This window comes from Protomyctophum bolini (genome assembly GCF_963924005.1).
Source record: "Protomyctophum bolini genome assembly, chromosome: 18".
Classification (NCBI taxonomy): domain Eukaryota; kingdom Metazoa; phylum Chordata; class Actinopteri; order Myctophiformes; family Myctophidae; genus Protomyctophum; species Protomyctophum bolini.
Window position 1 is genome coordinate 16078925 of NC_137879.1, and position 144179 is coordinate 16223103.

At 38.7% G+C, this 144179-nt stretch overlaps 6 protein-coding genes across 7 annotated transcripts in view; 4 read left to right on the forward strand and 2 right to left on the reverse strand.

Annotated features, from left to right (window-relative positions):
• The first annotated feature begins 11828 nt into the window (after positions 1 to 11828).
• On the forward strand, positions 11829 to 26552 carry slc4a1b (solute carrier family 4 member 1b (Diego blood group)). The gene is made up of 18 exons (XM_080789373.1): positions 11829 to 11922; positions 14173 to 14219; positions 15037 to 15217; positions 15825 to 15960; positions 16184 to 16256; positions 16797 to 16839; positions 17042 to 17226; positions 18456 to 18666; positions 19565 to 19768; positions 19887 to 20035; positions 20654 to 20848; positions 21920 to 22162; positions 22627 to 22716; positions 22861 to 23027; positions 23431 to 23672; positions 24139 to 24308; positions 24976 to 25149; positions 25288 to 26552. The coding sequence occupies exons 3-18, from the start codon at positions 15061 to 15063 to the stop codon at positions 25366 to 25368; spliced, it is 2520 nt and encodes an 839-aa protein (XP_080645499.1). The 5' UTR covers positions 11829 to 11922; positions 14173 to 14219; positions 15037 to 15060; the 3' UTR covers positions 25369 to 26552.
• Positions 26553 to 28722: 2170 nt separating this feature from the next.
• On the reverse strand, positions 28723 to 29823 carry LOC308333550 (beta-1,4-galactosyltransferase 6-like; the record flags this gene model as incomplete). The annotated part of the gene is made up of 1 exon (XM_080790009.1): positions 28723 to 29823. One exon carries the CDS (start codon positions 29821 to 29823, stop codon positions 28723 to 28725), a length of 1101 nt encoding a protein of 366 aa, XP_080646135.1.
• A 495-nt stretch (positions 29824 to 30318) lies between these two features.
• Positions 30319 to 41882, forward strand: LOC308333179 (nucleolar transcription factor 1-like). The gene is made up of 15 exons (XM_080789375.1): positions 30319 to 30635; positions 31117 to 31292; positions 31655 to 31735; positions 32338 to 32493; positions 33761 to 33825; positions 34768 to 34819; positions 35091 to 35140; positions 35691 to 35832; positions 36244 to 36303; positions 36438 to 36490; positions 38389 to 38578; positions 38715 to 38762; positions 38858 to 38962; positions 39914 to 39973; positions 40803 to 41882. The coding sequence occupies exons 1-15, from the start codon at positions 30572 to 30574 to the stop codon at positions 40854 to 40856; spliced, it is 1356 nt and encodes a 451-aa protein (XP_080645501.1). The 5' UTR covers positions 30319 to 30571; the 3' UTR covers positions 40857 to 41882.
• A 195-nt stretch (positions 41883 to 42077) lies between these two features.
• On the forward strand, positions 42078 to 49779 carry atxn7l3b (ataxin 7 like 3b). 2 transcript variants are annotated; one of them, XM_080789376.1, is made up of 9 exons: positions 42078 to 42209; positions 42773 to 42831; positions 43072 to 43195; positions 43376 to 43508; positions 44895 to 45066; positions 46097 to 46218; positions 46306 to 46328; positions 46731 to 46776; positions 48743 to 49779. In XM_080789376.1, exons 3-9 carry the CDS (start codon positions 43145 to 43147, stop codon positions 48820 to 48822), a joined length of 627 nt encoding a protein of 208 aa, XP_080645502.1. In that variant the 5' UTR covers positions 42078 to 42209; positions 42773 to 42831; positions 43072 to 43144; the 3' UTR covers positions 48823 to 49779. The 2 variants fall into 2 exon arrangements, with proteins under 2 accessions (XP_080645502.1, XP_080645503.1); XM_080789377.1 differs by having other exon boundaries at positions 46097 to 46197.
• Positions 49780 to 51080: 1301 nt separating this feature from the next.
• Positions 51081 to 68578, forward strand: smarcd2 (SWI/SNF related BAF chromatin remodeling complex subunit D2). Its single transcript, XM_080789374.1, has 13 exons — positions 51081 to 51781; positions 53023 to 53231; positions 54584 to 54626; positions 54712 to 54834; positions 55175 to 55294; positions 56014 to 56109; positions 56709 to 56810; positions 57267 to 57428; positions 58139 to 58236; positions 60365 to 60500; positions 61606 to 61728; positions 66149 to 66250; positions 66936 to 68578. The coding sequence occupies exons 1-13, from the start codon at positions 51593 to 51595 to the stop codon at positions 66987 to 66989; spliced, it is 1557 nt and encodes a 518-aa protein (XP_080645500.1). The 5' UTR covers positions 51081 to 51592; the 3' UTR covers positions 66990 to 68578.
• A 74334-nt stretch (positions 68579 to 142912) lies between these two features.
• Positions 142913 to 144179, reverse strand: part of LOC308333176 (protocadherin-15-like) — a 199704-nt gene continuing 198437 nt past the window's right edge. The window contains exon 40 of the mRNA XM_080789372.1: positions 142913 to 144179. This exon is cut by the window's right edge and continues 519 nt beyond it. Within this exon, the coding sequence (XP_080645498.1) occupies positions 143904 to 144179 (276 nt within the window). The 3' untranslated portion in view covers positions 142913 to 143903.

Below are 144179 nucleotides of genomic sequence, written 5' to 3' on the forward strand. Positions count from 1 at the left end.
GAAATGATTTCGGCTCTTTCAGAGATTTTCAGTAGCACCGAAGAGATGACTTTAGGACGGTACCCGCCGCCCCGAACCTCAAATGACTCAGGGCCGATTCATACTCCTATTTTACCGCTGTTTTGGCGCTGTGGTGCCGAAATGATTTCGGCTCGTCAGAAATTTTCAGTAGCACCGAAGAGCCGACTTTAGGACGGTACCCAACCCCCCCCCCCCGAACCTCAAATGACGTCACATTGTAGGCTCTACAGCGCTGAACCTACTTTTATTCGGCTCTAAAATAGGAGTATGAATCGGCCCTTACATTGTAGGCTCTACAGAGCCGAACCGACTTTTATTCGGCTCTAAAATAGGAGTATGAATCTAAGAACCACTTTGCTACTTTGATATTATAAACACATAAATACGCAAACACGCATGCACACACACACACACACACACACACACACACACACACACACACACACACACACACACACACACACACACACACACACACACACAGGGATTAGACCTGGATTAGACCTCTGTCTTCTGTCTCTGTTTCAGTCCAGATAGTGTTGTGTGAAGGGAGAAGCACGTGGAGCTCACTGATAGTTCACTAACTGTTTCCATTATAGCAGTGATAACACACTGCTCTGTCCTCTCTGTACAGAGGAAACAACATTCACAGCACATTCACACCATCCACTATGCATGGCCAGCGCAGGCTCAATCTATCCACTTAAGCCCTGTTTTATACTTTGTCGTATATCAGTGTCACACAAAAATAGAGCCAACAGATAATTGAATAAGCTGACATCATAGACTGACCTCCAAGCTGTACTTAATACTCATTAATGACAAATGGGTACAATGGATACTCTTGACATTGGGTACAACCAGGTGTAACGTGTGTATTTCATAAAACGAAGGGGCATGCATTCCCAACAGTCCCTTACACTGCAAAATCCTTTGCCGTTTTAATTGAACTGTGCAAAGAATTCTTCTATTTGTACACTTTGTACAAAAAACTACTGTAGATTAACGCAGGATGTTGCGGTGTCCTGTAAGAATCTTTAATGGCTTTTTTAAATGATTTAATGTTAACATTCATTGTTCACAAGTCACTCAACACCAAAGGCAGGTGGTGGCAACTGCCATGTCCAATGTGTGCCAAAACAACTTGTTCATTGTATAGAACCAGTCACAGAGCGTGGTAGCACATTACCTTAATACCCTTAATAGAGCCACACCCAAAGTAATGTTTACCAGAATGTTCTCAAAATAATCTCTTGCTGTACAGACCACATTCCAGTATCATGCACACAACATACACAACAGAGATGTGCCAATTAGGGCTCAAATCTCAGTGTCAAATCCCTGCCTTTGATCCTACTGTTATCCTAAAAAAAAAAAAGTCCCTTACATTTCTATTAATTTTCTGAACAATAAAAAAAGGAAGAAAAACACATACAGTACAAACAAACATGAAAAAATAAAAATAAAGTCGACATTGCGTTTAAAAACTTTGCATGTTACATCCCATACTCCCAGGCATACCGTTGCTCCTCCTTCCCCCATTCTCTTATTCTGTCTGTTCCGTCCCAAATACTGTCCATTTGGACCATTTGTCCTCCATCTGTTCTTCCTGCAGTCTCAGACGGTGTGTCACTTTCTCCATGAGATGTATCTCCTGAATCAACTCCTCCCATTGTCCCTGTGTTGGAGGTTCTATCTGTCCCCATTGTCCCTGTGTTGGAGGTTCTATCTGTCCCCATTGTCCCTGTGTTGGAGGTTCTATCTCCTGAATCAACTCCTCCCATTGTCCCTGTGTTGGAGGTTCTATCTGTCCCCATTGTCCCTGTGTTGGAGGTTCTATCTCCTGAATCAACTCCTCCCATTGTCCCTGTGTTGGAGGTTCTATCTGTCCCCATTGTCCCTGTGTTGGAGGTTCTATCTGTCCCCATTGTCCCTGTGTTGGAGGTTCTATCTGTCCCCATTGTCCCTGTGTTGGAGGTTCTATCTGTCCCCATTGTCCCTGTGTTGGAGGTTCTATCTGTCCCCATTGTCCCTGTGTTGGAGGTTCTATCCCATTGTCCCTGTGTTGGAGGTTCTATCTGTCCCCATTGTCCCTGTGTTGGAGGTTCTATCCCATTGTCCCTGTGTTGGAGGTTCTATCTGTCCCCATTGTCCCTGTGTTGGAGGTTCTATCTGTCCCCATTGTCCCTGTGTTGGAGGTTCTATCTGTCCCCATTGTCCCTGTGTTGGAGGTTCTATCTGTCCCCATTGTCCCTGTGTTGGAGGTTCTATCTGTCCCCATTGTCCCTGTGTTGGAGGTTCTATCTGTCCCCATTGTCCCTGTGTTGGAGGTTCCATCTGTCCCCATTGTCCCTGTGTTGGAGGTTCTATCTGTCCCCATTTTCTTGTTATAGATTTCTTTCCTGCCACCAATAAAATGTTTACCAGATATCTATCCTCTCCTCGTATCTTTCCCCCCATCAAGTTTCCTAGATACAAAACTTCACACTTCCTAGGCACCTCATAACCCAACATCTTTTGTATGTATCATTTTCCAAAAATCCTCAATTTTGGGACATTTCCAAAGCACATGTGAGTGATCCACATTTACATCTCCACAACCCCTCCAACATTGTATCCAGTTTGCTCTTGATTTTTGCTTAGATTTTTCCAAGAGAATTTCCTCCATATCCGAGAATTGGTAGATGATTGGTGCATTTTCCACATTATGTATCCAATCCTTTTCTGTAATTTCTATGTTTAGTTCTGCTTCCCATTTCTTTTTAATATATTCCGTTGAATGACTGCCACTCATCAAAGTTGTTGCTATTGATATAATTTGAATCTTTTCCCCCTTGTATATATTTTTAATAATTTGGACAATACAGTACCATTCACTTCTATGGAGGGCCTCCCTTTGATTTCCTTAGTATAATAATCCCTTAGTTGAAGATACCTGAAGAAATTATGTTTATCCAACATGTATTTAACACTCTAAATGCGTGTAAACTCTAAACTCTAAACTTTCCAATGCCCCATTTTTCTCCAAAACACACCAGGCTGTCATTCCTCTCCATATTTTAAATCCCTTATCATGCCCTGCAGGTTTAAATGAACTATCAAACGCCATCCATTTGAAAATCTTTATATCCTCTTCTAATCTAACCAATATATTTCTTAACAATTTTAAACCAGATCTCTAGTAAATACGGTGATTGGATCAATACAGTGTCTTATTTTCTTAAACTTTTCTTTGTTATCCTAATATTAAATGAATCCTAGTCTGCTTTTAAATGAGCAAAGCTCTGTCAGTTTGTCCTCATGTGTTTGTCTCCTCAATGGCCACGTACTGTATGAGCTATGTAGCTGTTTCTGTATAGCTTGTGGCCGTCGCGGCTTGATGTACAAGTACACTCCCTGGAAATGACACTGTAATAGGGACTTACCCAATCCAACCCTTGATGCTGAGTACCAAGCATGGAGGAATTGTGTACCATTTTTATAGTCTTTGGTATGACCTGGCCAGGGGAATCAAACCCCGATCTCCCAGTCTCAGGGCGGATACTAGTCTATCTGCAACTGGGCTGGTAGGGAATGATATGCAGGGAGTGAGGGAACTGGTTCTTCCAAAATCTGCAGCTTTTTATTTGCATTTTTGCCATGGGCAATTGGATCTTTTGTTGCAGTAATGGTCCCCGTATAGTCTATGGGATCTGTTCATATTTATGAATCAATAATTAAATAAATTTCAGTTTGAGTTATTGTTCTGAAATTCATATTCGATTATGGAGACACAGACTGGAGAACTGTTTGTAAAGTAACCACTTTCGACCAGGCATCCCTATTTTGGGCATGTCATTTAAGGTGAACATAAAAAAGAGAAATCCCACAATTTTGAAAAAGTATATAAATCGATTAAAAAGGTGTGTTCTACGTATTATCCATCTCGTCCCTTAGATTCTTCTTCTTCTTCTTCTTCTTCTACAGCAACAGACTGACCTCATGCTTCCTACAATGCAGTCCAAGCTGCTTCTTTTCACCTGACAGTGGGGAGTTTCCCACGTAGCACGTGGAACGAACACGTTATTCCAGCCAGTTTCTTTCCCCTCCATCAAGCAATATAGAGACCAGGACTACTGCATGTAGTCCTGGTCTCTACCCCACATAGGGTATGGGCACTGATGACGTAGAGGAGAGAATATGCCCCTGCCACAGCCACATAATAGCCAAAATATAATATGTATGGCTATTCTTGTTATTCGGATGTAGTATATGGCTTAAATGGTTACTGTAAAAGAGTTAAATGAATATGAGGTGAAAGTGAATTGTGTATTATATGTATTATTGTATTTGAAGACTTTGAAGAAAATGATATAATATTTGCAAACTCAACATTGATTATTCTACTCTTTGAATAGCATGAATGTATTGGTGACATAGGCCTACCATACTAGACCTATACAACAATTAAAACATTATACCATAGTACACCGAATGCTTCAGAAGAATTTGATTTGACATCTTTGTCTCTTTAGCGATCAAAACAGAGACATACACCTTCAAGGCTTTCTCACTTTACCTATTCATAAACTGATGTCAAATGTCTAGTTTATAGAGTTTAATTGCTATAAAGGGATGAAAGATATATGTGATGTAGAACGTTTGAAGTCATTCAGTGTGCAATCAAATCATCAGTGTAACCAGCACTGCTATGCTGATCCGATCCGGTACAGGTATATAACTGTCATATGGCATATTATGTTGATTTTTATACATAACGTACTATGTGCCATGTTTCATAATAACTACTCTCACCTGGCCCTTTGAAAAGGGAATCCCCATGTCTCGTCATATTATGTCACAACCATGAAAATGTCATATTCTATTTCACTCCCTTATTTCACAGTCTCTGCCCTCTCATTTGCTAAACTGAGCACCGTCGGTGGTCTATTTTAAGAACACATGTAAATAGGGGAGTCTACCTATGGCCCCTGGATGGGTGTGGCTGGGGGTTTAGGGAGGGGGTGATGTTCAATGGGATAGCCCACTGTGTGAGCCAGATGTGGAGGGCTGATATCCCCAGACACCCCTGGACAGAGTTTATCTCCCCCCACCCATGCGTTACTGGTTCTACAGCTCATGGGCCTGGTCTGGGATCAGTTCAACCTGGCATATGTGCTATTGGACACAGTGACGAGACACCTGAGCACACTGACCCCTGGTCAGGGCAGGATGGGCCATGTTCCGTTTCGGCGAGGGGTCTCTGAGCAGCTTCCGCCCGGCACACAGTGAATCATTGGGACATTTTGGCGCAACGCCACATCAGGAATACTACTATTCAGGTAAGATGAATTTATCTCTTTAGATTAATTGGATCATTGATTTTCCCAATGATCAAGGGATGGCATAATGCATTAATTCCATAATTGATTGTGTTAATTTCACGATTTAGAGGTGATGTGCACAAAATACATTTTACATTGAGGACGTTAATGGCATTGCACATGGAAATTGAATGTTATATCATAGAAGTTAAGACATGCATTTAAGACTGATGATTTGACATAATTATGACCATTATTATCATTGGCTTCTATACTTTAATGACTACAACCTGAGTAACATACTTATTGATTGATTGATTTAATTATTTATTAGACAGAAATGAAACAACACGAGGTACAGTTTTATTTTGAGATAAAAGAGTAACCCAAAAAAGTCCTGGAGACTTGTTTCCCGTATAGCTGTTTATAAGGCACGCGTGTGTAATTTATTTGTCCATTGCTTAGCTTGTGACATCAGAGGACAGATACGTGTGTACGCGTGCGTGTGTTTATGTGCCTGTGTCTTAACCAATGGTGGAAAGTAACTAAGTACATTTACTGAAGTACTGTACTATTTTGAGGTACTTTACGTGAGTAATTCCAATTTCGCGACACATTGTGAGCTTGCAGAACGGCTATTTTCTAAAGACTTTTATACAAGTTTTCACATTTTGAAAACTTGAAATGGGACATTCTGCATAATGAGTACTTTCTACTTGTGGTACTTTAAGTACATTTTGATGCCCATACTTTTGTACTTTTACTCAAGTGTATATATATATTTTTTACATTTTTAATGTTTTTTTTTATTGGCTTTCGCCTTTATTTTATATATTTTTTTAATGGAGGGACAGACAGTATAGGCTGACATGAAATGGGGAGAGAGATGGGGGGAAGACATGCAGTAAAGGCCATCGGGATCGGGAGTCGAGCCCGCGGCACACTGCCAGACTGGATTACCAGCCAAGGTGCCTGGACCACTGAGCCATGGCCCAGGCTTCAAGTATACATTTTGAATTCCAAACTTTTACTTGCAGTATTCACACTTTACTGTACTTTTATCACCACTGGTCTTAAAGGGCCACTTCACCCCTTTTGCAACGAGATCGTATTTTAAGATATTTTAGATATTTTAGTATTTCAACGTGTCTGAATGTCATCCAGCAGTCTCACTGCTGGATTACTACAATGACCATAATGCTTTAATTGCTGCACTCACCCCACCTTGTGGAGAGGGAGAGGGCTGTCTTACTGAGACAACATGTAGTCCAGGAAGGAAGTGAGACCAGTGTCCATGACATCACTGGCCATTTGAAATACTAAAATATCTAAAATCACGTATTACACACATAAAAAGCAGCAGGAAAGTGTTTCTTTTCTCCCAAACAACCAAACAAATCTGTTTGTTTGTTCGATCTGGTTGCAAAAGGGGTGAAGTGGTCCTTTAACATTTGTAAGACCTCAGAGCATTGAACTGGAGCCCCAATATAGGATGATCCCCCTGATAAGAGAGCCTGCTTTATAATAATAATAATAAATAAACTCCTACTTCAAGAAGAAATGTTTGACCTTTTGAATTGCTGCTCTTTCTCTTGCTGTCATGGCGTTCATGTATTGCAGGTTATGTGGTGCTGTTGCTGAGTAAGCCAAACCACACAGAGCAAAAGATTGGACATACACATGTCGATGGCATCTGACTCATTCGGAGCTGTGAGTAAAACTCACACACCCGCTCACTCACTCTATCCACCCTTGGATACACGCACGCACGCACACACGCACGCACGCACTCACACACTCACACACTCACTCACACACACACACACACACACACACACACACACACACACACACACACACACACACACACACACACACACACACACACACTCGCTCATGCAGATGCGAAATTCAAAACACAAATAGCTGCAAATATAAACTCATCTACTTGAACCGTGAATCAACACTGTTGACATATTGTTTCTGTCTGTCTGTCTGTCTGTCTGTCTGTCTGTCTGTCTGTCTGTCTGTCTGTCTGTCTGTCTGTCTGTCTGTCTGTCCATCACAGAGCAATGGTACAGTCATTGAGGATCAGGACTCCTCCCTGTACATACCTCTCAGAGGGTAAGTGACAATATATGTTCTTCCATTCCAGCTAATGTCTGCAGCATACCCTTTTTGTAGCTGTGTCAACACAGGGACAACTTTCTCTCTTTGATGCACACATGACTAAGAAAAAATGTCTAGAAAGTGATTTTTGTTCCCACATCTGGACATTGCTTTTTAAATGCATTTTACCTAACACCCATCGACTTTGTGTTTAAAGTTCACAGAACTGATATACAGCAAAGCCTTAATAATAAACCCTTCACTTAAGTGATTGGCAGCCCTAATTGGCACCCAGCAATTAAACATGCACAAGGAACATTTTGCTAATCAGAAAAAGATCACTTTGGCCCAAAATGGTAGAAATCCACTCCCACAATTTTGAATAGTACAAAAATATGTACAAAATATGTAGAATGAAATAGTTATTACAATACAACAATGTGTTAATGTCTCATGATAAGTAGATCAGAAACCCCCCACTCACCCCACCACTTCCCAGCAAATCCCCCTCCCCTCCCCACCCCATCTCACCCAACCCAACCCAACCGCCTACCCCACCCCACCCCACCACACCTCAGCCCACCGAAACTAACATTTGCTTTGCTGCAACAGACAAAGTGGCTCTGGTATAATTCCTTGTTGCGTAGTGAGATGCTGATCTTGTGGGCAAGTACTTTAGCTTGTACATAGAATATATAGAAAATATGGAGAACTGTTCGGCTGTAGTAGGGTTCGAGTGGGTTGGTTTACAACCTCTCATTGCTGTTAATGATGTGATATGATCATGATGTTTTTACATACTCAACCTGGTTGGAGGTGGTCTCCCTACTCTTCCACTGAGAAATATACACCCTGGAGCCGGGAATGACAACTATTGGTTGACAATGTTATACAGCTATAGTTACTTTTACTTGAAACAGACAGCTAGATATGCCACCATTGTCGTTGTAGTTTGGACATAACAGGGATGGATAATTTTTTTTTTTTTTAATCTTAATCTTTTACCTAAATTTAACACAATCAATGACCAATGAAGGCCCCCAGGAGCCCTTGTCAGGGCCTCAAAACCAGTACAGCGGTCCAGTTTCCACCAGCCCAATGGCTAATTTGGCCCTGCTTAGGAAAGGGAGACACGCAGGGAAGCTGGAAGTACCCTCACTAAAAACGCCGGGACAACGCTCCACACGTCCCAAACTCTTCTCCCTTCTGGCTCCAAAACTGTGGAATGCACTTCCCATTGCAGTCAGAACTGCAGCATCACTCCCAATCTTCCGCCGTAGTCTGAAAACCCACCTTTTCAGACTCCATCATGGCCCATAGCGCTTACCCCACCCCCTTAGATAGCATTTCTGTAGACTTAGATAGCATTTGATACAGACTTATAGCATGTTTTCAAACGCAGTGAGCACTTACTATGAGACCTAGCAGATCATGTCTGTGTGTCCGTCCCCCCTTTGTGCCCATATATGGAGCTGAGTGATTTGTTTGTCATTGATTCAACACACTCCATATTTGGACGTATATGGACGTATAGCTGCTTTGGGGACTCATTATATGGTTATGGCTAAGTTAAAAACTTAACTTAAAAATAACTTAAAAATAAATCTTAAAAAACCCCAAATATGTACGAGCTGCGTTCGCTTCCCGCGTTTGCGCGTCTTACTGGTATGTAGACAGCACTATAATTGCATTGTATGTAGTCATAGCACGTCATAGTACATATTATGTATAGCATAGTAGTTGCGAATGCAGTGAGCACTTACTATGAGACCTAGCAGATCATGTCTGTGTGTCTGTGTGTGTGTCTGTCTGTCTGTCCCGCTATCCAAATATGGAGTGTGTTGCATCAGCAATCACTCAGCTCCATATATGGGCACAAAAGGGGCCAGGTCCACTCAGCTCCATATATGGGCACAAAAGGGGCCAGTCATTTGTTTGTTGTGGACCTGGCCCCTTTTGTGCCCATATATGGAGCTGAGTGCGTTCGCTTCCCGCGTTCGCGCGTCTTACTCGTATAGTTTATATGTATAGTTTCATTATATAGATATTCCACTGTTACTTTCTTAGCTTACGCATGTTTCATGATAAATGTTTTTATGTGATGTATTCCCATGCTTTTTTGTTCTTGCTTAATGTAAGTCGCTCTGGATTAAGAGCGTCTGCTAAATGCCTAAATTGTAATTGTAAAGTTTCAGTCTGAAATACTGTATGTTTACATGTTCTAAGGTTAATGACCCTTTGCAGTAAAGCAAACATATAGGCTTCCCTTTGAATCACTGCTGATTTTATTCCATGAGGGTTTCAAGGAGGTTGATGACAAGCTGGTAGAGGCAACAAAACCTGAAACAAGAGTTCAAATCAAAACAAATGATCATGTGTGGTGGATGGGTTCCAGATAATTGGTTATGGAGTGTTGTTGCCACTCCACACTTTCCACTTCTCTGATTCGTTTTTGTCCATTAACTCTTTCTACTAAATTTGACATGCTTCAAATAGCAGATCTACAAGCTCAGCGCGTCACATCACGGCGAATTGTGAGCTTGTAAATTGGCTATTTAAATGGACAAAGTTGTTAATGTATGGTTTTTTAATAATGTAAAGTTTTCAAATAAAGAGTAAAAGTCGAATATTTGCCTATATAAGATGTAATGGAGTAGACGTAAAAGTACTGAAAACTGGAAATACTCTAATAAAGTAAAAAAAACACCTCAAGTACAGTGCTTGAGTAAATGTACCGGTACTTAGTTACTTTACACGCCTGCATAATATCCAATGTCCTGTTGCAGGCCTTCATGTGGACAGATAGGTGGCGAAGGCAGGGAGGAGGAGGAGGAGGAAGTAGTAAGAGACGGCTTCTTCCAAAAGTTCACCATCTATCCTGGCGATGTTGAAGGTGAGAGTGTAATCCTAGCCTCTGTTGTTCTCCAAACACAGACAGTAAATAGGATCAGATGCAGGTTAGACACTATGGCTTAGACACTATGTGGCTCGCTCTCCATATCAAGTCGACGTATTTACTATAAATATTATGGGTGAGGCCAGAGCGCACGCTGTGTGTGTGTGTGTGTGTGTGTGTGTGTGTGTGTGTGTGTGTGTGTGTGTGTGTGTGTGTGTGTGTGTGTGTGTGTGTGTGTGTGTGTGTGTGTGTGTGTGTGTGTGTGTGTGTGTGTGTGTGTGTGTGTGTGTGTGTGTGTGTGTGTGTGTGTGTGTGTGTGTGTGTGTGTGTGTGTGTGTGTGTGTGTGTGTGTGTGTGTGTGTGTGTGTGTACTGTATCTGTGCGTGTGTGCGAGCATGTATGCATTCTCTAGGCCGTCCTCAGACAAGCCCGCCATCGTCGCTTAATTCCAGTCATCCAGGCTCTCCATACATCTGGCCTTTGCACTCCTGCGTCTTTCTTGAGTACATCCACACATGTTAATGTGGGACGTCCTCGTGACCGGTGCCCGTGTGTTGGTTTCCACAGCACTAGTTTGCCTACAGGCAGCTCTTGGTGTCTTTGGCAGTGTCCTGCTAGTCTCATTCTCTTGACTGCTATTTTCTGGCTCACCCTTGGCATTCCATCATACAGATTCTTGTTGGTAACATGTGTACTATTGCTGACTTTCTGGAATTCTGGTGTAACAGCCATCTAGAGACTGCAGGGTTGGCTTCAGGGTCCAGCATTCAATGCCGTATAGGAGAACAGACTGGTCCATTGCATAGAAGAAGCTGAATTTGGTTTGAAGGGGGAGGTTGGAGTTCCATACACTGGCCATACCATTCAGAGCCCTCATGCCTTCCTCACTTCCTCATCTTGTTCCGTTGAGTTGACCCATGAGACCAGGTACTTCAAGTCCTTGACTTCCATCAGAGCAGTGCCAATTGTTGTCAGAGGTGGGATGGGATGTTATAGGTGATAACTTCAGTTTTCTTGGCATTCAGCCAGAGGCCAACCGTGGCACACTCTGACTCCACTCTGTTCAGGAGCTCCTGAGCTTGTTCCATGTGGTCTGTGAACAGGCTGATGTCTACGCATCACACAGGCCTGCACACACGCATGCACACACACACACAAATTATGAATTTATTTATACATACATACATTTTATGAATGTGTGTGTAAATGATATGCTGTACACACACACACACACACACACACACACACACACACACACACACACACACACACACACACACACACACACACAATTACACAATTATGTGTGTGTGTGTGTGTGTGTGTGTGTGTGTGCGCGCGTGAGAGAGAGAAATGGGTGATAATATAAATTATTTTGGTGTTTAAAGTTCATGTGTGCACATTGGTATGTGTCTATGCACGCGTACGTGCACATGTATGCATGTGTTGTGGTCCCACCCATCATCAGACAGCATGCATACAGTACACACATCCCATTCTGAAGAGGCGGCGTTTATAAAGTCACTCTTTTTTGGCACTGTGGTGTCAATCACTCGTCAGTGCTTCTGGCTTAGCTGCTGCTGTCTGTTGCAGGTAAGTATCCCCTTTTCTGATGGGAATGGCATAACAATAGAGAGGCACATGTAGCTATGTAAAGACTGTTCTACTAAATGATATTGTCTTGTAATGAGCTGGTATAACTGCCACAACAGAATGCTATGTTATACTAACCCTTTACTTTATTTGTTTATTTGCCAGGGACAGTGCACATTAATGAACACTTAAAACACGTATTATTTTTATTATGAATTGCATATCGTTGCTGTCGGGTGAAAAAGTAGGGCAATAATTTAGAACAAAACATAAAAAGTTGAAAGATGGCCTGACAATGCCTGACAATATAGCCTACATGATCAGGTGCAAATATGTTACGTGTTTAAGGTACACATAACATAAGTCTCGTACTTAATTATAATGAACAACAAACAATGAAGCAACAACTGCTAATACTGTGCAAGAAAATTGTGTTGCAGCAAAGACGACATGACAACTTACTTTTGCAATTGAAGGGAAAATTCAACTGCCCTTCCAATCGTTTGAAGCCATCATATTGTGCTGCATCATATTGATTGATTTACTGATTAAATACTTTCTAACAGTACAGGTAGTACAGTCAAAGGTTATGCTAAAAGGATGATGTGTACACACACACACACACACACACACACACACACACACACACACACACACACACACACACACACACACACACACACACACACAGTCATAATAATCCGTCTCTTCGACCTGGCCTCCAGGCTGTGTTTTGGAAAGATTAATGATGTTGTCAGAGACAACTTCAGTGGTCCTGCATGTCCATTCTAAGATGTAGATGTTCTGATAAGACATAGCAAAGAAGACAGAGGGGGGGGGGGGGGGGGGTGTCCTGTAGTACAAGCTGAATTCATGTTTTATATATCAATAGAGTGGTAGTTTTGCTAGCCTGGGTTCCAGCCTGATTCGCTGTGTTCCGTGGATTTGTAGCCGAGTGACAATGGATTTGTAGCCGAGTGACAATGTGAATCCACGGAACACAGCGAATCAGGCTAGAATCCAGGCTATTCATTTGCCACTATCGTAACATAGACGTAGCATTGATTGGCACAGTGGTTTTCAAAATGTGCGTGTCCAAGACACACCAAAGGGCAAGGCAAAATCTCAAAGCTGAAAACTGTATGCACATAAAAGTTGACAAACAACTATATTACTTAATTATATGTATGTATGTATTGATTTGACACAACAACAAAGCCGTTTGAACCAGGCGTGTCATAAATGCCTCTGTATAGGGAATGAGTGCACACAAAATAAGTAGGCTACTGATATATATAGTAGGCTGGGTTCCAGCCTGATTCGCTGTTCTGCGGATCTGAAAATGTCACTTTGCAACTCATTTTGACATGACATTTTCGGATCCATGGAAAGCAGCGAATCCAGTCTACTGACTGGAACCCAGTCTACTCATATAGTAAAATATTGTATAGTTGTATTCCTCACACGTTTTGTGTGGTGCAACCACTCCTATAGACAGCTATGTGGGTCCCTGGCTGGCTGGCTGTGTCCGAGCATCAAAATAGCGTCTGGTTGGTTTTCACAGTGTCACTGTTGCGCAGCCTAAGAGACAAACACACACACACACACACACACACACACACACACACACACACGTTCCTGTGGGTCACGCTCCGGGTCCCCCATACAGAGTTGCAACACTCACTTCACACGGGTGTTTTTAATGATTTAACATTGTATTGCATATACCAGCTATAGCCTTCATTTAGTTTCACTCCATTATTCAGTCTGAAAGCCCTCTCAGTTTTCTCAGCCCCTGAGTGGCCAAAGTGGGAGTCTTTGGCGATTGTTTCATATTGGAACATACCCATTGGGCCGGTGAGATTTTCAATCGAGAAAACCCCACCTTCGACAGCGTCACCAGACCCTGAATGCGAGGCTAGCGATTCAGGGGCTGGAGCCAGGCTATATACCAGCTAATAAGTTCCTCAAATGGCACACATTGAAGACAATGTTATACTTGTAATGGTTAGTGTTTGTTACATTTGATTGTTAAATCCCAGAAATCACCCATCAAACTTATTCAAAGCACATTCTGACATAATAATTAACCTCAGTAGTTCATGGGCATAGAGATAAACAAAATAGTATTAATACATTTTCTAAATTATCTTGCTTAATCTTTTATCGGACGGGAACAATTTGACAGATTTATTGTTGTACATGTTACAAAATATAACTTTTTAACTTGGTCCATTACATGCGGTCCAGCTGCTTGGAACGTTAACACCAACGCCAACCTCAGAGGAGACTATCAGGTAAGACGCACGCACGCACGCACGCACGCACATATGTATTTTTGTTTCCGTTCCAATTGGTTCCCCCTGGCAGCCCCCACATTGAAAACTTGTACCACGATAGACACGATTGTAGACACGATAGATTGTTTCAGTCTAGCATTCTCTGTTGTCATCCCCTATAATCTCCTCGATTCTGTCACATACTGTATACGACTAAGCACACACTTATCCACATGTGCATGTGCGTTACAAACACAAATACACACATGGCACATACTGTACAACATACAGCAGATATACTACATACAGTACATCTATTTTTGAAATGCCCGCCTCTATGCACACAAACACGTATACAAACTCATGTACGCACAATCCAGGCACGCTACATCTATTGACAGTCCAAACATGGCATGTTGAGAGCCATCATTCATCTCCATATCGGAAACGAGCAGCGGAGCGCGGCACGGAGCCAGTCAGACGTCCGTCAGAGACAGACACTGTGTTTACCTTGTAGATACCGTGTCTGTCACCTCTCCATGCCACATTGAATGAGACGATGAAGCTAGGTGAAAGGACAACGGCGCGAAGGGATACGACATGTTATTTCATTATAAAACTGCACGCAAAATGTCCCCAAAGGCCAGGTTGTGGTAGTCCGAAGCACTGCTTTTTTCCCACTTTTTATTATAATATCTTTTGTACCCTGACCTGACCAGTCGACATCTCTTTTGGGTGACAACTCACCGGGGGCATGATGATGCGACACCATCGTTATAGAGACACCTGCCCCGGCTGTTCCGTTGAGTTGTGTTGTGTTCTGCTTTGTCCTCAGGCTTACGTGGAGCTGAACGAGCTGATGAAGGACCAGAACCAGCAGGGCTACTGGCAGGAGACGGGCCGATGGGTGGGCTACGAGGAGAACTACGACCCCCAGGACGGGTCCTGGGGACCGTCACACATCTCCTACCTTACGTTCAAGAGCCTCATCCACCTCAGACGCACCATGACCACAGGTTAGCACAGTGATTCTCAACCTCAAGTACGCCCAGTTTGATATGCATTAGCCTACGGACCCCCATTTAATGCACATTTTGTTCATATAATTGGTCCTCAGTAAATGCTCATTATTGTATAAAATGGAACCATTCGTTTCTACTTGCTCTGTGTCTCAGAGGAGGGCTCTGCACAGTTCAGAAGCCTGCCTACAAGTGACATAATTGGTAGGCAGGTTTGGTCATTTCAAATAGGATTTGAGATTTATGTATGAAGCAAGAACAATGGCTTGATGGCTTCTATTTCAGCTAACTTTCCAGGAAGAGAAAAGCTGTAGTTTATATTTGCTTGGTCCATAGCTGTCCATAGCCCACCAATGAGACACAGAGTGAGTAGATAGAACTTGTGCCATCTTATAATGATCATTAGGACGAACTATATGAAGATAAGATTGAAGAGTAAAGTGCTCCTTTAAGGGCTTCATAATACTTCATTTTGCACAGTGTCATGCGCTGAACAAACTGTCATTATTCGGCATGCAAATTTAAGAATAAATCAAACTTTTCTGTTCCTATCTGACCTTTGGCCCTTTTTCTTCATTGGGTTTGTGGCCATACACATGTCCAGGTGTAGTGTTGTTTGACTGCGAGCAGAGAAGCCTGGCCAACATTGCGGAGAAGATGGTGGACGAGTTGGTCAACAAGAAGGAGATAAGACCGACAGACCGGGAGGGGGTGCTAAGATCATTACTTCAGAACCGCAGGTGTCATGTCAGATATGGTCTCCCACCAGTGACCCAAGTCATTCATATTTTAGGCATTTAGATGATACATAATCAGTAATAAATCTGTCCAGTGTTCACTTAAATAGTAGGTTTTTGTAAACAAGTACAGAGCCCCAGTCAACAAATTAGGGTGTTTTAGCAATTCTCCCCATCCCTTTATCTCACGCTAATCATTATTGTAATTAACTCTCTCTCCCTCCAGCCAGTCAAGTGATCCAGAGAGCCAAGCCCTGACCAATGGCACGGAGATGAAGAAGTTTTCAGTCAAAGAGAGGGTGTGTATTCCGGTTCCCACTGATGTGCAACCACTTTCACAAAAGTGTAATTGATGGAGTTGACATCAGCCTTTGGGATTTGACATTTGGGTAGCCTACTAGTTGAGAGAATTGTAGGATTGAAAATGTTCCCTTAAGATTTAAACAAGCAAGTATTCAACTTGTGTTCTCTTGTATTCAAATGGACATTATATATAGATGCATAATAGTATAGTAAGTATACATAATAATTAATTTATAAATGTAATAATAAATGCTACTTCATGGGATACAGTGGATCTTATTCATTTCCAAAGTGCACTGCTGAAAGTTTGGAAACATTATATTTGTCATTCATGGCAACCATAATGTTCAAGTAAGTATTTCATTATGACAAATTCGTTTAAATTTAGAACACGGTTTAAAATATGAAAATGTATGTTTTGTCTTGAGATACTGATTATGGTATACTGTCTGTTTTTACCTAATATACTGCTAAATAAACTACTGTGTGATGATACAGTACATATTAATACATACTGTATATCTGTTTTCCTTTAGAGGGATGAATCTGACAGTGTAGAAGCTTCTATGGTTCTAGTAGGTAAGTGGATGTTTAGAGCCATTTCTGCTGTGTGTGTGTGTGTGTGTGTGTGTGTGTGTGTGTGTGTGTGTGTGTGTGTGTGTGTCCGTGTGCGCGTGCATGTGCGTGCGTGTGTGTGTGTGTGTGTTTGTATTTATGCACATGTGCCTGGGTGTCTATGTATGAAATGCATTTATTGTGTATGCATGTCTCTCTGTAATAGGTTCTCTGGACTTCCTGGAGAAACCTACAGTTGCGTTTGTGCGTCTGAAGGAGGCCACGGTACTGGACTCTGCCCTAGAGGCCCCTGTACCTGTTCGCTTTGTCTTTATGCTGGTGGGCCCTGGGAAGACTGACATGGACTATCATGAGACCGGACGCGCCATGGCAGCTCTCATGGCTGATAAAGTGAGTCTGGAACTGGAACATATACTTATACTTAGCACTTATTGTGACCAAAGGTCGCAGATAACTATGAAACCTTGCGTTTTTGTCACGTCACAATTCCCGTCACTCTGTCATGTCACCTAACTCAAATCCCCGTCACTCACCCCAGGCAAGCCCCCAGGTCATCGTGACATCAGCCCCCTAGTCATGCCAGAGCCATAGAGTAAGAAGGAGTTACGCAAACTCTGTTCACTTCATGGGGCCAGTCCAATGGCGGCTCTTCTTCTATTGAGCTTGGGGATAACCGGAAGTTTACGGTATGCATTGGAGTCTATGGGCTCGCGCGAGTTCATGAACCACGTGACCGGGCTGTTTTCTGCCCCCTCATCTTCTATTAGATGACATATATGCAGATCTAGGTGATGATCCAGTCTTCTCCATGTATGGTTATCCAGGGATAGATGAGGTCAGTGTAGTGATCTTCATATATGGACATGGCCATATATGGTGGCGTGACGTGTCACAAGGCGTGACCACATATGGAGGCTTGATGTTGCGAGGTGTGACCATATATGGAGACGTGATGTCACAAGGCGTGACCATTAATGGAGGCGTGGGTGACTAACTAACAGCCGGCCGGCCGGCCGTCCGGACGGACGGGAGAAGCAATTGTGACCGATCACCACTTATACCTCAGAATCCCCCAGGGCTCTATTCTAGATACCCTCCTTTACCCTCTCTACAGGGTTCCGTGTGGGAAAGTATGGAATTTGATTTCAGTCATTTCCACATCTGGATAAATAGAGGGCATGGAATAATATTTATGTTTCCAGACTATTTGACCCTATTCTGTTTTTAGTGTTTTGAGCAGCTAGCCAGACAGCCAAAAATGTGAACTTCTGTAATACTACAGTCAAAACAAAACGTGGATACGCATTCCGTTCCATTCACTCCATTTCTGTATTAGCTACAACCTACAACTTTGAGGTCTTTTAAATCACAGCTAAAAATCTTTCTGTTCTCTGCTGGCTTTAAACGAGATTTCTTTGATTCTGCTTCTGCACTTTTATTTTTCAGTTTTATTTTCACTTCTTTGCATTTATTGTATTCATAATGTTCTTCTTTTATATTCTGTTTTTGCGTGTCTTAAATGTGTTCAAACTTTTCTTTCTTCATTTTTGTTGAATTCAAATGTAATTTTACAATGTCTCGACTGAATTATTTCTTTCACCCTGCTTTCTCTATGCCAGGTGTTCAACCAGACGGCGTTCCAGGCACAGCAGGCCCGCGAGCTGACGGACGCTGTGGCCGACTTCATGGACTGCAGCATAGTGATACCGCCCACTGAGATCCAGAGCGAGGCCATGCTCACCTCCATCATCGGCTTCCAGAAGAAGCTCCTGCAGGACCGTCTGCGGCCCTCCGACCCAAAGCTGCGTCTGGACGTCAAGCCTCGCGCGTGTGAGTGGACGCATGCACATGTGTTTGGAAAACATACTTGCACGGGATTGGTGTTACTAGATTTACCGTTTGAAATGTACAGTATACAGTTTAGGGCAGTGGCTCAGGCCACTTGGGAGTCAGGTTCGATTCACAGTTCAACCTGTGTTAGTGTTGAAGTGTCCTTGAGCAAGCCACTGAACCCCTAACTGGTCCCGATGAGCAGGTTGGTGCCTTACATGGTTTCCTCATCATCATCATCATGATCATCATCATCATTTATTTAACTGAGTCACAACCATGTTCACTCCGTCACCAATGTGTAAATGGTTTAATTTCATGCACATTGTAAAGCACTTTGGATTATACAAATTCACCATTTATCATTTATTTAACATGAGTCCTACAGTAACATCCCTATTTTGGGGCAAACATTAGGTGAAAATAGTCAATCCACAAAGCATCATAAGGTGACGTGTTGTGAGCTGATATCCTGGGCAGAGATAACGGCGTCAAAGTATCTGGTTTAAAGGGGGAGGGAGTCGAGTACAGACCCCTGCAGGGTACTTGGGGCGAGATGATGGTACAGGGGACTGAAAGCAATCTTTTCAAACATGGTTGGTCCGACAATTCAGGGAGGAGCAGGACCTCTTCAGTTCCATCCCAGTGATCCCAAGCAAGGTCAGAAAAGGTGTCCGTGTCAAATGTTGCAGACAGGTCAAGAATGATGAGGACTGAGCAGTGGGAGGCAGCCTGCATGGGCAGGTTGGAGTGCCTCTGTGACTGCAAGAAGTGCCGTTTCAGATTGGTCCTACACAATACTACCTAGTGCTAAGAACACATAGTCAATGCTGTTTATAGACAACAGCGCAACACAATATCAACAAACAATAAAAAAGAAAATTTGTTTTGTCCACAGCCTCTAAAGCTTCTGGGCCTCCGCCTGAGGACCCCCTGGTCCGTACTGGCGTGCCATTTGGCGGGATGATAAAAGATGTGAAGAGACGCTACCAACACTATAAGACTGACATCACAGACGCTCTCAATGGCCAAGTCCTTGCTGCCGTCATCTTTATCTACTTTGCTGCCCTGTCTCCTGCCGTAACCTTTGGAGGACTGCTGGGTGTGTATGTGTGTGTTTGTCTGTGTGCATGTGTATGCGTCTCGACATGAAAAGTTTGGGAACCTCTGGTCTAAAGTCTAAAACAATCACGTGCTGTACGTGGTGTGTGTTCTTCCAGCTGATAAGGTGGACAGCATGATGGGTGTGTCCGAACTCCTCGTCTCCACGTCTATCCAGGGGATCATCTTCTGCATCCTGGCTGCTCAGCCTGTGCTAGTCATCGGCTTCTCAGGACCTCTGCTAGTGTTTGAGGAAGCCTTCTATGCCGTGAGTTATGCCAGTCATGTCTAAGAAGGTTACATCAATACTTCATATTCCGGTTTTAGGGGATAAGGTGACCACTGAAATGGTGGTTAGTAAAACAAGAGATATGTTTGGGTGAGCGGTGAGTCGTTTCCCCCACTGCGTGACGTCATGTTGTACTTTTCGGTGGTCACCTTGGCTTATCACCTAACTGGAGTATGAATAAACCCTAAATGTATCACTAATTACCGTACATGCAATTGCAATCCGTAGCCTAAAGCAATACGTAATCTGACGTGTTGGATTACTCCAAAATCAATAGAATATACTAATGAATTGCATTCATACATTGAATATTAGATTACTATTATATTAAGTAACTCATAGGCTACTTAAGAAGTAAGGAGATTACATTACTTGCTTAGATTACATACCGGTATTACTGTTACACTCAGATAATTGGTCATGATCATTTGTAAATTACTACATTGAATGCAATCTACCCAAGTGCCAAACATACTATAAACCGTAACATACTATAAATATGCTAGATTAACTTTAAAGATGATTACAACAAAATATTGTTCCATCTATTCATGTCTTTAATACACACTCACGATCCACCTTGGCATCCCCATTCAGTTCTGCAAATCCCAGGAGATTGAGTACATTGTGGGCAGAGTGTGGGTTGGCGTGTGGCTGGTGATCATCGTGGTGCTCGTCGTGGCGTTTGAGGGCAGCTTCCTGGTGCGATATATCTCTCGCTTCACCCAGGAGATCTTTTCCATCCTCATTTCCCTCATCTTCATCTATGAAACCTTCGCCAAGCTGGGCAAGGTAAACCACGTCCATCCTATTCTCACTGTGTCACTGTCGGGTAAGTCTCTCAAGACAGCCTGTTGACTCACGCCATTAAGGAAAAGAGGGTGCTGCACGTCCAAAACCGTTATTTTTCAGGGAATGGAAAAAAGGTGTTCAAATGGATCCAATGTATTTAGCCACAGTTTATTTTTATTTTTATGTATAACACCCAGTCACCCACAGACAGATTTAACCAAAAGGCAAAAATGTTCAGGCAAATGTTCTTCTCAGGCAAAAGACTTTTCAAACAATTTCCATATTTTGCAAAGTTTTCCAACTATAGCAGATCTACAAGCTCACAACGTGCCACATTGCAAAATCTTATGAGCTTGTAGATCAGTTATTTTCACTACTGTTATGATGCCACTGTCATTCGTCTAAGTATAAAATAAGAATTAAATATGTACAACAAGGTTTCTGCCCGACAGCGATTATGCTTTCCCGTTATATTTCCTACTATTTAGAACAAAAAAACATTTTTCACAATATATTTTTGATTTGTACCAAACCTCAGAACATGTCTTTCCACATTTTTTACCATTGCATATGTTTTGACTTGTTTTCTGAACATTCTTCATGGCAACGTCCATGAAGAAGGTCCAAAATCAATGTCCAAAATCACACCTGTGTGAACTGAGCGGCGCTAATACATATAAGTCTAATTCATATTGCTATGATTAGGTGATGTAATGGTGATGCGAAACAAACATTGAATTCTCTTTATTGTTAATGGCATTTAATGTTTGTGTTAGGGACAAGATTACGTAAATGTTCCCTTCATTGTCAATGGCGTTTTTAAAACAAACTAAAGACAAACTATTAAGGAGAGGCTAGCGCCCCTCAAAAAATAAAATAAAAAATAAGTGATCCAGTGATGCCTGAATTGTTCCTTTGAATTTAATCTCTTTAATCTCTTAAACCCTTATTTATTTAGCTAAGCGGGATACCCCAGGGGTCTCTACTTGATGCCTTTTCCCCCTCTACTAAATCTCTTCATGTGGTGAGAAATGTTGATTTATTGACCCTATACTGTCTGCACCTCTCCAGATCTTCAGAGCTCACCCACTGCAGTTGAATTATGAAGACCTGAATGCAACAGAGCCCTGGCAGCCAATTCTGGTCAAGGAGTACGTTTATGACAATTCTACGGGCAACACCACTTTGAAAATCACCAACATAAACCGGGTGTTCCCCAACACAGCCCTACTCTCCATGTGCCTTATGTTGGGCTGTTTCTTTATTGCATACTTCTTGCGGCAGTTCAAGAATGGGACATTTCTGCCTGGAAAGGTGAGGGATGGTAATTTTCATAGGTAATCTTCTCTTATCAGTGTCAGCAGAGAAACTGGAATCCTGCTTGATAGTGGTTTATTCTGGATGAACTAGTAGATATTCGCGGGTCAACCCATGGGTTGGGTGGGTGTGGGTAAGCTTAGACACAATTAGCGTGGTTTGGGACGGGCGGATCAACAGCACCCAGAACAGCGGTTGAGTCTGGTTCGGGTCGTTGATTAACAAAAAAGAAATTTCAGGTTGGGTTGGGTCATTTGATTGACCTTTGAAGTGTACTTGTTTTTTATTACATTTTTAAGACTTAATATTATTTCTATTTGTATGCTTTTAGATAACCTTTAGGTATTTAAATACTTTACTGTATGTAAAGCACCTTGAATTGCCTTCATGTATGAAATGTCTGATACAAATAAACCTGCCTTATCTTGCTTAAAATGAGTGTTTCGGACCTGTTCTTCCAGATCAGGCGTATGATGGGTGATTTTGGTGTACCCATTGCCATTTTCCTCATGTGTGTTGTGGACCTCCAATTTGGTGATACTTATACTCAGGTTGGTCCATGAATGATTGTCTTTAAAAGCTGGACAGCTACTGTATGTTGAATGTATTATTGATAATTAGTGATTTCAGTTTTGAACTTTACACGCAATCTGTAAAGACCACATTTTGCAACTGGTGTCCTTTATTCTCGCCAGAAACTCGTGGTCCCTAAAGGTCTGACGGTGTCCAACCCAGAAAAACGAGGATGGCTCATCAATCCCTTTGGAGAGCACAAGTCCTTCCCAGTGTGGTTGATGTTTGCATGCTGCGTCCCTTCTGTGCTCGTCTTCATCCTGATCTTTCTCGAATCTCAGATTACTACGTGAGTGAATGTTTTCTCTCTTCAGCCCAGTTCAACTGCTATGCACACGCACAGCACGCACTGTGCGTATATGGCACCACTGCCGAGGGGGCATCAAAATTATAATTCATTATAATTATAAAATTCCCCATTCATTCACTGGATATAACTGTTTACTATGTGTGTTATAATTTGTCCGCTTCTTATTCCCTTCTACACCAAATCTCGTCACTGAAAATGGCCGATCTACAAGCTGACGTTGCTTGTAGATCGGCTATTTTCGCTAAATGTTCACCTAGTGTATTATGACATGCCAAGAATAGGGATGCTACAGCTAGTTTATGATGAATGTATATGATTATGTGATCATGATCAATACCATATCTAACCTACATCCCTCTGTATTCACACATTGTTTTGCCAGTCTGATTGTGAGTAAACCTGAGAGGAAGATGGTCAAAGGCTCTGGGTTTCACTTCGACCTTCTCCTGCTGGTTGGCATGGGAGGGATCGGTGCCATCTTTGGTGTGCCGTGGCTGAGCGCTGCCACCGTGCGCTCCGTCACCCACGCCAACGCCCTTACCGTCATGAGTAAAGGGCCAAAGCCTGTGATTGAGAAGGTGAACGAACAAAGGATCAGTGGGATTTTGGTGGCTCTGCTCGTCGGTAGGTGCAATGTGCAAAGAAATGTCTGAATGCTTCTCTTCTGATATTTAGAATTTTAAAGACAAAACTGTATACAAGCCTGATGGAGGGGAAAGGAACTGGTTGGAATAACGTGTTCCTTCCACGCGCTACGTCCAACCAGGGAAACTCCCCCTGTCAGTTGTAAAGGAGCAACTTGGACACTCGGGCATGAAGGAAGCATGAGTTCAAGTCCGTTGCTCTCCCCTTGTCCCCCATATATGGGGACTAGGTTGGTGGAGGGTGTGTAGAGCCCACGATCACATTAGATGATTGACACAGGCGTGAAAAATGGGTTAATTGGAAAATATATTTAAGAAAAGAACTGTATTCATTGAAATTGTCCGTTTTCTTTTTTACACCTCCTCCATCATTTAGTACTAATGGCTAAAGTCCTTGTAGCATGTAGTCACTGCAGTTACATTATTGATCCTCCATTCCTATCCAGGTCTATCTATTCTGATGGAGCCGATCTTGAAGATGATTCCCATGGCAGCATTGTTTGGCATTTTCCTCTACATGGGTATTACTTCACTTAATGGCATCCAGTTGTGGGACCGCATGCTTCTCCTCCTCATACCTAAGAAGTACCACCCTGATGAACCCTATGCCACCCGGGTACGAGTCCAACTGATCACACATTGATTCAATGATGACTTGAAATTGACATAACCCCTGCTAGGTTTAGTGGTTTGCAAGCGCACGTTATGTTGTTACTTTCATGTTACATTGACAAGGACCAATGCATGTTTATTTGTACACATTACATACACAAAAGCAATTCAAAATGCTTTGCAAAAGGGATGAAATTGCATTAAGGGCATAATATGGCATTTGAAAGCAAATTCAAAAAGGTTAAAGTGCATTTATGGTTTGTACTTCGGTTTTATAAATACTTAACCAAGGAAAAATATTAACAAGAACTAAATATCTATCTTTTCATGTCCTGTAACGGTTTTGGTCATACAAGGTTTCTGCCTAAGATAAATGTGTGGTCAACATGATGTGTCTATTCAAGGTTGTACTTTATTGTTTCATCATGTGTACAGTACAGGTACATAAGAGTAAAACGTATTTTAGTTTGGCTTCCTTACAGATAATGCAGCAGCATAGATAGCATAACATTCAAAAACAACAAAACCACAGCAATCACAGCAAACAAGAATAAAGAATGCAAGAAAGAGCAATCAAAGTGTAAAAATAATAGTAACATACGTATGTACATATGTGCATATTTTCCCTTTTGACTAATATCTAATGTTTTGATGATGCTTGTTGCAAACAGGTCAACACGGGCAGAATGCACATTTTCACAGCCATCCAAATAGTGTGCCTTGCAGTACTGTGGATCGTTAAGTCAAGTCCGGCCTCCCTCGCTCTACCCTTCATCCTAATCCTCACCATCCCTCTACGTATGTTTATGACGGGACGCTTCTTCACAGAACTGGAGATGAAATGTGTAAGTGGTCATTTCCATTCATTTTAATACCACTTAAACCCTCTACTTGGTAAAACGGACCTGAGTTGGCTCTGTCTGTTCTTGTATTTACCTTTATATGAATAATCCTCATTCCTCTTTGATATTTGTGTATTTTAGTTGGACGCCGATGATGGTAAGGTGACATTTGAGGAAGAACCAGGACAGGACGTATACTACGAATCTCAAATGCCATTGTAGATGTCATGACATTTACCCACTATGCCTTAACTAAACAGTAAAAAGCAGCTCTTTTTCTTTTTTTTATTGACACAACAAAAAGTGTTCATCGTTTGATCTGCACATGAGCACTGAGCAGTATACAGTAAAGAAATGTTTTGTTTGGTTTTTATAATGTAAAACCCAAATAGATTTCATGTTTCACCTGTCACTTGTTAGTCAAATAGATGTTATCGTCAATTGAACAATACATTTTTAATTTTTAATTTATTTGCTGTACATATTTGCCTTTAGTCAAGTATTCCAAAATGTATATTTTGTCTGACAAGCCATCGTTATAGATTTCTGTGCATGTGATCATTCATTTGATTTTTAATATTAGTATATTATTGGTATTTTGTTTCTGATACACTGGTATGGAAAGATTATAAACATAACATTTTTTTCCCACTAAAGGTCCAGTGTTGTTAGCCTTCTAACAAATTCACTGACGTCATAGTGGGGGAACAAAAGTATCAGTATCCTATTGTATCCAATAATTTGTACAAAGAAATCGTAAGTAAATTTACAACACATTTGTGCCTTCCTAATAGGGTGAAATCACTCTGTGCTAATTGTGCCATGTTGACCGGGGTCCCCCAAGGTTCTATCCTTGGCCCCCTCCTCTTTTCCTCTCTACACCAAATATTTTGAAAATAGTTGATCTTGTAGATTGGCTGTTTTACTGAATGTTTGATTTATGAACGCTAGGGTTCATGTGGTTAAAAAGAAGCTTAAGAGTGTGATTGTGAATTTTATATTGTCTTTAATGCTGTTAATCTCTCATTAAATATGAATAAAATGTCCACTTAAAATGTCCACAAACACACATGCATCACACATGAAAAAACAACAATGTTAAAACACTTTGCATTGACAATATATACTGAACATTTTTAAAACAAGAATATTTAATTGACTGTACTGTAGGTACATGGTATGGTAAGTGGGTAGGTGGGAGATTGTATTTAGTGTCATGATACAAGGGAGACATTTAACAAAACATTAAACAAATACACACAGTATAATACTGCAGCAGAGAGAGTCAGAGTTCGTGTCGAAGTGTCCTTGAGCAAGATACTGAACACCTAATTGTTCCCGATGTCCTGGTTGGTGCCTTGCATGGTTTCCTCCATCATCGGTGTATGAACGTGTTTGTGAATGAGTGAATGATTAGAAGTTAAAGTAAATAAAACTGCTGGTGGTCAATTTCAGACTATAGTGCTATTTGTAGAGCAATGTCTCTTGGCACAATCGTAGTTCCCGAACCAGTTCTATTTTAGACAATATAGTCTAAAAGGGTTCAATTTGTAAAATTCCTTGAGTTCGTTCAGAGTGGCTACAGTGGCATAAACCAACATAACATTTTCAATAAATAAAAGATTAACAAAACATGTTGATGACATTGTGTACTTAAAACATGTACTAATTAAAACATGAACATAAAAAACTAAACAAAAAGGAAATTTCCTTTTTTTTTCCTTTCCTTTTTCCTTTTTTTGTGTATAGTTGCAAGAGATGGATAATAAGTAGTTTGTGCAGAGTTGGGTACTAACAGACTACATTTAGTCTACTCAGTTACATTTACTTACGTAACTTTTAATACCTTGTACTTGTAAGAGTAGTTTTAATACAACATACACACTTTTACTCAAGTATATATTTAAAAAAAATCACACCCGTATGAAGTGAGGGGACGAAGTGAGAGTCACAATTCTACATAAAAGCGGGATGGCTCTAATGTGGATTTCGGACTTGCGTTATCGAGATCATCAGTGCAATATCAGCACTCTGGATAGACGGATGCTAGACTTTATAGTCTGTGATGATGTATCTTAATCACTGTCACGTGAGGTGTCACAATTCACTTTGTTGAACTGAGTTTCCATTACTCTGTCCTTGCTGCTGGCATAATCTGTCGATCGTTTTGCTCGTTATTCCCTTTCCCTTACTCCAGAGACACAGTACTGCATTATAAGCAGCAGTGCACACTTTCAGAGCAACCTGGATGGATCTGTCGACTGTCGAAGACAGGGTCTTATACAGCATGGCTCCGATGTGGACCTCGAAAAAAAAGAAGTGAAGTGAGGCGCACCCACTGTTTTTATATCGGCCACATGTCATTTAGTGCCCTAAACAAACAGTATAAGGTCCATAGACTTGGCTGACACACGATTTACCGGTACGTTGTAAGTGCTCAAAAAAGTCAGTGCTCCCATCCCATAGATTTGTCTGCCATATGACGTAATCTTCAAAAGCTTCATTGGAGGGGTTGGCGTGCCTCAAAATGTGTGGATGTATGACTTCCTTGGCCTACTGGAGGCATGCACGATTAGCCACGGACAAAGAAACTGGACAGGTTCACGCAACTCAGTGGAGAGCATACTGCATGCCAGTCAAGGAGTCCTGTCCAGGACCTCTGCCACCCGTGTTGTATCTATGATGTATTGGCCGCATATTTGGGGCCGCAATGTATGTGGGGAAAGAAATGCGTGTGGTACTTTTTGGCGATGATCAGTCCAGTGCTTTGTGAGATTATCCTCGGACAAACGGTAGAAAATATTAATCCCCCCTTCGCCTTCAGCCTGGCAGAGATAATATATAGAAATTAATATTATATGTCTACACTCCAACATGACAATCACATTTGAGACTGGCACGGATATTCAAAAATTCGGATTCATTACTACCTCATATGAACTCCCACATAGATTAAGTCCTAACATTATGAACTTCAATGCAGAGGGGACACATACGTCCAGAAGCATGTGTCCGTTTTTAGCCGAGACCCTTAACTTCCACCTGACACATTCAAATGGATCAGTGGGTTTCCATACAAAAACTAGGGCAGAAAATACTACAGGGTATAACAGCAAATGGTAGTCTCTGATCTCCCCGCGGTCAATGCTTCCACATCTCGATCACCAGCTGGAAATACAGCCTGCAGGCAATCTCAGTCTCAGACAGAACACGTTCAAGTGTCACATGAGAATCAACCTCAATTTCACTTGCCTGGCACAAGCAGACAATAAAAGTTAATTTGGGCTGTCCTGCATCCAACTCGACCAAAAACAAAGAGAGAGACGCACATGAAACACAGAATCAGAAACGGGGCTTTAAAGGGGGGTCATCACCCAGGGGGTACCAGCCTATTGGTATCTTGTAGTGGGCAATAGCTCGGCACCACTGGCCAATTAACTAGGCTCACTTGACACATATACAATCAAGGGTTACTTTTAAGAGACTGTCTTTTCCTTTTCAGCTTTCCTCTTTTTGTGGGGATTAGGGGATATGGATATCTTTGGGGTTTTTCAAAGTAAGGATTCCAGGCAGCTTTTACATGGTGTTGCCTCCACACCACCAGCCACCACAGTTCAGTAGTGGGATGGGATGCAAGTCCACGCTGACGTTAGTGTAGAGCTTGCTGTAGGAGACGTTGGCGGGACGGCTGTAGTGAAGGTTGTTGAGGCCATCCACATACTGCCTCTCTTTGGAATATCTCAACAGCTGCCATCGCCCTAGGAACTGCTTCTCTCCTATATGGTGGTGTGGAATTGACGTGTACCTCCCTATCTCCGCCTCCGGCCGTGTGAACCCCAGTCCAGCATAAATCAACCTGTTCATTAAGTCGTCGTCCTCTCCTCCCCAGCCCCAGTATGCATTGGGAAAACCGTTGATTTCACGGAACTGCTCCGTGGTGAGTCCGGTCACACCGCCCAAGAACTTGTTGTAGGGTAGCCTGTACAAGTATTTGTCGAGTGCGAGAACAAAGTGGCGTGGCATCTGGCCGCAGCCGTAGTAGTTGCGGTCGTTTTCGGGGAGGTGGTCCACGTCGTGGAAGATCACGCAGTCCCAATCCAGGTCTTTCATGGCTTCCTGGAAGCCAACGTTAAAGAGCATGCCCCTGTTGAAGGGTTGGCTACCTGTCTGCTCAATGACATAGTAGGCAAACTGCAGCTGCTGTCTCTGCAACATGGGGGTGAGATGGTCCAACAGGATGGGCAACTGTTCTTGACGTTTTCTGAATGGGATTAGGATGGCCACTTTCCAGCGTGGCTTGCAGTCCTGTGGTTTCCAGTGTCCCCCCAACTGGATATCTAAATGCTTAGCCACTACAGCCTCCATAGAGATTTCTGACATGTTTACTTCCATGGGACCCTTCATAGAAAGTAATCGCTCTGGACAGGTGAGGTTCTCGCCCTGGGTGAAGTTAACGGGTAGATATGTCCCTGGGTTTGGATAGTCTATGGAGTTGCTGACATCTGGGTAGCCCAACATGCTGGTAACACAGGCCTTTCCCACATAAAAGTATTCATTAACCTTTCCAGGATCTGCGTAAACAAAGTATATACACGTAGTGGATAGGAAGAAGAATAAGATCACGGCCAGAAATGAGCGGATGGACACTTTTAGCAGGGTCCTACATAGGTTCACCATTGTCTCAGTCAAAACTCCCTTCTCAGAAATGGAAATTGCTTTTAAAAAACACGGTCCTTGAATTGACGACACCAACAAGTCAATCCAGTCCAAACTGCCGTCTGCATGTACTTGCACTCAGTATACCTTTGACAGCCGAATTGAATTGCTGGAGAACAGCTTGGGTCTTGCCTCCTTCACTTGTTCAAAGCCTGAGGTACTTACTCAGTAAGTACACACTCTTATAAACATTGTTCTGTTTTGGTATTTGATGATATTAGTTTCCTCCATCTGTGTAGGTAAATGCAATTTGAGTGTCATGTTTTTCTTCACATAAATAATTGCACTCCTTGACAGCATTCATGTGATGAACAGAGGAGTTTTACAATCAACTGCCTCTTTATAAAAAACGGCCGTGATACGTCACACATACGTATATGATACACGTCAGTGGTTCCGCCTCCTTTTTTGGGCAGTAGTAGGCACTCGCCTTCAAAACGTGGAGACTTTCTTGTTTATATCCCACCGGTTTCTGTGTTATCGTCATTCAAGCAATAATTAGTTGTTCTGCTTCCACACCAGTTTGGCTTGATCGTGTGAATTGCAACGTGGTGTCTGCCTGCTGTTTATTAAACAGCAACGCCACGTTTTGGGGGCGATAAAGCACGCTAGCTCCCGACTCAGCGACAGTGCTTAGTTTAACTTCAAATAACTTGGAACCCAGCGGCCGTTCCAGTCTTCACCACCACACTACTGCTTTACTTGTTCTATGGGGACAATGAGTGACGACAATGAGGATGACGTTTCTCAAATGGAGACTGAAGAAGGACAAGGTATGTGGCGTCCTGACTGGGTTGTAATGTTGCTGTGTTTGCATGTTGCCGTGTTTGTTGTTGTGCGTACAGTCTGAGTTCCGGACTAGAGGCGGAGCGGACACGGAAACAGTTGTGTGATTGCATGCATTTGTGTAGGGCCTACACAAATTATAATATAGGTAATTATCATATAGGGCCTACACTGTAGGCCCTATATGATAATTACCTAGTCTCGCGTAGCCAGACAACTATTCCACAATCTCTGTATGATGAAGCGTTTGGAAATCGCGGAGGCAACAGTCTGGTAACGCGAGACTAATAATTACCGGATCCAGTAGGCTGGCTCTAGACCGGAACTGAGAACTGATCTGCAAATAGAAAATTGGGGTCTGCAGCCAAATACATATTAATTTGGGGGTCCTTGACATGGATAAACAAAACGGTGAGCTCCTTATGACATGGTAGCCTACATCTCATCTTGTCCATTCTTTGAACATAGACTGGAGCACAGAAGACCTCCAGAAGCTCCTGAATGCCATTAAAGAGAACATCCCTGGTGTCTACCGAAAGTCTGCATACAACCAGGCACAGATGAGGATGGATTGGAGCCTTGTGGCTTTTCATCCATACTCTCCTGAAGAATGCAAAAATAAGTGGAAACAGATTTCACAGAAGGTAAGCAACACTTTGTTCCATGTTGTTTAAATTAGTGTGACTATAGTAGCCACTTCAAAATTAGTTATTAGAATAACGATATTCTGACTTTGGAATCAGTCTTATAAATAGTTATCAATTTCGCACAATGGTTTGAAACCATGACATTGCTTAGAATGTTAAAAAATATATATTACCCAGAATCCCTGATACAGTACATAGGCCTACTGCAGATACATCTGGCTACCAATATTGGTTATCTAAAATTCATGTACTACTGTATGTGATATATTATGTATATATATATGTGTGTGTGTGTGTGTGTGTGTGTGTGTGTGTGTGTGTGTGTGTGTGTGACCTACTGCTATTTTTCAAATATTTAGATTCGCAAGGTTCGAACACTCCCAGACCTCATTGACGAAGCAGACGACGCCATAAGTAATGATAATACCAAGAACTATAAGGTAAGGAAAATATCACTGAGAATAAGTATGTAAGTATGAATAAGAGTGCTTGTCTCGTAAAGCCGACAACTAAAAGTCATGGTCAATGTCTTCTATCACAGTGGTTCTCAAAGGAATCCCCAGCTAAATGAGGAGCAGTCTAGCCACTTTACCCATTTTATATTTTGGATATGCGAAACTAGCAGATATCCAAGCTTAGTTACAACCCATCATGATGCGACCACTGTGAGCTTGTGAATTAGCTATTTTAGAAAAATCGAGGGAAATTGTGAAAATAAAATCTATTCAGAAGGGTGTGTACATGGCTAAATACTATACATTTGAGTGTCCTTGACACAGACCAGTTTGAGAACCACTGTTCTAGCTCTAGCACACTGAAGACATTGCAGTGATCCATTGTACAACGTAACATGCAAAAATAATTTGACTTAAGGTCCCCACACACCGAGCACGTTTTTCGGATTTTTAGCTGTGTTTCTCCATTGGTTTTCCGAAAAACGTGCCCAGTGTGCAACCACCTTTACGTTTGTATGATGGGGAATATCCAGAATACGTTTTGTGAATACTACACAGATTCTGTACATTTATGCCTTCTTCTGCAGATACATCCTTGCTACCCAAAGAAACCCATGCCTCCGAACAGCATCTTTTTTAAGGAGAAACAGGCCAGCTTTAAGAAGAAATTCCCACACCTAAAATTCAGTGAGCTAATGAAGAAAGTGAATAAAAAGTACAAACTGCTTCCACCAGAAAAAAAGGTACCATTTTATATAAGGCGAAGAGGGTAATGCTAGAGACATTTTTGAAGGTTCTGAGCTGGCATTGCATCCGACAGGCGCGACATGACTTGGAAAGTGAAAATGTGTTTGTTTATGGTCAGTGTTGGGAAAGCTCTTTTCTTTATGAACTAGTTCAGTTCACAGTTCAACATTTTTAAAATGAACTTGTTCAGTTCATAGTTCATCATTCAAAGTTTGGAACCAGAGTTCATGGTCTTTTATAGTTCTTTTTCGTTCTTTTTTTTCAACATTATTGCCACAGCCATATGGCCACAGCCATATAAAATTCCTATTGGGAATGAAGTCCAAATTAATTCTTCTCTTTTGCAATGTGAAATGCCACCAAATTCTTAATCCTTGTTCTTGTTTTTATGGGCCAACTTGTGAAAGCTGCCCACAGCCTGCATATCTTTAGAGGCAGCGGTGGCCGAACGGTTTGCGGAGCGGTCTTGATATCGGAAGGTCGCTAGTTCGTATCACCGGACCGGCACGTTAAAATGACCACCGCTGAAGTGCCCTTGGACAAGGCATTGAACCTCTACCATGAAATGTTCTATGAGCAGGGCCTGGCTGTAAACAAGTTCTTGAGCTTAGTCCAGTTACCCTGGGTAAACATAGTACCTTTCCTTTCCTTTCCGTGTGCTGATAATAGCTGCAAGCTCACAGTGCGTGGCGTTGTGAGCTTGTACAGTAGATCAGCTATTTTCAGCACGGGACACGTTGTATGACGCTAGATATTAGGGACTGTTTAAGGAGGGTGTGTTTTAGTGCCGGGGATTTCGCAAGGACGGCTCTATGGAAACACTCACTCTTGAACGAAGTTGAACGTGAGAAAGTGACGTTCACACACGCCAGAAATGAACACGTTCACAATGACGTGATACAGTACAGTTCATGTTCATGTTCACTCAAAATATGAGCGTGTTCGTGAACAATCGTTCTTTGAATGTGTTCAGGGACAACACTGTATGGTTGTCAGTAGGCTAATTTGGCATATCTCGCATCATATATTGACACCACTAGAAAAGCTCAATCAAAAATGTCCTGTATTGAACATAAAAACTCAAAACATGTTTTCAAAGTTATTGTGTTTGTGTTACATATTGGATGCTCACAACCTTGTCCAAATGTTACTCCACTTAATGTGTCACTCACTCTTTACTAATCCCTGTATAAACACTGCTCTATATTCTCTAGGATTTTAACTAGGGCATTAAAACCTTTTTTTCCCTATTTTTGACCATAGGAGAAATATATAAATGAATTTAAACGTTACAGCGAAGAATATGAAGACAAGCTGAAGCTTTTCAGGTAAACAAATGTCTTGTCGGTGTTGCAGTGCTTTCTGTCTGTCTGTGTTCTTCATTCTATCATTCTATGCCAATTTGTGAGGTACAACACTCAGGATCGTGCTGTGTAGTCTTGTAGGTTATGCACATTCATTCAGTTTACGGATGACTCCATTGTGGGTTGTATAACTGAAGACAATGACACAGAGTACAGAGGTGTGGTGGAGAACTTCATCAGCTGGGCTGAACAGAATCACCTTCTCAACATCAAGAAGACCAAAGGGCTGGTGATAGACACGACTCACACGAGGCAGAGCAAAAGGACGACCCCAGTATCCGTCACCATCCAGGGGGAATAGGTTGAAATTGTCGACTCCTACAAGTTCCTCGTGTCCACCTGAACAAACACCTGGGGGACAGAGCAGACTGTACCTCCTGAGGAGGCTCAAGTCCTTTAATGTGTGTAGCAGGCTACTGAAAATGTTCTATCATTCCGTGGTAGCCAGCATTCTATTTTATGCAGTGGTATGCTGGGGTGGGGGTATTAAGGCCTGGGAGCTGAACAAGATCACAAAGAAGGCCAGTTCTGTGGTGGGCCTCAGGATGGATGGGCTGCAGAGAGGAGAATTGGGGACAAACTGATCTTCATGCTGGCTAACCTCTCCCACCCACTCTATGGTGACTTACAGGACAGAGTGAGCTCCTTTAGCCATTAGCTCACCTTCCCTCCGAGAATGAACATGGAGCGCTATAGACTCTCCTTTCTGCCAACCACCATCAGACTATACAACACATAAGGACTTTCTCCCCCAATGCTTATGGTCCTGTGTCTGAAGTCTGTGGTCTTGTGATTATGTCCAATTGTGTTCTGTTTGTATTTTTACATTATGCTGCTGTAGCGTATCAATTTCCCTCCGGGGATAATAAAGTACATCTCATCTCATTCAAAGCTTTTATCTTTCAGGAGGCAGTACTACGGTAAAGAGAAAAAGAGTGGTGTACCTGATAAAAAATGTGTAAGTATGACAAAGTCATCCAAAGTAATCCATCGCTTGTACGTATTATTATGATCAGATTCATATTAAAACTTCAGTGGACATTTCAATAGAGCAACTTGGATTACACTCAAGTCAGGACATCTTCCTATAAGGCCTAATTTATACACCAGCATACGTTGGTGTTCCGCACAGTACAAGCTCACAACACTCATAGAGATACACATGAATGTTCATAATTGCTCCCAAGTTGTCTCCCTGAATGTATAATAATTTTATATTGAATCAACAGTCTGCAGATAAGGAGGCAACTAAACCAACCACGCCTGTCAAACCTCCTCCGTAAGTCATTGCATCATTGCCTGCTCGCAATTATTTGACATATTTCAATTATTTGAGATAATCGCTATTTGTATACATTATTCTGTTGAAAAATAGCAGTAATTATTTGTATATTTTAGTTACTAGACCAGAGCACCGGCCTTATTGGGAACGATGCAAGTTGAAAATGCATGCCCTATCCATAGAGTTAATAACGCCTAGAGTGGACACCGGAAATCCAGGGACATTCAGTTTTCCCTGCTTTTTCTGTGTTTGGAAATGAGCCCTTGCACTGTAGCATCCACAGGGACTCTGCATGTCTAGTAGGCACCTTCTTTTTTCAATTTTTTTTCAGTTGTGCACTCTCACCTTCCCTTGACCCCACTTGAGGTCCCGATCCATAGATTGAGAACATCTGGGTTAGCCAAAACTTTGTAGCATTCACTGTCACAGAATTAAAGTGTACTAACACCACTGTCAACAAAAGTGTTTACTCTGTCCATTTCTGTTGATTATGAATTAATATTAACTGATAATGGATAACTCAACATTTCTATTTGTGTGGGTTTAGCAATAGCTACACCCTCTTCTGTAAGGATCAGTGGGCTGCCAGGAAGGGCATCACCAACTCAAATTTCATTGTTGTGTGTGGCGAGCGCTGGCGAGAAATGGATAAGGGAACGAAAGCCCAGTATCACCAGCGCTTCAGACAGGTTTGTCAAACTAGTGGTTCTCAAACATGGTGTACTTCTGCTTGAAAACCAAAACCTTAATATCTCTGCCGGGCCAAGAGGGAGTATTTGGAAAAGATTTTGTGCCAAGTTCCCCAATTCGAAAATATTTGCTTTTAATTTATTTTTAATTAATAGCGAAAATAGCCAATCTCAAAGCTCACAACATGTTGTACAGCGTCTCATTGTGAGATGGAAAATTGGATATTTTAGACTGTTCCTCATTTTGCTTGGACCCCGATCCCACTTTGAGAATTAGTGTGTGAAACCATATCAAACACATACAGAGAAAGCACAATAAAGCAGGTTACTCGTTTCACATCTTGACCTTTATTCCAATTCATCATCACATAGCATATAACACTAATGTATTACTGCTTACTTTGTTTTTAGATGAAAAATGAATACCAGCAGGATATAAGCGCTGAGGGCTGGAGAGTTAAGAAAAGTGAGGTAAAAAAGCATCCTCTCATCTGCCAGTATTCACTTTTACATTACAAATCTGAAACTGACTTGTGTACTAATGTGTACTAATACTGCTCTGTTGCTTCAAATTCATTTCTCAAACATTTCTGTTGCTCTTACAGAACTCTGTCATGCTTGCAGAAATGTTCCCAAATGAACCCAAGAAGCCGACACAGTGAGTATAACTGAATCATATCGGAGCATTTCAAATGCTTCCTGAAGCCTGATTTATACTTGGCTCCTTTGTGTCGGGCTAAGTCAGTCAGTATAGCACTTGCCTTTGAACTGCAGGTTCATGGGTTCGATCCTGGGCACCGCCAACTTAACACTTTCCCTCCCATTCACGAGTTACACAAGGTAATTGATAAAGAACAGCTTCCCCTCCCGTTATGTTTTCATTGTTTAATTTGCTTATGCGGTTTCCATCGGACAGAGTGGGATATGTGACGCGTTCGGATGACGTCACCGGAAAAAGATCAGTTGCACTGGCTTGCTAAGGCTTCTGGGCGGCGCGCAACAGGAACGTTCCTCCTCTTTGTTGTAAATAAGCAATTTGGATTCTTTTTCAACACGATGACAAGCGATCACACCATTTAAGGCGGATTTTCGTTAAAACAGAACGATGATGTCGTTCTGATGATGTCGTTCTGATGATGATGTCGTTGGTGGTTCTTCAAAGGTTAGTGAAAAACTAACCTTGCGGAATATGATTATTTAATCCCGCAGTCAAACTGTTAACCTGAGTAGCACAGCTTGGGTAACTAAGTTGTGCGGTAAGCACTGCGGTAGGCGTTGCACTCCCAGGGGGTCTATTGTATCATTCCCCATCCTTGCTGGCATTCTCCAAGGTGACACACTTGCCCTGTTTCCTATGTATTATTGTTGTTGATTATGTTCTTCGTATGTCAGTTGATACTATCAATGATAAGGGCTACCAACTACAAACCTAGGAGAAGCTCTCGTCATCCTGCTAAATACCTAACCGACACTGACTTCGCTGATGACATCACGCTTATCAGTCAATCATTGGAATACACTCGGGCTCTCCTTTAGTCTCTTGAGCAGGCCTCAAACTGTGTTTGTCTTTATCTCAACGAGACGAAAACTGAATACGTAAACATATGCAAATCCAACAATAACCACATTATAAAAACACTTAACAACACTCCTCTGAAACGGGTTGATGACTACAAGTATTTGGGTTCATATATATCTTCTTCCCAAAAGGACTTTCAAACTAGGAAGGGTATGGCCTGGTCAGCCTGCAATGACATGCATAAGATCTGGTCATCCCAGCTTAGTAAGATGTTAAAAGTAAAAATATTTAGGACGACCGTTGAGTCGATTATACTCTATGGCTCCGAGACATGGACACTTTCAAAGAAACAAGATAATCGGTTGGATGGCACTTAAGTTACACCGCCTTCTAATGAGAGCGCAAAATCTGTCTTGGAAGAGCCACCCATCGACTAATCTAATATACGGCAACCTTCCCCGTGTTTCTTCACTGGTCCGATCCAGAAGAGCGCAGTTTGCCGGCCACTGCTACAGTGCTGACAATGAGGTTATATCTTCCCTTCTTCTCTGGAGTCCTGCCTCAGGGCGGACCAGAGGTAGAAAGCTGTCGTTCCCTGATGTCATTGCTAGGGACACATGCTTCAGTCGGCAGGAACTGGGGGTGGCATTGAAGGACCGGTGCTTCAGTAGGCAGGAACTGGGGGTGGCAATGAAGGACCGGGAAGTTTGGCGTAGCATTGTGGAATCCCTGATCTCGACGCGGTCGAAAGATTATGATGATGATGATGCATTGAAAAATGTACTGACCCCCTCATTCTCAACTGATATTGATAATAATCCACTCCGACCATAATTACTGAGATGTACAGCACATGTAGAGCACTGTAAATATTTGTTTATTTTATTTTTTTAATTATGAGTGTCGTTGCCTTAACAGGGCCATCCCCAGTGGGAATCGAACCCAGGACCTTCTAGCTGTGAGGCAACAGCGCCACCGTGCCCCCCTGCCTAATCTTATCTTAATCATCTTATCTTAATCATCTTTCCTTCACACAGATCAGGCCATGTATTGTTCTGCAGAGAGCATATGGACCTCCTGAAGGCTGAGGTCCCAGAGATAACAAAGCGATTAAGCGTGGTTAGTCCATTGTGGCAGGCTCTCTGTTTAACTGACAAGACACACTACCGCAACATGGCTGCGGACAGCTTCATGAAGTACACTGTGGCGCTGAAGAAATGGTTTGAGGTATTGTATACAAGCCACGTTAACCACTTATACTTAGTTGTATGTCAAATTGCAAAAAATAGTTGATCTACAAGCTTGTAGATAGAGCTACATCTTTATCAGCGTTTTCTGATCTTTTACTGACACAATTTTTCAGAAATTGTCACCTGAGAAGAAGACTGAGTACCGCAAACATAAACCCCAGGTAACATTACTAGCACAGCACTTCATGATACTGTTGTTTGCAATGGTTTTCATGAAGTATTTTCTTAAAATGTTCTTTTGACTTATTTTTTGCAGAATTGTGAAATCATTGACTTGGACATAGAGGCAATGAGGAAAAGCAGACCAAAAAGAAAAAGGGCTCCTGAAAAAGCTGAAAACGAGAACTTGAACATACCATCTGTAAGTTGAAAATATGTAGTAGGACAACTCTCTTCAGCCGTAGTGCATGTCCAAAAAACATTTAAGTAAAGACGGGTCATGTCCGCACAGTATAATGCTGCTCCCAAACACATTGAGTGCCGCCTGGTGGCCAAAAGTGGTGGTGCTGAGTGATTTTAGGCTATTCCACTATGAAGCGCATCTGGTTTTGGCGTCTTATCTTGAATGCTAAAATATTCGCGTTAATGCTACTGAGCTAAAATCACGCTCACCAGATAATCAGAAAAGACCTCCGAACATCGCCAATCTGTTCAACACCACGGACAGCGCATTAGGTTCTGAGAAAAAGGCCTTCAAAGACGCGGCCTAAAACAGAAGCGAATGGCTATTGACAAAGAAAATCCGTGTGGGCGGGGCCATGGCAACCTTGCTTAGCAACCAGAGCGTTTCCAAAAATGAAACGTAGCGAGGCAATGTTGTAGCGATATCAAACGCCTCGAGACGAGCCTGCTCGTCCTCTGTATCAGGCATAATTCAATGATATGACAGTTATACTCGTCCTATGTGTTAATCAATACACAAATCAGACCAATCGGTATGTGAATGTCAATCAGTTGATGTGTCAATGGGGATCCACATGAATAATGTAAGGGACAGTGCCACGATTTTGGTACTTTTTTCGTTAACAGACGTGGCTTTTGACGTGTCAAGACCAAGACCATGCATCTCCCATCACATCCCATTCGACCAATTTACTTCAAACTTGCCGTGGTGTGCTGTCAAACGGTTGTCAAGAACAAAAAAATGGCGGCTGTCTGTTAACTGTCTGCACGTATGTTATTAGTACTGTGGTAACGGGTACAGCACTGGGTACAGCGAGTACTCTGACAACAGGTATTGTATTGGTATTTTTGCAATTCTGCACCACAACACCACAACACATCATGTTAATTTGTTTAACATCTCTCATAGGATTCAGAAGATGAGGACTACAGCTGCAGCAGTGACGATGAAGAGTATGAGTCAACCGAGGTTAGAATATTAAAACACTGCCTCCATTTTGCAACGGGCTGGAAAAACATCTGAACATACGACCTCTATATAGAAACTGACACTTAAAATCAATAACCAACTTAATCTTAAAGGGTAAGACCACTTTTTTTGAGGTTTGGGTTGTGTAGTTACTTTGCCATGATGCTACTCCAAATGTGGACAAGAAATAAAAAAATACTGCTCCAGTGATTAGAAATTGACAATTCAAAATATGCTCCTCATTGACTTGCATTGTAGCTCAAACAGCTCTCAAAGGCACTCTTTTAGTACGTATACAAACACAAACAAAGTTGATTCAGACAATATAGAGCATCACCAAAACTCATGCAGTTTTATTTTTTCATAAAAATGTTAGATTCCTGTTGATTTTACTATTTGAAGATCTGGATCCGGATCCACGGATCCAGTCCGGGTTTTCTTCCCAATAAAATGGACAAATCAACAGGAAGATAACATTTTTATGAAAAAATAAAACTACATGAGTTTTGGTGATGCTCTATATTGTCTGAATCAACATTGTTTCTGTTTGTTTACATACTAAAAGAGTGACTTTGAGAGCTGTTTTAGCTACAATGTAAGTCAATGAGGAGCATATTTTGAATTATCAATTTCTAATCACTGGAGCAGTTATTTCTTATTTATTGTCCACATTTGGAGTTGCATCATGGCAAAGTAACTACACAACCCAAACCTCAAAAAAAGTGGTCTTACCCTTTAAGGCTAATCAAATAACCAAGAAGCAGGGTCTCATTTATATTGATTCTATTGTTTTTTTATGATCAATAATGTTGGTTCTGTTGATACATAGGATGAGGATGATGAGGAGGAGGAAGAGGATGGGATGATGTTTGAGGCCTGCTAACATAACGGACATGATGGAGATCCCTTCGCACCAACTGTTCAGAAGTGGACTTTGATTTTGGGAGAAGTGCTTCTTCTCCTTCATCTACATCAGTCTCCATTAATGATATAACATTAATATACCATAGGCCTAAACAAATATCTATCTATAAATGACACCAAGTCTCCGTACGTAATCCACGTAACTCGAGAACCATTCACCCCGTTCGGATATCCGGTTGGTCCAGAACAAGCGCAAAAGCCTCTGCCTGGGCTCTGGACCTGATCACCCCTATATCTCCATATAAGGAGCTGGCCTATTCTAACATAACAATGTTATCTGATATCTGCATAGACTCCATTATTGGGCATGCCTGACAAAGAACTCCACATATGGGCATAAATGGGACACACACATAACTGTGTGGGGCATGGCATTTCCAGAAGTAAGAGAGTGGTGACACGGTTTGATCTTTCCACAAAGCGGGGTGCTATGGGCTATATAGTTCCAAACATTGGAACTATCTCATTGAGATAAAATGAGCACTTCTGCATTCCATTGTTACAATGGGAGTCAATGCTAGTGTCGCCACTCTCTTACTAGATTACTGGGCATTTCCAACTTTCATTGCTCCAAGTAGGCACTCGGTGCCCGTTGGGCACCGCTCTAGTTAGTATAAAAACAAAAGACAGCATTTTTCAAGTTTGGTGGGGGGCCGTGTTAAGTGTTCAGGTGAAATGGGTGCGCCTTAAAAATATTCAAGATTTTCAAGTGGCCATTGTCCTAATTTTAAACGTAATTTTATTTAGGCTATATGTTCTTCACAGGCAAAAAATATATATTTTAGTTAAAAATCCGTTATTTGGGTTTAGTGACTGTATGAGAAATGTGCCATGATTATTGCTTGATCGATCAAGCAGTTTTATGTTCGTGAAATGACTTGCTTTTCAGCTCACTTTCATTTGTTTCAGGGGTATAAATAAACTGAATGTGGAACTTTTTTAAGTATATCCAAATGTACATTTGTATGATATAATAAACAAAGACTGGCTTTTGTAATAATTTCTTGTATGGTGTGATTAGTTGAATCGTTGAAACGATTTAGTCACATTCACAGCCACAGTTTATTATGACATGAATCCAAGTCGTTTTCAGGTGATACAACAAGTCTATACAAAGTACCGGTAATGACAAAAGCTACTGCGGACGAATATCAGGTCACGTGAGCAGTCTGTCTGGATGATCAAATGCATGCGCTTGACTGCTGGAGTTCACTGAGGAGATCTGGAGCATTACAGCATAAACCCCGACCCGTGTAGCGATCGATTGCTACTGCCTGAACTCTGGTATAAAGATGGATGCTTGCCGAATTAGGTAAATAAACACAATTACCAATCTGCAGAAATGCGACCTTATAATGTTATTTCATGGATTGTTCGGATCTAGACTCTAGTGATATAAGCGTCGTTTGATGTGGGGAGAGAGTTGTCCGAACAGCCGCAGTGCAGCAGTGTTGTAGCCTACGACAGGGTTGTGTGTTGGACAAGCTTTGAGTCAAACAAAACCAATTCACTGATCTGCTACAATGTAACTGATCTCTTAATGTAACGAACGACTCGGTTGGACACATTTCAAACAGTTATGTAAATCGTTTGGATCCCTGTTTGCTTGCCGGGTTACACGCAAAATACATATGTTGCCATTTTAACGTGTGTCTATTCTTGGCGTATATGTTTCATGTAGCCTGTCCATCAATGGCCATGCTCTTTGTTTTGTTTAGCAAGATTTTAGCTAAGCTACTTTTGTCATCAGACATTATTAGCAATATAGTCATCTGTTTAACGAGAATTGTGTGCGATGTCGGCGCTGGTGTGTTTCGACAGAAATTATGCAGTTCTGTGACAGCGATCTAACTTCTCATTCTTTTGTGTTATTAGAAGGTTATAAACGTGGAGAGTCTGGAATCCACTCCCTCGCAGTATTTAACGTGCAGTTTGTAAGTACATCACGTTTCACAGACCACGCACCTACACACTAAAATCCTCAGTGTTATGACAGTACAGCACATAGGCAATTTGGTTCCATTTTGTACACACTCGCAAATGGCTAAGGGGTTTACCCATTTGTACTCTCTTACAGCTAAATGAACCCCCGTGAGTGTACACTGTACACTGTCTGACCATTTTGTTTACGCTACAATTATGTTAACTGTCTATCTGCTATTCTCTTGCTTCAGCCCTGCCTTGGCCAATGCTTGCTGCGCTACAGCATGACCACAGCAGTGTTGGCTGATCTTGTAGTTCTGGCAAATGAAAATGGAGGAGGTTTCAATGTCCAGCCTGGACAACAGCAAACTGGAGGTACAGTGTGCAGAGCTGTTGCATACAAATTGAACGAGTGGCAAGTTGTGCAACAATAACACAATGTTTTTTGACTGTGTAATGGCAATGATCCTAAATGTTTCAACCCGGTTCTAGTGTTGTTGGTATAACTTCCAAATGTTTCCTCCCCTGGCTCTCGACTGGCTGTCTGCCTGCCAGAGTCTAGCTCAGGACATCCTGTCTGACTTGGTGGAGGATGCGTGCCTGGGCCTGTGCTTTGAGGTCCACAGGGCTGTCAAACAAGGCTACTTCTTCCTGGATGACACGGACCAAGAAAGCATGAGGGACTTTGGTAAGCGCAAAGACATTGCGTGTGCCTGCTAATCTAAAGGGCACATTCAATTACTCCTACCTACCACCCTTTCTGGCCTGTATTATTTCAAGTTTGTTGTCGCATCACAAGTCCACAGGTGTGTGGGTGAAGTTATTGTCTGTACAAGCTTCAACAAATTGCAGTCTAAAGGATAATCAGGGGAAAATGTCAAATAACATCACAATATCAAATACCTGTAGATGTATTGGTCTTAGTACCTCAGTCTGGTGTAAGTAGAGACATCATTTAGCCATAGCAATATACAAACAGTAGATATTTCCCACAGGGGAAATTAAGTTACCAGTGGCAGTTCAGCAGTAAGGAAAGAAACAGGACAGATACAAATAAATGGGATAACAGCTAAGGGCTGCAAAAGAAAAATACTAATAGTAATCATAGATTTCAAAATCACAATAGTGTGAAGTGAGGACTCGAGAGGGCTCTTATCATCATACATCATCGCATTCCGTGCTCAGCCAATCAAATCATTACATTCTGTGAGACACACAGGCTGCTGGGCATAGGAGGGGCCACTCAAAAAGAGAAAAAAATCACACTTGTGTGAAGTGAGGGGCGCTCTTAGCGTCAAACATCAGTATACATCACATTCCGTGCTCAGCCAATCAAATCATCTAAAATTTGGTCAATTTATATAACGCCTTTATTCAAGGTGCTTTTCATAGATTGTGCATTACATTCACCCATACACCGATGGGGGTGGAAACCATGCAAGGCACCAATCTGCACATCGGATGCAATTAGGGGTTCAGGGTCTTGCTCAAGGACACTTAACTCTGGTAGAGCACGGGATCGAACTGGTAACCTCACGGTTCCCATCCAGCTCTACAGGCGCTCTACACCTGAGCCCCTGCCACCCACAAACACACAAAGATGGGCGTAGGAGGTGCTTAGCCAATCAAATCGTCTCAAATTTGGTACACACAAAGCTGGGCAAGTGGGAATAGGAGTGCCTAGTGCCCCTCAAAAAAGGTCAGCAGGCTGCAGAAACAAACTTGCCTGGCTCACTGCACTATAGTTTAAAAAAATAACACCTGTGTGAAGTGAGGGGCGCTAATATATTATGTAATGATGATGGAAAACAAACAGTGCCAACACAAACATTAAAACGCCATTAACAATAAAGAGACAATATGACATGAATTTTCCCTTCATTGTCAGTGGCGCTTACCAAACAAACATTGAACTAAAGACAAACATTAAACCTGTATATAGGAGGGGCTAGCACCCCTCAATAAGAAAATAAATATATATAGCTATATAAAATATTTTGTTAGATGTGGCTACAGGGTTGAGAGAGGTGGGTAGTATTTGAATGCTTTTGCACCATCCTTTTCAAACCTCCAGAAATAGTGGACCAGCCAGGGGTGGATGTGTTCGGCCAGGTGTACAACCAGTGGAAGAACAAGGAGTGTGTTTGTCCCAACTGCAGCCGCAGCATCGCTGCCTCGCGCTTCGCTCCTCACCTGGAGAAATGCTTGGGCATGGGACGCAACAGTAGCCGCATAGCCAACCGCAGGTACATCAGCAGACCAAAATATATCTAAATGTTTCTTTTTTTTTTGGCTTTCGCCTTTATTTTATATATTTTTTTGCGCAAGCAGAGCACGCAAGTACTGCTACTAACTAATGTCTATTGCAACTGCTGTTCTGAATCCTTTAGACCCGTTATTGACCGTATATACCTACCTTGAAGCGTACCTTAGTTAAGTCACCATCAACAGCCAATAAGGGACCACCATTCTTACCCACACACACATACATACATACTATACTGTACGTTACCTTTTACCCACCGAACATTGAAACGTATCTTAATTCACGTATCTTAAGTCACCATCAACAGCCAATTATAACCATGCATACCATACCACACTTTCGGACAAGCCGACCACAGTACTTGCTCGCTCTGTTGCGCAAGTGATAACTGGGTGGGCTATGCATTTCCAACTTGCATCGTTCCAAGTAGGCCAGTGCCCAATGGGCACCGCTCTAGTTTATATAATGGATAGATCAATTATCTGGCATATTCTAATGGATCCAATGCATTTAGTCACAATCTCTTTTAAATACTTAACTTATTGGTTAAATATCTATAAACCCCACAGCCTTATCCACTTTCACTGTAAGCATGAAAATCTACAAGATTTAGTGCATTACGTTATGATAAAAAACATTGAAAATATGGAGATACAAGCTTTCTGCCTGACAGCAACGATATGCAACTCTGGCACGGTCAGTGTTGCAGAGGTATACTGCTTCTCATGAATGTATATTTTATTTGTTGTTGCTGCTGTGTCCGTGTTTGACTTCGTGACGGCGATTGATAGTCAAAGCATGCAGAGGGAAATTGCTGCAGTTGCACTTGCCTGTTATAGAGCCATGCATCATTTATGTATAATTCAGATATGAATGTTCAAAATCAGGACGTGGCAGTTGTAAACAAAAAACATACAATTGAAATCATAATCATGCCTTATCATGTTATAGCTGATTATTGCTGAGTCATTGCGTCACCTCCCCTCTCCTCTCTCTCTTGCTCTCTACAGAATAGTCACTGGTAATAACACCAACAATAAGTCTGAGAGTGACCAAGAGGATAATGATGACGTTAATGACAATGATTGGTCTTATGGTGCAGAAAAGAAAGGTAATGCCAACACCAACAAAGGTAACACCTTTTCTTTTTTTCTTTCATGTGTATATCATCCATATCTCTGTTGCCGAAATCTAAACTTATGGTGTTTTTCTTTTACAGCCAAGAAAAGGAAATCTGACAAGGTACTGTCATGTTCACTGAAAAAGCCTGTTGGCACAGTGCGTCCTTTGATCTGGGGAATGTTGCATTGCCTTTCGATGACAGCTTTATCTAGTTGCCCCAGTTTACTGCAGAATGAAATCCTTTGCCCTGTCATGTATCCAGCATCACATCAAAGCCGGAGTGTGAAAGAATAATGCCATTCCTTCTGTAGACAACCAAGATATTATAACCCTAAGAGAACTCTTAAGTCGGCTTAAGAGTTCTCTTAGGGTTATAATGCCAAATGCATTTTCGAAATCACCATGAATCTAACTATATTAAATACACAACAATGTTGTATTCCTCTAAATGTTTGCACAAAAAAACTGTTTGCACATTGTTTTGTTTAGTATTTGAACTGTTCGCTTCTCTTCCTACCTCAGAATCCAAACTCACCTAGAAGATCCAAATCATTTAAGCATAAAAGTGGTAAGTTAAATTGTCTGTAGTTTTGTACAACAATAGAGGGTTGATTTTGATCTTATTTTAATTACCTTTTGTTGTTTCAATGTCGGTTCAACAATGCATTTTAAGTTATATTAGCAGTTTTTCCCCATAATGCATTATAATATGCTCCACCCATTTGATACTTTGTTCAAGTTTAAACAAACTTCAGTTTAAAGGAACAATATTATGCTATTTATGTACATTTCAGTTTATTGTTGATGATTGTCATAGTCTATAGAAACATCAATACTTACAATAATACATGTTTATATAGAAAATTCCACTTTCTGTGTACTTTGGCCTTTCTTTGTATTCCTATATAATGTATACATGTAATGGGCAAGAGTCTGGTGTACCCTTGCATTCTGTGGTTGCCATTACATTAAACTGATTCAGTATTTCTGAAGGCAAGAGTGCTGTTGTTCCATAAACACAGCAAAACAAGGACAGTGTCACAGCCACTGAAGGTAGTAGCTAATAACAGCTTGAAGTAAGGATTGTAGTTTCACATTCAGAGATGTGACCAGTGGCAAATGTGAGGCCCAACATCCTGACTGCAAATAACCCTCACTTCATTCCTGTCACATTATCACACTAGTATGCTGTTGTGACTATTATTATGATTGCTTTAACTTGTTTGATGTGTTTTAAGCCTAATTACTTGCGCAAGCAGAGCGCGCAAGTAATCATTTCGCTTGGTCTCTTCGAAGTGAAGCCAAGTTTTCTTCAACCGTAAGTCTGTGCCTGGTTTGCTGGGACCAGTTACAACATTACGTCATCCTTGAGAGAGTACATGGTGTGTATATGACGTAATGTTGTAACTTGTAACAGTTACAGTTACAAGTTACAACATTACGTCATATACACACCATGTACTCTCTCAAGGATGACGTAATGTTGTAACTGGTCCCAGCAAACCAGGCACAGACTTACGGTTGAAAAAAACTTGGCTTCACTTTTTGGAACCAAGTAACCACAGTATACTGCTAATCAAATTACAACTACATACTCTGTATGTAGTTGTAATGTGATTTGTAATTTGTAAATCTGTGCCTGGTCTGCTGGGACCAGACTACACAGATGACCATATCTCTTACGTCATCACTGAGAGCTAGTCATACATATACACACCGTGTACTCTGGTCCCAGCTCTCAACGATGACGTAATGTGGTATCTGGTGGGACCAGATTACACAGATGACCATTTCTCTTACGTCATCACTGAGATACAAATCCAACTACAGATTTCGGAAGTATTTTAGATCATGTATATTTCAACAAATTTGAAAGTATTATTACAGAAATTGAAGTTAGAGACACATATTACTCTGATCATGATTTAGTATTAATATCACTATAGTACAAAATGAAATACATTTAAAACAATTGACAATTTACAATAAGTAATAAAATAATTATACTGTATAATATATTTTAATTCAGTTTATATACCTTTTTTTTCATCACATATCAATGATTCATTTTTCTGTAAAAAAGTAGTTGGGTAGCAAATAGTTACACGTAATGATTATACATTTCAAACGTTCCTTCATAGAGATACTGAGATGTGATAGTTTCCAGCGGTCGAAAGTACTTGCGCGCTCTGCTTGCGCACTAGTAGGCCATTTATGGCCTACTAGTGTGCAACAAGCAAGTATGCACTCGGCAGAGTGCAGTTCTAGTTTATACTCTATATTATGATAGTGTCACTTGCTGAAAATCACTGATTGAACATAAGATTTTCAAACCAACAAGCAATTTGTGAAGCATTGTTGGCTTGTAAGACGGTTCTTTTCAGCAAGCAACACTGTCATGTGGCGGGGGACTGGGAGTATGAATTGAGCTTCATCATTGATCGTCTATAGCAGTTGATCAGGTCAGGTAGAGACTGAATGTACTCGGTCTCTAGAAGTTATAATAAGTCCTTTGTACCCCCCCCCCCCCCAAGGCATGATGGGCCCCAGACGGCGTATGGAAAACCAGGAGAGCCCACGTATGCTGATGAAAGATGAAGCGTTCCCCCAGTAACACACAAACTCCCACAAGCGCACAAAACTGTCACATGTGTATGTTGACACACACACACACACACACACACACACACACACACACACACACACACACACACAGAAAGGGGAAGACCAATAGCACTTCACTCTTTATTATTATTTTGTTAAATGGATGGACATTGATGTTTTAGGTGACATCTACGGTGTTTGCGGTTCTGCAGAAGCAGTCCAGACCTTCCACAGTATACTTGATGCATTTTGTTGTTTTCACAAACTAATTGTACCAACACTCATTGTTTTTTTTTTTCTCTTTACAGTTAATTTTGTTATGTATATTATTTGCTGGAGTCCAAAATAAAAGAATAGCGCCATAGAGCTTTTCACTGCACAGAGACTGATGTAGGTGGAAGACAAACAGTGGCCAGATGGTGGCAGCTGATAAAAGAGCTAATCATGTAAGTGTTCACATAGAGTAATTAGGAATTATGTCAACTTTAATTTCCTCACAATTTCAATTTTCAGGTCTCTTTTTAATGACAGAATTATGATAAGTGGTCACATTACAGACAATCATGAGTAATGGTTGGTCTTTTATTTTCTCATTCATCCAGTCAATATCTTGACTCCAGCCAATTAATTCATTCATTAATACAGTGTACATGAGAAGGAACTCTATCAGTTGTTGTTCACCTGTGGAAACACATTTCTTTTGAAACCCTCAGCAAACAAACCCACCTTACTCTACAAGCAGGTATTTGCTAAGAAAAGCGGGTTTATATAGTTTCATTTTTCAGTGGATCGTTGGGCTTGTTTTCTAGCATTAAAAAAATGTCTTTGTATCTTGTGTTTACATTGTAAAGGGTTAAATGTATCCTCGGTGTGATGTGATAGTGTAAATATTCCAATAGTTGAATTGCTGCTATCCTGGCTCAGTTTTGTTCATCTGTCTAGCATAATAAATGATTTGTTACCTGTGCTATGGTGTTCTATTAATTCAACTCAATGCAATTTGTGTGCATGTTATGTACAGCGAGTGTAGATTCCTGTTTAACCAGTGAGAGCAATGAGCCTCAGTAGTCAGTACCTCATCCGAATTACTTCCATAATTAACAACCAAGCAAATTGACCTGCAAGGCCTACAGAGCAGTTTGCCACTAGAGGGGGCTATTGGATTAGGGTCAGATATTGCAGGTCATACAGGCCGTTTAATAATGACTATTGACAATCATAATGGTAATATCTCTCTCTCACACACACACACACACACACACACACACACACACACACACACACACACACACACACACTAGTTATCTATCTCTATGGGAGGCATAGTCTAGGGAGACAATAAAGGGACATGAGATGGCAGGATTTTGAAAGCAAAATTACTTGAAATAATTGATCATTACAGTAGATGTCCTTTTCCTGAACTTTTTCCTGAAGTTTGAACCATTCATTTAATTCTGCATGGGGTTTGGGCCCTGGGGTAACTTAAGTATATGTGCAAGTTGTAATTGTAGTAGACTATGTATGTGTTGTCATAGATATATCGTAATTTGTATAGTAATTTGCAAGTCTTCCAAAATGTGACATTCATTTGGAGAAAGTGATGTCTGCTCTTAATTAAAAAATGACTTGCAGCACACAGTTAAATCAAATTGTGTCACTGAGAAAAATCTAATTGTGTCACTTTGAGAAAACTATAACTGCTTTGCCTATAGGTTATTTAAGTGGGTTCTTGAAGGAGTTCCACAAGGTCCCCAACTAAATGTGTAAATAAAATATCAAAATCCGTTTTACCCCTTCTTTAACCTGATATACAAGCCCACCTGGCACCTGATATAATATTGTACGTCTCAAGGTGGACCCTCTTGTAAACAAGTGTAATGCTTTATTGGGTCGTCCACTCAGTTAACAGTCTTTGTATTGAGTTGTGCTTGAATTGTACTGTAATTCAGCAAACTGTTAATAAATATTTCAATCAATCAAAAAAACCACATTGATATTCCAGGCGTTGTGAGCTTGTAGATCTGCTTATTAAAACAATTGCAAATGTGGAATATTTTGGAACATCTTGGCAACGCGGCCAATTACATCTTAATTTGGGGTCCTTCCTTGACATGAAAACGTTTGAGAAGCACTGCTCTCTTAATCTTTTTTATTTATTTCATTTTTTCTGACAACTAAACTAGCCAATTACTGCACTACCCCATCTCTCCCGGCTATGGGATGGAGATGGAGACACTGCACACTATGCACAGGGGCGCGATAGTCGACACAGCCTGCCTGCCCTGTTCAGTACTGTAGGCAGTAGTATAGTACACAGATAGTACAGTGAAAGCAGCCAGGTGCGTTGAAGAGACGTGGTTTTAATGGACGCTTCTAGTGTCACTTTTTTATGTGCCAAACTGTCAGAAACAGCGGAGTATATGAAAAGATAGCGAGGCAGTGAGCACAGGGACCACGGGAGGGGATGACATGACACACACCACGGCTGCTGCGGCATGGCTGGGTGTCTAAAAAACAAACAAGAAAAAAGAAGAACCAGATCCCGGAACTAACGTTAGCTAACACTAGCTAGCTTTTTGTTGACAGTGTGTGCGCGTGCTGTCAAGTCAGGAACTTGAACCTCACCTCATTTAATTAAACTTCAGCTTAACTTGAACTTCAGCCCCTCAAACTTGGCTCAAGAAAGTTTTCTACTACTTGTGAGAGACTGAAACTTCTCAAAGTTCGTGTGGGCTGCTTCGAACCCACACTCTTGTCTTCTCTGTGGAGATTGGAGAATTATGGCTTCAAGGGGAATCTTTTCTTCGGGTCCTCCTCCGATGAATGCCAGCAGCGTGAGCCCCATGAACGCTGCACTGTCCGCACATGCTGCGGGGCTGAGGATGACAGGTCTGCCGCCACCTCTCCCTCCTCCGGCCGGGGGGTTCCCCTCTCGACCCATGAACAACTCTCCACACCAGTACCACCAGGTCAGTCTGTTGACAGGTCACTGATCAGTGTGACTATACCACGTGTTCTGTGCCAGAAATCAGTCGTGAATGCTCTTTTAAATTGACTCAAATGTCCTTTCCATTTGTATACAACTTGATAAATTAATTAACACAGATTTTACTGTGTGATAAATGGGGTGCAGGGACGCGCGCTACTCGACAATTGGAAGGTCGGGTTACTTTGTGGCTGCTGTGGCGTCCTTGCCTTGGGTTGCACAATCACATGTGTGTGTGTGTGTGTGTGTGTGTGTGTAAACTATATAAGCTCAAATCCCAACAGCAGAACAGCTGAGAGATTGTAAACTAAAAAGGGGAAAGGTGAGAGCTGTCAAAAAGAAAGGGGGAAAAAAACAAATAAGTGCTCTACAGTCATCACTTCCGCATTTGAACGTGCTTTACAGTTTTCCTGTCATGCCTTTAGTTCAAGAACTGGTTCAAGTTCAAGTGATTGCTGGACATGAATGTTGGTAGATTTGTTTAACTTTAAGCCGCTCAATTTGGAGGAGGCGTTGTTTTCTTTATCCATGATTTATGTCTGCTGCCCTGTGTCCGACATGTCAGCTGTACTGTATGTAATGATGCTTACATACAGCATCCATGCACGTTGAAACTGGCTGCTCTCCCACTGTCAAACTGCACTGGCAGTTTTATGTCCTTTGTACAAGGTATTCCTGTACTTCTCATTATGTGGACATAAATAAACATTTAAAATGTGTGTGTGTGTGTGTGTGTGTGTGTGTGTGTGTGTGTGTGTGTGTGTGTGAGAGAGAGAGAGAGGGAGCAAGAGGAAGACTCACTTGTACTTACTTGCTTTCACTTACTTGCTTTCACACTCATTTTACAATAGTTTGAAATTGTATGGCCACCATCTGTCACAAGCAACGCTCTAGATCAGCATATATTATCATATTTTTTATCACCATCTGTAGATTCCTATTGACTGTGGATCGTATTCAATTTTACTCATCTGCCTGTGTGTGACAGTTTATAATTTAATTATCCAGCTTAATAAGTTCAACTGATTAACGACATCTGTCATAAGCAGCCTGGTCTGTCATAAGCAGCCTGGTCAAGTCAGCAGCAGCACATTTATAAAAGAACAACATGATATAAAAGTTGAAAAGAGTGAGCGATTCTTTTTTAGATTGAATGAGATTATCATCTTAATATCATTCGTTAAACATGTTGATCTGTACTCTCTTCTACTTCGCTTTCCTCAGCGCCCGGGAATACTACCCCCTAGGGTAGGGGGCACGTTAGGGGGGCTGATGTCAATGGGGGGCCAAGTCCCCGGGCCCTCTTACGGTGCTGGGAACATGGCCTTAAGGCCTGCCATGGGGCCCCCGACCATGGACTCCTCCAGGAAGAGGCTCCTACAGCAGCAGCAACAGCAGCAGCAGCAAGGGCCTCTGGGAGGCCTACGACGTGGGTATGTAGATGAGAATGTGTAGATGAATGGAAGGAGATGAGGAACCAATGCCCAGGATGTTGATACAGACACACAAAAGAGACTGTTAAAAGCCATATCGGAGCCATGGTATTTTATTGGGAAACACAACATTTCGGTCTTGGGACCTTCATCAGGTTGTCTTGAGACAAGTGTCCCAATAAACATTTATTTTTATTTTATTTTGCATTTTAAGATGTATACAGGTGGCTTTATCGGTCCTACCTTGGCCATCTCTGATGCACTTTTATATAATGCTTAGTATTCAGTATTCAGTCACGTACAAGCTCACAACGCATCGCGTGTTGTGAGCTTGTAGATTGGCTATTTTCACTACTAATGAAACCTTAAAATTTATTTATGGAAATATCTATAATATTTTCATTTTATTTATTTATCAAATACTGTGTACAATAAATGTGCAAATAAATGTTGGAATAGTTTTGAAATTATGAAAAGCTGATGATTTACGCTAAATGTTTTGAAAACATAATATCCTATAATATAATATTATAATATTATTTCTTTAAATAATATTATAGGAAATGAAATATTTTTTTTTACTTGTGACCCATACAAATTGGTCCGTGACGTAAAGACGGGGGATGTCTTTCCATTTAGGAAACCTTCACCAAGAAGAAGGCTGGGGGGGATTTTATATTAACAATCCAGCAGCACCCAGCTCCCAGTCCAGACCCCAGCCTTGCAGTCTGGGTTTTAACTACTGCTTACAACAAGCGAAGGAAAGACTCAATTAACCCAAGAAATAGGGCTGTCTCATGACCAGCCTTCCGTATCAAAGCAGCAAAGTGTAGCTGGGATATTTTTGACATCAAAACGCATGATGACGCCACTCAATCATAAATCTTGCAAGCAATGATTCCCAGCAGAATTTTATGATTCCATCCACAAGAGTTTTGTCTTATGAGGTTTAGCACTTTAGCTCATGACCAAATGCTCTGTAATGTTACGTACTATGGAGCCACAGGGTGGAAAGTGACATCTTAGGTTCTCATTAAAGCTCTTGAGAATTAGATTTGTCACAATTGGAGAGAGAAAGTGAGTGGTGTAACTTAATTAGAGAAACAAAACAAGCTTTTATTGAGTCAGTACTAGTGATAAGTGGCAGCCTGAGGGTCTGAATTGTAAGTCTAGGGAGAAAATAAAGAGACAGGATTTTGAAAACAAAATGAGCTGTTCACAAATAATTGATAATTAAATTAGAGGTTGCCTTGCCTTGATCTTATTTCTTGAGCTTTCATAGGCATTCGTTTAATTCTATTTGGGGTTTGGGGACCTTACTATATTACTTAAGAATAAAAATCCTTTTTTAGGACCAAAAGACGCAGGATGGCTGACAAGGTTCTCCCTCAGAGGGTAAGATGATGTTAGCCCCCATATTTCATTTTAAATATCACCAGCTGTAGTCTTGCAGTACCCAACTCTCCTGTTGGCTCTTTAGATCCGAGACCTGGTTCCAGAGTCCCAGGCCTACATGGACCTCTTAGCCTTTGAGAGGAAACTGGATCAGACCATTGCCCGCAAACGCATGGAAATCCAGGAGGCCATCAAGAAGCCCATCACGGTAGCAACTCATTTGTTATAAGGTTTTGAGATGATGAATGTAAGATACATTTGAAGCTTAATTTACATCAACCCAATCGTAACATTATGGGGCTACTAATGTTGCTTTTATTTATGTTTGCAGAGTTTATAGTTTTGTCCATAAATAGTGAGATTTATATAACATTTATAGTACAATTGTCTGCATACAGTAGTTCACCAAATGGAATTTGCCCAGCTTGTCCAAACCCTGTGAACCCTTTTATTTTTTGAGAAACGCTATTTTCAGTGGAATACCTGAGTGTGTTTACTTTTTGATATGAGCCTCCAGCCCTCCACCTTAACCCTCCATCGTTCCACAGCAAAAGCGCAAGTTGAGGATCTACATCTCAAACACCTACACGCCTGGCAAGCCTGAGGGTGAGGAAGTGGAGAAGGTGTCCTCCTGGGAGTTGAGGGTGGAAGGCAAACTTCTGGAAGACGTAAGTGACTAAACTGTTTCTAATTCTTGATTTATACTTGGCCGTGCGTGCTGTTGTGTACCGAAGATGGTTGCTAATCAGTTTACTCTCTCGACAGACCAGGTCTTCCACCTTAGCATCAACTGGTCCCTGCACAGCATCACTGTAACTGCCTTTCTACCAGCATGGGCATTGTCCACATAGTCATGTCATCCAAACAATGTCCAGATCCAAACAATGTCCGGGTTTCAGGCGGTTCAGAAATCTCCTTAGTTACTCAGCCCCAGTTGGTCTGTGTCCTTAGCTCACACCATGCAACCAGATGTGTGTTTAGTCCCCAACCCACTCTACGTAATGTGCGTGCACACACACACACACACACACACACACACACACACACACACACACACTCGAAAAAGTAGGGTATTTTTATTATTTTCTCTTTTCTTCCATCGTCTGCCTCAGTTAAGGCATGTGTAGGAGGGATGGGAGGGCAGAAAGGGAGTAGGGTGAGAGGGGGCATGTTGCGCAAACTAGACACTTTGGCAGGGATTCAGAGAAGCGGGGGGGGGATGTGTGCAACATCTCTGGCTTATTCTCCACAGCCCCACCCCCATGTGGTCACGGCCAAAACAATGCAGCTGCACGGAAGGACACACAACATAATGCAACTCAGAAACTAGTCTTTAAAAAAACCCTCCTGTCCTTTCACCCCCTTCCCTGCTATTTCTACTCTTAAGCCCGGAAAACAGAAAAAGAAGTTCTCGTCTTTCTTCAAGAGCCTGGTCATTGAGCTCGACAAGGACCTCTATGGACCTGACAACCACTTGGTAGAGGTAGGACATACTTAAGTTGTAACCATACATGTGCATTGTGCACCTGTAATGTATTGATGATGGGTGCACACCAAAGTAAAGCTTTCCTAATGGTTACTGTTGGTACTACAATCATAATTTGAAAGCACTATAATCTCTAGTGAATTTGTTTTGTAATCATACTTTGATTGACAATTGAATATTGTTGTATTCTTAAGAATCTATTTTGAATGGTCTGATGAACAAGTGAAGAAGTGAAAGAAGATCTAGCATCTAGCACAGCTAGGTCTGTCCTCCTTTAGTACCAATACCAGGATATTGGACTCTTTACCTGAGGATGTGTCTCACAAGACTGAAAGATTACGGCACTACAATGTTGATTGTTGATATTTCACCCACAAAATAACTCAAACCTCACCAGCAGGTTACAGTCATTGCAACAGATCTAGGATAAGTACACCATCTGCTAATGCTGGCACCCAACCAATATCAACTTGCAGTGTTTTCTCATGCTTCGCTACACTATCATTTCCATTCATTAAATAAAGGAAAATGCAAATGTATCCACTCTGGGTCTACGCTGACTATACCATTTCCATCTATGTAATTCACTCTGTTAGTGGCACAGAATGCCCACCACTCAGGAGACGGATGGCTTCCAAGTGAAACGGCCCGGGGACGTGAATGTGAAATGTACACTACTGCTCATGCTTGACCACCAGGTATGTGATCATCTATTCTACACACAAGCCACACAAAATGTACTTGTTATAATCTTTCACATTTTGAATGTGTATCAGTGTGCTTTTGCAATGTACGGAATTTTAGACCACAGACCTCCAAGTTGATATCAGCAGCTTGTGTTGTATTCGTAGTGCTTGCAGAACATTTGAGTCTGTCAATTCGTACAGCAGAGGCTTAGGTCGGCATTCATTGAACCACGCTTCGCTATTTTGAAGACCCTTCGATCCAACATTCCTTATAGCAGCACGACTACATACTTTTGATTGTAGCTCAGCGCACTGTTAATCAGATCGCTTATCTTGGCAGAGTTACTGCAATGCTCCACCTGTTGAGCGACCTAGCACACCTTTACCTTTCCTCCCACTGTCCTACTCTGCCTAACTGCTTTTCTCCCATTATTAACTTTGGCCATTCCTCTCTCCCCACAATGCTAGCCACCTCAGTACAAACTGGATCCGCGGCTGGCACGGCTGCTGGGCGTGCACACCCAGACAAGGGCCAGCATCATGCAGGCCTTGTGGCTCTACATCAAGAACAACAAGCTGCAGGACAGCCATGAGAAGGAGTTCATCAACTGCAACCGCTACTTCAGACAGGTGGGGAAGCCTTAAGACCTGAGGCCAATTCTAAAAGTGTTCTAAAAAAAAACCTATGTTGCTATATCAGTGGTGCTCGAACCTTTTTTTATGTCAAGGACCCCCAAAAAAATGTTTTCTTTGCAAAATATATATTTATTCAAAGATTTGCACACATTTTCACGATCTTTCAAAAATAGGACATCTACAAGCTCATAGCACGGCGCGAAGTGATGAGCTTGTATATCTGCTATTCTTAAACAGCCAAAGTATAAAATGACGCAGATGCTTTCCCACATTAAATGGGTTCTTAACATTGAACTAATACTACATTTCTCACTGTTAGTTCTCCTACTGCAAATACTTTGAGCATATGGTTTTTACGGCATGGCTCTACAGGAGGCTAGCCATCTGTCTGTGTGATTGTCCGAAGTTAATCTTGCAAACCGCTGGACCGATCAGTGCCACATATCTTGTGTACGCTGTCAGTAGAAGGCCAAAGAAGTACCTCCTCTTTTTGGCTGAAACCTAGCCAAAATGTGGACTCATAATTCATAGACAATTGACATCTCCATCCACATGATGGGATTTCCATTTATATCATAACATGTTATATAAAAAGAGTGTTCACAAGATTGAAGCCATTAGCTGCTACCTTTACATACGCTGTAATTTGTTTGTTCGTCCTACAGTGTGCACAGCTTGCTCTATTTTAACATAATGTCCTGCAGATTTTTGGCTGTCCTCGCATGAAGTTCTCTGAGATCCCCATGAAATTGGCTGGCCTGCTGCAGCACCCTGACCCCATCATCATCAATCACATTATTAGGTATTGTGTGTGTGTGTGTGTGTGTGTGTGTGTGTGTGTGTGTGTGTGTGTGTGTGTGTGTGTGTGTGTGTGTGTGTGTGTGTGTGTGTGTGTGTGTGTGTGTGTGTGTGTGTGTGTGTGTGTGAGAGAGAGAGATCAGAGTCTCATTCATTCATAAGCCCCTTGAGCACAGATTCTGTTTTATTTACATGAAAAGACGGGGAGATGATATAATTTAAAACGAACACACCTATCTATGACCCCTTGTACACTTACATATGTATTCCGATTCCGATATTTCCGTCTTTTCTCATCTTTTCAAACGAACACAGTTCAATTCCTTGCATCGACTGTGTGTGCAACGACCTTTATCCTCAAGTTTTAGGGAAAGGGAACATCTATACAAATTTACATATAGTTTTTGTTATTCTGAAAACCAATTGAAAGAGATTCATCACTTGATGTATTTATTAACACATTGACCATGCGCAGCTGTGTTAATTATTTGCAATAGAGTTGGGATGTTTAAGCAGTTAACTGTTTAAACGTAAAACAAATCACTATCCCTTTAGGAAAATGGAAATTAATTAATTAATATAAATAATTATTCCAATGTTGTATGTAATAATATATGTAATACTGGTTAACTTATTTTTATTTTATTTTGGTCATCAGTCCACCATGTAAACGATACACTCCATGTGGATAAAAACAACAACAATAATACATTATATTACATAGTTATGATCAATAAAGGTATAGGCTGAAGCTAATTCTAAGCTTATTCTACCTACCTTTTCCCAGTCAGAATGTTTTTGGGTGGGGGTGGAGGTGCATTATATATACAGTATGCTTTATTCAATTAGGACAGTGAACGGAGAGACTGGAAGGGCAAGAAGGAGAGATGACATACACTTGACTACAGTAAAGAGCTCCAGGTCGGATTGGAACTGGGCTCAGCTGCGAGAGGGCTTCCGTATCCAATCACATTTTAACAGTGGATCATTCCATTGTAAATCCTTATCAAGTGTCAGCAATTCCACTATACCAAGACAGCAGAGACACATACGTGCCACAGATTACACACACCCAAAGCGAGTTTGAAACTATGACCAACGACAAAAAACTCCCATACCTATTGGGAGAAATACAACTATGTGCAAACTAGGGATGTCCCAATACACTTATTTTGTTCCCGATCCGATCCCGATACCACAATTTCTGTGTTAGCCGATACCAGTGTTGTGATCTCGTGTTGTGTTTGTAGCTATCTAGCTATATATCTCGTGTTGTGTTTATAGCAGACTCCACTCATACAGTATGTGCACTTGCAGTTTGGGCAACTCGAAAGCAAACTCCAAATGCCCAACATTTTATTTACCTGCCATAGTGTCAACCCCTGTGTCGGATCGGTGGTTAGACTGGCATATTCGCCGATTAATGATACCGATACAGTATCGGGACATAATGCAAACATAGCAGCAAGATTTGTGAACTGTTGCGACAAAAGGTTAGCCAATGGAATAGAACCACCCTGTACCAAGTAGACCGACTGCACATGTAAGTAAGCAGAGCTGCTACCATCTTAAATCTGTTTTTTTTGTATACTATTTAAATGGTCTTGAGGAAACAATGCTGCTATTTGTCCCAAAGTGATTGCAAAAAAATGCTGCTTGTTTCAAAAAAGCTTTATACCCTCTATAACGAGTATATAACGATGCAATGTGACATAGCTCTGTTTACAAAATGCTGTACCCCCTCCAACTGTATATACTTTACCCATTTTCCCAAACTGCTTTTATTGTATTTTGACACTTGCTTTGGCAATGTAAACATATGTTTTCTCATGCCAATAAAGCTCCTTTGAATTGATCATCCTACACATTTTGAATCTATGCTCTTCATATTCATATTTGACACTGCACGGATTTGAGCTCTTGTCGGTTTATCATAATCCCCATTAGATTTATTTCAGATTTTTATTGAAGGGATAGCCCCTTGAGATGCAGCATCTCATTTTCAAGGGGGACTCGTAAAACAGCGAACAAGATACATAAAACATACAGTACACGGATACAACAGTTACCCTAATGATCTGAGTTTCTTTTCTGAAATCCTCATGTATGCCTCCATGTGTCTTCATGAGCAGCGTGGACCCCACAGACCAGAAGAAGACTGCATGCTATGACATTGACGTGGAGGTGGATGACCCGCTGAAGAGCCAGATGAACAGCTTCCTGTCCTCTACAACCAACCAGCAGGAGATCGCTGCTTTAGAGATGAAGGTAATGGTATGGCTGGTCTATTCAGACCAAGTTATAAGGTCTGCACTGGCCAGGGCTTTTAATGACTTGTGACTAGGCCAACAAATCATTCTACCTTTGAAGCCTTATTCTTTTACTTTGTCGACACACAAAAACAGCGAAAATAACCTATTTACAATTGATTGATGCTAATATAATGCTATGTGGATGTTAGTCTTTTGTGATCGATTCATTCGTTTATTGATAATTGATAACCTTATCGATTGATTTACTGATTAATGAGCAGCGTTTATTTATTGAAATCTGAGAATCTTAATTTCTATCAATAATGTCTAACATAAAAATCATCATTTTGCTGACATACAGAAAGAATACAAAAGGCATATTATACTATTAAACTTTGGTGAAGCAGGGAGCAAAACTTTATTTAAATAATAATGTTACACTGTGCAGACTCGATCCTTTATGTTGATTCTCCCTCTGTCTAAAGCCCAAACCACACCAATGGGTCGCCCTCCTTGCAACCAAACGGTTGCGAGTAGATGCATGGCGACCCTTTGGTGTGGTTTGGGCCATTGGATTGAATCAGTTGACTGGGTTCGACATGCAACAGGACATATCACACCGTCTTGTCCCGTCTCAACCCTTTTGGTGTGCTTTGGGCTTAAAAGTTTAACAGGTGAAATGTGCCTTGGTCTGGTTGATTGCTTGATTGAAATATTTATTAACAGTTTGCAGAAATACAGTACATTTCAAGCACAACTCAATACAAAAGAATCTTGTTCTTTGGTTGACTTTTTTGATTACGTTGGTGGCCATTTTATCACCGGAAAGATTAGCCTCCAGGATGGAACCTAGGTAGGTAATTTCATCTTTTCGTGTGATAATATTGTCACCCACTCTAACCAAGAAGCCATCTGCCCTGCTGTGATTACTATTTGATCCAAAGAGAAGTTTTTCCCAGGTGTAAGGATAGTTTGTTATCAGCGAGCCAATTGCAGATTCTACCGATGGTTACTATGTGTTATATTACTGGTTACTATGTTTTATCCATAGAACAAGGCTATACTAAATGGTTACATACTGTATATGAGCTTTTCATTAGATACATGTTCTGTACCTGCAGATCCATGAGACCATTGAATCCATTAACCAACTGAAGACCCAGAGGGATTTCATGCTGAGCTTCAGTAACAGCCCCCAAGACTTCATTACTGACTGGCTGAAGTCCCAAAGCAGAGATCTGAAGGTCATTCTACTACTCATATCACTTGCCTGTCCACATTTTACAGTGACATTTATTGGTCAAATTAATTCTGTTTTCCAGTCTACCAAAGGTAACCCGATGTGTGCTGCTAGAAAGTAGAGTCAAAGCATAACAAAAAAAGTATTCATCATCATCTTAAAATCAATATGGACAATGTCCCTCCCTATCAACAAGATTGCAATACAGACCCAATGTTATGGCTATATTCCCGTATTTCTTGGAATGATAATCTGGTTATTTCTTAAATGTCATTTTGAAACATAAAACAATTTGCAATAATCTGTGATGGGATTATTTCCCTTAAATCTGATTCAAGATGTATGCTCTTGACAATCAAACAACACATCAAACCATTGATTGTTCCTTTTATTGTACATAAGAATGACAACTTTGTTGTTGTAGAAATTCCACACATGCCCATGTAACCACATGATCCTTTGCATCCCTATTCTGGGGCATAAATTCAACAAAAAGATTTTGTGTAGAACAGCAGTCTTCAACGTTTTTCAGACCAATGACAAGTTAGCTGAGAGAGTTGAAGCAGGGCTCTGTAATTGGTCTGCTTTTTTCCCCTCTGCACCTTGTAGATCAAAAATAGACCATCTACAAGCTTGCGACACCTCAGAGCACAGGGCTTTGGGAGTTTGTAGATCTGCTGTTTTTGTGTTCTCCACACAAAGATTTGGTGTAGGCCCTGTAGTAAATGAGGACCCCCTGTTGAAGGCCACTGGTGTAGAGAGAAAAGGCTAGTGTAGAGTCCTGTGGGACCCTGCTCAAGTAAGTGAGCACTGAGCATGTTTATGCAACGCGACTGGCAGCTTGGTTGAATGAAACGGAGCCCCCTGGAGGATCAACTGCATAATTGAATTGTTGAAAAACCAGTTCATAGTTTTCTTGCCCTACGATATGACAACAATGCAACATTTAATGTAATTTAATGCTGTTTGCTTGGAGACTACTGTATGAATATGATGAGAGAGTCCAATTCTGTTAGCCTGCCAGGGATGTGTAGAAATGTTTATTTTTTTCACTTTTGTTTATTCAAGATTTCAGGGTATACAGTAAATCAGATTGATAGTTAAATTTAGACCATTTTATAATTATGTATATTAATGTTAACCCAAGATCGAAGGACCAGGCTTTTCAAGCCAAATGTAGAAAATACCTTGAAAGTAATCCAACTACAAAAAGTACTCATAAAAACCAGGCATTGAGCCTTTACCATTGTAATTTACACAAAATAGTTATAGAACCTTTTAGTTAATAAGTTTAGAATTAGTTTAAGCAGGAATACCTTTCATGAAAATGTTTAGTATAATATTAAACCTTTTTAGAGAAGTTTAGAATGTGCCCAAATTAATGGAAAATGAGTGAAATGCCCCTTTAAGTTACCAAGACATAGGAAATACTTTGAACCCTAGTAAATCCAACATTTTAATTATAAACAAAACCTTGAAGACGCAGACGCAAAAATGAGGAAACTGAGTGAATTAAGTTTTAGAATGTTAAGTAATTGTCAATTTGACAAGGAATGTGTTCGAATTCGGAAGTACAATTACATCAATATAATTTACAAGTGTCCAATGGGTTCCAAAGTAACTCTTCTGCCCGTGGATAATACAATTATATTCAAAATGACGCAATTTTTGTTTGTCTATTATGATTGGAGGAATGTCCCACATTGTCTGTCCGCACCCACGTGTAGTAAATCTGATTTGTCCAGCACATGGATGGAACTTCAGGCCGGGAGTGCATGAAGGCTGTTGTCATCGTGACCTGATGAAACTCTCTTTCCTTACAAAAACAAGAATCTACAGCTGTCTCCTGATAGTGTTGGATATGTTTACACCTTCCAAGAGCCGCTATCAAAACTGCCAAGGCAGAATACATGTAGGCCAAAAACAGGGCTAAATTATTGTAAGTTAACTGGCTGGGGAGATATCATATAGTGAGGGTGAATCTGGCGACATAAATCTATAATATAAATGATAAAATAGGCCGTGAAATGGACAACAGGGCGGAGACAAAGTGACATGACATTATGGGATGAGATGAAAACATATTTTGGTCATAAACATGTGCAAACACCAAGGCAGGGCCTAGGCCAAAAGTTAAAGATGATAGGGCTGTCCAGCTTGAAATGACGTGTAAACAACATACATTTTATCCATCACAGATAACATAACACAATATATGTGACACACCCATACGGAACATACCAAAAAGATGATAATACGGTATAACCCATCGTTTTTGTCATTTTGTCATTTTTTTCAAATCTTCAAAAATGATGAAAAACGGCGCGCTATATATGTATGTATATATATGTATGCCGTACGATATGGGCTATAGCCCATGGTCCAAAATGATGAGAAACGAGGCTAACTTTTTTTTTCAAAATTTCAAAAAACATGGGCTATAACCCATCGTTTTTGTCATTTCGTCATTTTTTTCAAATCTTCAAAAATTATGAAAAACGGCGCGCTATAGTATGCCGTACGATATGGGCTATAGCCCATGGTCCAAAATGATGAGAAACGAGGCTAACTTCTTTTTTCAAAATTTCAAAAAACATGGGCTATAACCCATCGTTTTTGTCATTTCGTCATTTTTTTCAAATCTTCAAAAATGATGAAAAACGGCGCGCTATAGTATGCCGTACGATATGGGCTATAGCCCATGGTCCAAAATGATGAGAAACGAGGCTAACTTTTTTTTTCAAAATTTCAAAAAACATGGGCTATAACCCATCGTTTTTGTCATTTCGTCATTTTTTTCAAATCTTCAAAAATGATGAAAAACGGCGCGCTATAGTATGCCGTACGACATGGGCTATAGCCCATGGTCCAAAATGATGAGAAACGAGGCTAACTTTTTTTTTCAAAATTTCAAAAAACATGGGCTATAACCCATCGTTTTTGTCATTTCGTCATTTTTTTCAAATCTTCAAAAATGATGAAAAACGGCGCGCTATAGTATGCCGTACGATATGGGCTATAGCCCATGGTCCAAAATGATGAGAAACGAGGCTAACTTTTTTTTTCCTAAATTTCAAAAAACATGGGCTATAACCCATCGTTTTTGTCATTTCGTCATTTTTTTTAAATCTTCAAAAATGATGAAAAACGGCGCGCTATAGTATGCCGTACGATATGGGCTATAGCCCATGGTCCAAAATGATGAGAAACGAGGCTAACTTTTTTTTTCAAAATTTCAAAAAACATGGGATATAACCCATCGTTTTGGTCATTTCGTCATTTTTTTCAAATCTTCAAAAATGATGAAAAACGGCGCGCTATAGTATGCCGTACGATATGGGCTATAGCCCATGGTCCAAAATGATGAGAAACGAGGCTAACTTTTTTTTTCAAAATTTCAAAAAACATGGGCTACCTATGTACATATAACCACCATATGCAAAATAGTGTGGTAGCACTTTTAGTTACTCCACTGCGCCTTCTACCGATATTGCCCAGAGAATTGCCTCATAGAGAATACTTTTCCTCCGGTGAAAAGAAATCCCTTTCTGGCCAAAAAGTACCATTTATACGTGTGGTGGGGGGCTTCCACTAAGGAAAGTAGGCTTTCTAATGACACAACCCGCCTTTGTTTTGGTGAGTAGCAAAAACGTTGCAATGCATTAGAGCTATGGATCACAGCTAGAGTAGGGGGAGAAATTCCAAAAATAGCCGTCATTACATTTGGTTCTAATGGTATCCCAACACTACTTGACATGGTGTCAAAGATCTCAGTCCAATATCTACGTAAAGAAGGGCATGACCAAAACATATGTATATACAGTACAGTACAGTACGTGGCAGGGGCCGAGCGACACCTATCTCACAGGGGATCAATATCACCATATACAGTAGTTAGGATAACCTAGCTAACTTTAGTGAAATGCACACGATGGATAATTTTGCATTGAATTAGCTCATGCCTTGCACAAATGGAAGAAGAGTGGACAAGACGTAAAATATCTTCCCAATCATCATCCAAAATTTCTTCTCCCAAATTATCTTCCCATTTGTTCTTAATATTTTGTATTGAAGCAGGCCGAAAAGAGAAGATACAATTGTACATAATAGATATTAGGCCCTTCGTGCTCGACAATGGAGTTAAAAAGGAAATACTGGAAATACAGGGTTAAGGCTGCGCACAAGACTGCAAATCTGAAGATATCGAAAGAAGTGTTGATTTGAAAGGGAATATTTTTCAGATAGCTGCTGAAAGGAGGCAAATACATTGCCAATGTACAGATCCCTGAGGTTCGTAATACCAAGTGATGACCATAAAGAGAAGGCACTATCACTGAAAGATGGATGGAATAAAGGGTTTGCTGCTATTGGGGCACTTGTAGAAATGTTGAAATCAAATCTGCTGCATTTGTTTTTTTTCCCAGTTGATGACGGATGTGGCAGGGAATCCAGAGGAGGAGAGGAGGGCCGAGTTCTATGAGGCTGCCTGGGTACCAGAGGCTGTGGGCAGATATGTTTACACCAAGGTAAGCTATCCAACAGCCCACTCAGCAGGTCGTAATGCATTGCAAAGAGGTAGCAGGGTGGCCTCTTTGGTCTTTGGCAGAGGATTATCGCATGAGCTAAAAGGCACATGTTCGACCCCAACAGCTAGTGTACAATCTGTGGTAAAATATGGTGGATGAGCTCTCGATTTCATTCACAGTGCAGTGCTATCCTGATTGAATAAAGCATATTACACCTTAACGTTTAAAGAAAGAAACGCAGGTGTGCTTCCTCTGGAGACTGCCATTGGTTAAGGCAGTGGGTGCTCAGCTTTGAAAATAACTTGACTCATGAACCAACTAAGTGGAAAAGCGGCACTCCAAAATAAAAGATGCAAGACTGTCTCAGATGTAATTTCTCATGTTTATTTGAGAACGCTGACGCGTTTCGGCAAACAGCCTTTTTCAGAGCAGACTAAAAATACTTTCAGTCTTGCATCTTTTATTTTGGAGTGCCGCTTTTTCCGGCATCCGATGGTAAGCATTAGTCCGACATGTGGGAACAACGGTATGAGTACTTGAAGATGCGCTGCTCCCGTGCTTGCGGTTTGAGGTAGGTTGTCAGTCTAACGACTGTCGTACCAATAATAGTGTCTGAACTAAAGCCTGTACCCACTTTTTCCACTTAGTAGGTTTATGAGTTACATTTGTCCTTGTTTTTTTTCAGGTGCAGCAGAAAAGACAAGAGTTGGAGCAGGTGTTGGGTATCCGACTCACATGAAAGCCTAATGTAGAGTGTCAGTTTACACTCATGTTTAAAACAATCGCTAACTGCAATTGGCTTGGAATCAGCAAGCTACTTTTGCAGCTAAAATGTTCCGGCACAATTACAAAGACATCCTCTCAGGCATTATATTATGCGATTGTTTAAGCAGGGTAAAGACTGTGTACAATTGTACATCGTCTCAATGTTTGCCTTTAATGTCTTTTTGTACCGATTGCTGGTTCAAATAATCTTTGCCTTGTTTTACAGTGTATGTTGAATGTTCAAATTTGTCTTTTGTCCATCTACACTTTGCTTAAAATATTTTAAGCATTGGTGCTGTGTAGCCGTTTCTAACCATTTTCAAAGGGTGTCTGTTCACCCAATTACTAAAAAAGAAAAAGCCATAATAAACATTCTATAGGAATAACTGATTTGGAAATAATATTTGGGAGACATGGTATATCCACATTGTTCTTACCTGAAGCGTATCTCTCTTTAAAAAGAAATCATTCTTTGGTAGGCAAGAGGCCTATGGTACTTACTGTCATTGTTTTTGTGGGTGTATTTATTTTCTTTTTTAATCTATATTGTAAAGAGGGTCAGTATGTTTGAGTTATTCTTCATTAGCCATATTTTACATTTCGATGTATGACGGACGGTGTTGCACAGCGAAAATGCCATATCTACAAGCTCTCTAGATCTCTCTTGAAATTCTATGACATGCCCAAAATGGGGACACCAGGTTGAAGGTGGTTTAACATCAAAGGATTTTAGTCATCTCAGTGGTACCGTCTTTTCAGTATACTGTAGACTGCCACTGTACAGATCTATTATGGAGTATGCACCACACTGTCGGAGTGCAGTAATGTCCCTGCAAATCACTATGTACTTTTTTGTATTTTTTTTATCCAAATGGTGGATATTTAATTTGGGAATTAAACTCTTATAATATTATGCAGAAATCCAGGACTCTCAGGAAAACTCTGTTCTGGGAAGATGTTTGTGGGAGCTTCCCATTTTCTCAAGGAAATGAGTCCACTCGGTCCAGCTGTTGGTTCAGTAGAGATTTGTTTGTGTGTATTTCTTAAATGTTGACATGCTGTTGTGATTTGTTGTCAGGGCGTTTTGTTCTCTTCAAGCCAAGAGAGCGAACTGTGGCAGTCTGTGAGGTTTGAGGGGGGTCTCCCTGGAAACAATACATTTGACTCAGACGTCTTAAGAACGCTAACTGGTAGTGATTAAATATGAATTCCAACCATTGAATGTTTTTATGCCAACCATTGTATGTAAACATTGCACCAGACTGTTGCGTGATGAATTTATGAGTCAATTTTAGAACAAGTTTAGGATTAAAATTAAATGCTATGTGGGAAGAAATTGCCTTGAGGGATATGTCCTTATGTCCTTCCAATGAACATTCCACAATACCACGTGTCGCTGTGCCAAAACAGTTTTTGTGTAAGAGGTTCCTCATTTTAGAAACATATTATTGTGCCTCTTAAGTTTTTGTCATACAGTATATTAAGATGATTGCATGTTTTGTATCTTAAATCAATCAATCTTTATCTTTTATACATTGGGAATATTTTGTACAATAAATACACTTGCAAAATCCCAGTCTTTTGTTTCTCTTTGTCTCCACCAGCCGAAGTCATGGGGAGAGTGTGTTTTGCACTCCGTACGTGTGTCCGTCCGTCTGTTACCAGCTAATCTCCGGCACCGCTGGCCCGGTCGATGCCAAACTGTACACACTCCCTGGATGCCAACGATGAACCTCTGCCCCAAATTTTCCACAATGGCGTGTTATAGCGCCACCATGAGGCTGGGTTTTGGAAAACATTTATTTATATTACTTGTACACATTTTATTCACACAACTCTGTATACACTATCTCTATAGTCATGTGATCAACACAGACCTGTCCACTAACCCATATTCCATCCCCATTGGCTAAAGATTGCCTTCCAAAGTTTGCAGGATTGGTCCGTTTTGAACAAAATGCCTCAAATCATGAACACAGAGTGCAATTTGAGGGACATTTTGCATGCACATTCCCATTAGCCAGAGGAAGAAATGCCACTTGACAGCCTCATAGTAGCGCTATAACTGCCCCCTTGGTGTTTCTACCTATAACTGCATGATCTGTGTAAAACTGTAAATAGTCTTTATAGTGCCACCAAGACTTATCTAAAACACATTTTATTAAATTACTCCTTCAGATTTTATCCAAATCTCGTGCAAATCGGTATCTATAGTCATGTGATCATGACAATATTGGCTTCCAAACTTTTCAGGAATGGCCCGTTTTGTACAAAATGCAACAAAACACAGCGTCCTCCATTATAACATATCAACTCTTCAACAGTACTAAGAGACTTCTACTCAGAGAGACTGAGTGATAGTGTAGATGTCTAATGGCCAGTCACTCAGCACAGACATTCCATCAAATCCCAGTTCTCCAATAGTTCAACTTAACTTTGCTAACTGAATGCTAAGATACAAAACACTTCAACAAACAAGACCTCCGGAAAAATTTAGTGTTGCGGAGGATGAGAAACATTAGCAAGTTGCGGAAAAATTGCGGAGTTTTACGAAGGAATTGTGGAAAATTGCGGAAAATTGCGGAAAAAACGTTTGTTTATACACATTATTGTGTGCCTCAGTGGACCAACGGATAAGTCAAATGATATCCGTAGTATACCTAGTAGAAGTTTGCCGGTTCGAACCCCGACATACTAAAATCTTTACGAACACTTTGCATTCCACACTAACATCAACTAGCACAGAAAAGCTGTGTTGTAGTAACCAGCAGTTAGCTCAGTGTGATGAGTGGCTGTGTTTGTGATCCACAGGTCCAGGGTTCAAATCCCACTTTATTCATGTGTCTCTGTGATGCTTTGCTTTGCACACTGACTTTCAGAAGGACAACTTTAAAGCAGCACAGGAATTCCCCATGATTGTGTGCCTCAGTGGACCAACGGATAAGTCAAATGATATCCGTAGTATACCTAGTAGAAGTGTGCCGGTTCGAACCCCGACATACTCAAATCTTTACGGACACTTTGCATTCCACACTAACATCAACTAGCACAGAAAAGCTGTGTTGTAGTAACCAGCAGTTAGCTCAGTGTGATGAGTGGCTGTGTTTGCGGAAAAAACGATGGGTTGAAATTTTGGGAAAAAAAAGTTAGCCTCGTTTCTCATCATTTTGGACCATGGGCTATAGCCCATATCGTACGGCATACTATAGCACGCCGTTTTTCATCATTTTGGAGGATTTAAAAAAAATGAAAAAAAAAAAAAAAACGATGGGTTATAGCCCATGTTTTTTGAAATTTTGAAAAAAAAAGTTATCCTCGTTTCTCATCATTTATTTTATAGGCTATCATTTCTTTATGTGCTGATCGACCAATATGTTGGGGACACATGCCTACATATTTTATCTGAGATTTGGGAACAATTTATTGATTCAGCATGAAGACTAAAGCCTTCTGAATAAATCTATACGCAAGTGTATGCCTCCGCAAATGTCTACGCCACCTAAAGAGGATTTGACGGAGTTTCCGACCAACCTACGTGAGCGTCAAGTTCACGGCCATTTCCTTGAATTCCAAATTAAAATGTGGGAAATCCACGTAAATTCCGCTAGCACGTCACGTCATGTTATCATCGTAAACGCCGTTGTGAATTTGGACCATGGTGTTGCAAAGCAAAAGAAAGCGCTGGTAGTGTACTATCCAAGCTTCTGCCTGGATATAGGGTTCGAAGCCCTACAGCGCTGTAACCTGCTAACCTTAGTCCTGTTGTATGTTCACATTAAATATGAAATTCACTATTTCACCAGTGTGAAGTCAACTTGGAGAAATGGAGAGTAAAGGGTTAAATCTGGACTGACAATCATTGCCACTGACACTCTGCTGATTGTCACTCACTCACTCACTCCCCAATTGCCTCACTAATCAGTATCAGTGCATTCACTGCACCTGAGAGTAGGGCGTTGGCCAAACACAGGAAACACACAAACCTCCATGAGAAACAACAGTGTGCATCCAAACAGGAGCAACACACACAAACAGCAGAGCAGAACGGTGCAGCCATATAAATGCTGGAGAGACAGCCGGTGAGAGAACTGTATATCTGTGACAGATCATGCCAGTTGCATGCCAGTTCATGGACACTTGTTATTGTTTGTTGTTGTTTATGATGACTTGAGTTGAAGTTAAAGGAAACATGATGGCCAATTGGACATGAACAATGAACATGATCATTTGATTTAAAATACATTTGAATTGATTATTGATTGATAAAAACGTTTCAATGATGCTAATTAATTCAGTTTATTTAATTTACATTTCATGAGTTTATTATGTTTAAAAACTGTTTAGAAACGAATTGAGCAAAAAATGAATTGATTTAGAAATGAGTTGATTAAGAGACACTTAAGTAAAAATGATATTTAGGTGTTTAGAACATGTAAAGTATGTGTATTGATTGAATGTGCATTATACTTACATTAGTTCTTTTTTATTTTCCCTTTAAGGTTTTTCACCTTACCTGACTTACCCACTAACTGACTTACACAATACCGGTACAACTGTACTCAACTACAAAGTAAAGAAGAGTAAAAAGAAGGAAACTGTGTGGTCATTATATGAGTGAAAGCCAGTAACAATCTGCATATGGTCTGTGCCATCCCTTTCAAGCAGGGAAACTGCAAAAAATACTAAATAGCTTGACAACCAGTGTTAAGATGCTGTGTTTAGATTACCCCACCTGAAACTAATCTATAATACGATATGGGCTATAGCCCATGGTCCAAAATGATGAGAAACGAGGCTAACTCTTTTTTTCAAAATTTCAAAAAACATGGGCTATAACCCATCGTTTTTGTCATTTTGTCATTTTTTTCAAATCCTCAAAAATGATGAAAAACGGCACGCTATAGTATGCCGTACGATATGGGCTATAGCCCATGGTCCAAAATGAAGAGAAACGAGGCTAACTTTTTTTTTCAAAATTTAAAAAACATGGGCTATAACCCATCGTTTTTGTCATTTCGTCATTTTTTTCAAATCCTCAAAAATGATGAAAAACGGCGCGCTATAGTATGCCGTACGATATGGGCTATAGCCCATGGTCCAAAATGATGAGAAACGAGGCTAACTTTTTTTTTCAAAATTTCAAAAAACATGGGCTATAACCCATCGTTTTTGTCATTTCGTCATTTTTTTCAAATCCTCAAAAATTTTGAAAAACGGCGCGCTATAGTATGCCGTACGATATGGGCTATAGCCCATGGTCCAAAATGATGAGAAACGAGGCTAACATTTTTTTTCAAAATTTCAAAAAACATGGGCTATAACCCATCGTTTTTGTCATTTTTTCATTTTTTTCAAATCCTCAAAAATGATGAAAAACGGCGCGCTATAGTATGCCGTACGATATGGGCTATAGCCCATGGTCCAAAATGATGAGAAACGAGGCTAACTTTTTTTTTTCAAAATTTCAAAAAACATGGGCTATAACCCATCGTTTTTGTCATTTTGTCATTTTTTTCAAATCCTCAAAAATGATGAAAAACGGCGCGCTATAGTATGCCGTACGATATGGGCTATAGCCCATGGTCCAAAATGATGAGAAACGAGGCTAACTTTTTTTTTCAAAATTTCAAAAACATGGGCTATAACCCATCGTTTTTGTCATTTCGTCATTTTTTTCAAATCCTCAAAAATGATGAAAAACGGTGCGCTATAGTATGCCGTACGATATGGGCTATAGCCCATGGTCCAAAATGAAGAGAAACGAGGCTAACTTTTTTTTTCAAAATTTCAAAAACATGGGCTATAACCCATCGTTTTTGTCATTTCGTCATTTTTTTCAAATCCTCAAAAATGTTGAAAAACGGCGCGCTATAGTATGCCGTACGATATGGGCTATAGCCCATGGTCCAAAATGATGAGAAACGAGGCTAACTTTTTTTTTCAAAATTTCAAAAAACATGGGCTATAACCCATCGTTTTTGTCATTTTGTCATTTTTTTCAAATCCTCAAAAATGATGAAAAATGGCGCGCTATAGTATGCCGTACGATATGGGCTATAGCCCATGGTCCAAAATAATGAGAAACGAGGCTAACTTTTTTTTTCAAAATTTCAAAAACATGGGCTATAACCCATCGTTTTTGTCATTTCGTCATTTTTTTCAAATCCTCAAAAATGATGAAAAACGGCGCGCTATAGTATGTCGTACGATATGGGCTATAGCCCATGGTCCAAAATGATAAGAAACGAGGCTAACTTTTTTTTTCAAAATTTCAAAAACATGGGCTATAACCCATCGTTTTTGTCATTTCGTCATTTTTTTCAAATCGTCAAAAATGATGAAAAACGGCGCGCTATAGTATGCCGTACGATATCGGCTATAGCCCATGGTCCAAAATGATGAGAAACGAGGCTAACTTTTTTTTTCAAAATTTCAAAAAACATGGGCTATAACCCATCGTTTTTGTCATTTTGTCATTTTTTTCAAATCCTCAAAAATGATGAAAAACGGCGCGCTATAGTATGCCGTACGATATGGGCTATAGCCCATGGTCCAAAATCATGAGAAACGAGGCTAACTTTTTTTTCAAAATTTCAAAAAACATGGGCTATAACCCATCGTTTTTGTCATTTTGTCATTTTTTTCAAATCCTCAAAAATGATGAAAAACGGCGCGCTATAGTATGCCGTACGATATGGGCTATAGCCCATGGTCCAAAATGATGAGAAACGAGGCTAACGTTTTTTTTCAAAATTTCAAAAACATGGGCTATAACCCATCGTTTTTGTCATTTCGTCATTTTTTTCAAATCCTCAAAAATGATGAAAAACGGTGCGCTATAGTATGCCGTACGATATGGGCTATAGCCCATGGTCCAAAATGATGAGAAACGAGGCTAACTTTTTTTTTCAAAATTTCAAAAAACATGGGCTATAACCCATCGTTTTTGTCATTTCGTCATTTTTTTCAAATCGTCAAAAATGATGAAAAACGGCGCGCTATAGTATGCCGTACGATATGGGCTATAGCCCATGGTCCAAAATGAAGAGAAACGAGGCTAACTTTTTTTTTCAAAATTTCAAAAACATGGGCTATAACCCATCGTTTTTGTCATTTCGTCATTTTTTTCAAATCCTCAAAAATGATGAAAAATGGCGCGCTATAGTATGCCGTACGATATGGGCTATAGCCCATGGTCCAAAATGAAGAGAAACGAGGCTAACTTTTTTTTTCAAAATTTCAAAAACATGGGCTATAACCCATCGTTTTTGTCATTTCGTCATTTTTTTCAAATCCTCAAAAATGTTGAAAAACGGCGCGCTATAGTATGCCGTACGATATGGGCTATAGCCCATGGTCCAAAATGATGAGAAACGAGGCTAACTTTTTTTTTCAAAATTTCAAAAAACATGGGCTATAACCCATCGTTTTTGTCATTTTGTCATTTTTTTCAAATCCTCAAAAATAATGAAAAATGGCGCACTATAGTATGCCGTACGATATGGGCTATAGCCCATGGTCCAAAATAATGAGAAACGAGGCTAACTTTTTTTTTCAAAATTTCAAAAACATGGGCTATAACCCATCGTTTTTGTCATTTCGTCATTTTTTTCAAATCCTCAAAAATGATGAAAAACGGCGCGCTATAGTATGCCGTACGATATGGGCTATAGCCCATGGTCCAAAATGATGAGAAACGAGGCTAACTTTTTTTTTCAAAATTTCAAAAACATGGGCTATAACCCATCGTTTTTGTCATTTCGTCATTTTTTTCAAATCCTCAAAAATGATGAAAAACGGCGCGCTATAGTATGCCGTACGATATGGGCTATAGCCCATGGTCCAAAATGATGAGAAACGAGGCTAACTTTTTTTTTCAAAATTTCAAAAACATGGGCTATAACCCATCGTTTTTGTCATTTCGTCATTTTTTTCAAATCGTCAAAAATGATGAAAAACGGCGCGCTATAGTATGCCGTACGATATGGGCTATAGCCCATGGTCCAAAATGATGTGAAACGAGGCTAAATTTTTTTTTCAAAATTTCAAAAAACATGGGCTATAACCCATCGTTTTTGTCATTTTGTCATTTTTTTCAAATCCTCAAAAATGATGAAAAACGGCGCGCTATAGTATGCCGTACGATATGGGCTATAGCCCATGGTCCAAAATGAAGAGAAACAAGGCTAACTTTTTTTTTCAAAATTTCAAAAACATGGGCTATAACCCATCGTTTTTGTCATTTCGTCATTTTTTTCAAATCCTCAAAAATGATGAAAAACGGCGCGCTATAGTATGCCGTACGATATGGGCTATAGCCCATGGTCCAAAATGATGAGAAACGAGGCTAACTTTTTTTTCCAAAATTTAAAAAAACAGGGGCTATAACCCATCGTTTTTGTCATTTTGTCATTTTTTTCAAATCCGCAAAAATGATGAAAAACGGCGCGCTATAGTATGCCGTACGATATGGGCTATAGCCCATGGTCCAAAATGATGAGAAACGAGGCTAACTTTTTTTTTCAAAATTTCAAAAACATGGGCTATAACCCATCGTTTTTGTCATTTCGTCATTTTTTTCAAATCCTCAAAAATGATGAAAAACGGCGCGCTATAGTATGCCGTACGATATGGGCTATAGCCCATGGTCCAAAATAATGAGAAACGAGGCTAACTTTTTTTTTCAAAATTTCAAAAACATGGGCTATAACCCATCGTTTTTGTCATTTTGTCATTTTTTTCAAATCCTCAAAAATTTTGAAAAACGGCGCGCTATAGTATGCCGTACGATATGGGCTATAGCCCATGGTCCAAAATGATGAGAAACGAGGCTAACATTTTTTTTCAAAATTTCAAAAAACATGGGCTATAACCCATCGTTTTTGTCATTTTGTCATTTTTTTCAAATCCTCAAAAATGATGAAAAACGGCGCGCTATAGTATGCCGTACGATATGGGCTATAGCCCATGGTCCAAAATCATGAGAAACGAGGCTAACTTTTTTTTTCAAAATTTCAAAAAACATGGGCTATAACCCATCGTTTTTGTCATTTTGTCATTTTTTTCAAATCCTCAAAAATGATGAAAAACGGCGCGCTATAGTATGCCGTACGATATGGGCTATAGCCCATGGTCCAAAATGATGAGAAACGAGGCTAACTTTTTTTTTTCAAAATTTCAAAAACATGGGCTATAACCCATCGTTTTTGTCATTTCGTCATTTTTTTCAAATCCTCAAAAATGATGAAAAACGGTGCGCTATAGTATGCCGTACGATATGGGCTAAAGCCCATGGTCCAAAATGATGAGAAACGAGGCTAACTTTTTTTTTCAAAATTTCAAAAAACATGGGCTATAACCCATCGTTTTTGTCATTTCGTCATTTTTTTCAAATCGTCAAAAATGATGAAAAACGGCGCGCTATAGTATGCCGTACGATATGGGCTATAGCCCATGGTCCAAAATGATGAGAAACGAGGCTAACTTTTTTTTTCAAAATTTCAAAAAACATGGGCTATAACCCATCGTTTTTGTCATTTTGTCATTTTTTCAAATCCTCAAAAATTATGAAAAACGGCGCGCTATAGTATGCCGTACGATATGGGCTATAGCCCATGGTCCAAAATGAAGAGAAACGAGGCTAACTTATTTTTCCAAAATTTCAAAAACATGGGCTATAACCCATCGTTTTTGTCATTTCGTCATTTTTTTCAAATCCTCAAAAATGATGAAAAACGGCGCGCTATAGTATGCCGTACGATATGGGCTATAGCCCATGGTCCAAAATGAAGAGAAACGAGGCTAACTTTTTTTTTCAAAATTTCAAAAACATGGGCTATAACCCATCGTTTTTGTCATTTCGTCATTTTTTTCAAATCCTCAAAAATGTTGAAAAACGGCGCGCTATAGTATGCCGTACGATATGGGCTATAGCCCATGGTCCAAAATGATGAGAAACGAGGCTAACTTTTTTTTTCAAAATTTCAAAAAACATGGGCTATAACCCATCGTTTTTGTCATTTTGTCATTTTTTTCAAATCCTCAAAAATGATGAAAAATGGCGCGCTATAGTATGCCGTACGATATGGGCTATAGCCCATGGTCCAAAATAATGAGAAACGAGGCTAACTTTTTTTTTCAAAATTTCAAAAACATGGGCTATAACCCATCGTTTTTGTCATTTCGTCATTTTTTTCAAATCCTCAAAAATGATGAAAAACGGCGCGCTATAGTATGTCGTACGATATGGGCTATAGCCCATGGTCCAAAATGATAAGAAACGAGGCTAACTTTTTTTTTCAAAATTTCAAAAACATGGGCTATAACCCATCGTTTTTGTCATTTCGTCATTTTTTTCAAATCGTCAAAAATGATGAAAAACGGCGCGCTATAGTATGCCGTACGATATCGGCTATAGCCCATGGTCCAAAATGATGAGAAACGAGGCTAACTTTTTTTTTCAAAATTTCAAAAAACATGGGCTATAACCCATCGTTTTTGTCATTTCGTCATTTTTTTCAAATCCTCAAAAATGATGAAAAACGGCGCGCTATAGTATGCCGTACGATATGGGCTATAGCCCATGGTCCAAAATGATGAGAAACGAGGCTAACTTTTTTTTTCAAAATTTCAAAAAACATGGGCTATAACCCATCGTTTTTGTCATTTCGTCATTTTTTTCAAATCGTCAAAAATGATGAAAAACGGCGCGCTATAGTATGCCGTACGATATGGGCTATAGCCCATGGTCCAAAATGAAGAGAAACGAGGCTAACTTTTTTTTTCAAAATTTCATAAACATGGGCTATAACCCATCGTTTTTGTCATTTCGTCATTTTTTTCAAATCCTCAAAAATGATGAAAAATGGCGCGCTATAGTATGCCGTACGATATGGGCTATAGCCCATGGTCCAAAATGAAGAGAAACGAGGCTAACTTTTTTTTTCAAAATTTCAAAAACATGGGCTATAACCCATCGTTTTTGTCATTTCGTCATTTTTTTCAAATCCTCAAAAATGTTGAAAAACGGCGCGCTATAGTATGCCGTACGATATGGGCTATAGCCCATGGTCCAAAATGATGAGAAACGAGGCTAACTTTTTTTTTCAAAATTTCAAAAAACATGGGCTATAACCCATCGTTTTTGTCATTTTGTCATTTTTTTCAAATCCTCAAAAATAATGAAAAATGGCGCACTATAGTATGCCGTACGATATGGGCTATAGCCCATGGTCCAAAATAATGAGAAACGAGGCTAACTTTTTTTTTCAAAATTTCAAAAACATGGGCTATAACCCATCGTTTTTGTCATTTCGTCATTTTTTTCAAATCCTCAAAAATGATGAAAAACGGCGCGCTATAGTATGCCGTACGATATGGGCTATAGCCCATGGTCCAAAATGATGAGAAACGAGGCTAACTTTTTTTTTCAAAATTTCAAAAACATGGGCTATAACCCATCGTTTTTGTCATTTCGTCATTTTTTTCAAATCCTCAAAAATGATGAAAAACGGCGCGCTATAGTATGCCGTACGATATGGGCTATAGCCCATGGTCCAAAATGATGAGAAACGAGGCTAACTTTTTTTTTCAAAATTTCAAAAACATGGGCTATAACCCATCGTTTTTGTCATTTCGTCATTTTTTTCAAATCGTCAAAAATGATGAAAAACGGCGCGCTATAGTATGCCGTACGATATGGGCTATAGCCCATGGTCCAAAATGATGAGAAACGAGGCTAACTTTTTTTTTCAAAATTTCAAAAAACATGGGCTATAACCCATCGTTTTTGTCATTTTGTCATTTTTTTCAAATCCTCAAAAATGATGAAAAACGGCGCGCTATAGTATGCCGTACGATATGGGCTATAGCCCATGGTCCAAAATGAAGAGAAACAAGGCTAACTTTTTTTTCCAAAATTTCAAAAACATGGGCTATAACCCATCGTTTTTGTCATTTCGTCATTTTTTTCAAATCCTCAAAAATGATGAAAAACGGCGCGCTATAGTATGCCGTACGATATGGGCTATAGCCCATGGTCCAAAATGATGAGAAACGAGGCTAACTTTTTTTTCCAAAATTTAAAAAAACAGGGGCTATAACCCATCGTTTTTGTCATTTTGTCATTTTTTTCAAATCCGCAAAAATGATGAAAAACGGCGCGCTATAGTATGCCGTACGATATGGGCTATAGCCCATGGTCCAAAATGATGAGAAACGAGGCTAACTTTTTTTTTCAAAATTTCAAAAACATGGGCTATAACCCATCGTTTTTGTCATTTCGTCATTTTTTTCAAATCCTCAAAAATGATGAAAAACGGCGCGCTATAGTATGCCGTACGATATGGGCTATAGCCCATGGTCCAAAATGATGAGAAACGAGGATAACTTTTTTTTTCAACATTTCAAAAAACATGGGCTATAACCCATCGTTTTTGTCATTTTGTCATTTTTTTCAAAACCTCAAAAATGATGAAAAACGGCGCGCTATAGTATGCCGTACGATATGGGCTATAGCCCATGGTCCAAAATGAAGAGAAACGAGGCTAACTTTTTTTTTCAAAATTTCAAAAACATGGGCTATAACCCATCGTTTTTGTCATTTCGTCATTTTTTTCAAATCCTCAAAAATGATGAAAAACGGCGCGCTATAGTATGCCGTACGATATGGGCTATAGCCCATGGTCCAAAATGATGAAAAACGAGGATAACTTTTTTTTTCAAAATTTCAAAAAACATGGGCTATAACCCATTGTTTTTGTCATTTCGTCATTTTTTTCAAATCTTCAAAAATGATGAAAAACGGCGCGCTATAGTAGGCCGTACGATATGGGCTATAGCCCATGGTCCAAAATGATGAGAAACGAGGCTAACTTTTTTTTTCAAAATTTCAAAAAACATGGGCTATAACCCATCGTTTTTGTCATTTCGTCATTTTTTTCAAATCCTCAAAAATGATGAAAAACTGCGCGCTATAGTATGCCGTACGATATGGGCTATAGCCCACGGTCCAAAATGATGAGAAACGAGGCTAACTTTTTTTTTCAAAATTTCAAAAAACATGGGCTATAACCCATCGTTTTTGTCATTTCGTCATTTTTTTCAAATCCTCAAAAATGATGAAAAACGGCGCGCTATAGTATGCCGTACGATATGGGCTATAGCCCACGGTCCAAAATGATGAGAAACGAGGCTAACCTTTTTTTTCAAAATTTCAAAAAACATGGGCTATAACCCATTGTTTTTGTCATTTCGTCATTTTTTTCAAATCTTCAAAAATGATGAAAAACGGCGCGCTATAGTAGGCTGTACGATATGGGCTATAGCCCATGGTCCAAAATGATGAGAAACGAGGCTAACTTTTTTTTTCAAAATTTCAAAAAACATGGGCTATAACCCATCATTTTTGTCATTTCGTCATTTTTTTCAAATCCTCAAAAATGATGAAAAACTGCGCGCTATAGTATGCCGTACGATATGGGCTATAGCCCACGGTCCAAAATGATGAGAAACGAGGCTAACTTTTTTTTTTCAAAATTTCAAAAAACATGGGCTATAACCCATCGTTTTTGTCATTTCGTCATTTTTTTCAAATCCTCAAAAATGATGAAAAACGGCGCGCTATAGTATGCCGTACGATATGGGCTATAGCCCACGGTCCAAAATGATGAGAAACGAGGCTAACTTTTTTTTTCAAAATTTCAAAAAACATGGGCTATAACCCATTGTTTTTGTCATTTCGTCATTTTTTTCAAATCTTCAAAAATGATGAAAAACGGCGCGCTATAGTAGGCCGTACGATATGGGCTATAGCCCATGGTCCAAAATGATGAGAAACGAGGCTAACTTTTTTTTCCAAAATTTCAAAAAACATGGGCTATAACCCATCGTTTTTGTCATTTCGTCATTTTTTTCAAATCCTCAAAAATGATGAAAAACTGCGCGCTATAGTATGCCGTACGATATGGGCTATAGCCCACGGTCCAAAATGATGAGAAACGAGGCTAACTTTTTTTTTTCAAAATTTCAAAAAACATGGGCTATAACCCATCGTTTTTGTCATTTCGTCATTTTTTTCAAATCCTCAAAAATGATGAAAAACGGCGCGCTATAGTATGCCGTACGATATGGGCTATAGCCCACGGTCCAAAATGATGAGAAACGAGGCTAACTTTTTTTTTCAAAATTTCAAAAAACATGGGCTATAACCCATTGTTTTTGTCATTTCGTCATTTTTTTCAAATCTTCAAAAATGATGAAAAACGGCGCGCTATAGTAGGCCGTACGATATGGGCTATAGCCCATGGTCCAAAATGATGAGAAACGAGGCTAACTTTTTTTTTCAAAATTTCAAAAACATGGGCTATAACCCATCGTTTTTGTCATTTCGTCATTTTTTTCAAATCCTCAAAAATGATGAAAAACGGCGCGCTATAGTATGCCGTACGATATGGGCTATAGCCCATGGTCCAAAATGATGAGAAACGAGGATAACTTTTTTTTTCAACATTTCAAAAAACATGGGCTATAACCCATCGTTTTTGTCATTTTGTCATTTTTTTCAAAACCTCAAAAATGATGAAAAACGGCGCGCTATAGTATGCCGTACGATATGGGCTATAGCCCATGGTCCAAAATGAAGAGAAACGAGGCTAACTTTTTTTTTCAAAATTTCAAAAACATGGGCTATAACCCATCGTTTTTGTCATTTCGTCATTTTTTTCAAATCCTCAAAAATGATGAAAAACGGCGCGCTATAGTATGCCGTACGATATGGGCTATAGCCCATGGTCCAAAATGATGAAAAACGAGGATAACTTTTTTTTTCAAAATTTCAAAAAACATGGGCTATAACCCATTGTTTTTGTCATTTCGTCATTTTTTTCAAATCTTCAAAAATGATGAAAAACGGCGCGCTATAGTAGGCCGTACGATATGGGCTATAGCCCATGGTCCAAAATGATGAGAAACGAGGCTAACTTTTTTTTTCAAAATTTCAAAAAACATGGGCTATAACCCATCGTTTTTGTCATTTCGTCATTTTTTTCAAATCCTCAAAAATGATGAAAAACTGCGCGCTATAGTATGCCGTACGATATGGGCTATAGCCCACGGTCCAAAATGATGAGAAACGAGGCTAACTTTTTTTTTCAAAATTTCAAAAAACATGGGCTATAACCCATCGTTTTTGTCATTTCGTCATTTTTTTCAAATCCTCAAAAATGATGAAAAACGGCGCGCTATAGTATGCCGTACGATATGGGCTATAGCCCACGGTCCAAAATGATGAGAAACGAGGCTAACCTTTTTTTTCAAAATTTCAAAAAACATGGGCTATAACCCATTGTTTTTGTCATTTCGTCATTTTTTTCAAATCTTCAAAAATGATGAAAAACGGCGCGCTATAGTAGGCCGTACGATATGGGCTATAGCCCATGGTCCAAAATGATGAGAAACGAGGCTAACTTTTTTTTTCAAAATTTCAAAAAACATGGGCTATAACCCATCATTTTTGTCATTTCGTCATTTTTTTCAAATCCTCAAAAATGATGAAAAACTGCGCGCTATAGTATGCCGTACGATATGGGCTATAGCCCACGGTCCAAAATGATGAGAAACGAGGCTAACTTTTTTTTTTCAAAATTTCAAAAAACATGGGCTATAACCCATCGTTTTTGTCATTTCGTCATTTTTTTCAAATCCTCAAAAATGATGAAAAACGGCGCGCTATAGTATGCCGTACGATATGGGCTATAGCCCACGGTCCAAAATAATGAGAAACGAGGCTAACTTTTTTTTTCAAAATTTCAAAAAACATGGGCTATAACCCATCGTTTTTGTCATTTCGTCATTTTTTTCAAATCCTCAAAAATGATGAAAAACTGCGCGCTATAGTATGCCGTACGATATGGGCTATAGCCCACGGTCCAAAATGATGAGAAACGAGGCTAACTTTTTTTTTTCAAAATTTCAAAAAACATGGGCTATAACCCATCGTTTTTGTCATTTCGTCATTTTTTTCAAATCCTCAAAAATGATGAAAAACGGCGCGCTATAGTATGCCGTACGATATGGGCTATAGCCCACGGTCCAAAATGATGAGAAACGAGGCTAACTTTTTTTTTCAAAATTTCAAAAAACATGGGCTATAACCCATTGTTTTTGTCATTTCGTCATTTTTTTCAAATCTTCAAAAATGATGAAAAACGGCGCGCTATAGTAGGCCGTACGATATGGGCTATAGCCCATGGTCCAAAATGATGAGAAACGAGGCTAACTTTTTTTTTCAAAATTTCAAAAAACATGGGCTATAACCCATCGTTTTTGTCATTTCGTCATTTTTTTCAAATCCTCAAAAATGATGAAAAACGGCGCGCTATAGTATGCCGTACGATATGGGCTATAGCCCACGGTCCAAAATGATGAGAAACGAGGCTAACTCTTTTTTTTCAAAATTTCAAAAAACATGGGCTATAACCCATTGTTTTTGTCATTTCGTCATTTTTTTCAAATCTTCAAAAATGATGAAAATCGGCGCGCTATAGTATGCCGTACGATATGGGCTATAGCCCATGGTCCAAAATGATGAGAAACGAGGCTAACTTTTTTTTTCAAAATTTCAAAAAACATGGGCTATAACCCATCGTTTTTGTCATTTCGTCATTTTTTTCAAATCCTCAAAAATGATGAAAAACGGCGCGCTATAGTATGCCGTACGATATGGGCTATAGCCCATGGTCCAAAATGATGAGAAACGAGGCTAACTTTTTTTTTCAAAATTTCAAAAAACATGGGCTATAACCCATCGTTTTTGTCATTTTGTCATTTTTTCAAATCCTCAAAAATGATGAAAAACGGCGCGCTATAGTATGCCGTACGATATGGGCTATAGCCCATGGTCCAAAATGAAGAGAAACGAGGCTAACTTATTTTTCCAAAATTTCAAAAACATGGGCTATAACCCATCGTTTTTGTCATTTCGTCATTTTTTTCAAATCCTCAAAAATGATGAAAAACGGCGCGCTATAGTATGCCGTACGATATGGGCTATAGCCCATGGTCCAAAATGAAGAGAAACGAGGCTAACTTTTTTTTTCAAAATTTCAAAAACATGGGCTATAACCCATCGTTTTTGTCATTTCGTCATTTTTTTCAAATCCTCAAAAATGTTGAAAAACGGCGCGCTATAGTATGCCGTACGATATGGGCTATAGCCCATGGTCCAAAATGATGAGAAACGAGGCTAACTTTTTTTTTCAAAATTTCAAAAAACATGGGCTATAACCCATCGTTTTTGTCATTTTGTCATTTTTTTCAAATCCTCAAAAATGATGAAAAATGGCGCGCTATAGTATGCCGTACGATATGGGCTATAGCCCATGGTCCAAAATAATGAGAAACGAGGCTAACTTTTTTTTTCAAAATTTCAAAAACATGGGCTATAACCCATCGTTTTTGTCATTTCGTCATTTTTTTCAAATCCTCAAAAATGATGAAAAACGGCGCGCTATAGTATGTCGTACGATATGGGCTATAGCCCATGGTCCAAAATGATAAGAAACGAGGCTAACTTTTTTTTTCAAAATTTCAAAAACATGGGCTATAACCCATCGTTTTTGTCATTTCGTCATTTTTTTCAAATCGTCAAAAATGATGAAAAACGGCGCGCTATAGTATGCCGTACGATATGGGCTATAGCCCATGGTCCAAAATGATGAGAAACGAGGCTAACTTTTTTTTTCAAAATTTCAAAAAACATGGGCTATAACCCATCGTTTTTGTCATTTTGTCATTTTTTTCAAATCCTCAAAAATGATGAAAAATGGCGCGCTATAGTATGCCGTACGATATGGGCTATAGCCCATGGTCCAAAATAATGAGAAACGAGGCTAACTTTTTTTTTCAAAATTTCAAAAACATGGGCTATTACCCATCGTTTTTGTCATTTCGTCATTTTTTTCAAATCCTCAAAAATGATGAAAAACGGCGCGCTATAGTATGTCGTACGATATGGGCTATAGCCCATGGTCCAAAATGATAAGAAACGAGGCTAACTTTTTTTTTCAAAATTTCAAAAACATGGGCTATAACCCATCGTTTTTGTCATTTCGTCATTTTTTTCAAATCGTCAAAAATGATGAAAAACGGCGCGCTATAGTATGCCGTACGATATGGGCTATAGCCCATGGTCCAAAATGATGAGAAACGAGGCTAACTTTTTTTTTCAAAATTTCAAAAAACATGGGCTATAACCCATCGTTTTTGTCATTTTGTCATTTTTTTCAAATCCTCAAAAATGATGAAAAACGGCGCGCTATAGTATGCCGTACGATATGGGCTATAGCCCATGGTCCAAAATCATGAGAAACGAGGCTAACTTCTTTTTTCAAAATTTCAAAAAACATGGGCTATAACCCATCGTTTTTGTCATTTTGTCATTTTTTTCAAATCCTCAAAAATGATGAAAAACGGCGTGCTATAGTATGCCGTACGATATGGGCTATAGCCCATGGTCCAAAATGATGAGAAACGAGGCTAACTTTTTTTTTCAAAATTTCAAAAACATGGGCTATAACCCATCGTTTTTGTCATTTCGTCATTTTTTTCAAATCCTCAAAAATGATGAAAAACGGTGCGCTATAGTATGCCGTACGATATGGGCTATAGCCCATGGTCCAAAATGATGAGAAACGAGGCTAACTTTTTTTTTCAAAATTTCAAAAAACATGGGCTATAACCCATCGTTTTTGTCATTTCGTCATTTTTTTCAAATCGTCAAAAATGATGAAAAACGGCGCGCTATAGTATGCCGTACGATATGGGCTATAGCCCATGGTCCAAAATGAAGAGAAACGAGGCTAACTTTTTTTTTCAAAATTTCAAAAACATGGGCTATAACCAATCGTTTTTGTCATTTCGTCATTTTTTTCAAATCCTCAAAAATGATGAAAAATGGCGCGCTATAGTATGCCGTACGATATGGGCTATAGCCCATGGTCCAAAATGAAGAGAAACGAGGCTAACTTTTTTTTTCAAAATTTCAAAAACATGGGCTATAACCCATCGTTTTTGTCATTTCGTCATTTTTTTCAAATCCTCAAAAATGTTGAAAAACGGCGCGCTATAGTATGCCGTACGATATGGGCTATAGCCCATGGTCCAAAATGATGAGAAACGAGGCTAACTTTTTTTTTCAAAATTTCAAAAAACATGGGCTATAACCCATCGTTTTTGTCATTTTGTCATTTTTTTCAAATCCTCAAAAATAATGAAAAATGGCGCACTATAGTATGCCGTACGATATGGGCTATAGCCCATGGTCCAAAATAATGAGAAACGAGGCTAACTTTTTTTTTCAAAATTTCAAAAACATGGGCTATAACCCATCGTTTTTGTCATTTCGTCATTTTTTTCAAATCCTCAAAAATGATGAAAAACGGCGCGCTATAGTATGCCGTACGATATGGGCTATAGCCCATGGTCCAAAATGATGAGAAACGAGGCTAACTTTTTTTTTCAAAATTTCAAAAACATGGGCTATAACCCATCGTTTTTGTCATTTCGTCATTTTTTTCAAATCCTCAAAAATGATGAAAAACGGCGCGCTATAGTATGCCGTACGATATGGGCTATAGCCCATGGTCCAAAATGATGAGAAACGAGGCTAACTTTTTTTTTCAAAATTTCAAAAACATGGGCTATAACCCATCGTTTTTGTCATTTCGTCATTTTTTTCAAATCCTCAAAAATGATGAAAAATGGCGCGCTATAGTATGCCGTACGATATGGGCTATAGCCCATGGTCCAAAATGAAGAGAAACGAGGCTAACTTTTTTTTTCAAAATTTCAAAAACATGGGCTATAACCCATCGTTTTTGTCATTTCGTCATTTTTTTCAAATCCTCAAAAATGTTGAAAAACGGCGCGCTATAGTATGCCGTACGATATGGGCTATAGCCCATGGTCCAAAATGATGAGAAACGAGGCTAACTTTTTTTTTCAAAATTTCAAAAAACATGGGCTATAACCCATCGTTTTTGTCATTTTGTCATTTTTTTCAAATCCTCAAAAATAATGAAAAATGGCGCACTATAGTATGCCGTACGATATGGGCTATAGCCCATGGTCCAAAATAATGAGAAACGAGGCTAACTTTTTTTTTCAAAATTTCAAAAACATGGGCTATAACCCATCGTTTTTGTCATTTCGTCATTTTTTTCAAATCCTCAAAAATGATGAAAAACGGCGCGCTATAGTATGCCGTACGATATGGGCTATAGCCCATGGTCCAAAATGATAAGAAACGAGGCTAACTTTTTTTTTCAAAATTTCAAAAACATGGGCTATAACCCATCGTTTTTGTCATTTCGTCATTTTTTTCAAATCCTCAAAAATTATGAAAAACGGCGCGCTATAGTATGCCGTACGATATGGGCTATAGCCCATGGTCCAAAATGATGAGAAACGAGGCTAACTTTTTTTTTTTAAATTTCAAAAACATGGGCTATAACCCATCGTTTTTGTCATTTCGTCATTTTTTTCAAATCGTCAAAAATGATGAAAAACGGCGCGCTATAGTATGCCGTACGATATGGGCTATAGCCCATGGTCCAAAATGATGAGAAACGAGGCTAACTTTTTTTTTCAAAATTTCAAAAAACATGGGCTATAACCCATCGTTTTTGTCATTTTGTCATTTTTTTCAAATCCTCAAAAATGATGAAAAACGGCGCGCTATAGTATGCCGTACGATATGGGCTATAGCCCATGGTCCAAAATGAAGAGAAACAAGGCTAACTTTTTTTTTCAAAATTTCAAAAACATGGGCTATAACCCATCGTTTTTGTCATTTTGTCATTTTTTTCAAATCCGCAAAAATGATGAAAAACGGCGCGCTATAGTATGCCGTACGATATGGGCTATAGCCCATGGTCCAAAATGATGAGAAACGAGGCTAACTTTTTTTTTCAAAATTTCAAAAACATGGGCTATAACCCATCGTTTTTGTCATTTCGTCATTTTTTTCAAATCCTCAAAAATGATGAAAAACGGCGCGCTATAGTATGCCGTACGATATGGGCTATAGCCCATGGTCCAAAATGATGAGAAACGAGGATAACTTTTTTTTTCAACATTTCAAAAAACATGGGCTATAACCCATCGTTTTTGTCATTTTGTCATTTTTTTCAAAACCTCAAAAATGATGAAAAACGGCGCGCTATAGTATGCCGTACGATATGGGCTATAGCCCATGGTCCAAAATGAAGAGAAACGAGGCTAACTTTTTTTTTCAAAATTTCAAAAACATGGGCTATAACCCATCGTTTTTGTCATTTCGTCATTTTTTTCAAATCCTCAAAAATGATGAAAAACGGCGCGCTATAGTAGGCCGTACGATATGGGCTATAGCCCATGGTCCAAAATGATGAAACACGAGGATAACTTTTTTTTTCAAAATTTCAAAAAACATGGGCTATAACCCATTGTTTTTGTCATTTCGTCATTTTTTTCAAATCTTCAAAAATGATGAAAAACGGCGCGCTATAGTAGGCCGTACGATATGGGCTATAGCCCATGGTCCAAAATGATGAGAAACGAGGCTAACTTTTTTTTTCAAAATTTCAAAAAACATGGGCTATAACCCATCGTTTTTGTCATTTCGTCATTTTTTTCAAATCCTCAAAAATGATGAAAAACTGCGCGCTATAGTATGCCGTACGATATGGGCTATAGCCCACGGTCCAAAATGATGAGAAACGAGGCTAACTTTTTTTTTCAAAATTTCAAAAAACATGGGCTATAACCCATCGTTTTTGTCATTTCGTCATTTTTTTCAAATCCTCAAAAATGATGAAAAACGGCGCGCTATAGTATGCCGTACGATATGGGCTATAGCCCACGGTCCAAAATGATGAGAAACGAGGCTAACCTTTTTTTTCAAAATTTCAAAAAACATGGGCTATAACCCATTGTTTTTGTCATTTCGTCATTTTTTTCAAATCTTCAAAAATGATGAAAAACGGCGCGCTATAGTAGGCCGTACGATATGGGCTATAGCCCATGGTCCAAAATGATGAGAAACGAGGCTAACTTTTTTTTTCAAAATTTCAAAAAACATGGGCTATAACCCATCATTTTTGTCATTTCGTCATTTTTTTCAAATCCTCAAAAATGATGAAAAACTGCGCGCTATAGTATGCCGTACGATATGGGCTATAGCCCACGGTCCAAAATGATGAGAAACGAGGCTAACTTTTTTTTCTCCAAAATTTCAAAAAACATGGGCTATAACCCATCGTTTTTGTCATTTCGTCATTTTTTTCAAATCCTCAAAAATGATGAAAAACGGCGCGCTATAGTATGCCGTACGATATGGGCTATAGCCCACGGTCCAAAATGATGAGAAACGAGGCTAACTTTTTTTTTCAAAATTTCAAAAAACATGGGCTATAACCCATTGTTTTTGTCATTTCGTCATTTTTTTCAAATCTTCAAAAATGATGAAAAACGGCGCGCTATAGTATGCCGTACGATATGGGCTATAGCCCACGGTCCAAAATGATGAGAAACGAGGCTAACTTTTTTTTTCAAAATTTCAAAAAACATGGGCTATAACCCATTGTTTTTGTCATTTCGTCATTTTTTTCAAATCTTCAAAAATGATGAAAATCGGCGCGCTATAGTATGCCGTACGATATGGGCTATAGCCCATGGTCCAAAATGATGAGAAACGAGGCTAACTTTTTTTTTTCAAAATTTCAAAAAACATGGGCTATAACCCATCGTTTTTGTCATTTCGTCATTTTTTTCAAATCCTCAAAAATGATGAAAAACTGCGCGCTATAGTATGCCGTACGATATGGGCTATAGCCCACGGTCCAAAATGATGAGAAACGAGGCTAACTTTTTTTTTTCAAAATTTCAAAAAACATGGGCTATAACCCATCGTTTTTGTCATTTCGTCATTTTTTTCAAATCCTCAAAAATGATGAAAAACGGCGCGCTATAGTATGCCGTACGATATGGGCTATAGCCCACGGTCCAAAATGATGAGAAACGAGGCTAACTTTTTTTTTCAAAATTTCAAAAAACATGGGCTATAACCCATTGTTTTTGTCATTTCGACATTTTTTTCAAATCTTCAAAAATGATGAAAAACGGCGCGCTATAGTATGCCGTACGATATGGGCTATAGCCCACGGTCCAAAATGATGAGAAACGAGGCTAACTTTTTTTTTCAAAATTTCAAAAAACATGGGCTATAACCCATTGTTTTTGTCATTTCGTCATTTTTTTCAAATCTTCAAAAATGATGAAAATCGGCGCGCTATAGTATGCCGTACGATATGGGCTATAGCCCATGGTCCAAAATGATGAGAAACGAGGCTAACTTTTTTTTTCAAAATTTCAAAAAACATGGGCTATAACCCATCGTTTTTGTCATTTCGTCATTTTTTTCAAATCCTCAAAAATGATGAAAAACTGCGCGCTATAGTATGCCGTACGATATGGGCTATAGCCCACGGTCCAAAATGATGAGAAACGAGGCTAACCTTTTTTTTCAAAATTTCAAAAAACATGGGCTATAACCCATTGTTTTTGTCATTTCGTCATTTTTTTCAAATCTTCAAAAATGATGAAAAACGGCGCGCTATAGTAGGCCGTACGATATGGGCTATAGCCCATGGTCCAAAATGATGAGAAACGAGGCTAACTTTTTTTTTTCAAAATTTCAAAAAACATGGGCTATAACCCATCGTTTTTGTCATTTCGTCATTTTTTTCAAATCCTCAAAAATGATGAAAAACTGCGCGCTATAGTATGCCGTACGATATGGGCTATAGCCCACGGTCCAAAATGATGAGAAACGAGGCTAACTTTTTTTTTCAAAATTTCAAAAAACATGGGCTATAACCCATCGTTTTTGTCATTTCGTCATTTTTTTCAAATCCTCAAAAATGATGAAAAACGGCGCGCTATAGTATGCCGTACGATATGGGCTATAGCCCACGGTCCAAAATGATGAGAAACGAGGCTAACCTTTTTTTTCAAAATTTCAAAAAACATGGGCTATAACCCATTGTTTTTGTCATTTCGTCATTTTTTTCAAATCTTCAAAAATGATGAAAAACGGCGCGCTATAGTAGGCCGTACGATATGGGCTATAGCCCATGGTCCAAAATGATGAGAAACGAGGCTAACTTTTTTTTTCAAAATTTCAAAAAACATGGGCTATAACCCATCATTTTTGTCATTTCGTCATTTTTTTCAAATCCTCAAAAATGATGAAAAACTGCGCGCTATAGTATGCCGTACGATATGGGCTATAGCCCACGGTCCAAAATGATGAGAAACGAGGCTAACTTTTTTTTTTCAAAATTTCAAAAAACATGGGCTATAACCCATCGTTTTTGTCATTTCGTCATTTTTTTCAAATCCTCAAAAATGATGAAAAACGGCGCGCTATAGTATGCCGTACGATATGGGCTATAGCCCACGGTCCAAAATGATGAGAAACGAGGCTAACTTTTTTTTTCAAAATTTCAAAAAACATGGGCTATAACCCATTGTTTTTGTCATTTCGTCATTTTTTTCAAATCTTCAAAAATGATGAAAAACGGCGCGCTATAGTAGGCCGTACGATATGGGCTATAGCCCATGGTCCAAAATGATGAGAAACGAGGCTAACTTTTTTTTTCAAAATTTCAAAAAACATGGGCTATAACCCATCGTTTTTGTCATTTCGTCATTTTTTTCAAATCCTCAAAAATGATGAAAAACTGCGCGCTATAGTATGCCGTACGATATGGGCTATAGCCCACGGTCCAAAATGATGAGAAACGAGGCTAACTTTTTTTTTTCAAAATTTCAAAAAACATGGGCTATAACCCATCGTTTTTGTCATTTCGTCATTTTTTTCAAATCCTCAAAAATGATGAAAAACGGCGCGCTATAGTATGCCGTACGATATGGGCTATAGCCCATGGTCCAAAATGATGAGAAACGAGGCTAACTTTTTTTTTCAAAATTTCAAAAACATGGGCTATAACCCATCGTTTTTGTCATTTCGTCATTTTTTTCAAATCCTCAAAAATGATGAAAAACGGCGCGCTATAGTATGCCGTACGATATGGGCTATAGCCCATGGTCCAAAATGATGAGAAACGAGGATAACTTTTTTTTTCAACATTTCAAAAAACATGGGCTATAACCCATCGTTTTTGTCATTTTGTCATTTTTTTCAAAACCTCAAAAATGATGAAAAACGGCGCGCTATAGTATGCCGTACGATATGGGCTATAGCCCATGTTCCAAAATGAAGAGAAACGAGGCTAACTTTTTTTTTCAAAATTTCAAAAACATGGGCTATAACCCATCGTTTTTGTCATTTCGTCATTTTTTTCAAATCCTCAAAAATGATGAAAAACGGCGCGCTATAGTATGCCGTACGATATGGGCTATAGCCCATGGTCCAAAATGATGAAAAACGAGGATAACTTTTTTTTTCAAAATTTCAAAAAACATGGGCTATAACCCATTGTTTTTGTCATTTCGTCATTTTTTTCAAATCTTCAAAAATGATGAAAAACGGTGCGCTATAGTAGGCCGTACGATATGGGCTATAGCCCATGGTCCAAAATGATGAGAAACGAGGCTAACTTTTTTTTTCAAAATTTCAAAAAACATGGGCTATAACCCATCGTTTTTGTCATTTCGTCATTTTTTTCAAATCCTCAAAAATGATGAAAAACTGCGCGCTATAGTATGCCGTACGATATGGGCTATAGCCCACGGTCCAAAATGATGAGAAACGAGGCTAACTTTTTTTTTCAAAATTTCAAAAAACATGGGCTATAACCCATCGTTTTTGTCATTTCGTCATTTTTTTCAAATCCTCAAAAATGATGAAAAACGGCGCGCTATAGTATGCCGTACGATATGGGCTATAGCCCACGGTCCAAAATGATGAGAAACGAGGCTAACCTTTTTTTTCAAAATTTCAAAAAACATGGGCTATAACCCATTGTTTTTGTCATTTCGTCATTTTTTTCAAATCTTCAAAAATGATGAAAAACGGCGCGCTATAGTAGGCCGTACGATATGGGCTATAGCCCATGGTCCAAAATGATGAGAAACGAGGCTAACTTTTTTTTTCAAAATTTCAAAAAACATGGGCTATAACCCATCATTTTTGTCATTTCGTCATTTTTTTCAAAAATGATGAAAAACTGCGCGCTATAGTATGCCGTACGATATGGGCTATAGCCCACGGTCCAAAATGATGAGAAACGAGGCTAACTTTTTTTTTTCAAAATTTCAAAAAACATGGGCTATAACCCATCGTTTTTGTCATTTCGTCATTTTTTTCAAATCCTCAAAAATGATGAAAAACGGCGCGCTATAGTATGCCGTACGATATGGGCTATAGCCCACGGTCCAAAATGATGAGAAACGAGGCTAACTTTTTTTTTCAAAATTTCAAAAAACATGGGCTATAACCCATTGTTTTTGTCATTTCGTCATTTTTTTCAAATCTTCAAAAATGATGAAAAACGGCGCGCTATAGTATGCCGTACGATATGGGCTATAGCCCACGGTCCAAAATGATGAGAAACGAGGCTAACTTTTTTTTTCAAAATTTCAAAAAACATGGGCTATAACCCATTGTTTTTGTCATTTCGTCATTTTTTTCAAATCTTCAAAAATGATGAAAATCGGCGCGCTATAGTATGCCGTACGATATGGGCTATAGCCCATGGTCCAAAATGATGAGAAACGAGGCTAACTTTTTTTTTCAAAATTTCAAAAAACATGGGCTATAACCCATCGTTTTTGTCATTTCGTCATTTTTTTCAAATCCTCAAAAATGATGAAAAACTGCGCGCTATAGTATGCCGTACGATATGGGCTATAGCCCACGGTCCAAAATGATGAGAAACGAGGCTAACTTTTTTTTTTCAAAATTTCAAAAAACATGGGCTATAACCCATCGTTTTTGTCATTTCGTCATTTTTTTCAAATCCTCAAAAATGATGAAAAACGGCGCGCTATAGTATGCCGTACGATATGGGCTATAGCCCACGGTCCAAAATGATGAGAAACGAGGCTAACTTTTTTTTTCAAAATTTCAAAAAACATGGGCTATAACCCATTGTTTTTGTCATTTCGACATTTTTTTCAAATCTTCAAAAATGATGAAAAACGGCGCGCTATAGTATGCCGTACGATATGGGCTATAGCCCACGGTCCAAAATGATGAGAAACGAGGCTAACTTTTTTTTTCAAAATTTCAAAAAACATGGGCTATAACCCATTGTTTTTGTCATTTCGTCATTTTTTTCAAATCTTCAAAAATGATGAAAATCGGCGCGCTATAGTATGCCGTACGATATGGGCTATAGCCCATGGTCCAAAATGATGAGAAACGAGGCTAACTTTTTTTTTCAAAATTTCAAAAAACATGGGCTATAACCCATCGTTTTTGTCATTTCGTCATTTTTTTCAAATCCTCAAAAATGATGAAAAACTGCGCGCTATAGTATGCCGTACGATATGGGCTATAGCCCACGGTCCAAAATGATGAGAAACGAGGCTAACCTTTTTTTTCAAAATTTCAAAAAACATGGGCTATAACCCATTGTTTTTGTCATTTCGTCATTTTTTTCAAATCTTCAAAAATGATGAAAAACGGCGCGCTATAGTAGGCCGTACGATATGGGCTATAGCCCATGGTCCAAAATGATGAGAAACGAGGCTAACTTTTTTTTTCAAAATTTCAAAAAACATGGGCTATAACCCATCGTTTTTGTCATTTCGTCATTTTTTTCAAATCCTCAAAAATGATGAAAAACTGCGCGCTATAGTATGCCGTACGATATGGGCTATAGCCCACGGTCCAAAATGATGAGAAACGAGGCTAACTTTTTTTTTCAAAATTTCAAAAAACATGGGCTATAACCCATCGTTTTTGTCATTTCGTCATTTTTTTCAAATCCTCAAAAATGATGAAAAACGGCGCGCTATAGTATGCCGTACGATATGGGCTATAGCCCACGGTCCAAAATGATGAGAAACGAGGCTAACCTTTTTTTTCAAAATTTCAAAAAACATGGGCTATAACCCATTGTTTTTGTCATTTCGTCATTTTTTTCAAATCTTCAAAAATGATGAAAAACGGCGCGCTATAGTAGGCCGTACGATATGGGCTATAGCCCATGGTCCAAAATGATGAGAAACGAGGCTAACTTTTTTTTTTCAAAATTTCAAAAAACATGGGCTATAACCCATCGTTTTTGTCATTTCGTCATTTTTTTCAAATCCTCAAAAATGATGAAAAACTGCGCGCTATAGTATGCCGTACGATATGGGCTATAGCCCACGGTCCAAAATGATGAGAAACGAGGCTAACTTTTTTTTTTCAAAATTTCAAAAAACATGGGCTATAACCCATCGTTTTTGTCATTTCGTCATTTTTTTCAAATCCTCAAAAATGATGAAAAACGGCGCGCTATAGTATGCCGTACGATATGGGCTATAGCCCACGGTCCAAAATGATGAGAAACGAGGCTAACTTTTTTTTTCAAAATTTCAAAAAACATGGGCTATAACCCATTGTTTTTGTCATTTCGTCATTTTTTTCAAATCTTCAAAAATGATGAAAAACGGCGCGCTATAGTAGGCCGTACGATATGGGCTATAGCCCATGGTCCAAAATGATGAGAAACGAGGCTAACTTTTTTTTTCAAAATTTCAAAAAACATGGGCTATAACCCATCGTTTTTGTCATTTCGTCATTTTTTTCAAATCCTCAAAAATGATGAAAAACTGCGCGCTATAGTATGCCGTACGATATGGGCTATAGCCCACGGTCCAAAATGATGAGAAACGAGGCTAACTTTTTTTTTTCAAAATTTCAAAAAACATGGGCTATAACCCATCGTTTTTGTCATTTCGTCATTTTTTTCAAATCCTCAAAAATGATGAAAAACGGCGCGCTATAGTATGCCGTACGATATGGGCTATAGCCCACGGTCCAAAATGATGAGAAACGAGGCTAACTTTTTTTTTCAAAATTTCAAAAAACATGGGCTATAACCCATTGTTTTTGTCATTTCGTCATTTTTTTCAAATCTTCAAAAATGATGAAAAACGGCGCGCTATAGTAGGCCGTACGATATGGGCTATAGCCCATGGTCCAAAATGATGAGAAACGAGGCTAACTTTTTTTTTCAAAATTTCAAAAACATGGGCTATAACCCATCGTTTTTGTCATTTCGTCATTTTTTTCAAATCCTCAAAAATGATGAAAAACGGCGCGCTATAGTATGCCGTACGATATGGGCTATAGCCCATGGTCCAAAATGATGAGAAACGAGGATAACTTTTTTTTTCAACATTTCAAAAAACATGGGCTATAACCCATCGTTTTTGTCATTTTGTCATTTTTTTCAAAACCTCAAAAATGATGAAAAACGGCGCGCTATAGTATGCCGTACGATATGGGCTATAGCCCATGGTCCAAAATGAAGAGAAACGAGGCTAACTTTTTTTTTCAAAATTTCAAAAACATGGGCTATAACCCATCGTTTTTGTCATTTCGTCATTTTTTTCAAATCCTCAAAAATGATGAAAAACGGCGCGCTATAGTATGCCGTACGATATGGGCTATAGCCCATGGTCCAAAATGATGAAAAACGAGGATAACTTTTTTTTTCAAAATTTCAAAAAACATGGGCTATAACCCATTGTTTTTGTCATTTCGTCATTTTTTTCAAATCTTCAAAAATGATGAAAAACGGCGCGCTATAGTAGGCCGTACGATATGGGCTATAGCCCATGGTCCAAAATGATGAGAAACGAGGCTAACTTTTTTTTTCAAAATTTCAAAAAACATGGGCTATAACCCATCGTTTTTGTCATTTCGTCATTTTTTTCAAATCCTCAAAAATGATGAAAAACTGCGCGCTATAGTATGCCGTACGATATGGGCTATAGCCCACGGTCCAAAATGATGAGAAACGAGGCTAACTTTTTTTTTCAAAATTTCAAAAAACATGGGCTATAACCCATCGTTTTTGTCATTTCGTCATTTTTTTCAAATCCTCAAAAATGATGAAAAACGGCGCGCTATAGTATGCCGTACGATATGGGCTATAGCCCATGGTCCAAAATGATGAGAAACGAGGCTAACCTTTTTTTTCAAAATTTCAAAAAACATGGGCTATAACCCATTGTTTTTGTCATTTCGTCATTTTTTTCAAATCTTCAAAATGATGAAAAACGGCGCGCTATAGTAGGCCGTACGATATGGGCTATAGCCCACGGTCCAAAATGATGAGAAACGAGGCTAACTTTTTTTTTCAAAATTTCAAAAAACATGGGCTATAACCCATCATTTTTGTCATTTCGTCATTTTTTTCAAATCCTCAAAAATGATGAAAAACTGCGCGCTATAGTATGCCGTACGATATGGGCTATAGCCCATGGTCCAAAATGATGAGAAACGAGGCTAACTTTTTTTTTCAAAATTTCAAAAAACATGGGCTATAACCCATCGTTTTTGTCATTTCGTCATTTTTTTCAAATCCTCAAAAATGATGAAAAACGGCGCGCTATAGTATGCCGTACGATATGGGCTATAGCCCACGGTCCAAAATGATGAGAAACGAGGCTAACTTTTTTTTTCAAAATTTCAAAAAACATGGGCTATAACCCATTGTTTTTGTCATTTCGTCATTTTTTTCAAATCTTCAAAAATGATGAAAAACGGCGCGCTATAGTAGGCCGTACGATATGGGCTATAGCCCATGGTCCAAAATGATGAGAAACGAGGCTAACTTTTTTTTTCAAAATTTCAAAAAACATGGGCTATAACCCATCGTTTTTGTCATTTCGTCATTTTTTTCAAATCCTCAAAAATGATGAAAAACGGCGCGCTATAGTATGCCGTACGATATGGGCTATAGCCCACGGTCCAAAATGATGAGAAACGAGGCTAACTTTTTTTTTTCAAAATTTCAAAAAACATGGGCTATAACCCATCGTTTTTGTCATTTCGTCATTTTTTTCAAATCCTCAAAAATGTTGAAAAACGGCGCGCTATAGTATGCCGTACGATATGGGCTATAGCCCATGGTCCAAAATGATGAGAAACGAGGCTAACTTTTTTTTTCAAAATTTCAAAAAACATGGGCTATAACCCATCGTTTTTGTCATTTTGTCATTTTTTTCAAATCCTCAAAAATGATGAAAAATGGCGCGCTATAGTATGCCGTACGATATGGGCTATAGCCCATGGTCCAAAATAATGAGAAACGAGGCTAACTTTTTTTTTCAAAATTTCAAAAACATGGGCTATAACCCATCGTTTTTGTCATTTCGTCATTTTTTTCAAATCCTCAAAAATGATGAAAAACGGCGCGCTATAGTATGTCGTACGATATGGGCTATAGCCCATGGTCCAAAATGATAAGAAACGAGGCTAACTTTTTTTTTCAAAATTTCAAAAACATGGGCTATAACCCATCGTTTTTGTCATTTCGTCATTTTTTTCAAATCGTCAAAAATGATGAAAAACGGCGCGCTATAGTATGCCGTACGATATGGGCTATAGCCCATGGTCCAAAATGATGAGAAACGAGGCTAACTTTTTTTTTCAAAATTTCAAAAAACATGGGCTATAACCCATCGTTTTTGTCATTTTGTCATTTTTTTCAAATCCTCAAAAATGATGAAAAATGGCGCGCTATAGTATGCCGTACGATATGGGCTATAGCCCATGGTCCAAAATAATGAGAAACGAGGCTAACTTTTTTTTTCAAAATTTCAAAAACATGGGCTATAATCCATCGTTTTTGTCATTTCGTCATTTTTTTCAAATCCTCAAAAATGATGAAAAACGGCGCGCTATAGTATGTCGTACGATATGGGCTATAGCCCATGGTCCAAAATGATAAGAAACGAGGCTAACTTTTTTTTTCAAAATTTCAAAAACATGGGCTATAACCCATCGTTTTTGTCATTTCGTAATTTTTTTCAAATCGTCAAAAATGATGAAAAACGGCGCGCTATAGTATGCCGTACGATATGGGCTATAGCCCATGGTCCAAAATGATGAGAAACGAGGCTAACTTTTTTTTTCAAAATTTCAAAAAACATGGGCTATAACCCATCGTTTTTGTCATTTTGTCATTTTTTTCAAATCCTCAAAAATGATGAAAAACGGCGCGCTATAGTATGCCGTACGATATGGGCTATAGCCCATGGTCCAAAATCATGAGAAACGAGGCTAACTTTTTTTTTCAAAATTTCAAAAAACATGGGCTATAACCCATCGTTTTTGTCATTTTGTCATTTTTTTCAAATCCTCAAAAATGATGAAAAACGGCGCGCTATAGTATGCCGTACGATATGGGCTATAGCCCATGGTCCAAAATGATGAGAAACGAGGCTAACTTTTTTTTTCAAAATTTCAAAAACATGGGCTATAACCCATCGTTTTTGTCATTTCGTCATTTTTTTCAAATCCTCAAAAATGATGAAAAACGGTGCGCTATAGTATGCCGTACGATATGGGCTATAGCCCATGGTCCAAAATGATGAGAAACGAGGCTAACTTTTTTTTTCAAAATTTCAAAAAACATGGGCTATAACCCATCGTTTTTGTCATTTCGTCATTTTTTTCAAATCGTCAAAAATGATGAAAAACGGCGCGCTATAGTATGCCGTACGATATGGGCTATAGCCCATGGTCCAAAATGAAGAGAAACGAGGCTAACTTTTTTTTTCAAAATTTCAAAAACATGGGCTATAACCCATCGTTTTTGTCATTTCGTCATTTTTTTCAAATCCTCAAAAATGATGAAAAATGGCGCGCTATAGTATGCCGTACGATATGGGCTATAGCCCATGGTCCAAAATGAAGAGAAACGAGGCTAACTTTTTTTTTCAAAATTTCAAAAACATGGGCTATAACCCATCGTTTTTGTCATTTCGTAATTTTTTTCAAATCCTCAAAAATGTTGAAAAACGGCGCGCTATAGTATGCCGTACGATATGGGCTATAGCCCATGGTCCAAAATGATGAGAAACGAGGCTAACTTTTTTTTTCAAAATTTCAAAAAACATGGGCTATAACCCATCGTTTTTGTCATTTTGTCATTTTTTTCAAATCCTCAAAAATAATGAAAAATGGCGCACTATAGTATGCCGTACGATATGGGCTATAGCCCATGGTCCAAAATAATGAGAAACGAGGCTAACTTTTTTTTTCAAAATTTCAAAAACATGGGCTATAACCCATCGTTTTTGTCATTTCGTCATTTTTTTCAAATCCTCAAAAATGATGAAAAACGGCGCGCTATAGTATGCTGTACGATATGGGCTATAGCCCATGGTCCAAAATGATGAGAAACGAGGCTAACTTTTTTTTCCAAAATTTCAAAAACATGGGCTATAACCCATCGTTTTTGTCATTTCGTCATTTTTTTCAAATCCTCAAAAATGATGAAAAACGGCGCGCTATAGTATGCCGTACGATATGGGCTATAGCCCATGGTCCAAAATGATGAGAAACGAGGCTAACTTTTTTTTTCAAAATTTCAAAAACATGGGCTATAACCCATCGTTTTTGTCATTTCGTCATTTTTTTCAAATCCTCAAAAATGATGAAAAATGGCGCGCTATAGTATGCCGTACGATATGGGCTATAGCCCATGGTCCAAAATGAAGAGAAACGAGGCTAACTTTTTTTTTCAAAATTTCAAAAACATGGGCTATAACCCATCGTTTTTGTCATTTCGTCATTTTTTTCAAATCCTCAAAAATGTTGAAAAACGGCGCGCTATAGTATGCCGTACGATATGGGCTATAGCCCATGGTCCAAAATGATGAGAAACGAGGCTAACTTTTTTTTTCAAAATTTCAAAAAACATGGGCTATAACCCATCGTTTTTGTCATTTTGTCATTTTTTTCAAATCCTCAAAAATAATGAAAAATGGCGCACTATAGTATGCCGTACGATATGGGCTATAGCCCATGGTCCAAAATAATGAGAAACGAGGCTAACTTTTTTTTTCAAAATTTCAAAAACATGGGCTATAACCCATCGTTTTTGTCATTTCGTCATTTTTTTCAAATCCTCAAAAATGATGAAAAACGGCGCGCTATAGTATGCCGTACGATATGGGCTATAGCCCATGGTCCAAAATGATGAGAAACGAGGCTAACTTTTTTTTTCAAAATTTCAAAAACATGGGCTATAACCCATCGTTTTTGTCATTTCGTCATTTTTTTCAAATCCTCAAAAATGATGAAAAACGGCGCGCTATAGTATGCCGTACGATATGGGCTATAGCCCATGGTCCAAAATGATGAGAAACGAGGCTAACTTTTTTTTTCAAAATTTCAAAAACATGGGCTATAAGTTATAACCCATCGTTTTTGTCATTTCGTCATTTTTTTCAAATCGTCAAAAATGATGAAAAACGGCGCGCTATAGTATGCCGTACGATATGGGCTATAGCCCATGGTCCAAAATGATGAGAAACGAGGCTAACTTTTTTTTTCAAAATTTCAAAAAACATGGGCTATAACCCATCGTTTTTGTCATTTTGTCATTTTTTTCAAATCCTCAAAAATGATGAAAAACGGCGCGCTATAGTATGCCGTACGATATGGGCTATAGCCCATGGTCCAAAATGAAGAGAAACAAGGCTAACTTTTTTTTTCAAAATTTCAAAAACATGGGCTATAACCCATCGTTTTTGTCATTTCGTCATTTTTTTCAAATCCTCAAAAATGATGAAAAACGGCGCGCTATAGTATGCCGTACGATATGGGCTATAGCCCATGGTCCAAAATGATGAGAAACGAGGCTAACTTTTTTTTCCAAAATTTAAAAAAACAGGGGCTATAACCCATCGTTTTTGTCATTTTGTCATTTTTTTCAAATCCGCAAAAATTATGAAAAACGGCGCGCTATAGTATGCCGTACGATATGGGCTATAGCCCATGGTCCAAAATGATGAGAAACGAGGCTAACTTTTTTTTTCAAAATTTCAAAAACATGGGCTATAACCCATCGTTTTTGTCATTTCGTCATTTTTTTCAAATCCTCAAAAATGATGAAAAACGGCGCGCTATAGTATGCCGTACGATATGGGCTATAGCCCATGGTCCAAAATGATGAGAAACGAGGATAACTTTTTTTTTCAACATTTCAAAAAACATGGGCTATAACCCATCGTTTTTGTCATTTTGTCATTTTTTTCAAAACCTCAAAAATGATGAAAAACGGCGCGCTATAGTATGCCGTACGATATGGGCTATAGCCCATGGTCCAAAATGAAGAGAAACGAGGCTAACTTTTTTTTTCAAAATTTCAAAAACATGGGCTATAACCCATCGTTTTTGTCATTTCGTCATTTTTTTCAAATCCTCAAAAATGATGAAAAACGGCGCGCTATAGTATGCCGTACGATATGGGCTATAGCCCATGGTCCAAAATGATGAAAAACGAGGATAACTTTTTTTTTCAAAATTTCAAAAAACATGGGCTATAACCCATTGTTTTTGTCATTTCGTCATTTTTTTCAAATCTTCAAAAATGATGAAAAACGGCGCGCTATAGTAGGCCGTACGATATGGGCTATAGCCCATGGTCCAAAATGATGAGAAACGAGGCTAACTTTTTTTTTCAAAATTTCAAAAAACATGGGCTATAACCCATCGTTTTTGTCATTTCGTCATTTTTTTCAAATCCTCAAAAATGATGAAAAACTGCGCGCTATAGTATGCCGTACGATATGGGCTATAGCCCACGGTCCAAAATGATGAGAAACGAGGCTAACTTTTTTTTTCAAAATTTCAAAAAACATGGGCTATAACCCATCGTTTTTGTCATTTCGTCATTTTTTTCAAATCCTCAAAAATGTTGAAAAACGGCGCGCTATAGTATGCCGTACGATATGGGCTATAGCCCATGGTCCAAAATGATGAGAAACGAGGCTAACTTTTTTTTTCAAAATTTCAAAAAACATGGGCTATAACCCATCGTTTTTGTCATTTTGTCATTTTTTTCAAATCCTCAAAAATAATGAAAAATGGCGCACTATAGTATGCCGTACGATATGGGCTATAGCCCATGGTCCAAAATAATGAGAAACGAGGCTAACTTTTTTTTTCAAAATTTCAAAAACATGGGCTATAACCCATCGTTTTTGTCATTTCGTCATTTTTTTCAAATCCTCAAAAATGATGAAAAACGGCGCGCTATAGTATGCCGTACGATATGGGCTATAGCCCATGGTCCAAAATGATGAGAAACGAGGCTAACTTTTTTTTTCAAAATTTCAAAAACATGGGCTATAACCCATCGTTTTTGTCATTTCGTCATTTTTTTCAAATCCTCAAAAATGATGAAAAACGGCGCGCTATAGTATGCCGTACGATATGGGCTATAGCCCATGGTCCAAAATGATGAGAAACGAGGCTAACTTTTTTTTTCAAAATTTCAAAAACATGGGCTATAAGTTATAACCCATCGTTTTTGTCATTTCGTCATTTTTTTCAAATCGTCAAAAATGATGAAAAACGGCGCGCTATAGTATGCCGTACGATATGGGCTATAGCCCATGGTCCAAAATGATGAGAAACGAGGCTAACTTTTTTTTTCAAAATTTCAAAAAACATGGGCTATAACCCATCGTTTTTGTCATTTTGTCATTTTTTTCAAATCCTCAAAAATGATGAAAAACGGCGCGCTATAGTATGCCGTACGATATGGGCTATAGCCCATGGTCCAAAATGAAGAGAAACAAGGCTAACTTTTTTTTTCAAAATTTCAAAAACATGGGCTATAACCCATCGTTTTTGTCATTTCGTCATTTTTTTCAAATCCTCAAAAATGATGAAAAACGGCGCGCTATAGTATGCCGTACGATATGGGCTATAGCCCATGGTCCAAAATGATGAGAAACGAGGCTAACTTTTTTTTCCAAAATTTAAAAAAACAGGGGCTATAACCCATCGTTTTTGTCATTTTGTCATTTTTTTCAAATCCGCAAAAATTATGAAAAACGGCGCGCTATAGTATGCCGTACGATATGGGCTATAGCCCATGGTCCAAAATGATGAGAAACGAGGCTAACTTTTTTTTTCAAAATTTCAAAAACATGGGCTATAACCCATCGTTTTTGTCATTTCGTCATTTTTTTCAAATCCTCAAAAATGATGAAAAACGGCGCGCTATAGTATGCCGTACGATATGGGCTATAGCCCATGGTCCAAAATGATGAGAAACGAGGATAACTTTTTTTTTCAACATTTCAAAAAACATGGGCTATAACCCATCGTTTTTGTCATTTTGTCATTTTTTTCAAAACCTCAAAAATGATGAAAAACGGCGCGCTATAGTATGCCGTACGATATGGGCTATAGCCCATGGTCCAAAATGAAGAGAAACGAGGCTAACTTTTTTTTTCAAAATTTCAAAAACATGGGCTATAACCCATCGTTTTTGTCATTTCGTCATTTTTTTCAAATCCTCAAAAATGATGAAAAACGGCGCGCTATAGTATGCCGTACGATATGGGCTATAGCCCATGGTCCAAAATGATGAAAAACGAGGATAACTTTTTTTTTCAAAATTTCAAAAAACATGGGCTATAACCCATTGTTTTTGTCATTTCGTCATTTTTTTCAAATCTTCAAAAATGATGAAAAACGGCGCGCTATAGTAGGCCGTACGATATGGGCTATAGCCCATGGTCCAAAATGATGAGAAACGAGGCTAACTTTTTTTTTCAAAATTTCAAAAAACATGGGCTATAACCCATCGTTTTTGTCATTTCGTCATTTTTTTCAAATCCTCAAAAATGATGAAAAACTGCGCGCTATAGTATGCCGTACGATATGGGCTATAGCCCACGGTCCAAAATGATGAGAAACGAGGCTAACTTTTTTTTTCAAAATTTCAAAAAACATGGGCTATAACCCATCGTTTTTGTCATTTCGTCATTTTTTTCAAATCCTCAAAAATGATGAAAAACGGCGCGCTATAGTATGCCGTACGATATGGTCTATAGCCCACGGTCCAAAATGATGAGAAACGAGGCTAACCTTTTTTTTCAAAATTTCAAAAAACATGGGCTATAACCCATTGTTTTTGTCATTTCGTCATTTTTTTCAAATCTTCAAAAATGATGAAAAACGGCGCGCTATAGTAGGCCGTACGATATGGGCTATAGCCCATGGTCCAAAATGATGAGAAACGAGGCTAACTTTTTTTTTCAAAATTTCAAAAAACATGGGCTATAACCCATCATTTTTGTCATTTCGTCATTTTTTTCAAATCCTCAAAAATGATGAAAAACTGCGCGCTATAGTATGCCGTACGATATGGGCTATAGCCCACGGTCCAAAATGATGAGAAACGAGGCTAACCTTTTTTTTCAAAATTTCAAAAAACATGGGCTATAACCCATCGTTTTTGTCATTTCGTCATTTTTTTCAAATCCTCAAAAATGTTGAAAAACGGCGCGCTATAGTAGGCCGTACGATATGGGCTATAGCCCACGGTCCAAAATGATGAAAAACGAGGGTAATTTTCTTTTCTAAAAGTCTAAAAATAGACGTCTAAAACACTATTTTTAGACGTGTTTTAGACGTCTATTTTTAGACTTTTAGAAGAAAAAAAATTGACGTTTTTTATCCCATTTTTAGACACACGTCTAATAGCCGGCTATTGCTCAGTGGGATGGTCAAAAATGATGAAAAAACAAGGATTCAAATTTTCTTCAAAAAATCAAAAAAAAAAGGCTATAACCCATCGTTTTTTTTATTTATTTTTTCAAATCCTCAAAAATGTTGAAAAACGGCGTGCTATTGCATGCCGTACGATATGGGCTATAGCCCATGGTCCAAAATGATGAGAAACGAGGATAACTTTTTTTTTCAACATTTCAAAAAACATGGGCTATAACCCATCGTTTTTGTCATTTTGTCATTTTTTTCAAAACCTCAAAAATGATGAAAAACGGCGCGCTATAGTATGCCGTACGATATGGGCTATAGCCCATGGTCCAAAATGAAGAGAAACGAGGCTAACTTTTTTTTTCAAAATTTCAAAAACATGGGCTATAACCCATCGTTTTTGTCATTTCGTCATTTTTTTCAAATCCTCAAAAATGATGAAAAACGGCGCGCTATAGTATGCCGTACGATATGGGCTATAGCCCATGGTCCAAAATGATGAAAAACGAGGATAACTTTTTTTTTCAAAATTTCAAAAAACATGGGCTATAACCCATTGTTTTTGTCATTTCGTCATTTTTTTCAAATCTTCAAAAATGATGAAAAACGGCGCGCTATAGTAGGCCGTACGATATGGGCTATAGCCCATGGTCCAAAATGATGAGAAACGAGGCTAACTTTTTTTTTCAAAATTTCAAAAAACATGGGCTATAACCCATCGTTTTTGTCATTTCGTCATTTTTTTCAAATCCTCAAAAATGATGAAAAACTGCGCGCTATAGTATGCCGTACGATATGGGCTATAGCCCACGGTCCAAAATGATGAGAAACGAGGCTAACTTTTTTTTTCAAAATTTCAAAAAACATGGGCTATAACCCATCGTTTTTGTCATTTCGTCATTTTTTTCAAATCCTCAAAAATGATGAAAAACGGCGCGCTATAGTATGCCGTACGATATGGGCTATAGCCCACGGTCCAAAATGATGAGAAACGAGGCTAACCTTTTTTTTCAAAATTTCAAAAAACATGGGCTATAACCCATTGTTTTTGTCATTTCGTCATTTTTTTCAAATCTTCAAAAATGATGAAAAACGGCGCGCTATAGTAGGCCGTACGATATGGGCTATAGCCCACGGTCCAAAATGATGAGAAACGAGGCTAACTTTTTTTTTTCAAAATTTCAAAAAACATGGGCTATAACCCATCGTTTTTGTCATTTCGTCATTTTTTTCAAATCCTCAAAAATGATGAAAAACGGCGCGCTATAGTATGCCGTACGATATGGGCTATAGCCCACGGTCCAAAATGATGAGAAACGAGGCTAACTTTTTTTTTCAAAATTTCAAAAAACATGGGCTATAACCCATTGTTTTTGTCATTTCGTCATTTTTTTCAAATCTTCAAAAATGATGAAAAACGGCGCGCTATAGTATGCCGTACGATATGGGCTATAGCCCACGGTCCAAAATGATGAGAAACGAGGCTAACTTTTTTTTTCAAAATTTCAAAAAACATGGGCTATAACCCATTGTTTTTGTCATTTCGTCATTTTTTTCAAATCTTCAAAAATGATGAAAATCGGCGCGCTATAGTATGCCGTACGATATGGGCTATAGCCCACGGTCCAAAATGATGAAAAACGAGGGTAATTTTCTTTTCTAAAAGTCTAAAAATAGACGTCTAAAACACTATTTTTAGACGTGTTTTAGACGTCTATTTTTAGACTTTTAGAAGAAAAAAAATTGACGTTTTTTATCCCATTTTTAGACACACGTCTAATAGCCGGCTATTGCTCAGTGGGATGGTCAAAAATGATGAAAAAACAAGGATTCAAATTTTCTTCAAAAAATCAAAAAAAAAAGGCTATAACCCATCGTTTTTTTTATTTATTTTTTCAAATCCTCAAAAATGTTGAAAAACGGCGTGCTATTGCATGCCGTACGATATGGGCTATAGCCCATGGTCCAAAATGATGAAAAACGAGGGTAATTTTTTTTTCAAAATTTCAAAAAACATGGGCTATAACCCATTGTTTTTGTCATTTCGTCATTTTTTTCAAATCCTCAAAAATGATGAAAAACTGCGCGCTATAGTATGCCGTACGATATGGGCTATAGCCCACGGTCCAAAATGATGAGAAACGAGGCTAACTTTTTTTTTCAAAATTTCAAAAAACATGGGCTATAACCCATCGTTTTTGTCATTTCGTAAATTTTTTCAAATCCTCAAAAATGATGAAAAACGGCGCGCTATAGTATGCCGTACGATATGGGCTATAGCCCACGGTCCAAAATGATGAGAAACGAGGCTAACCTTTTTTTTCAAAATTTCAAAAAACATGGGCTATAACCCATTGTTTTTGTCATTTCGTCATTTTTTTTAAATCTTCAAAAATGATGAAAAACGGCGCGCTATAGTAGGCCGTACGATATGGGCTATAGCCCATGGTCCAAAATGATGAGAAACGAGGCTAACTTTTTTTTTCAAAATTTCAAAAAACATGGGCTATAACCCATTGTTTTTGTCATTTCGTCATTTTTTTCAAATCTTCAAAAATGATGAAAAACGGCGCGCTATAGTAGGCCGTACGATATGGGCTATAGCCCATGGTCCAAAATGATGAGAAACGAGGCTAACTTTTTTTTTCAAAATTTCAAAAAACATGGGCTATAACCCATTGTTTTTGTCATTTCGTCATTTTTTTCAAATCTTCAAAAATGATGAAAAACGGCGCGCTATAGTAGGCCGTACGATATGGGCTATAGCCCATGGTCCAAAATGATGAGAAACGAGGCTAACTTTTTTTTTCAAAATTTCAAAAAACATGGGCTATAACCCATCGTTTTTGTCATTTCGTCATTTTTTTCAAATCCTCAAAAATGATGAAAAACTGCGCGCTATAGTATGCCGTACGATATGGGCTATAGCCCACGGTCCAAAATGATGAGAAACGAGGCTAACTTTTTTTTTTCAAAATTTCAAAAAACATGGGCTATAACCCATCGTTTTTGTCATTTCGTCATTTTTTTCAAATCCTCAAAAATGATGAAAAACGGCGCGCTATAGTATGCCGTACGATATGGGCTATAGCCCACGGTCCAAAATGATGAGAAACGAGGCTAACTTTTTTTTTCAAAATTTCAAAAAACATGGGCTATAACCCATTGTTTTTGTCATTTCGTCATTTTTTTCAAATCTTCAAAAATGATGAAAAACGGCGCGCTATAGTAGGCCGTACGATATGGGCTATAGCCCATGGTCCAAAATGATGAGAAACGAGGCTAACTTTTTTTTTCAAAATTTCAAAAAACATGGGCTATAACCCATCGTTTTTGCCATTTCGTCATTTTTTTCAAATCCTCAAAAATGATGAAAAACGGCGCGCTATAGTATGCCGTACGATATGGGCTATAGCCCACGGTCCAAAATGATGAGAAACGAGGCTAACTTTTTTTTTCAAAATTTCAAAAAACATGGGCTATAACCCATTGTTTTTGTCATTTCGTCATTTTTTTCAAATCCTCAAAAATGATGAAAAACTGCGCGCTATAGTATGCCGTACGATATGGGCTATAGCCCACGGTCCAAAATGATGAGAAACGAGGCTAACTTTTTTTTTCAAAATTTCAAAAAACATGGGCTATAACCCATCGTTTTTGTCATTTCGTCATTTTTTTCAAATCCTCAAAAATGATGAAAAACTGCGCGCTATAGTATGCCGTACGATATGGGCTATAGCCCACGGTCCAAAATGATGAGAAACGAGGCTAACCTTTTTTTTCAAAATTTCAAAAAACATGGGCTATAACCCATTGTTTTTGTCATTTCGTCATTTTTTTCAAATCCTCAAAAATGTTGAAAAACGGCGCGCTATAGTAGGCCGTACGATATGGGCTATAGCCCATGGTCCAAAATGATGAGAAACGAGGCTAACTTTTTTTTTCAAAATTTCAAAAAACATGGGCTATAACCCATTGTTTTTGTCATTTCGTCATTTTTTTCAAATCCTCAAAAATGTTGAAAAACGGCGCGCTATAGTAGGCCGTACGATATGGGCTATAGCCCATGGTCCAAAATGATGAGAAACGAGGCTAACTTTTTTTTTCAAAATTTCAAAAAACATGGGCTATAACCCATCGTTTTTGTCATTTCGTCATTTTTTTCAAATCTTCAAAAATGATGAAAAACGGCGCGCTATAGTAGGCCGTACGATATGGGCTATAGCCCATGGTCCAAAATGATGAGAAACGAGGCTAACTTTTTTTTTCAAAATTTCAAAAAACATGGGCTATAACCCCTCGTTTTTGTCATTTCGTCATTTTTTTCAAATCCTCAAAAATGATGAAAAACGGCGCGCTATAGTATGCCGTACGATATGGGCTATAGCCCACGGTCCAAAATGATGAGAAACGAGGCTAACTTTTTTTTTCAAAATTTCAAAAAACATGGGCTATAACCCATTGTTTTTGTCATTTCGTCATTTTTTTCAAATCCTCAAAAATGATGAAAAACTGCGCGCTATAGTATGCCGTACGATATGGGCTATAGCCCACGGTCCAAAATGATGAGAAACGAGGCTAACTTTTTTTTTCAAAATTTCAAAAAACATGGGCTATAACCCATCGTTTTTGTCATTTCGTCATTTTTTTCAAATCCTCAAAAATGATGAAAAACTGCGCGCTATAGTATGCCGTACGATATGGGCTATAGCCCACGGTCCAAAATGATGAGAAACGAGGCTAACCTTTTTTTTCAAAATTTCAAAAAACATGGGCTATAACCCATTGTTTTTGTCATTTCGTCATTTTTTTCAAATCCTCAAAAATGTTGAAAAACGGCGCGCTATAGTAGGCCGTACGATATGGGCTATAGCCCATGGTCCAAAATGATGAGAAACGAGGCTAACTTTTTTTTTCAAAATTTCAAAAAACATGGGCTATAACCCATCGTTTTTGTCATTTCGTCATTTTTTTCAAATCTTCAAAAATGATGAAAAACGGCGCGCTATAGTAGGCCGTACGATATGGGCTATAGCCCATGGTCCAAAATGATGAGAAACGAGGCTAACTTTTTTTTTCAAAATTTCAAAAAACATGGGCTATAACCCCTCGTTTTTGTCATTTCGTCATTTTTTTCAAATCCTCAAAAATGATGAAAAACGGCGCGCTATAGTATGCCGTACGATATGGGCTATAGCCCACGGTCCAAAATGATGAGAAACAAGGCTAACTTTTTTTTTCAAAATTTCAAAAAACATGGGCTATAACCCATTGTTTTTGTCATTTCGTCATTTTTTTAAAATCCTCATAAATGATGAAAAACGGCGTGCTATAGTATGACGTACGATACGGGCTATAGCCCATGGTCCAAAATGATGAAAAACGAGGGTAATTTTCTTTTCTAAAAGTCTAAAAATAGACGTCTAAAACACGTCTATTTTTAGACGTGTTTTAGACGTCTATTTTTAGACTTTTAGAAGAAAAAAAATTGACGTTTTTTATCCCATTTTTAGACACACGTCTAATAGCCGGCTATTGCTCAGTGGGATGGTCAAAAATGATGAAAAAACAAGGATTCAAATTTTCTTCAAAAAATCAAAAAAAAAGGCTATAACCCATCGTTTTTTTAAATTTTTTTTCAAATCCTCAAAAATGTTGAAAAACGGCGTGCTATTGCATGCCGTACGATATGGGCTATAGCCCATGGTCCAAAATGATGAAAAACGAGGGTAATTTTTTTTTCAAAATTTCAAAAAACATGGGCTATAACCCATTGTTTTTGTCATTTCGTCATTTTTTTCAAATCCTCAAAAATGATGAAAAACTGCGCGCTATAGTATGCCGTACGATATGGGCTATAGCCCACGGTCCAAAATGATGAGAAACGAGGCTAACTTTTTTTTTCAAAATTTCAAAAAACATGGGCTATAACCCATCGTTTTTGTCATTTCGTAATTTTTTTCAAATCCTCAAAAATGATGAAAAACGGCGCGCTATAGTATGCCGTACGATATGGGCTATAGCCCACGGTCCAAAATGATGAGAAACGAGGCTAACCTTTTTTTTCAAAATTTCAAAAAACATGGGCTATAACCCATCGTTTTTGTCATTTCGTAATTTTTTTCAAATCCTCAAAAATGATGAAAAACGGCGCGCTATAGTATGCCGTACGATATGGGCTATAGCCCACGGTCCAAAATGATGAGAAACGAGGCTAACCTTTTTTTTCAAAATTTCAAAAAACATGGGCTATAACCCATTGTTTTTGTCATTTCGTCATTTTTTTTAAATCTTCAAAAATGATGAAAAACGGCGCGCTATAGTAGGCCGTACGATATGGGCTATAGCCCATGGTCCAAAATGATGAGAAACGAGGCTAACTTTTTTTTTCAAAATTTCAAAAAACATGGGCTATAACCCATCGTTTTTGTCATTTCGTCATTTTTTTCAAATCTTCAAAAATGATGAAAAACGGCGCGCTATAGTAGGCCGTACGATATGGGCTATAGCCCATGGTCCAAAATGATGAGAAACGAGGCTAACTTTTTTTTTCAAAATTTCAAAAAACATGGGCTATAACCCCTCGTTTTTGTCATTTCGTCATTTTTTTCAAATCCTCAAAAATGATGAAAAACGGCGCGCTATAGTATGCCGTACGATATGGGCTATAGCCCACGGTCCAAAATGATGAGAAACGAGGCTAACCTTTTTTTTCAAAATTTCAAAAAACATGGGCTATAACCCATTGTTTTTGTCATTTCGTCATTTTTTTAAAATCCTCATAAATGATGAAAAACGGCGTGCTATAGTATGACGTACGATACGGGCTATAGCCCATGGTCCAAAATGATGAAAAACGAGGGTAATTTTCTTTTCTAAAAGTCTAAAAATAGACGTCCAAAACACGTCTATTTTTAGACGTGTTTTAGACGTCTATTTTTAGACTTTTAGAAGAAAAAAAATTGACGTTTTTTATCCCATTTTTAGACACACGTCTAATAGCCGGCTATTGCTCAGTGGGATGGTCAAAAATGATGAAAAAACAAGGATTCCAATTTTCTTCAAAAGATCAAAAAAAAAGGCTATAACCCATCGTTTTTTTTTTTTTTTTTTCAAATCCTCAAAAATGTTGAAAAACGGCGTGCTATTGCATGCCGTACGATATGGGCTATAGCCCATGGTCCAAAATGATGAAAAACGAGGGTAATTTTTTTTTCAAAATTTCAAAAAACATGGGCTATAACCCATTGTTTTTGTCATTTCGTCATTTTTTTCAAATCCTCAAAAATGATGAAAAACTGCGCGCTATAGTATGCCGTACGATATGGGCTATAGCCCACGGTCCAAAATGATGAGAAACGAGGCTAACTTTTTTTTTCAAAATTTCTAAAAACATGGGCTATAACCCATCGTTTTTGTCATTTCGTCATTTTTTTCAAATCCTCAAAAATGATGAAAAACGGCGCGCTATAGTATGCCGTACGATATGGGCTATAGCCCACGGTCCAAAATGATGAGAAACGAGGCTAACTTTTTTTTTCAAAATTTCAAAAAACATGGGCTATAACCCATTGTTTTTGTCATTTCGTCATTTTTTTCAAATCTTCAAAAATGATGAAAAACGGCGCGCTATAGTAGGCCGTACGATATGGGCTATAGCCCATGGTCCAAAATGATGAGAAACGAGGCTAACTTTTTTTTTCAAAATTTCAAAAAACATGGGCTATAACCCATCGTTTTTGTCATTTCGTCATTTTTTTCAAATCCTCAAAAATGATGAAAAACTGCGCGCTATAGTATGCCGTACGATATGGGCTATAGCCCACGGTCCAAAATGATGAGAAACGAGGCTAACTTTTTTTTTTCAAAATTTCAAAAAACATGGGCTATAACCCATCGTTTTTGTCATTTCGTCATTTTTTTCAAATCCTCAAAAATGATGAAAAACGGCGCGCTATAGTATGCCGTACGATATGGGCTATAGCCCACGGTCCAAAATGATGAGAAACGAGGCTAACTTTTTTTTTCAAAATTTCAAAAAACATGGGCTATAACCCATTGTTTTTGTCATTTCGTCATTTTTTTCAAATCTTCAAAAATGATGAAAAACGGCGCGCTATAGTAGGCCGTACGATATGGGCTATAGCCCACGGTCCAAAATGATGAGAAACGAGGCTAACTTTTTTTTTCAAAATTTCAAAAAACATGGGCTATAACCCATCGTTTTTGTCATTTCGTCATTTTTTTCAAATCTTCAAAAATGATGAAAAACGGCGCGCTATAGTATGCCGTACGATATGGGCTATAGCCCATGGTCCAAAATGATGAGAAACGAGGCTAACTTTTTTTTTCAAAATTTCAAAAAACATGGGCTATAACCCATCGTTTTTGTCATTTCGTCATTTTTTTCAAATCCTCAAAAATTATGAAAAACTGCGCGCTATAGTATGCCGTACGATATGGGCTATAGCCCACGGTCCAAAATGATGAGAAACGAGGCTAACTTTTTTTTTCAAAATTTCAAAAAACATGGGCTATAACCCATCGTTTTTGTCATTTCGTCATTTTTTTCAAATCCTCAAAAATGATGAAAAACTGCGCGCTATAGTATGCCGTACAATATGGGCTATAGCCCACGGTCCAAAATGATGAGAAACGAGGCTAACCTTTTTTTTCAAAATTTCTAAAAACATGGGCTATAACCCATTGTTTTTGTCATTTCGTCATTTTTTTCAAATCTTCAAAAATGATGAAAAACGGCGCGCTATAGTAGGCCGTACGATATGGGCTATAGCCCATGGTCCAAAATGATGAAAAACGAGGGTAATTTTTTTTTCAAAATTTCAAAAAACATGGGCTATAACCCATTGTTTTTGTCATTTCGTCATTTTTTTCAAATCCTCAAAAATGATGAAAAACTGCGCGCTATAGTATGCCGTACGATATGGGCTATAGCCCACGGTCCAAAATGATGAGAAACGAGGCTAACTTTTTTTTTCAAAATTTCAAAAAACATGGGCTATAACCCATCGTTTTTGTCATTTCGTCATTTTTTTCAAATCCTCAAAAATGATGAAAAACGGCGCGCTATAGTATGCCGTACGATATGGGCTATAGCCCACGGTCCAAAATGATGAGAAACGAGGCTAACTTTTTTTTTCAAAATTTCAAAAAACATGGGCTATAACCCATTGTTTTTGTCATTTCGTCATTTTTTAAAAATCCTCATAAATGATGAAAAACTGCGCGCTATAGTATGCCGTACGATATGGGCTATAGCCCACGGTCCAAAATGATGAGAAACGAGGGTAATTTTTTTTTCAAAATTTCAAAAAACATGGGCTATAACCCATTGTTTTTGTCATTTCGTCATTTTTTTCAAATCTTCAAAAATGATGAAAAACGCCGCTCTATAGTAGGCCGTACGATATGGGCTATAGCCCATGGTCCAAAATGATGAGAAACGAGGCTAACTTTTTTTTTCAAAATTTCAAAAAACATGGGCTATAACCCATCGTTTTTGTCATTTCGTCATTTTTTTCAAATCCTCAAAAATGATGAAAAACGGCGCGCTATAGTATGCCGTACGATATGGGCTATAGCCCACGGTCCAAAATGATGAGAAACGAGGCTAACCTTTTTTTTCAAAATTTCAAAAAACATGGGCTATAACCCATTGTTTTTGTCATTTCGTCATTTTTTTTAAATCTTCAAAAATGATGAAAAACGGCGCGCTATAGTAGGCCGTACGATATGGGCTATAGCCCATGGTCCAAAATGATGAGAAACGAGGCTAACTTTTTTTTTCAAAATTTCAAAAAACATGGGCTATAACCCATCGTTTTTGTCATTTCGTCATTTTTTTCAAATCTTCAAAAATGATGAAAAACGGCGCGCTATAGTAGGCCGTACGATATGGGCTATAGCCCATGGTCCAAAATGATGAGAAACGAGGCTAACTTTTTTTTTCAAAATTTCAAAAAACATGGGTTATAACCCCTCGTTTTTGTCATTTCGTCATTTTTTTCAAATCCTCAAAAATGATGAAAAACGGCGCGCTATAGTATGCCGTACGATATGGGCTATAGCCCACGGTCCAAAATGATGAGAAACGAGGCTAACTTTTTTTTTCAAAATTTCAAAAAACATGGGCTATAACCCATTGTTTTTGTCATTTCGTCATTTTTTTAAAATCCTCATAAATGATGAAAAACGGCGTGCTATAGTATGACGTACGATACGGGCTATAGCCCATGGTCCAAAATGATGAAAAACGAGGGTAATTTTCTTTTCTAAAAGTCTAAAAATAGACGTCTAAAACACGTATTTTTAGACGTGTTTTAGACGTCTATTTTTAGACTTTTAGAAAAAAAAAAATTGACGTTTTTTATCCCATTTTTAGACACACGTCTAATAGCCGGCTATTGCTCAGTGGGATGGTCAAAAATGATGAAAAAACAAGGATTCAAAAAGGCTATAACCCATCGTTTTTTTTATTTTTTTTTCAAATCCTCAAAAATGTTGAAAAACGGCGTGCTATTGCATGCCGTACGATATGGGCTATAGCCCATGGTCCAAAATGATGAAAAACGAGGGTAATTTTTTTTTCAAAATTTCAAAAAACATGGGCTATAACCCATTGTTTTTGTCATTTCGTCATTTTTTTCAAATCTTCAAAAATGATGAAAAACGGCGCGCTATAGTAGGCCGTACGATATGGGCTATAGCCCATGGTCCAAAATGATGAGAAACGAGGCTAACTTTTTTTTTTTTAATTTAAAAAAACATGGGCTATAACCCATCGTTTTTGTCATTTCGTCATTTTTTTCAAATCCTCAAAAATTATGAAAAACTGCGCGCTATAGTATGCCGTACGATATGGGCTATAGCCCATGGTCCAAAATGATGAGAAACGAGGCTAACCTTTTTTTTCAAAATTTCAAAAAACATGGGCTATAACCCATCGTTTTTGTCATTTCGTCATTTTTTTCAAATCCTCAAAAATGATGAAAAACGGCGCGCTATATTATGCCGTACGATATGGGCTATAGCCCACGGTCCAAAATGATGAGAAACGAGGCTAACCTTTTTTTTCAAAATTTCAAAAAACATGGGCTATAACCCATTGTTTTTGTCATTTCGTCATTTTTTTCAAATCCTCAAAAATGATGAAAAACGGCGCGCTATAGTAGGCCGTACGATATTGGGCTATAGCCCATGGTCCAAAATGATGAGAAACGAGGCTAACTTTTTTTTTCAAAATTTCAAAAACATGGGCTATAACCCATCGTTTTTGTCATTTCGTCATTTTTTTTAAATCCTCAAAAATGATGAAAAACGGCGCGCTATAGTATGCCGTACGATATGGGCTATAGCCCATGGTCCAAAATGATGAGAAACGAGGCTAACTTTTTTTTTCAAAATTTCAAAAAACATGGGCTATAACCCATCGTTTTTGTCATTTTGTCATTTTTTTCAAATCCTCAAAAATGATGAAACACGGCGCGCTATAGTATGCCGTACGATATGGGCTATAGCCCATGGTCCAAAATGATGAGAAACGAGGCTAACTTTTTTTTTCAAAATTTCAAAAACATGGGCTATAACCCATCGTTTTTGTCATTTCGTCATTTTTTTCAAATCCTCAAAAATGATGAAAAACGGCGCGCTATAGTATGCCGTACGATATGGGCTATAGCCCATGGTCCAAAATGATGAGAAACGAGGCTAACTTTTTTTTCCAAAATTTCAAAAAACATGGGCTATAACCCATCGTTTTTATTTTTTCATTTTTTTCAAATCCTCAAAAATGATGAAAAACGGCGTGCTATAGTATGCCGTACGATATGGGCTATAGCCCATGGTCCAAAATGATGAGAAACGAGGCTAACTTTTTTTTTCAAAATTTCAAAAACATGGGCTATAACCCATCGTTTTTGTCATTTCGTCATTTTTTTCAAATCCTCAAAAATGATGAAAAACGGCGCGCTATAGTATGCCGTACGATATGGGCTATAGCCCATGGTCCAAAATGATGAGAAACGAGGCTAACTTTTTTTTCCAAAATTTCAAAAAACATGGGCTATAACCCATCGTTTTTATTTTTTCATTTTTTTCAAATCCTCAAAAATGATGAAAAACGGCGTGCTATAGTATGCCGTACGATATGGGCTATAGCCCACGGTCCAAAATGATGAGAAACGAGGCTAACTTTTTTTTTTCAAAATTTCAAAAAACATGGGCTATAACCCATTGTTTTTGTCATTTCGTCATTTTTTTCAAATCTTCAAAAATGATGAAAAACGGCGCGCTATAGTAGGCCGTACGATATGGGCTATAGCCCATGGTCCAAAATGATGAGAAACGAGGCTAACTTTTTTTTTCAAAATTTCAAAAAACATGGGCTATAACCCATCGTTTTTGTCATTTCGTCATTTTTTTCAAATCCTCAAAAATGATGAAAAACTGCGCGCTATAGTATGCCGTACGATATGGGCTATAGCCCACGGTCCAAAATGATGAAAAACGAGGCTAACTTTTTTTTTTCAAAATTTCAAAAAACATGGGCTATAACCCATCGTTTTTGTCATTTCGTCATTTTTTTCAAATCCTCAAAAATGATGAAAAACGGCGCGCTATAGTATGCCGTACGATATGGGCTATAGCCCACGGTCCAAAATAATGAGAAACGAGGCTAACTTTTTTTTTAAAAATTTCAAAAAACATGGGCTATAACCCATTGTTTTTGTCATTTCGTCATTTTTTTCAAATCTTCAAAAATGATGAAAAACGGCGCGCTATAGTAGGCCGTACGATATGGGCTATAGCCCATGGTCCAAAATGATGAGAAACGAGGCTAACTTTTTTTTTCAAAATTTCAAAAAACATGGGCTATAACCCATCGTTTTTGTCATTTCGTCATTTTTTTCAAATCCTCAAAAATGATGAAGAACTGCGCGCTATAGTATGCCGTACGATATGGGCTATAGCCCACGGTCCAAAATGATGAGAAACGAGGCTAACTTTTTTTTTCAAAATTTCAAAAAACATGGGCTATAACCCATCGTTTTTGTCATTTCGTCATTTTTTTCAAATCCTCAAAAATGATGAAAAACGGCGCGCTATAGTATGCCGTACGATATGGGCTATAGCCCACGGTCCAAAATGATGAGAAACGAGGCTAACCTTTTTTTTCAAAATTTCAAAAAACATGGGCTATAACCCATTGTTTTTGTCATTTCGTCATTTTTTTTAAATCTTCAAAAATGATGAAAAACGGCGCGCTATAGTAGGCCGTACGATATGGGCTATAGCCCATGGTCCAAAATGATGAGAAACGAGGCTAACTTTTTTTTTCAAAATTTCAAAAAACATGGGCTATAACCCATCGTTTTTGTCATTTCGTCATTTTTTTCAAATCTTCAAAAATGATGAAAAACGGCGCGCTATAGTAGGCCGTACGATATGGGCTATAGCCCATGGTCCAAAATGATGAGAAACGAGGCTAACTTTTTTTTTCAAAATTTCAAAAAACATGGGCTATAACCCCTCGTTTTTGTCATTTCGTCATTTTTTTCAAATCCTCAAAAATGATGAAAAACGGCGCGCTATAGTATGCCGTACGATATGGGCTATAGCCCACGGTCCAAAATGATGAGAAACGAGGCTAACTTTTTTTTTCAAAATTTCAAAAAACATGGGCTATAACCCATTGTTTTTGTCATTTCGTCATTTTTTAAAAATCCTCATAAATGATGAAAAACTGCGCGCTATAGTATGCCGTACGATATGGGCTATAGCCCACGGTCCAAAATGATGAGAAACGAGGGTAATTTTTTTTTCAAAATTTCAAAAAACATGGGCTATAACCCATTGTTTTTGTCATTTCGTCATTTTTTTCAAATCTTCAAAAATGATGAAAAACGCCGCTCTATAGTAGGCCGTACGATATGGGCTATAGCCCATGGTCCAAAATGATGAGAAACGAGGCTAACTTTTTTTTTCAAAATTTCAAAAAACATGGGCTATAACCCATCGTTTTTGTCATTTCGTCATTTTTTTCAAATCCTCAAAAATGATGAAAAACTGCGCGCTATAGTATGCCGTACGATATGGGCTATAGCCCACGGTCCAAAATGATGAAAAACGAGGCTAACTTTTTTTTTTCAAAATTTCAAAAAACATGGGCTATAACCCATCGTTTTTGTCATTTCGTCATTTTTTTCAAATCCTCAAAAATGATGAAAAACGGCGCGCTATAGTATGCCGTACGATATGGGCTATAGCCCACGGTCCAAAATAATGAGAAACGAGGCTAACTTTTTTTTTAAAAATTTCAAAAAACATGGGCTATAACCCATTGTTTTTGTCATTTCGTCATTTTTTTCAAATCTTCAAAAATGATGAAAAACGGCGCGCTATAGTAGGCCGTACGATATGGGCTATAGCCCATGGTCCAAAATGATGAGAAACGAGGCTAACTTTTTTTTTCAAAATTTCAAAAAACATGGGCTATAACCCATCGTTTTTGTCATTTCGTCATTTTTTTCAAATCCTCAAAAATGATGAAGAACTGCGCGCTATAGTATGCCGTACGATATGGGCTATAGCCCACGGTCCAAAATGATGAGAAACGAGGCTAACTTTTTTTTTCAAAATTTCAAAAAACATGGGCTATAACCCATCGTTTTTGTCATTTCGTCATTTTTTTCAAATCCTCAAAAATGATGAAAAACGGCGCGCTATAGTATGCCGTACGATATGGGCTATAGCCCACGGTCCAAAATGATGAGAAACGAGGCTAACCTTTTTTTTCAAAATTTCAAAAAACATGGGCTATAACCCATTGTTTTTGTCATTTCGTCATTTTTTTTAAATCTTCAAAAATGATGAAAAACGGCGCGCTATAGTAGGCCGTACGATATGGGCTATAGCCCATGGTCCAAAATGATGAGAAACGAGGCTAACTTTTTTTTTCAAAATTTCAAAAAACATGGGCTATAACCCATCGTTTTTGTCATTTCGTCATTTTTTTCAAATCTTCAAAAATGATGAAAAACGGCGCGCTATAGTAGGCCGTACGATATGGGCTATAGCCCATGGTCCAAAATGATGAGAAACGAGGCTAACTTTTTTTTTCAAAATTTCAAAAAACATGGGCTATAACCCCTCGTTTTTGTCATTTCGTCATTTTTTTCAAATCCTCAAAAATGATGAAAAACGGCGCGCTATAGTATGCCGTACGATATGGGCTATAGCCCACGGTCCAAAATGATGAGAAACGAGGCTAACTTTTTTTTTCAAAATTTCAAAAAACATGGGCTATAACCCATTGTTTTTGTCATTTCGTCATTTTTTAAAAATCCTCATAAATGATGAAAAACTGCGCGCTATAGTATGCCGTACGATATGGGCTATAGCCCACGGTCCAAAATGATGAGAAACGAGGGTAATTTTTTTTTCAAAATTTCAAAAAACATGGGCTATAACCCATTGTTTTTGTCATTTCGTCATTTTTTTCAAATCTTCAAAAATGATGAAAAACGCCGCTCTATAGTAGGCCGTACGATATGGGCTATAGCCCATGGTCCAAAATGATGAGAAACGAGGCTAACTTTTTTTTTCAAAATTTCAAAAAACATGGGCTATAACCCATCGTTTTTGTCATTTCGTCATTTTTTTCAAATCCTCAAAAATGATGAAAAACGGCGCGCTATAGTATGCCGTACGATATGGGCTATAGCCCACGGTCCAAAATGATGAGAAACGAGGCTAACCTTTTTTTTCAAAATTTCAAAAAACATGGGCTATAACCCATTGTTTTTGTCATTTCGTCATTTTTTTTAAATCTTCAAAAATGATGAAAAACGGCGCGCTATAGTAGGCCGTACGATATGGGCTATAGCCCATGGTCCAAAATGATGAGAAACGAGGCTAACTTTTTTTTTCAAAATTTCAAAAAACATGGGCTATAACCCATCGTTTTTGTCATTTCGTCATTTTTTTTAAAATCCTCATAAATGATGAAAAACGGCGTGCTATAGTATGACGTACGATACGGGCTATAGCCCATGGTCCAAAATGATGAAAAACGAGGGTAATTTTCTTTTCTAAAAGTCTAAAAATAGACGTCTAAAACACGTATTTTTAGACGTGTTTTAGACGTCTATTTTTAGACTTTTAGAAAAAAAAAAATTGACGTTTTTTATCCCATTTTTAGACACACGTCTAATAGCCGGCTATTGCTCAGTGGGATGGTCAAAAATGATGAAAAAACAAGGATTCAAAAAGGCTATAACCCATCGTTTTTTTTATTTTTTTTTCAAATCCTCAAAAATGTTGAAAAACGGCGTGCTATTGCATGCCGTACGATATGGGCTATAGCCCATGGTCCAAAATGATGAAAAACGAGGGTAATTTTTTTTTCAAAATTTCAAAAAACATGGGCTATAACCCATTGTTTTTGTCATTTCGTCATTTTTTTCAAATCCTCAAAAATGATGAAAAACTGCGCGCTATAGTATGCCGTACGATATGGGCTATAGCCCACGGTCCAAAATGATGAGAAACGAGGGTAATTTTTTTTTCAAAATTTAAAAAAACATGGGCTATAACCCATTGTTTTTGTCATTTCGTCATTTTTTTCAAATCCTCAAAAATGATGAAAAACGGCGCGCTATATTATGCCGTACGATATGGGCTATAGCCCACGGTCCAAAATGATGAGAAACGAGGCTAACCTTTTTTTTCAAAATTTCAAAAAACATGGGCTATAACCCATTGTTTTTGTCATTTCGTCATTTTTTTCAAATCTTCAAAAATGATGAAAAACGGCGCGCTATAGTATGCCGTACGATATGGGCTATAGCCCATGGTCCAAAATGATGAGAAACGAGGCTAACTTTTTTTTTCAAAATTTCAAAAAACATGGGCTATAACCCATCGTTTTTGTCATTTCGTCATTTTTTTCAAATCCTCAAAAATGATGAAAAACGGCGCGCTATAGTAGGCCGTACGATATGGGCTATAGCCCATGGTCCAAAATGATGAGAAACGAGGCTAACTTTTTTTTCCAAAATTTCAAAAAACATGGGCTATAACCCATCGTTTTTGTCATTTCGTCATTTTTTTCAAATCCTCAAAAATTATGAAAAACTGCGCGCTATAGTATGCCGTACGATATGGGCTATAGCCCACGGTCCAAAATGATGAGAAACGAGGCTAACTTTTTTTTTCAAAATTTCAAAAAACATGGGCTATAACCCATCGTTTTTGTCATTTCGTCATTTTTTTAAAATCCTCAAAAATGATGAAAAACTGCGCGCTATAGTATGCCGTACAATATGGGCTATAGCCCACGGTCCAAAATGATGAGAAACGAGGCTAACCTTTTTTTTCAAAATTTCAAAAAACATGGGCTATAACCCATCGTTTTTGTCATTTCGTCATTTTTTTCAAATCTTCAAAAATGATGAAAAACGGCGCGCTATAGTAGGCCGTACGATATGGGCTATAGCCCATGGTCCAAAATGATGAGAAACGAGGCTAACTTTTTTTTTCAAAATTTCAAAAAACATGGGCTATAACCCATCGTTTTTGTCATTTCGTCATTTTTTTCAAATCCTCAAAAATGATGAAAAACTGCGCGCTATAGTATGCCGTACGATATGGGCTATAGCCCACGGTCCAAAATGATGAGAAACGAGGCTAACTTTTTTTTTCAAAATTTCAAAAAACATGGGCTATAACCCATCGTTTTTGTCATTTCGTCATTTTTTTCAAATCCTCAAAAATGATGAAAAACGGCGCGCTATAGTATGCCGTACGATATGGGCTATAGCCCACGGTCCAAAATGATGAGAAACGAGGCTAACCTTTTTTTTCAAAATTTCAAAAAACATGGGCTATAACCCATTGTTTTTGTCATTTCGTCATTTTTTTCAAATCTTCAAAAATGATGAAAAACGGCGCGCTATAGTATGCCGTACGATATGGGCTATAGCCCACGGTCCAAAATGATGAGAAACGAGGCTAACTTTTTTTTTCAAAATTTCAAAAAACATGGGCTATAACCCATCGTTTTTGTCATTTCGTCATTTTTTTCTAATCCTCAAAAATGATGAAAAACGGCGCGCTATAGTATGCCGTACGATATGGGCTATAGCCCACGGTCCAAAATGATGAGAAACGAGGCTAACTTTTTTTTTCAAAATTTCAAAAAACATGGGCTATAACCCATCGTTTTTGTCATTTCGTCATTTTTTTCAAATCTTCAAAAATGATGAAAAACGGCGCGCTATAGTAGGCCGTACGATATGGGCTATAGCCCATGGTCCAAAATGATGAGAAACGAGGCTAACTTTTTTTTTCAAAATTTCAAAAAACATGGGCTATAACCCATCGTTTTTGTCATTTCGTCATTTTTTTCAAATCTTCAAAAATGATGAAAAACGGCGCGCTATAGTAGGCCGTACGATATGGGCTATAGCCCACGGTCCAAAATGATGAGAAACGAGGCTAACTTTTTTTTTCAAAATTTCAAAAAACATGGGCTATAACCCATCGTTTTTGTCATTTCGTCATTTTTTTCAAATCCTCAAAAATGATGAAAAACGGCGCGCTATAGTATGCCGTACGATATGGGCTATAGCCCACGGTCCAAAATGATGAGAAACGAGGCTAACCTTTTTTTTTAAAATTTCAAAAAACATGGGCTATAACCCATTGTTTTTGTCATTTCGTCATTTTTTTTAAATCTTCAAAAATGATGAAAAACGGCGCGCTATAGTAGGCCGTACGATATGGGCTATAGCCCATGGTCCAAAATGATGAGAAACGAGGCTAACTTTTTTTTTCAAAATTTCAAAAAACATGGGCTATAACCCATCGTTTTTGTCATTTCGTCATTTTTTTCAAATCCTCAAAAATGATGAAAAACGGCGCGCTATAGTATGCCGTACGATATGGGCTATAGCCCACGGTCCAAAATGATGAGAAACGAGGCTAACTTTTTTTTTCAAAGTTTCAAAAAACATGGGCTATAACCCATTGTTTTTGTCATTTCGTCATTTTTTTCAAATCTTCAAAAATGTTGAAAATCGGCGCGCTATAGTATGCCGTACGATATGGGCTATAGCCCATGGTCCAAAATGATGAGAAACGAGGCTAACTTTTTTTTTCAAAATTTCAAAAAACATGGGCTATAACCCATCGTTTTTGTCATTTCGTCATTTTTTTCAAATCCTCAAAAATGATGAAAAACTGCGCGCTATAGTATGCCGTACGATATGGGCTATAGCCCACGGTCCAAAATGATGAGAAACGAGGCTAACCTTTTTTTTCAAAATTTCAAAAAACATGGGCTATAACCCATTGTTTTTGTCATTTCGTCATTTTTTTCAAATCTTCAAAAATGATGAAAAACGGCGCGCTATAGTATGCCGTACGATATGGGCTATAGCCCATGGTCCAAAATGATGAGAAACGAGGCTAACTTTTTTTTTCAAAATTTCAAAAAACATGGGCTATAACCCATCGTTTTTGTCATTTCGTCATTTTTTTCAAATCCTCAAAAATGATGAAAAACGGCGCGCTATAGTATGCCGTACGATATGGGCTATAGCCCACGGTCCAAAATGATGAGAAACGAGGCTAACTTTTTTTTTTTCAAAATTTCAAAAAACATGGGCTATAACCCATCGTTTTTGTCATTTCGTCATTTTTTTCAAATCCTCAAAAATGATGAAAAACGGCGCGCTATAGTATGCCGTACGATATGGGCTATAGCCCACGGTCCAAAATGATGAGAAACGAGGCTAACTTTTTTTTTCAAAATTTCAAAAAACATGGGCTATAACCGATTGTTTTTGTCATTTCGTCATTTTTTTCAAATCTTCAAAAATGATGAAAAACGGCGCGCTATAGTAGGCCGTACGATATGGGCTATAGCCCATGGTCCAAAATGATGAGAAACGAGGCTAACTTTTTTTTTCAAAATTTCAAAAAACATGGGCTATAACCCATCGTTTTTGTCATTTCGTCATTTTTTTCAAATCCTCAAAAATGATGAAAAACTGCGCGCTATAGTATGCCGTACGATATGGGCTATAGCCCACGGTCCAAAATGATGAGAAACGAGGCTAACTTTTTTTTTTCAAAATTTCAAAAAACATGGGCTATAACCCATCGTTTTTGTCATTTCGTCATTTTTTTCAAATCCTCAAAAATGATGAAAAACGGCGCGCTATAGTATGCCGTACAATATGGGCTATAGCCCACGGTCCAAAATGATGAGAAACGAGGCTAACTTTTTTTTTCAAAATTTCAAAAAACATGGGCTATAACCCATTGTTTTTGTCATTTCGTCATTTTTTTCAAATCTTCAAAAATGATGAAAAACTGCGCGCTATAGTATGCCGTACGATATGGGCTATAGCCCACGGTCCAAAATGATGAGAAACGAGGCTAACTTTTTTTTTTTCAAAATTTCAAAAAACATGGGCTATAACCCATCGTTTTTGTCATTTCGTCATTTTTTTCAAATCCTCAAAAATGATGAAAAACGGCGCGCTATAGTATGCCGTACGATATGGGCTATAGCCCACGGTCCAAAATGATGAGAAACGAGGCTAACTTTTTTTTTCAAAATTTCAAAAAACATGGGCTATAACCCATTGTTTTTGTCATTTCGTCATTTTTTTCAAATCTTCAAAAATGATGAAAAACGGCGCGCTATAGTAGGCCGTACGATATGGGCTATAGCCCATGGTCCAAAATGATGAGAAACGAGGCTAACTTTTTTTTTCAAAATTTCAAAAAACATGGGCTATAACCCATCGTTTTTGTCATTTCGTCATTTTTTTCAAATCCTCAAAAATGATGAAAAACGGCGCGCTATAGTATGCCGTACGATATGGGCTATAGCCCACGGTCCAAAATGATGAGAAACGAGGCTAACCTTTTTTTTCAAAATTTCAAAAAACATGGGCTATAACCCATCGTTTTTGTCATTTTGTCATTTTTTTCAAATCCTCAAAAATGATGAAAAACTGCGCGCTATAGTATGCCGTACGATATGGGCTATAGCCCACGGTCCAAAATGATGAAAAACGAGGCTAACTTTTTTTTTTCAAAATTTCAAAAAACATGGGCTATAACCCATCGTTTTTGTCATTTCGTCATTTTTTTCAAATCCTCAAAAATGATGAAAAACGGCGCGCTATAGTATGCCGTACGATATGGGCTATAGCCCACGGTCCAAAATGATGAGAAACGAGGCTAACTTTTTTTTTAAAAATTTCAAAAAACATGGGCTATAACCCATTGTTTTTGTCATTTCGTCATTTTTTTCAAATCTTCAAAAATGATGAAAAACGGCGCGCTATAGTAGGCCGTACGATATGGGCTATAGCCCATGGTCCAAAATGATGAGAAACGAGGCTAACTTTTTTTTTCAAAATTTCAAAAAACATGGGCTATAACCCATCGTTTTTGTCATTTCGTCATTTTTTTCAAATCCTCAAAAATGATGAAAAACTGCGCGCTATAGTATGCCGTACGATATGGGCTATAGCCCACGGTCCAAAATGATGAGAAACGAGGCTAACTTTTTTTTTCAAAATTTCAAAAAACATGGGCTATAACCCATCGTTTTTGTCATTTCGTCATTTTTTTCAAATCCTCAAAAATGATGAAAAACGGCGCGCTATAGTATGCCGTACGATATGGGCTATAGCCCACGGTCCAAAATGATGAGAAACAAGGCTAACCTTTTTTTTCAAAATTTCAAAAAACATGGGCTATAACCCATTGTTTTTGTCATTTCGTCATTTTTTTTAAATCTTCAAAAATTATGAAAAACGGCGCGCTATAGTAGGCCGTACGATATGGGCTATAGCCCATGGTCCAAAATGATGAGAAACGAGGCTAACTTTTTTTTTCAAAATTTCAAAAAACATGGGCTATTACCCATCGTTTTTGTCATTTCGTCATTTTTTTCAAATCTTCAAAAATGATGAAAAACGGCGCGCTATAGTAGGCCGTACGATATGGGCTATAGCCCATGGTCCAAAATGATGAGAAACGAGGCTAACTTTTTTTTTCAAAATTTCAAAAAACATGGGCTATAACCCCTCGTTTTTGTCGTTTCGTCATTTTTTTCAAATCCTCAAAAATGATGAAAAACGGCGCGCTATAGTATGCCGTACGATATGGGCTATAGCCCACGGTCCAAAATGATGAGAAACGAGGCTAACTTTTTTTTTCAAAATTTCAAAAAACATGGGCTATAACCCATTGTTTTTGTCATTTCGTCATTTTTTAAAAATCCTCATAAATGATGAAAAACTGCGCGCTATAGTATGCCGTACGATATGGGCTATAGCCCACGGTCCAAAATGATGAGAAACGAGGGTAATTTTTTTTTCAAAATTTCAAAAAACATGGGCTATAACCCATTGTTTTTGTCATTTCGTCATTTTTTTCAAATCTTCAAAAATGATGAAAAACGCCGCTCTATAGTAGGCCGTACGATATGGGCTATAGCCCATGGTCCAAAATGATGAGAAACGAGGCTAACTTTTTTTTTCAAAATTTCAAAAAACATGGGCTATAACCCATCGTTTTTGTCATTTCGTCATTTTTTTCAAATCCTCAAAAATGATGAAAAACGGCGCGCTATAGTATGCCGTACGATATGGGCTATAGCCCACGGTCCAAAATGATGAGAAACGAGGCTAACCTTTTTTTTCAAAATTTCAAAAAACATGGGCTATAACCCATTGTTTTTGTCATTTCGTCATTTTTTTTAAATCTTCAAAAATGATGAAAAACGGCGCGCTATAGTAGGCCGTACGATATGGGCTATAGCCCATGGTCCAAAATGATGAGAAACGAGGCTAACTTTTTTTTTCAAAATTTCAAAAAACATGGGCTATAACCCATCGTTTTTGTCATTTCGTCATTTTTTTCAAATCTTCAAAAATGATGAAAAACGGCGCGCTATAGTAGGCCGTACGATATGGGCTATAGCCCATGGTCCAAAATGATGAGAAACGAGGCTAACTTTTTTTTTCAAAATTTCAAAAAACATGGGTTATAACCCCTCGTTTTTGTCATTTCGTCATTTTTTTCAAATCCTCAAAAATGATGAAAAACGGCGCGCTATAGTATGCCGTACGATATGGGCTATAGCCCATGGTCCAAAATGATGAGAAACGAGGCTAACTTTTTTTTTCAAAATTTCAAAAAACATGGGCTATTACCCATCGTTTTTGTCATTTCGTCATTTTTTTCAAATCTTCAAAAATGATGAAAAACGGCGCGCTATAGTAGGCCGTACGATATGGGCTATAGCCCATGGTCCAAAATGATGAGAAACGAGGCTAACTTTTTTTTTCAAAATTTCAAAAAACATGGGCTATAACCCCTCGTTTTTGTCGTTTCGTCATTTTTTTCAAATCCTCAAAAATGATGAAAAACGGCGCGCTATAGTATGCCGTACGATATGGGCTATAGCCCACGGTCCAAAATGATGAGAAACGAGGCTAACTTTTTTTTTCAAAATTTCAAAAAACATGGGCTATAACCCATTGTTTTTGTCATTTCGTCATTTTTTAAAAATCCTCATAAATGATGAAAAACTGCGCGCTATAGTATGCCGTACGATATGGGCTATAGCCCACGGTCCAAAATGATGAGAAACGAGGGTAATTTTTTTTTCAAAATTTCAAAAAACATGGGCTATAACCCATTGTTTTTGTCATTTCGTCATTTTTTTCAAATCTTCAAAAATGATGAAAAACGCCGCTCTATAGTAGGCCGTACGATATGGGCTATAGCCCATGGTCCAAAATGATGAGAAACGAGGCTAACTTTTTTTTTCAAAATTTCAAAAAACATGGGCTATAACCCATCGTTTTTGTCATTTCGTCATTTTTTTCAAATCCTCAAAAATGATGAAAAATGGCGCGCTATAGTATGCCGTACGATATGGGCTATAGCCCACGGTCCAAAATGATGAGAAACGAGGCTAACCTTTTTTTTCAAAATTTCAAAAAACATGGGCTATAACCCATTGTTTTTGTCATTTCGTCATTTTTTTTAAATCTTCAAAAATGATGAAAAACGGCGCGCTATAGTAGGCCGTACGATATGGGCTATAGCCCATGGTCCAAAATGATGAGAAACGAGGCTAACTTTTTTTTTCAAAATTTCAAAAAACATGGGCTATAACCCATCGTTTTTGTCATTTCGTCATTTTTTTCAAATCTTCAAAAATGATGAAAAACGGCGCGCTATAGTAGGCCGTACGATATGGGCTATAGCCCATGGTCCAAAATGATGAGAAACGAGGCTAACTTTTTTTTTCAAAATTTCAAAAAACATGGGTTATAACCCCTCGTTTTTGTCATTTCGTCATTTTTTTCAAATCCTCAAAAATGATGAAAAACGGCGCGCTATAGTATGCCGTACGATATGGGCTATAGCCCACGGTCCAAAATGATGAGAAACGAGGCTAACTTTTTTTTTCAAAATTTCAAAAAACATGGGCTATAACCCATTGTTTTTGTCATTTCGTCATTTTTTTAAAATCCTCATAAATGATGAAAAACGGCGTGCTATAGTATGACGTACGATACGGGCTATAGCCCATGGTCCAAAATGATGAAAAACGAGGGTAATTTTCTTTTCTAAAAGTCTAAAAATAGACGTCTAAAACACGTATTTTTAGACGTGTTTTAGACGTCTATTTTTAGACTTTTAGAAAAAAAAAAATTGACGTTTTTTATCCCATTTTTAGACACACGTCTAATAGCCGGCTATTGCTCAGTGGGATGGTCAAAAATGATGAAAAAACAAGGATTCAAAAAGGCTATAACCCATCGTTTTTTTTATTTTTTTTTCAAATCCTCAAAAATGTTGAAAAACGGCGTGCTATTGCATGCCGTACGATATGGGCTATAGCCCATGGTCCAAAATGATGAAAAACGAGGGTAATTTTTTTTTCAAAATTTCAAAAAACATGGGCTATAACCCATTGTTTTTGTCATTTCGTCATTTTTTTCAAATCCTCAAAAATGATGAAAAACTGCGCGCTATAGTATGCCGTACGATATGGGCTATAGCCCACGTTCCAAAATGATGAGAAACGAGGGTAATTTTTTTTTCAAAATTTCAAAAAACATGGGCTATAACCCATTGTTTTTGTCATTTCGTCATTTTTTTCAAATCTTCAAAAATGATGAAAAACGGCGCGCTATAGTAGGCCGTACGATATGGGCTATAGCCCATGGTCCAAAATGATGAGAAACGAGGCTAACTTTTTTTTTTTTAATTTCAAAAAACATGGGCTATAACCCATCGTTTTTGTCATTTCGTCATTTTTTTCAAATCCTCAAAAATGATGAAAAACTGCGCGCTATAGTATGCCGTACGATATGGGCTATAGCCCATGGTCCAAAATGATGAGAAACGAGGCTAACCTTTTTTTTCAAAATTTCAAAAAACATGGGCTATAACCCATCGTTTTTGTCATTTCGTCATTTTTTTCAAATCCTCAAAAATGATGAAAAACGGCGCGCTATATTATGCCGTACGATATGGGCTATAGCCCACGGTCCAAAATGATGAGAAACGAGGCTAACCTTTTTTTTCAAAATTTCAAAAAACATGGGCTATAACCCATTGTTTTTGTCATTTCGTCATTTTTTTCAAATCCTCAAAAATGATGAAAAACGGCGCGCTATAGTAGGCCGTACGATATTGGGCTATAGCCCATGGTCCAAAATGATGAGAAACGAGGCTAACTTTTTTTTTCAAAATTTCAAAAACATGGGCTATAACCCATCGTTTTTGTCATTTCGTCATTTTTTTTAAATCCTCAAAAATGATGAAAAACGGCGCGCTATAGTATGCCGTACGATATGGGCTATAGCCCATGGTCCAAAATGATGAGAAACGAGGCTAACTTTTTTTTTCAAAATTTCAAAAAACATGGGCTATAACCCATCGTTTTTGTCATTTTGTCATTTTTTTCAAATCCTCAAAAATGATGAAACACGGCGCGCTATAGTATGCCGTACGATATGGGCTATAGCCCATGGTCCAAAATGATGAGAAACGAGGCTAACTTTTTTTTTCAAAATTTCAAAAACATGGGCTATAACCCATCGTTTTTGTCATTTCGTCATTTTTTTCAAATCCTCAAAAATGATGAAAAACGGCGCGCTATAGTATGCCGTACGATATGGGCTATAGCCCATGGTCCAAAATGATGAGAAACGAGGCTAACTTTTTTTTCCAAAATTTCAAAAAACATGGGCTATAACCCATCGTTTTTATTTTGTCATTTTTTTCAAATCCTCAAAAATGATGAAAAACGGCGTGCTATAGTATGCCGTACGATATGGGCTATAGCCCATGGTCCAAAATGATGAGAAACGAGGCTAACTTTTTTTTTCAAAATTTCAAAAACATGGGCTATAACCCATCGTTTTTGTCATTTCGTCATTTTTTTCAAATCCTCAAAAATGATGAAAAACGGCGCGCTATAGTATGCCGTACGATATGGGCTATAGCCCATGGTCCAAAATGATGAGAAACGAGGCTAACTTGTTTTTTCCAAAATTTCAAAAAACATGGGCTATAACCCATCGTTTTTATTTTTTCATTTTTTTCAAATCCTCAAAAATGATGAAAAACGGCGTGCTATAGTATGCCGTACGATATGGGCTATAGCCCACGGTCCAAAATGATGAGAAACGAGGCTAACTTTTTTTTTCAAAATTTCAAAAAACATGGGCTATAACCCATTGTTTTTGTCATTTCGTCATTTTTTTCAAATCTTCAAAAATTATGAAAAACGGCGCGCTATAGTAGGCCGTACGATATGGGCTATAGCCCATGGTCCAAAATGATGAGAAACGAGGCTAACTTTTTTTTTCAAAATTTCAAAAAACATGGGCTATAACCCATCGTTTTTGTCATTTCGTCATTTTTTTCAAATCCTCAAAAATGATGAAAAACTGCGCGCTATAGTATGCCGTACGATATGGGCTATAGCCCACGGTCCAAAATGATGAAAAACGAGGCTAACTTTTTTTTTTCAAAATTTCAAAAAACATGGGCTATAACCCATCGTTTTTGTCATTTTGTCATTTTTTTCAAATCCTCAAAAATGATGAAAAACGGCGCGCTATAGTATGCCGTACGATATGGGCTATAGCCCACGGTCCAAAATGATGAGAAACGAGGCTAACTTTTTTTTTTTAAATTTCAAAAAACATGGGCTATAACCCATTGTTTTTGTCATTTCGTCATTTTTTTCAAATCTTCAAAAATGATGAAAAACGGCGCGCTATAGTAGGCCGTACGATATGGGCTATAGCCCATGGTCCAAAATGATGAGAAACGAGGCTAACTTTTTTTTTCAAAATTTCAAAAAACATGGGCTATAACCCATCGTTTTTGTCATTTCGTCATTTTTTTCAAATCCTCAAAAATGATGAAAAACTGCGCGCTATAGTATGCCGTACGATATGGGCTATAGCCCACGGTCCAAAATGATGAGAAACGAGGCTAACTTTTTTTTTCAAAATTTCAAAAAACATGGGCTATAACCCATCGTTTTTGTCATTTCGTCATTTTTTTCAAATCCTCAAAAATGATGAAAAACGGCGCGCTATAGTATGCCGTACGATATGGGCTATAGCCCACGGTCCAAAATGATGAGAAACGAGGCTAACCTTTTTTTTCAAAATTTCAAAAAACATGGGCTATAACCCATTGTTTTTGTCATTTCGTCATTTTTTTTAAATCTTCAAAAATGATGAAAAACGGCGCGCTATAGTAGGCCGTACGATATGGGCTATAGCCCATGGTCCAAAATGATGAGAAACGAGGCTAACTTTTTTTTTCAAAATTTCAAAAAACATGGGCTATAACCCATCGTTTTTGTCATTTCGTCATTTTTTTCAAATCTTCAAAAATGATGAAAAACGGCGCGCTATAGTAGGCCGTACGATATGGGCTATAGCCCATGGTCCAAAATGATGAGAAACGAGGCTAACTTTTTTTTTCAAAATTTCAAAAAACATGGGCTATAACCCCTCGTTTTTGTCATTTCGTCATTTTTTTCAAATCCTCAAAAATGATGAAAAACGGCGCGCTATAGTATGCCGTACGATATGGGCTATAGCCCACGGTCCAAAATGATGAGAAACGAGGCTAACTTTTTTTTTCAAAATTTCAAAAAACATGGGCTATAACCCATTGTTTTTGTCATTTCGTCATTTTTTAAAAATCCTCATAAATGATGAAAAACTGCGCGCTATAGTATGCCGTACGATATGGGCTATAGCCCACGGTCCAAAATGATGAGAAACGAGGGTAATTTTTTTTTCAAAATTTCAAAAAACATGGGCTATAACCCATTGTTTTTGTCATTTCGTCATTTTTTTCAAATCTTCAAAAATGATGAAAAACGCCGCTCTATAGTAGGCCGTACGATATGGGCTATAGCCCATGGTCCAAAATGATGAGAAACGAGGCTAACTTTTTTTTTCAAAATTTCAAAAAACATGGGCTATAACCCATCGTTTTTGTCATTTCGTCATTTTTTTCAAATCCTCAAAAATGATGAAAAACGGCGCGCTATAGTATGCCGTACGATATGGGCTATAGCCCACGGTCCAAAATGATGAGAAACGAGGCTAACCTTTTTTTTCAAAATTTCAAAAAACATGGGCTATAACCCATTGTTTTTGTCATTTCGTCATTTTTTTTAAATCTTCAAAAATGATGAAAAACGGCGCGCTATAGTAGGCCGTACGATATGGGCTATAGCCCATGGTCCAAAATGATGAGAAACGAGGCTAACTTTTTTTTTCAAAATTTCAAAAAACATGGGCTATAACCCATCGTTTTTGTCATTTCGTCATTTTTTTAAAATCCTCATAAATGATGAAAAACGGCGTGCTATAGTATGACGTACGATACGGGCTATAGCCCATGGTCCAAAATGATGAAAAACGAGGGTAATTTTCTTTTCTAAAAGTCTAAAAATAGACGTCTAAAACACGTATTTTTAGACGTGTTTTAGACGTCTATTTTTAGACTTTTAGAAAAAAAAAAATTGACGTTTTTTATCCCATTTTTAGACACACGTCTAATAGCCGGCTATTGCTCAGTGGGATGGTCAAAAATGATGAAAAAACAAGGATTCAAAAAGGCTATAACCCATCGTTTTTTTTATTTTTTTTTCAAATCCTCAAAAATGTTGAAAAACGGCGTGCTATTGCATGCCGTACGATATGGGCTATAGCCCATGGTCCAAAATGATGAAAAACGAGGGTAATTTTTTTTTCAAAATTTCAAAAAACATGGGCTATAACCCATTGTTTTTGTCATTTCGTCATTTTTTTCAAATCCTCAAAAATGATGAAAAACTGCGCGCTATAGTATGCCGTACGATATGGGCTATAGCCCACGGTCCAAAATGATGAGAAACGAGGGTAATTTTTTTTTCAAAATTTCAAAAAACATGGGCTATAACCCATTGTTTTTGTCATTTCGTCATTTTTTTCAAATCTTCAAAAATGATGAAAAACGGCGCGCTATAGTAGGCCGTACGATATGGGCTATAGCCCATGGTCCAAAATGATGAGAAACGAGGCTAACTTTTTTTTTTAAATTTCAAAAAACATGGGCTATAACCCATCGTTTTTGTCATTTCGTCATTTTTTTCAAATCCTCAAAAATGATGAAAAACTGCGCGCTATAGTATGCCGTACGATATGGGCTATAGCCCATGGTCCAAAATGATGAGAAACGAGGCTAACCTTTTTTTTCAAAATTTCAAAAAACATGGGCTATAACCCATCGTTTTTGTCATTTCGTCATTTTTTTCAAATCCTCAAAAATGATGAAAAACGGCGCGCTATATTATGCCGTACGATATGGGCTATAGCCCACGGTCCAAAATGATGAGAAACGAGGCTAACCTTTTTTTTCAAAATTTCAAAAAACATGGGCTATAACCCATTGTTTTTGTCATTTCGTCATTTTTTTCAAATCCTCAAAAATGATGAAAAACGGCGCGCTATAGTAGGCCGTACGATATTGGGCTATAGCCCATGGTCCAAAATGATGAGAAACGAGGCTAACTTTCTTTTTCAAAATTTCAAAAACATGGGCTATAACCCATCGTTTTTGTCATTTCGTCATTTTTTTTAAATCCTCAAAAATGATGAAAAACGGCGCGCTATAGTATGCCGTACGATATGGGCTATAGCCCATGGTCCAAAATGATGAGAAACGAGGCTAACTTTTTTTTTCAAAATTTCAAAAAACATGGGCTATAACCCATCGTTTTTGTCATTTTGTCATTTTTTTCAAATCCTCAAAAATGATGAAACACGGCGCGCTATAGTATGCCGTACGATATGGGCTATAGCCCATGGTCCAAAATGATGAGAAACGAGGCTAACTTTTTTTTTCAAAATTTCAAAAACATGGGCTATAACCCATCGTTTTTGTCATTTCGTCATTTTTTTCAAATCCTCAAAAATGATGAAAAACGGCGCGCTATAGTATGCCGTACGATATGGGCTATAGCCCATGGTCCAAAATGATGAGAAACGAGGCTAACTTTTTTTTCCAAAATTTCAAAAAACATGGGCTATAACCCATCGTTTTTATTTTTTCATTTTTTTCAAATCCTCAAAAATGATGAAAAACGGCGTGCTATAGTATGCCGTACGATATGGGCTATAGCCCATGGTCCAAAATGATGAGAAACGAGGATAACTAAAAAAAATCAAAAAACATGGGCTATAACCCATCGTCGCATGGAGACAGAACTCTGCACCATGCATCTCACATGCCTTTGTGGCATAAACATAAAGACAAGGATGTATAAACCGAATGTTGTAGGTTAAAAAATGAGTCAATATAAAAACTGAAACAACAAATCACACTCTTCATTAGGAGTGACATATTGGGTAAGACTAAGATAACGGTTGTAAAAAGCCCCTTGCTGGGCTTGAACCTAGAACCTTCTGTTTGCGAAGCCTGTGTCTTAACCGCTGCTACAACTTTGCTTATACATTAGAGACAAACCTACAAAGGTACAACCTTGCAAAGATGCAAAATGAAAAAATAATAACTAAAGGCCCTGCTCTTTGTAATACACATACAAACTTGGAAAAACATCCTTGATGTTAGAGTGAGCTAAATATTGTATAAATGTCCGTACTAGTAGGCCTACTTGTGTGCAACAAGCAAGTAGGCACTCGATAGGGTGCAGTTCTAGTTTATTTTGCCATAACACCCACATTTTACTGTGTCGAAAGTGTGCATTGTTTTTTAACCTCCTAAAGAACCTCTATATTCTGAAAGGTGGGTTAAGTCAGACATTCTCAACTGCATCAAGTTCGAACCTGCTGAAGATTTAAAGGTCGGTCCCTGTTTCAATCCTGGATTTAGGCAGTTCAAATGAGGTACAGAAAACCCTTCGACTCTTTGGCTGATCTCACGGAGTGAAAAACTTTATGAGTTTACAGAAGAACAAAAGAAACAAAAAATAAGTGTGAATTGTCTGGAGCCAGTGGCTCAGTGTGTTAGAATGCTGCCACATGATCGGGAGATGGTGGGTTCAAAGCCCACTCAGGTTCAAACAAAAAAATAAAGGGGCCAATCCCACCCCATTCTTTACTGACACTTTGCATTCCACACTAACATCAACTAGCACAGAAAAGCTGTGTTGTAGTAACCAGATTCACCAACCAAAATTCACCATGTTTGTGTGCCTCAATGGCCCAGTGGATAAGTCAAATGATATCCGTAGTATACCTAGTAGAAGTGTGCCGGTTCGAACCTGTCTCATATCTTTACGTTCAAGACCGATTTCAGAAGAAGAAAACAAACAAAAAATATTTGTACTAGTATCCAGCAGTTAGCTCAGTGTGATGAGTAGCAGTGCTTGTGATCCACAGGTCCAGGGTTCAAATCCTGGTCAAAACTGTGACACTTTGCTTTACACACTGATTTCCAGAAGGACAACTTTAAAGCAGCCCAGAAATTCACCATGTTTGTGTGCCTCAATGGCCCAGTGGATAAGTCAAATGATATCCGTAGTATACCTAGTAGAAGTGTGCCGGTTCGAACCTGACTCATATCTTTACGTTCAAGACCGATTTCAGAAGAAGAAAACAAACAAAAAAGCTTTGTACTAGTATCCAGCAGTTAGCTCACTGTGATGAGAGGCTGTCATTGAGAGCCACAGGTCCAGGGTTCAAATCCTGGTCAAACCTGTGACACTTTGCTTTACACACTGATTTCCAGAAGGACAACTTTAAAGCAGCCCAGAAATTCACCATGTTTGTGTGCCTCAATGGCACAGTGGATAAGTCAAATGATATCCGTAGTATACCTAGTAGAAGTGTGCCGGTTCGAACCTGACTCATATCTTTACGTTCAAGACCGATTTCAGAAGAAGAAAACAAACAAAAAAGCCTTGTACTAGTATCCAGCAGTTAGCTCACTGTGATGAGAGGCTGTCATTGAGAGCCACAGGTCCAGGGTTCAAATCCTGGTCAAAACTGTGACACTTTGCTTTACACACTGATTTCCAGAAGGACAACTTTAAAGCAGCCCAGAAATTCACCATGTTTGTGTGCCTCAATGGCCCAGTGGATAAGTCAAATGATATCCGTAGTATACCTAGTAGAAGTGTGCCGGTTCGAACCTGACTCATATCTTTACGTTCAAGACCGATTTCAGAAGAAGAAAACAAACAAAAAAGCTTTGTACTAGTATCCAGCAGTTAGCTCACTGTGATGAGAGGCTGTCATTGAGAGCCACAGGTCCAGGGTTCAAATCCTGGTCAAACCTGTGACACTTTGCTTTACACACTGATTTCCAGAAGGACAACTTTAAAGCAGCCCAGAAATTCACCATGTTTGTGTGCCTCAATGGCACAGTGGATAAGTCAAATGATATCCGTAGTATACCTAGTAGAAGTGTGCCGGTTCGAACCTGACTCATATCTTTACGTTCAAGACCGATTTCAGAAGAAGAAAACAAACAAAAAAGCCTTGTACTAGTATCCAGCAGTTAGCTCACTGTGATGAGAGGCTGTCATTGAGAGCCACAGGTCCAGGGTTCAAATCCTGGTCAAAACTGTGACACTTTGCTTTACACACTGATTTCCAGAAGGACAACTTTAAAGCAGCCCAGAAATTCACCATGTTTGTGTGCCTCAATGGCCCAGTGGATAAGTCAAATGATATCCGTAGTATACCTAGTAGAAGTGTGCCGGTTCGAACCTGACTCATATCTTTACGTTCAAGACCGATTTCAGAAGAAGAAAACAAACAAAAAAGCTTTGTACTAGTATCCAGCAGTTAGCTCACTGTGATGAGAGGCTGTCATTGAGAGCCACAGGTCCAGGGTTCAAATCCTGGTCAAAACTGTGACACTTTGCTTTACACACTGATTTCCAGAAGGACAACTTTAAAGCAGCCCAGAAATTCACCATGTTTGTGTGCCTCAATGGCCCAGTGGATAAGTCAAATGATATCCGTAGTATACCTAGTAGAAGTGTGCCGGTTCGAACCTGACTCATATCTTTACGTTCAAGACCGATTTCAGAAGAAGAAAACAAACAAAAAAGCTTTGTACTAGTATCCAGCAGTTAGCTCACTGTGATGAGAGGCTGTCATTGAGAGCCACAGGTCCAGGGTTCAAATCCTGGTCAAAACTGTGACACTTTGCTTTACACACTGATTTCCAGAAGGAAAACTTTAAAGCAGCCCAGAAATTCACCATGTTTGTGTGCCTCAATGGCCCAGTGGATAAGTCAAATGATATCCGTAGTATACCTAGTAGAAGTGTGACGGTTCGAACCTGACTCATATCTTTACGTTCAAGACCGATTTCAGAAGAAGAAAACAAACAAAAAAAGCTTTGTACTAGTATCCAGCAGTTAGCTCAGTGTGATGAGTGGCAGTGCTTGTGATCCACATGTCCAGGGTTCAAATCCTGGTCAAAACTGTGACACTTTGCTTTACACACTGATTTTTTTGAGGATTTGAAAAAAATGACGAAATGACAAAAACGATGGGTTATAGCCCATGTTTTTTGAAATTTAGAAAAAAAATGTTAGCCTCGTTTCTCATCATTTTGGACCATGGGCTATAGCCCATATCGTACGGCATACTATAGCGCGCCGTTTTTCATCATTTTTGAGGATTTGAAAAAAATGACGAAATGACAAAAACGATGGGTTATAGCCCATGTTTTTTGAAATTTTGAAAAAAAAAGTTAGCCTCGTTTCTCATCATTTTGGACCATGGGCTATAGCCCATATCGTACGGCATACTATAGCGCGCCGTTTTTCATCATTTTTGAGGATTTGAAAAAAATTACGAAATGACAAAAACGATGGGTTATAGCCCATGTTTTTGAAATTTTGAAAAAAAAAGTTAGCCTCGTTTCTCTTCATTTTGGACCATGGGCTATAGCCCATATCGTACGGCATACTATAGCGCGCCGTTTTTCATCATTTTTGAGGATTTGAAAAAAATGGAAAAAAAATCCGCAATTTCCCAATTTCCATTTCTGCAATTTCCGCAATTACCATTTCCGCAATTTCCGCAATTTCCGCAATTTGACAAAAACGATGGGATGTAGGATTCCTATAGGATTTCAAAATCCTGTAGGATCCTATTGGACATTTCGAAGATCCTATAGGACTTTTTGACTAGGGGGAAGTCCATCTATTCTCATTTTGCTTTAGTAATAAATAAACAGACAGACAGACAGACAGAGCATAAAATAACAAAAAAAATAACACGATAGAAAGCACTAAATGAAAATACTTTGACACTCATCTTTTAATTTACATCAGGGCTATCTAATATTAGAGCCAAAGTTGAAAAATATCTGTAAACATGTAAAACCAGTATGACATCCACTGTGCAACGACAAACTCTCTTCAAGCTAATTGTCAACAACTGGTTGATTGGCCACTTTTATTTGGATAAAGGTTGCAGAGCAACTTGATAACGTAAAAAAGGCAAGTTGGAACAACACAAGATATCACATTGATGTTAAGACTGGATCTGTGCCAATAGCCTATTCATACTGAATCAAAGTGCAGTTCCACAAAGCAACTTCAGTCATTTAAAGGGCTATTGTCTTTTCACTTCATTATGTATTAGCAAAGTAGAAAACAGTCCTCTCAGTATAGTTCACGGTCCAGTGTAGCAGTAGTAATATGGATTCTGCGGGGATGCTCCATTTGGGAATGTTTGAGCTAGTACCAAAAGTCTATAAATAATACATACAGCAAGTACAATAAAAAGCATTGGCCAATACCAATCTGTTACCAGTGGATTAGTCTGCTGTCATTATTCATTTTTTAATTTATTTTACTCTCTGTAAATGCTTCACGGTTCAACTATTATGAATCAAACATAAACAAGTTGTTTGCAATGATGTGATACAACACAATGGCATCTCATTGGACAGGGGAGAGAGGTTGATTCACAACGAGGCTTTAGATCAGTGGTTCTCAAACATTTCCATGTCAAGGACCCATAAATGGATTCATATTTGGCCACAGACCCCTATCGGAAAGAAGTTGGTGCCAGGGCCCTCCATGAGAGAAGATGGTACACTTACACTTAAAAGGTTAATGGTCTAAAATGCAATTATAAGACATATATAACATTATATAACACTCAATATAAATGTTTATAATCATGTATCACAACTTATACAGTTCATTAGAGCCAAAGTTATACATGCTAGTCATAATGCACTAATTAACAGCTCAGAGAAACAGCACATAATAATTAACTACCAAAACTTATACCAAGACGCCCTGAGGGCCTGGTTGATGGCTGTAACGGACCCCGGGATGGTCAAACTTTTATTGTGCAGGGGTTCCTGCCATGTTGGGTCTTGCAGACCAGGAGCACAGCAATGGGCAGTTTGGGCACTGAGTAGGTTGATCAAGTTCACCTGTTGTGCTGCCGACGCCCAGCATGGTGCTGCAGATAGCAGAAGTAGACAATAAAAGGGCCTCAGTGGTAGAGGAGCGAGAACGGCATCACTATGGGACCAGTACACAAATTGTGTTTATGGAATGTTTGGTCAAGGCTTATGGAAAGGAAGGCCTAAGGAAAGGACTAACGGCCAAACTTTATGAAACAAATGGACGCCATGCAATGAAGCACATGCCACTTTAGCACCCAGCTGGAAAGGGGACAAGGTGAATCTCTTTTTGGTCTGACTGGGTCTTATTCTTGTGGTTTATTGTCTGAGGTTTATTGTGGTGGTTGATCATATGGCATTTGATATAGTAGTTTTAAGCTATAGTATATTGTATGGGATATATGTAAGTATGTGGTTTATTGGAACTTTTTTGTTATACTGATAATGAGATGTTGGATAATGGATGTTTATTGTATCTGATTTATGATGCATTTGTATGCCTTTTCTCTTGTCAGTTCTACGTTGATTTAATAAAGAAACTTCAAAATCATCAGTTCAGTCTTCAACCTTTTCATGGCCAGCTGGGTCCGCTACAATGGCAGACTGCTGGCACTTTGGCATGGGGGGTCAGATCAACATATGGAATTAATTCTGTACAGGCCATATATGGAGCGTGTCTTGAGTGTACAGGGTTTGATGAGGTCAGATCAACATATGGAATGTCAGAACAGGAAGGACGGGTGGGAGAGGATCAACATATGGAATGTCAGAACAGGCCAGCTCCATATTTGGAGATCTAAGGGTTTGAGGTCAGATGTAGAGTTACTGGCCGGCTCCATACTGTATATGCAGATCTAGGTGATGATCCAGTATTCTCCATGTATGGTTATCCAGGGGTCACGAGGCAGGATGTCATGAGGCATGACCATATATGGAGGCGTGGGGTGACTGACTAACTGACGGACGGGAGATGCAGGTTTTCATAGTAAATGCAACCTACAGTCGCAATAAAGTGTCTTTGTTATAAGTTGTTATGCATAATCATAAAACATTTATAGCGAGTGTTATGAAGCATTATAAGTGCCTTAGAATGCATTATAGACCCAATCTTTAAGCGTTACCTGGTAGTTATAATTTGCTGTTCCACTGAGTTTATAATGCATTATGAACAGAACTTGTACATTATATATTATAAGTGATAAGTCAGTAATAATGCCTTATGAGTGCATTATAATGCATTATAAATGTGGTTATAACGCATTATAGACCTGACCTTTTATAGTCTAGGGGCCGATTCATACTCTTTTTTTTACCGCTGTAGTGCCGAAATGATTTCGGCTCGTCAGACATTTTCAGTAGCACCGAAGAGACGACTTTAGGACAGTACCCGCCCCCCCGAACCTCAAATGACGTCACATTGTAGGCTCTACAGAGCCGAACTGACTTTTATTCAGCTCTAAAATAGGAGTATGAATCACGCCTTACGGAGAAGATTTATCAAGTTTGTCAAAATCTTTGATAATTTTTTTTAAATAGAGCTTAAAGGGATAGCTCACCCATGAAGCATTGAATTCATGGAGATTGTTTTAGTCTTATTCCTGATCCAATATTCCAATATAATGAATTGAAGTAAATAGGAGGCCAAGCAAAACTATATTTAAGGGATGTTTAACTTTTTCACCTCACGCATTAGAATGTTCTTCTAAAGAGTGAGGGGACCATGATTTATTTCATTATTCTTTTTTTTAATACTTACTATCCTTTTTTTCTTTTTCTTTTTTTTAAAGTGAAATATCCCTTTAAAACATTCACTTATAACCTCAATTAATCTGCAGTTGTTTTGGAGTTTATAAAACTTGGTCTCCTATATTTACTTTGATTCATAAAATATTGGAATATTGCATCACTATTGTGACAAAAACAAGGGTCAAATCTGGGTGTGACCTACAAGTGTTTAAACTGTTCCTCATTTTGCTGAGGACCCCCTGGAACCACCTCAAGGACACCTGACCTGGGGGTCCCTGCACCTCACTTTGAGCTTTTTGACTGATTGGAGCATCCCTACTTAGTCCCAAATGAATGAGTCTTACTGCTAAAATCTTGGATCTCTAGGATCAAACACAATGGAATGTATTTCCCTCAGAGTTTGGTCATGGGTATGTGCAGGCTGTTCCACGGGCCCATCCACAGTTCTTCCTCATCCGACTGGGTTCTGTCGCTAGGAGTCGGACATTCCGTGGGTTCGTTTACAACAATTCCAGCATCACCGCTGCTGTCATCCACTATCGCCTCTCTCTCCTCCTCTTCCTCCTCTAGCTCTCTCTCCTCCTCCCCACTCTCTCGCTCCGGTGTGTCCTGTGCCTGCTCCATGTTGCTCTGTGCAGCTTTTAGCAGGTTCGATTTGGACGCTATGCT

What these genes read in the sequence shown, in the direction of transcription:
- slc4a1b (XM_080789373.1), top strand. Translation starts at nt 15,061, where the DNA reads ATGAAGGACCAGAACCAGCAGGGCTACTGGCAGGAGACGGGCCGATGG. An exon ending in GGACGTCAAGCCTCGCGCGT is followed by an intron (nt 18,667 to 19,564) that starts GTGAGTGGACGC and finishes TTTTGTCCACAG; the next exon opens with CCTCTAAAGCTTCTGGGCCT. An exon ending in TTTGGTGGCTCTGCTCGTCG is followed by an intron (nt 23,673 to 24,138) that starts GTAGGTGCAATG and finishes ATTCCTATCCAG; the next exon opens with GTCTATCTATTCTGATGGAG.
- LOC308333179 (XM_080789375.1), top strand. Translation starts at nt 30,572, where the DNA reads ATGGGGACAATGAGTGACGACAATGAGGATGACGTTTCTCAAATGGAG. An exon ending in GACAAGCTGAAGCTTTTCAG is followed by an intron (nt 33,826 to 34,767) that starts GTAAACAAATGT and finishes TTTATCTTTCAG; the next exon opens with GAGGCAGTACTACGGTAAAG. An exon ending in GTGTACCTGATAAAAAATGT is followed by an intron (nt 34,820 to 35,090) that starts GTAAGTATGACA and finishes TTGAATCAACAG; the next exon opens with TCTGCAGATAAGGAGGCAAC.
- atxn7l3b (XM_080789376.1), top strand. Translation starts at nt 43,145, where the DNA reads ATGAAAATGGAGGAGGTTTCAATGTCCAGCCTGGACAACAGCAAACTG. An exon ending in TAATGCCAACACCAACAAAG is followed by an intron (nt 46,219 to 46,305) that starts GTAACACCTTTT and finishes TTTCTTTTACAG; the next exon opens with CCAAGAAAAGGAAATCTGAC. An exon ending in ATCATTTAAGCATAAAAGTG is followed by an intron (nt 46,777 to 48,742) that starts GTAAGTTAAATT and finishes CCCCCCCCCAAG; the next exon opens with GCATGATGGGCCCCAGACGG.
- smarcd2 (XM_080789374.1), top strand. Translation starts at nt 51,593, where the DNA reads ATGGCTTCAAGGGGAATCTTTTCTTCGGGTCCTCCTCCGATGAATGCC. An exon ending in CTCCACACCAGTACCACCAG is followed by an intron (nt 51,782 to 53,022) that starts GTCAGTCTGTTG and finishes CGCTTTCCTCAG; the next exon opens with CGCCCGGGAATACTACCCCC. An exon ending in TGCTCATGCTTGACCACCAG is followed by an intron (nt 56,811 to 57,266) that starts GTATGTGATCAT and finishes CCACAATGCTAG; the next exon opens with CCACCTCAGTACAAACTGGA.